Source organism: Psammomys obesus, unplaced genomic scaffold (genome assembly GCF_907164565.1).
Source record: "Psammomys obesus unplaced genomic scaffold, mPsaObe1.curated_primary_1811, whole genome shotgun sequence".
NCBI classification, from domain to species: domain Eukaryota; kingdom Metazoa; phylum Chordata; class Mammalia; order Rodentia; family Muridae; genus Psammomys; species Psammomys obesus.
Window position 1 is genome coordinate 15,090,472 of NW_026585895.1, and position 144,179 is coordinate 15,234,650.

General features: G+C 42.9%; 2 protein-coding genes across 4 annotated transcripts in view; both read right to left on the reverse strand.

Annotated features, from left to right (window-relative positions):
- Nucleotides 1-3,533: 3,533 nt before the first annotated feature.
- Nucleotides 3,534-63,954, reverse strand: Nostrin (nitric oxide synthase trafficking). Of its 2 annotated transcripts, XM_055600741.1 has the most exons (16): nucleotides 63,769-63,953; nucleotides 55,128-55,213; nucleotides 43,279-43,362; nucleotides 40,269-40,331; nucleotides 39,952-40,033; nucleotides 37,425-37,487; nucleotides 35,311-35,409; nucleotides 30,558-30,683; nucleotides 20,724-20,822; nucleotides 20,516-20,641; nucleotides 15,970-16,078; nucleotides 14,617-14,705; nucleotides 9,114-9,239; nucleotides 8,060-8,174; nucleotides 7,079-7,168; nucleotides 3,534-3,742 (listed from the first exon to the last, which is right to left on the reverse strand). In XM_055600741.1, the coding sequence occupies exons 1-16, from the start codon at nucleotides 63,793-63,795 to the stop codon at nucleotides 3,606-3,608; spliced, it is 1,521 nt and encodes a 506-aa protein (XP_055456716.1). In that variant the 5' UTR covers nucleotides 63,796-63,953; the 3' UTR covers nucleotides 3,534-3,605. The 2 variants fall into 2 exon arrangements, with proteins under 2 accessions (XP_055456716.1, XP_055456717.1); XM_055600742.1 differs by lacking the exon at nucleotides 37,425-37,487 and having other exon boundaries at nucleotides 63,769-63,954.
- Nucleotides 63,955-85,457: 21,503 nt separating this feature from the next.
- Cers6 (ceramide synthase 6) overlaps nucleotides 85,458-144,179 on the reverse strand; it is a 240,961-nt gene continuing 182,239 nt past the window's right edge. Inside the window, exons 6-11 of one of the 2 annotated variants that reach the window (XM_055600304.1) lie at nucleotides 143,676-143,768; nucleotides 129,017-129,145; nucleotides 125,641-125,747; nucleotides 93,347-93,503; nucleotides 92,741-92,764; nucleotides 85,458-90,968 (exon numbers count right to left, since the gene is read on the reverse strand). In XM_055600304.1, coding sequence (XP_055456279.1) covers nucleotides 90,816-90,968; nucleotides 92,741-92,764; nucleotides 93,347-93,503; nucleotides 125,641-125,747; nucleotides 129,017-129,145; nucleotides 143,676-143,768 — 663 coding nt within the window. In that variant the 3' untranslated portion in view covers nucleotides 85,458-90,815. The remainder of the gene's footprint in view (nucleotides 90,969-92,740; nucleotides 92,765-93,346; nucleotides 93,504-125,640; nucleotides 125,748-129,016; nucleotides 129,146-143,675; nucleotides 143,769-144,179) is intronic. The other variant, XM_055600305.1, reaches the window with a different exon arrangement.

A 144,179-nucleotide genomic window follows, 5' to 3' on the forward strand; every position in this document is an offset into this window, starting at 1 on the left:
AGACAATAACTAAGCTGCCCTTAAGTTATCAGTTAAAGGCTTATAATCCTGTACAACAAAGGGTACCCCCAAATGAGGATGAGACCAATTCTGATGGATTGCAAAGTACTTTAAGTGATTAAAATTCCTCTTGTCATTATGATTGTGTCATTAATTATGTGCAAGAAAGAAATGCAAGAAAGAAACAAATTAGTATATCTTCGTGTTTGGTGACGTAGACATATCAGCTCCTGCTCTATTAATAATGAGATTACATAGAATAAAATGTATGTGGTCAGTGAATTGCTGGCAAGGTCTCTGTGGCTTATATTTCAAGTTATTAGTGATACTAAAAACTTCTGATGTATGAAATATGTGCATATATTTCACTGCTTAGTGGAATATAATCATTAAAAGCCTGTTCATAGTTTAAGAGCATTAAATACTGTATTTTATGCAAAATGTATTATTAACATTGCATGTATTATTAACTTTCACCTAATGTTCTCTTAATTTCATCCTAAATCTAAGAGGTTCACCCAGTCTGTCTGACTGGAAATTCTTGCCCTGCTAAAAGTATATTGAAACAGGACTAACATAGCAAACTACATTTGTATTTCATTTCGTTTACAGCTACAGTATTTCAAAGGAGCAGGTTGAACCCAGATTCTTGCATATGACTCAGACAGTTTCTTTGAAAGTTACCATGTTTCATCTGACAGATTCCAGAGTCTGTATTCCATGGACTGTGACATGAACTTCAGATATAAACTTAAAATGAGAGTCTGTGACTTAAAAGCTGAGCACTCATTCTTTCTCGCCGTGTGTTGATAAGGAAGCTGAGGCCAGCAAGGTATGGGACCCGACCAGTGAGGAAACATGGAAGAAGGAACTGAACTCGGAACTCGGTCAGGACACTCTGCCCTTTCTCAGGCTATCTGCACAATGCTTTTTGAAAAAGCTAGAAGAAAGGGAGTATACAAAGGTGGGGGAAAAGAAACTTAAAAAACAACATATCCCAGGCACAATAGGGTTTTTCAGCAGCATTACAAAACAAGACCATTTACATTCTCACAAAGCACTACTGATTGACAAAGAAAATTCCAGCCCAAACCACCATCATCATTACTTCCTGTGTACAAAATAGGCTAGTTCACAGTCAATTGCTCCCCATTATTTTTAAATCCAGCAAAGCTCAGTAGAGTGAATAGTATGCAAAAGAAAATAGGAATTCAACCTGCTCATTGTCCAATGGCCTGTTATTCAGCCAACTTCCAATGCCTGAAAGCTGGCACTAATGCACCATTAGGGGTTAAAATTTGGGGCAGCTTCTTCTCTTTTCTTCGTGGTATACTTACTAAAGGAGAACTAAATATAGCCACTTAAGAGGCAGAGGCAGGCACATCTCTGAGTTCCAGGCCAGTCTGACCTACAAAGTGAGTTCCAGGACAGCCAGGCTACACAGAGAAACCCTGTTTTAACAACAACAAAGTGCTAAATTGAGGAAATGGGAAGGACTGAAGCAGGGAATGGACATGAGTTAGAAAACAGGACATAAAGCTAACTGTTTCCTAGTTCTAACTCTGTTGTGGGGTTTTTGTTTTGGGTGGTGGATAAGTGTATAAAACATTTGATGGTGAAAGTGTAAAATTTGAAGCTTCCTTTCTGAAACCTATTGTAACTATTGAGTTGTGATGACTTTAGGTCTGGTTAATTTTTGTTTGTGGTGAATTCATTTACTTGCAAGATTTTTGAATGAGAAAGTGTCTTGGTTTGGGTCTCACTGCTGTGAAGAGACACTATGACCAAGGCATCTCTTATAAAAAGAAAGCATTTAGTTGGAGCTGACTTACAGTTTCCGAGGTTTAGGCCATTATCATCATGGGGGAAGCGTGTAGGCATCCAGGCAGACATGGTGCTGGAGATGGAGCTGAGAGTTCTACATCTTGATCCAAAGGCAGAAAGGAACCGTGTGTGGATGGAGCTTGAGCACAGGAGACCTCAAAGCCTCCCCTCACAGGGGCACACCCCCCTCCAACAAGGCCACACCTACTTCAAGAAGGCCCCACCTCCTAATAGTGCTGCTCCCCATGGGCCAAGCATTCAAGCACATGGGTCATGGGGGACCTACTTATTCAAACTACCACATACAGTTTATTTTTAAAAATCAGCCAACAAATGAACAATTTTGGGCTGCTCTTCTAGGTTTTAAGTTATGTTTCATGTAACAAATCTTACTTGAATTCCTGTATCAAATATTATTGTGTTAATTATGTGCTAGATAAGAGTGTAATAACACATCAGGGAACAACTGATATTCCCTGGCTTGGATTTTTCCATTTATAAAAAAGGTGGATTAAAGAAAAAGGAGGGCCTAGGAAAATAATGAGAGGGGTTCAGCGAATGCAAATATGGAGGTTCTGAAGGACATTCTAATTGGCAGAGGAGTAAAGTGTGAGTATCGCCATCAGCGCCATCTCTTCCATTCACTGGAGTGTATGATCTCCATTTTCTGTGAGCTGGTGCCATGACATCTGTATTCTGCACTCCTGTCCTTAGGGGAGTTTGCTTTCAGTCTCAAGTTTTCTTACTAAAGGGCATTTGAGGAAGCTAGTTGGATGTCCCCTTTTGGCCTCTGATCCCAGAACTTGGGAGGCAGAGTAAGAGGCAGATCTCTGCAAGGTCAAGACCAGACTGGTCTGCATAGTGAGTTCCAGATTAGCCAGGGCTGCATAGTGAGATTCTGTCTACACACACACACACACACACACACAAACACACACACTAGATTCTTGTTACTATTAAAATTCCTTTCAGTAGGAAGCTGCTTAGGATGTTTCTTCCACAATGACGTAATTTCCCAATTGACAAAAGAAGTTTCCATACAGGAAAGGAGGCATGCAACTTCACACACCACCTCCTTTTCCCCTTCTTATTTGTTTTTCATCAGATCCCAAGCCATCTCTGGCTTGCATTTGACCTCGCTCTGAGAGCTGTTGGTAGTGGGCAGGGACCGATGAGAAGTCACTGCCTCAGGAGGTCACGGGCTCTGGTTGAAACTTCCTTTGGCCTGAGATGATCTGCTGAGGGTCTAGACTAGACTTCTTGTATCACACCCCGTCTAGCTCGGTGGATCTTTGGTCCTTTATTCTGCTTCCCAGCCTGTGTCCATCTTGTTTGTCTGTCCGCATTCTGGCTTTGGTCTGTGTCTTTTCTTATTTCCCAGGCTTTGTCGACCCCCTCATAAGGTGCTGCGTGTCTTTTGCTACCCAAAGCTAGAGGAAAAAAAAGCTCCTACGTCTTACTTAATGTACGCTTACAGATGCTGATAATGACTTCGGGCACTCTGGAGAGTGAGTGCGATCTTCATTTTGTCAGGCATAGAGCACCTTTTAGGTTTTAGAAATTCTAGGAACCCATACGCTTCTGTGCCTCCTTCAATCCAGCTGTCTTTTATTTGACTCTGTTTGGAGCTAATAGCCCTGCGTACCAAGCACTGTGAAATGCAGCTAAGTCTCTACCACCCACTGTGTAAGAAAAACTTGCAAAGATGGTTAACTGTGCCTCTTTATTTGCACCACATCATTTACAGGATGTGCGAGAGCACCTGTGGGTCCAGTCTTGTTTCATGCCTGTGTAGCTGTGTGTCCAGCCACTGAAGGCAGCTCCTCCACGTAGGCAGCGGGAAAATGACCTTTCTTCCCATTTAAAGAGCCGAACCACCATCCTTCTTCTTTCTTCTCATGTAGGGTCACAATGTCTCCTGCGAGAATGCACACGGAGTTAGACAGATGGTTCTCTGCGCCTCGAGCACATATGCCAAGTAAGTGCGGGTACGAGTTTTGTAAGAACATTCTGTATCCGAGGAACTACTTGGTAACCGCTTTCTGCTTTTGATTCAGATGAAGCAAAATTTATTGAGCACTTTGCAGGAAATGGCCACAATACAGAGAATGCTAAAATGAGTGAAATAATGAACTACTGAGCCAAGAGTGTGCATAAAAACAGAATCATGAGCAGCACGTAGTGGTGCAGACCAGTGATCCCAACACTCAGGAGGCAGAAGCAGGTGGATCCCTGTGAGTTCGAGGCCAGCCTGGTCTACAAAGTGAGTCCAGGACAGCCAAGGATATGCAGAGAAACCCTGTCTTGAAAACAACAACAAAAACCCAAAACAAAACAAACAAACAAACAAAAAACCCCAAAAACCAGAATCATGGTAGAATTACACAGCTGACTCCATTCTTTGCACAGTGGATGAGTTGTCTGCAAACTCTTTCTTGCTGTCCATACCTTAAAGGTTACACATATTGTCCTTGATACTTCACTAGAAGTGGTCTCTACTAAGACTTTTCTTAAAATTTTGATAACTATCTATGTCACATCTGGTTTCAGTTTGAACTTTTGGCAGTTTCACGTAGAAATCTAGCCTCCATTCATTAATTCAGGTAACTTTAATAAAACACCAATTTGAAGATAATGTTAAGGAAATGATTAAATATATTTATATATTATAATATATTTTATATATTATATTTATATATTTATTTATATATTATATTTATATTTTATAATATATAATATTTATATATTATATTTATATATTATAATATATAATATATATTATAATATATAATATATATATATTATATATATTATATATATAATATATAATATATAATATATAATATATATTATAATATATAAATATAATAGGAATATAAGTATATTCCTAATATACTTCTTATCTAAGTTTCTGTTGCCTTTTAGAAAAGGTCACCATGATCTTAACAATTGTAAGCTTGATGGGAGGGAGGCTCAGCATACTTTGGTTAAGTCTCGGGCTTGAAAGAATTCTTTTTCTCTGGCCATGTTACTGTTTGTATATGAAGCATTTCCCTAAAGTCTTAGTCCCCAGAGGGTGGTGCTGTTGAGAGATGACTGGATAATGAGGGTGCTACTTCATCAATGCATTTATATTGAATGGCCTCTTCAAAGATCTTTTTGCAGGAAGGTCCCTGAAGGGCCTTGCATTTGAAGGGGCTCTCTTGTCCGTGATACTTCCCTCCCACCGCCTGGCCACCAAGGATTGGGCAGCTTTTTTCCATTGTTACAACCTTCAGCTGTAAATTTCTGCCTCCACGGACCTCAAAGATAGCCAAACAAAATGAAATGTTGGAAGCCAAGGACCAAAATAACCATTTCTTTTCATAATCTGTTTTTCTTGGGTGTTTTGTCACAGAACTGAAAAGGTGACTAACAGGCTGCTTTCCAGACATCAAAGTAGAAACACCCATTTCTGGACCCAACATCTCCTTTTCATTAGCACTATTCTCCCATGTCTTTTGTTCACTCTTCTGCTCAGGCTTGTTCTGAAGGTTCAGGTAATAGGCACAGTCTTTCTAGCTTCTCAGTCACGGCATCCTCAATTAAGTAGTTCATTATTTCGCTCTTTTTAGCATTCTCTGTGTTGTGGCTGTTTTATGCAAAGTGCTCAATAAATTTTGCTTCATCTGAATCAAATGCAGAAAGCAACGTTGCCAAGTGGTTCCTCGGATACAGAATGTTCTTAAAAATTCTTACCAACTCTTACTTGGGTCGGTAGGTTGTTTGATAAAATTTAAACAGATTCAGACAAATGACCTGAAATTATACTGTCAGCTCCCCCGAGCCTCTGGTGCTGTGTTTCATCGAAAAGAACTATACAGAATAGAAAGCGTAAGTGGGCTTTATAATCAAGAGACAGCTGATACAAACAAGATGATGGTTTAATGTAAACTTTGAAACCTAAGCTCAGGACCCTTAAGATCATGAGGCTACTCATGAACTCATGTATCTTTCACTCACAGAAAAGGAAAAGTCATTGTGTAGAGTAATCAGACAAGCCTGCAGTAATTAGAAAGTTCCCTCTAATCAAGAGCAAGCACAGAAGATGCTTGGTGCCTCATCCTTCTCAGCTATAAAACAGGAATAAACAGTATCTGTCTCAAAAGGTTCTGCGAGTAATCATTGAATGATATGCTTGCCATGGTGTCCAGCACATAGACACATGGAATGTAGCCAGGCATGGTGGCACATGCCTTTAATCCCAGCACTCGGGAGGCAGAGGCAGATGGATCTGAGTTCAAGCCAGCCTGGTCTACATAGAGAGTTCCAAGACAGCCAGGGCTACACAGAGAAACTCTGTCTTTAAACAAAACACACACAGAAAGAAAGAAAGGAAGGAAAGAAGAATTGAAGGAAGGAAAAAGAGATGAAATAATATTCTTCAAAACCTGTTTTGATTTTCTATTGTTATGGAAGCCATATCCTGGTTATCAATAATAAGCTTTCTCTTATGGCACAATTCTTTTCATGGGCACATTTATCAGTCTGTGCCTTATCTTGGACATCCAACTATAGATAACATGAGGAAAGTGAAGGCCGAACACTTGTACTTCTTTAAAAACATTGGTTTCTATAACCCACCAGGAAACACCTCCCTGAGAAATATTTCTGGCACAAACAGAGGGATCTGGTCATCTAAAGTGGCTCTAAGTTCTTTTCTGAGAAACGGATACAGACATTAATCTGGGCATCAATGGACTCCAATTCTAGAACATTCTATCACACTAAGGAAGACATCACTTTTCTGCAACTCTACCATCTGAAAGAAAAAAAGGTGGAGGTATATCCCTAAAGAACTCCCATTAGTGACATTCTGCCTCATTGGAGCAGTGTGAGGTAAGGGCATGACTGAGTTCTGAGTTCAAATCCTATACTGCCCCTGCTTGTCATTTTAGTCAAAGTACCTACCTTTTCTGTTTGTCGGTCTTCTCAGCTATAAAATGGGAATAAATAATGCCTGTCTCAGAGAGTTCTGTGAATAATAATTGAGCGATATGCTTGCAACAGTGCCTGACACATCAAAACACGAGAAGACCATTAGCTGTCATTATGTGAGCCTCAGTTTCGTGCTTTTTAGCTCTGTATTCTAAGAAGAATGACTGTAAACTGCAGCCAGCCATGACTTAATGCTGTCCCAAGAAGACAGGATTTTTATCCCCAGGAGGAATTTCAACCTGAAAAAGCAACTAAAATATTTGAGAATGAGTCTTACCTTTTTCCAAATTCAGCTCGTCATCTTGCCTGGCTTGAAAAGTATACAAGGCCTTGTAAAGATGGTTGCCGACTCGGGACACACCAGAGCCTAGAGTTTGGGATTAAATTGTAGTTACCATGATTACTTAGCAGGCAAAATTAAAACAGTCAGACTTTTCTTTGTTTAAGAGTATGGTGCATAGTTTAAATTTTCTCAAAAATGTCATAATTTTACCTAACACTCACTCCTTGGTTCGATAGCATCTGTAATACACCCAACATGTATATAAGCTATATGTTATATAACAACCAGATTGTAACAGAGGAACTAATAATTCTGGAGGAAAGTTTATCTTATACTAATCAAATGATGGTAATTTAAAATTATTTGCTTTCCACTTAAACATAGGTAATGTGTGTGGTAGCTGCATTTTTTTTTTTTAAACACACATGATCTGCCATTCAAGTAGAAGATAGGGAATATTTGGAGTTTATATTTGTTGCTTAGAGAACTGTTTCTAAAAGAAAAAAAAATCGCTGGTGACATTTGAATAGATTGATGGTCCTCAATGCCTTTGGTTATATTGAAACTCTTTTTGGTCCAAATCTAATGAAAAAAAAAAAAAAAAGACCCTGGAGATCTGAGATTATGGTATACAGTTGAGGGACGGACAACCACCATGTGGGTATATATGTAGATATATATGTATATGTGTGTATATATGTATATATGTGTGTGCTCATGTGCATTTGTAACCTCTCATGTTATAAAATGATTTTCCCAGCCTGTACTTAGTGATTCCTTCCTACCTTTTTTTTTTTTTTTTTTTTTTACATTTGAACACAAAACTACAGATGCTATCAAATTCATTACTCTCAACCGAGAGGTAAATTTCTTTTTGGTAAATATAGGCGAATATAGCTTAAAACTCATATTCAAGTGTAGCGCTGCGCTTTACCCATAGGACACGAACCATGGCTATTTTGGGCCTTGGGTTACCTGAAGGGGAAGAGCTTGGGTTGTTCTGCCCGCCCGCAGGTGCTCTGCTTGCAGCTTTCTCCAATCTGTTCGTCAAAAGAGGCCGGGATATTTTCACATACGTATGAGAGTGCTCCTGTTCAAATAGGTTTTTATGAAAAGAAAGTAATTTTAAACAACTGCGTTATAAATATTCATAAAACATTGTTCTCTGTATGTCATTTCCTTGGGATTTATGTGTGCATTTTTCTAATGGGGACAATGCATAAATAATCAAAACATTTCTAAGTCCTTCTGTGTTTAAGTTTTCTTGTTCCAAAGGCAAAATATTTTCAGAATGATAGGAGTACTGTATTTCATAGCCCCCATTTCCATTTGGACCTATATGTCTGAGCCTGATAGAAACATTTGTAGCAATACTTCTGGAAGTCCAAGTTGAATGGGCCCCCAGCAAAATGATTGAGGCCATTTTAGAGCTGCTGGCTCTCTTCAGAAAGAGTACTGTCCCTTCAGCACCAACTGTTCGGGTACAGTTCCCCCTTCTAAACACCAATGAAGCTAGCTACAAGCAATAGCTGTCTACATACGATTTCCAAAGAATCCAGCATTACACAGACACCTGTGTGCCACGGGTTTGAAATTGTATTCGCATTCTCCACGTTACGTCGTATTGTGCTAGACTGTACTGTGGAGTACAGTCCCACCGTGCCGGGAGGAACCTGATACCATAAGATCTTATAGTTTAGGTCTGTAGGAATACCCAAATTTCACGTCAGTAGAAATTTTTACAACAACACATTGTAAAGCTAAAGTTAAGGTATGAAGAGAGAGAAAAGAAATCTTAAGTTTTCCCTCACTTGCGTGGTTTGTTCTCATTTCAGAGGATGAGTTCGGTTGTGTTTAGCTTTCGGTGTGCTCAAAAGGAATGAAAGTAAGTTTATCTCAGTCGCTGCAGTAAGAACCTGGGGCATATGGCGCCTAAGTTATGGTGGGCTTTCTGCCTTGACATCCTTCTAAGCCCTCCCACTCTCCCTGGCAAGCCCCGTCAAGACATTCCAACGGATCTCAGCGTTACCTTTTCTTTCCACTTGAAAATGCAGGTACTACAGGGGTGGCAGGGCTTTGGCCTTTGCTCCAGATCTGCTAACACCGACGACAGTTTGTAGGAGTTTGCTTGCAAAAGGTCCAGTTTCAAGCAGTTCTGTGGACACATCATATGGCCGAGTGAGGAGATTTCAAGAGAACGAGGCACAGATGGTGAATAAAGGAATCTCAGGATACTATTCAAAGCGGAAAGAGCTCTAGAAACATACACTCGGCTCACACACAGATACACACGAGATTTCACTGGAAGGATAAGACCCTCAACACAAATGTATAGGGAAAGCCTTGGTTTGTCCACTTGTAATTACAGCAAAGAAAAGCAGTTGGATAAGCTCCTAAGTGGTTTGCGATGATGAACAATCTTTTTTCCTGAGGAATGAGAAAGGAAGTAAGTGTTGGCTGTGGAAGGTACTCTCAGAGCCATGAGACAATGTTTTACAATCAGTGTTTGTACAATGAGCAGTATCCACCAAAATGCATGGGAGATGCTTTTATTTAAAGAGGCACATCTTATCATCCAGAAAAAATTTTTTAGTAACACTGCTCCTCAAAACTGGAAACAATATTCAAGTAGGATTTCAGGGTATTTCAGTATAACAAGGAGTGATGCTAAGCTTCCTCATCTCTTCCTGTCTGGCTTTGACCTTGAACTAAAACTTAATTATTATTTCTTCTTTGGCTGTGTTCAGTTAGGAGCAATCAAATTATAGAATGAACATTAGGAGGATCTTCTGCAGCCCCACCCCTCCTTTTCTATCTCTCTTTTCTGTTTCTCCGGCATAGCACATGTAACCCTCCTGTCTCAACTAGACACTTACATTGCAGCAAGAGCCCCCAGTCCTCAGCACAGCTCACTACACCTGGGAACAGGCTCACCTAAAATGAAAGCCAAATGTCCCATACCTCTGGCGTTAAGCCCCAGCTGCGGTGCATTTAAAAGCATCAGAGAATGTGCTCAGGGAATTTCCTCAGGAGCAGTTCTTCTCAGAATCTGCAGCTATCATCTGCTCTGAATGCCTCTTTGCCAACATTCTTGAGTCAAATGTGGCACATCAGCGTCCAGGAGACAACGCAACCGGAAAGAATTTAAATGATGTCAAGCTTCTCCTCCAATAATTCTTTCCCTGGATACTACGAAATCCATCAGTACCACTGGTGTCCCTCTTCCCAGAGGTGAAGCTTGTCTAAGGGAGTTCTGTGGCATTTGGTATCCACTGAGTGAAAGTGTTGTCCCTGTTCATGGACATCATGAGTTCAGGGACTAACTCTTCCCTTTTCTTCTATGTAAGTCAGCTTAGTTTTTGAGCAAATGATGCTAATACGTGTTTGCTGCTGACAGTGACAACAAAACTCCATGCAAAGAAAACCGAAGAAACTGCTGCCATGCTTTTTATGGCTTTATTTGGGTAAATATCATTCGCATTGAATTAATTCATTGAGCATTTTGTGTCATTACAGAAAATATCTCACAGTGTATTTTATGTTTTCCTATAAATGAAGACATGCCATTGCAGTAGGATTTCAGACATCTGTTCCCAAGTAAACACATTTAGACCTTTCTTTTCAGAGAAAGTATTAGGTTCATTTCTGCAACAACCTTCCCATAAAAGGAAATCTATACTGAAAATATAGAATAAATTATAGCCAGTTGCATTTGCTGGCTTTCACCGAGCCACTATTGAACTCCCAAGTTGGGCTGGATTACGGGATACCTACTTCCTCAGAAGAATTAGGTTTCATAAGGAAAGTTCTTTTGGATTCTTGAATCCTCCAAAATATTACTAAAAATGTCTGCTCTTCCTGGATTCTTCTTGTATTGACTAACATGAACTCATTTCTCACCATTCAAACCACATCAAAATCCCTCTTCCAGCACCTTTCCACTCCCACCTAAATTCCTCCAAAATTTTGCCTCTACGATAGCTCCCTAAATAACCTTCTGAACATCCCCACTTAGCCCGGCAGACCTAAGACATGCATGCTCAGAATCTTACACTAGCTTATACAGGGCAAAATCACTCTGCAAAGAATGTTTCAAAACACAGTGAGGGTGTTCCCTTAAAATTTTTCTGGACATCATACTGAAAATGAAAAACAAAACAGCTTTGTGGGTATACTTTGCCATCATCATTAAAGGCAGATAATCAAGTTGAACAGGATGTCCATCAGTTTTTGACTCCTTCTCTGAGCACTGTGGTGGCATTTTCTGGACAGTGAGGACAGTGATGCATCCTCAGAAAGCTCTATAATTAAGTATCAATAGTCCAGTTTTGCACATGAGAACACTAACATCCCAGGTTTCTGTGACAAGCAAAGCTAAAGCATAAGATCAGCTTCTTTGAATGGCAACCTGGTGATTTTGGTCACTTGGCAGGGTTAAAGTGCCTGTGATTTCACTAAAGAATGCATCTATTCCAAGATATTAACCAACTGAAAAAAACAAAACACATCTCCTTAGATGCTGAAAAAGCGTTTTATAAAATCCAACACCTGTTTATGTTTAAAGTCTTGGAGAAATTAGGAACACAAGGCACATACCTAAATGTAGTAAAGAAAATAAACAGCAAGCCTATAGCCAAAATAAATGGAGAGAAACCTGAATAAATTCCACTGAAATCAGGGACAAGACAAGGCTACTCACTCTCTTCATATCTCTTCAACATAGTACATGAAGTCCTAGCTAGAGCAATAAGACATCTAAAGGAGATCAAAGGCATTCAAATAAGAAAAGAAGTCCAAATATTACTATTTGCAGATGATATGATAGTATACATGAGTGACCTCAAAAATTCTACCAGGGAACTCCTCCAGCTGATAAACACCTTCAACAAAGTGGCTGGATACAAAATTAACTAAAAAAACAACCACTAGTCCTCCTGTATACAAAAAACAAATGGGCTATGAAAGAAAGTAGGGAAACAACACCCTTCACAATGGCAAAAAACAAAAAACAAAACAAAACACCAAAACAAAACCATAAAGTATCTTGGTGTAACTCTAACCAAGCAAGTCAAAGACTTGTATGAAAAAAGCTTAAAGTCTCTGAAGAAAAAAATTGAAGAAGATATCAGAAGATAGAAAACTCTCCCATGCTCATGACTCAGTAGAATTAACATAGTAAAAATGGTCATCTTACCAAAAGCAATCTACAGATTCAATACAATTCCCATCAAACTACCAACACAATTCTTTACAGACCTTGGAAGAAAAATTCTCAATTTCATATGGAAAAATAAAAAACCCAGAATAGCTAAAACAATCCTCTATAATAAAAGAACTTCTGGAGGTATCTGCATCCCTGATCCCAAGCTGTACTATAGAGCAACAGTAGTAAAAACGGCACGATACTAGCATAGAAACAGACTGGGAATTAATGGAATCAAATCAAAGATCCAGAAATAAACCCACACACCTACAGTCACCTGATTTTTGACAAAGATGCCAAAACCATACAATGGAAAAAAAGATAGCATCTTCAACAAATGATGCTGGTCTAACTGGATATCTACATGTAGAAAAATGCAAATAGATCCATTTTTTTTTCACCCTGCACAAAACTAAAGTCCAAGTGGATCAAAGACCTCAACTTAAAACCAGACACACTAAACCTGTTAGAAGAAAAAGTAGGGAAGAGCCTCAAACTCATTGGCACAGGAGATAACTTCCTGAACAGAACACTAACAGCTCAGGCTCTAAGATCAACAATTAATAAATGGGACCTCATGAAACTGAAAAGCTTCTGTAAAGCAAAGGACACTGTCAACAGAACCAAACGATAGCCTATAGACTGGGAAAAGTTATTCACCAACCCTGTATCTGACAGAGGGCTAATATCCAGAATATATAAAGAACTCAAGAAATTAGACACCAACAAACCAAATAATCCAATTTATAAATGGAGTACAGAGCTAACCAGAGAATTCTCAACAGAGGAATATGGAATGGTGGAGAAACACCCAAAGAAATGTTCAACATCCTTAGTCATCAGGGAAATACAAATCAAAACAATTCTGAGATTCCATCTTACATCTATCAGAATAGCTATGATTAAAAACTTAAGTGACAAAACATGCTGGAGAGGATGTGGAGAAAGGGGAACCCTCCTCCATTGCTGGTGGGAGCGCAAACTTGTACAACCACTTTGGAAATCAATCTGCTGCTTTCTCAGAAAATTGGGAATAGCACTACCTCAAGATCCAGCTATACCACTCCTAGGCATACACCCAAAAGATGCTCCACCACTAAATAAAGACATTTGCTCAACTATGTTCATAGCAGCTTTACTTGTATTAGTCAGAACCTGGAAACAACCTACATGTCCCTCAACAGAGGAATAAATACAGAAATTGTGGCACATTTACACAATGGAATACTACTCAGCTATTAAAAACAAGGAAATCATGACATTTGCAAGCAAATGGTGGGATCTAGAAAAGATCATCCTGAGTGAGGTAACCCAGAAACAGAAATACAAGCATGGTATACATTCACTGATAAGCGGATATTAGCCGTAGAATATAAGATAGCCATATTAAAATCTACAGACCTAAAGAAGCTAAACACCAAGGTGGACCCTAGCAAGGATGCTTAAGTCTCATTCAGAACTGCAAACAGGATAGACACCAGAAGAGGTGGAAGAGAGGGAATAGAAAGGGAGCCTACTATAGAGGGTCCTCTGAATGGCTCCACCCAACAGGGGATGGAAGCAGATGCTGAGACTCACAGGCAAACTCTGGCTGGGCAGAGCACAGGGAGTCCAATGGAATAAAGGGAGGAGGGGATAGAAGGACACAGAGGGGACAGGAGCCCTACAAGGATACCAACAAAGCTAAAAAATCTGAGCCCAGGGGGTCCTGCAAAGACTGATGCACCAACCAAGAGCCATGCATGGAGAGGACCTAGACCCCCTGCTCAGATGTAGCTGATTCGCAACTCAGTCTTCATGTGGGTGCCTGAGTAAGGGGAGAAGGGTCTGTCTCTGCCATGAACTTGGTTGCCTGCTCTTTGATCACTTGCCCCTGGCGATGTGGCCTTCCCAGGGCACATAGGAAGAGGATTCAGGCAGTCCTGATGAGACTTGATAAGCTATGGGTAGATGGCAGAGGAGGAGAACTACCCCTTTCAGTGGTCTAGGGGAAGGGGATGGGGGGGAAGAGGGCAGGAGGGTGAGACTGGGAGGAGGCTTCAATCGGAGTATATAATGAATAAATTGTAAAAAAACATGTATCTATTTAGTAGGATTCTATTCAGAACACAATTGTGTCTCTCTTTTCGAGAAAGTAAGCATTTCTAGGTGGCAGGGGTTTTCCACATCCCTCAAACTGCCCGTGCTCATGGAGGAGCTGGCAGTCTCGGCTTGCCCACTCAGTTGTTCTGAATCAGAAGGAAGGAGCAGCAAACAGGGTAAGTGGGCTGAAAAGTAAACATTCTAAAAATAACCATGTCATCATGAAATGCACTCTGCAAATATTTACCTCGTCCATTAAGGCCTCCACATCTTTTTGGCTCTTGGCATCAGAGAAAGAGGAGGTGCTGGAGAGGGTATGAAGCTTTTCTTCCAGGCCTGAAAATAAAAACGCATTCTAGTCACCTTTCACCCACTTCTAAAGGGTCAGAGCAGCGGTCAGTTATCTTCAAAGAGATCCTGAAGGCGAGAAGTGATACCGGATGGACTTCTGAATTGCCAGGGGAGCTTCTCTATGTAGCTCTACCCAGTGGCTATGGTAAGAGAACATAGAGTTCATTTACTGCTACCTTCATCTGAAGAAATTTGAGAAATGCTGGTGTCTAAAGGGTCTGACTGAATTTTTCAAGCTGAGAGTTTGTGTTTCCTTCAGCCCATTCCAATATTCCTCACCTTTACACAGTTGTGCTAGGCTCTTCCTCCTTGTTCTTTCTACCTCTCTAGGGTCCTAGTTCCATCCAAATGAAATCCTGTGGTCCACGCTAAGAGGCTGGGCACTGGCTCACAAATGTGCAGCGTTTTGTTGTCTGTCCTGCTCTGGAATCATTTCACATGCTAACTGATCTCACCCCTCAGTATGGGAGTTAACGTGGGTAAGGGTTGTATGTTTTCAAAAATTAGCAAACAGACAGAAACGAAAGCCCCAAACCACGTGTAAATCACACATTGTCTCATTCCGGCCAAACAATAAAACGGTACGTCTGAAGCCCAGCAGTGAGCTACTTACACAGTTCCCATAAGTGGATGAAAGTGTCTTTTTACAGTTTCCTTTTGTTTATTTATTCATTTTTATTTTTTTTTTTTTTTTGAGATGGGGTCTCACTCTATCCCAGGCCGGCCTCCAAGTCACGATGTAGCCCAGCTTGGATTTCAGCTCACAGCATCCTTCCTGTCTCAGCTTCCTGAGTGCAGGGATTTCGTGTGTGTGTATGCACATGTGTGTAAGACATGTTGATATGGGCCACGGAGCACTCTTGGAGGTCAGAGGACACTTTGGTGGAACTTTCCCATCTCCTTCTACATGGGTTCCAGGGACCCATCTCGCATTATCAGGTTTCCAAGGCAAGCACCCTTACCACTGAGCCAGCCCACCAGCCACACATCCGACTTAATTTCTTTTTCCTTTTATTCAGCACAACTTAGATTTAAGGTGTGGTTCTTCGGAGGATCCCTGCCCTACTCCACAAAGGCAGATGAACCCTCACTCCCAGCAAAGCTTCCAAGTGTGAAGCATCTAAGGACTTTATCGGGAGCAGGCGTGGCTCAAGTGGGACTGGAGAATGGGTACATGCAAAGCCACCTGATCTGCTCTATGTAGCGAGACCCAGGCCAGCCACGCTTCTGTGAAGTGAGAATCACGCACCTTCTTTGTCTTTCGAGGCCTTTTCAATGTCTCTTTGCAGTCTCAACAGTTTGGGTTTTATTAAAGACTTCCGTCTCTCTTTATCCATTGTATTCCTTGGATCTTCTTCCTTTAGAAGGGGGGGGGGGAAGGACATTTAATAACAAGAAAAAAAGGAGAGTTTTTACTCCTAGGTTTTCTAAGACTCTCTCATTATATTTGGCGGTTTTAGTGTTACCAGAGGGGGCGAGACTGAAAGATGAAGATAATCCTTGCTTCACACACATTGTTCCACCTGCATTGAGCCTGATTAATAAGGAGGCATCTCATTCGCAATTCATCAATGCACAGCTGAGCGTTTTATTTCATAAAACAAATTCTTCTTGGAGGAAAAGATTTTCTATAGTGACTTCAGTTTTCTTGATAAATAGAGTATTTATAGGATCCTTCATGTTTCATGACATAATTGATATTGATTCGAGCTCAAGTCTTTTAATCATCCAGTCTAGGACCCTGTGTGCGCCTTGGGTTAAGACTGCGTTGGGAGTGGAAAATGTTTATTGAATGCCACATTGGCCTGGACTACTAGAGCTAGGACGCATGCTCAGCCCCAGAGGGCGCTTCCCTGGTTAGTTCCCGAAGCACAGCATTAAGAGAACCAGCAATTTAAGGCTGCATGTGGGCAGCAAAAGCAAGGCACCAAGGCTGTAGACTGGACCCCGACTTCTCGGTGCTGGTACTGTGGGATGAGCCACAGTACCTGGAGGTATGTGAGTTCTCACATGGATTTCTTCAGGGTGAAAAGAGGGCAAATGGTGCAAAGGAAGACGAGGGGGACACTGTACAGAGTCTACAGGAGCAATAAGTAGACTTTGAACAAAACTGGTAGAAGAAAATGTAGGCCGTGTCGGTTAGGCTAGAGGTTAGGACTAAAGCTGCCACGTTTGCGTGGCTTCGTTTTGCTTGGTTTCATTTTGAGACAGGATATCACTATTTAGCTCAGTCTGCTGGGTTTGAATTTACCCCAGTCCCCTGCCTCAGCTTGTCAAGTGCTGGCATTATACGTCAAGCCACAATACCTGGAAGTATGGGAGTTCTTCAGGGATGGATGAAAAGAAAAAAAAATAACTATGGGTCAGGGGTGGGGTGGGGTGGGGTGGGGTGGCTGAACAGCCCTGCCTTGGGTCTGTTGAGGACATCTAGCATTTAAACATGCATTGCCGGCAGCGCCACCTCCTAACATTTCAACAGAATCCTGGTCGAATGTCTCAGAACAGCCTTATTTTATTGACAAACGTTAGGCGACAATGCTGTTCTAAAACCTCACTGCGTTTATTTGTTTGCATGTGTCTGTGGTGTTCAGAGGATAACTTGTGGGAGTGGGTTCTTTCCTTCCACCGTGTGGCTCTTTGGAGTGAAACTTATGGACCTGGCAGCAAGTGCCGCTGCCCTCTGAGCTGTCCCGCCAGCGCGACAGGAACGTGTTAGTCACGGTTGGTAAGAGAACAGCATGCACATGTCGCTGGTCACCTGCGGGCTTACCCACAGGGTAGGAAGAAGGAAAAGGCATCATTCATTTCCATTCCCATCTTCCCCTTCCTTTTTGCTTAAGGATACGGTGCATTTCTTGTTTCATCCTTTTCCAAAGACTGACTAGGAAACAGCTGGTACAGGGAGAGGCATATAAAACCACAATCCTTTGAATATGGAATTTACAGAGTTTATGAATAGCTCCGCACTGGTGCTCCCAGTGAGGCACTCAGATTACTCTCCTGCCCAAGTAAACATCACAGCGCTGGATAAAAGCCATCCTTACTGTCAATGGCTGTGAAGTGAGACGCGCTGGAATGCTTAGCTTCAAAGCTGTCCCAGGCAAATCCCAGTCAGTTGAATTCTAGTGTACTGAAGTCTCTTCAAAGTCTTAAACCCCATGAGGATGTCAACTGAAGATGAACCATCCTAGCCCCTATATTGGTTAAATTTCCCTAAAAACCCTTATTTTGTTGACCAGTTAGGTGGTGGAGGCATTTTCATTTCTTGAAAGAAAACAGCAGATACCATCCTTATACTCCTGCCCATCCGAGGCTAGAGGCTGAAGAGTGCTCTCCCCTTGCATTCCTGTTACTTCCCTTTCTGCTTTGAGCAGGCATTGTTGCTAGCAGCACCCTTCACCTTTGCCAAGGTAAAAAAAAAAAAAGACTAAAGAAAACAACTGTCTGCTTCTGTGGCTTTTGGAAGCGGGGAAAGGTTAATCCTGTGGGAATTCAGACCTTTTCCCCATCTCTTCCCTTCCCCCCTCCATCCCCTGAACTCTGAGAAGGAGTACTGGTTCTTGGCTCCAGGTCCGTTGTATGTTTAATGCATGAATAGGCTGGCACTGCAGACCAGAGAGGGGCGAGAGCTGGGAGAGAGCTTGGAAGACAGTAAGTTCCAGCAGACTGCACAGGAAAGAGTTTCCGGAAGCCATTTTTACTGGTTATCAATCATCAGCTCCTAGGTACAAGCTGTGTAGCTCAGTGTGCTGTGCCTGATTACTATGTACAGGGCCCTAGGCTCATTCATTCCTTTAACCTCTAAAACAGAAAAGAAAAATCCAAGGCTTCTGAGTGCTGGAGTGCCAAGCCACTTGTGAAGCCGAGACATGAAGGCCACTTGAGTCCAGTACCTTGGAGGGTTAGGGAGGTTTGGTCTGGTTTTTCAGATGTGTGTGTATGTGTGTGTGTGTGTGTGTGTGTGTGTGTGTGTGTGTGTGTGTGTGTTAGAATCAGCTAAAACGGCAAGCTCCTAGAGGACAAAGAATTTACTCTAAGAAGCTGAGTATGTAGCTTACATCTGTAATACAAACACCCAGGAGGTTGAGTACCAGTCACAAGATGACTGGGCTCTCAGAGAAAAACGAACAGTTTTCAGCAATGAAGGTTCCTATAGCAGGTTGCTATAGGTCTCAGGCTGTTTGGTCCTAGTTTTTCAAGGGTAGGACTTTTTTTATTTAAAAAATGCTCATGTTTTTCACATCCGGGACTTAGATCTCTGTTCACCTCGTCCTTTGTGTAAGGGTTGTACTTACTAACACAGAGACAGTGATAAGCAGGCACTTCTGAGACAGAGCACTGTTCTTTCTCACGAGTGCTCTGGCTTTGGGTCTTTTGGGCCACTCATCCAGAGGGAAGCAGGCTGCCATGCGTTGCAAGGCGAGAGACGGAGAAATGCACATTGCAAACATGAGATGTGTGATGCGCTCGTGTGTGCACGCACACACAGGTGGAGGTAGGAAGGGAACCTATGGGCGGGGAGAGAGGGGCGAAGGAATCCGAGAGTAAGGGAGTTCGTGTGACATGAACGCAGAAGGGAATACGATTTTGGAGGAGGTAGAAGCATAGCAAGCAAAGGGAGAGGAAAAATAAGAGTAAAAGATAATGGCGTCTGTGTATGATGAGGCTATAATGAAATCACTTTCTATGAAAAGAAATGACATTTTGAATTTTCGGCCTCTGAGGATTACCAGAGCCCTGCCAAGCCACCCGAGTGAACTTGGAAATTAAGCTTTTCCTCGTAGAGCTTTGAGATATCGGAAGTCCTTCACCCTTGCCGTGTGAGGGATTCAGAGGCCCTGACCCCTGTAAATTGTGTGACATCAAATGTTAAGCCAGTAAATTTGGAGTCAATTTACCATTTGTGTAGAAAACCAATTCAACAGTCTCTGATAGATCACTGACCACGTCTGCCTGGGATCACGCTCAGAAAAGACTGTGGTGATTTAAATGTCCCTCAAAGTTTACGAGGTAGAAATCAGCCCTGCCTTGCCAGGCAGCAGCTCACCCTCTAATCCCAGCACTTCAGAGGCAGGGGCAGGTGGAGCTCTACGTTCAAGGCCAGCTTGGTCTGCAGAGTGAGTTCCAGGACAGCCAGGGCTACACAGGGAAACCTTGTCTCAGAAAAGCACAAGAACTAAGAAGATGGCCTTTTAGAGGAGATTAGACAGCAGTGTTTTCCCTCATGAATGGACTAATATCATTGTCCTGTGGAAGAGTTTGTCATAAAAGCAAGTTCAGCCTTTGCTCTCTAACCTATGTACTGCCATCTTCCTGTCCTGTTATGATGCTTCAAGGAAGACCCTGGATGGACTCACTCATCCAAGATCTCCCAGCCTCCAGAACCGTACTCCAACTAAGTTTGTAATCTGTCAGTTACCAAATCTGCTGTATTCTATCCTGGCAGCACGTGAGACTGACGAAGCCAAAGACCCAGCAAGATTCTAAAACTTGGCTGGCCTTTCTTCACCTCACAGGGAGTATCACTGCAGTGGTAACCCATAGAGTATTTTTTATGACTATTTATGCCACTGCAGACAAAAATAACCTTTTTATTTACAAAGGAAGAGAGTCCCACCCATGCCTGTAATCCCAGCCCTTCGAGAGGTGGAAGCAGGAAGATCAAGAGTTGAAAGGTCAGTTTTGGGCTAAGGGAGACTGGTGGGAGGAGACACTATTTCCTTTAGCATTGTTCTCCGGACTCAGTCAGGGCTAAGCTGCCCTGTTAAGGGCGCTTCCTGCCACTCCACACTTACAAAGTAGTCAGTCAGCAGGAACTTGGATTTGTTTTCTGTAGACAGAATTGCAGCCTCTTCCACTAGGGCCCGGATGTCTTCTTCAATGTCCACCTTGCTGATGGCACAGTGGATCTGTGTGTGACACTGCAACACCGAGAAAAGCAGAGTGGGTTTTCCTGTCAGCCTCACCACGCACACCAGAAATGGAGCACGCTCTGCTACTCACTGTGGTCAGCGTTTGTCCAAAGAGAGAAATATGCTGGTTGTACTGGTTTAAGTTATTGCATAAAAGCTGAATTCTCTCCTTCTCCAGCTCCAGCATGGTCTGAAGAGAATGAGAAAGGAGGGAAGATCTAGCATTGGTTACGAAAAGCTGGTCACCCCTCCCACACAGTCACCCACCGCACCATGAGACAGCCTGAGCAAACTGTCCTGATTCGCCTGCCTTTCGCTATGGTACATCCACACTGCAGTGCAGGGAGATTCCCAGGGTAGGGAATCAATCTGTCCTAACACCCCTATTTAAGACGGATTTAACTCATAAGCTTCCCTGTGATCCTTCGCCCTCACCCAGCATGTCGGCAGATGCTACAAGTTACCTGCTGTTTATAAAAAAGGGGGACAAAGAGAAAAGAAGACAGAAGATGCAGCTTTGATGTTTTAGAGGAGACTAAAGCCCAGGAAAATGAGTCTGCGTGCCTTTGAAATGCCTTTAGATACCGAATACTTCCAAAATTGTTGCCAATACAAGCAAGGCACATCCTCCTGCCTGTCTCTGTAGGAGTGAGGATGACGTGATGGTCCATGGTTTCATCGAAAGAAGAACTGGAGACAAGAGCTGATTAAAAAGAGGGCTGGCGAGATGAACTGACAACCTCTGCTACATTAAGGAAGGAGAAGACCAAGTCCCAGCAATGTCCTGCGGCCTCTACGTGTTCTTGGTGGCACGAAGGCACGGGTGTCCTCTGTGTGTGCGTGTACACACATGTGCACACACACACACCATTTTTAATAATTGGTAATAAGAAACAGACTTATTTATAGTTTTGTCCAGAACTAGGGAAGGAAAAATTCTCAGCTTCTTCTGGGCCTTGTTTTCAGTAGTGTTGCAACTCAGAAGAGCAAAAACAAAAGGGGTTGGGGACAGAGGTCAGCACTTACGAGCGCTTGTACTTCCAAAGGTCCTGAGTTCAGTTCCCAGTACCCATGTCTGGCAGACCAGACATAGACACATAACATAAATAGAAATAAAATAAATCTTTTTTTTTTTCCAAGAAGAAAGAAAAGCTAAAAGCCAGGCAATACACATCTATAAACCAATTGTCAGAGAAGCTACCGGAACAGAGGTAGCAGGTCTTCTTGGGCAGAATTCTTCTACTGGCAAGTTCCCCAGCTAGTGTCAGGGGCTCAACCCGTTTTTGTTCCTAGCATGGAATTTCTTGCAGAAATTTTAATTGTCTGTGACTCCTATTACATGTTAGAATAAGCTATAACAACAATAATTAAAGAAAAAGACGCCATGGATTTGAGGTGAAGTGAGGGAGGAGGAACATAGGAGGGTTGGAGGGAGAAAATCTTATTGTTTTTTACATTTTTTTAATTACAAAATTTTTTGTAATTAGTGTATATAAACAGATGAACAAGCAACAGAAAGGATACCACGTTCTCTTGTCATTTTTCCCCCATTTTTGAGACAAGGCTGGTCTCAAACTTGCTATGGATGACACCTATAGGATGACTATCAACTTCTGATTCTGTTGCCTCTATGCACTGCAGGCAAGAGTCACAGGTGGGATTATATACATGTACCACCACCTCCTGTGTGTGTGTGTGTGTGTGTGTGTGTGTGTGTGTGTGTATGTGAGTGACAGAGTGAGAGAGAGAGAGAGAGAGAGAGAGAGAGAGAGAGAGAGAAAGAGAGAGAGGGATTAAACCTATAGCCTGTGTTTCCTGGGCAAGTCTACTGAGTGAGCCCCAGTATTCTCTACTCTTTTTTAAATTAAAGATTTATTTATTATTTTATTTGTGTATAGATGTGTGTACTTGCATGAGTCTATTGCACCACATATCTGCAGGTGCCCATAGAGACCAGGAGGCAATGGAGCCCCTGGAACTGGAGTTACAGGAGGTTGTAAGCCACCTCTGTGGGTACGGGGAACTGGACTCAGGTCCTCTGTAAGAGCAGCAAGCGCTCTTAACCACTCAGCCATCTCTCCAGCGTCTACAGTCTTTTATTTTATATAAGTTTTTAATACAATGTCTGAAAATTTCATACATTCATGCAATGTGTTTTGATCAAATCCCCCCTTCCCTCTCCTCCAATCCCTTCCCTATTCCCTACACCACTTTCTCCTCCCAACTTCATGTGCTCTGTTTTTAAATTCACTGCATCAGCTCAGTGTTGTCTGGAAGTGTAGGACAATCTACTGGAGCATGAGTAATCTCTCAGGCACTGCATCTCTGCAGAAAACAGACTCTCCCTCAACCAGAAGACATCAGTTGTCAATAGCTCTTTAGCTGGGCTGGGACTTCATGAGCCCCCACCCTATCTGTGCTAGAAGTTTGGCTGGCCTGATCTTGTGTAGGTCTTACATACACAGCCATAGCTGTTGGGAGTTTACGTGTGCAACATTGCAGATAGTGTTTGAATGCACATGCCCGTTCCCTCTGGCACTTGCGGTCATTCTGTTCCCTCTTCCACAATGATCCCTGAGCCTTTGGGGCAAGGAGTGTGCCACAGATGTCCCATTTAGGCCTGAACACTCTGCAGTCTTATTCTCTGCCCTTTGATCAGTTTCGAGTTTCGGTTATAGGCATCTAACTGCAAAAAAAACAGGCTTCTCTGATGAGTGGCGAGAGATGAGCTAATCTACTGGGTATAAAGATAAAAACTTCAGGGTCAGTTTATGGCTATGCTTATTTAACAGAATATTAGGGTTAAATATTAACCCTGAGCCAGCTGTGGAGCTTTGGCCTTATTAACACTACCAGGCTTTAAATTCAATTAGAAAGGAGCATTTGTTTAGTCCTGCAACATTCCTGCCACTACTACGCCAGCGGTCCCATCAATTGCCAGGCTAATCTTTACTGTAACTTGCAGCGCTCCTCGCTGGGTAGGATTATTGACTACTTTCTTCCTTAGTACCTCTATGTAGAACATTACAGCACTATGAAAGATAGCTAGTAGAGGACGTTCCCTGATGTTTTTGAAAAAAAAAAAAAAAAAAAAAAAAGAGATTTTTATCTTATTTTACGTGTTTGAGTGTTTTGCCTGTCCACATTGTGTTTGTGCCACAAGTGTGCCTGGTACGTAAGGAGCTCTTTAACTACCGAGTCATCTCTGCAGCCCCCATTCAAGACACTGTTTGATAAGAGTAAAATCTCTAATTCTAGTGAGTTCTTAATGCTAACCTATATTAGACCTGGGGCATCGGAGTCTATTGCCAAGGGAAGAGCATGGAATCTACTTTTTACGTGGGACAACAAAAATTCTGCATGTGGATGATTGATGACTTTTAGCTAGCAAGAGCGAATGAGGAGGTGACGAGCACACACTTGTTAGCCTTGTTAAGGTTATACTGATAGCTTTGCTGCCTCACTAACATTCCAGAACAGGTAAGTTACTGGACTCTTGCCACTCACTTGCTTTTAGAAGGGGTGGAGAAGTTCAACACCTGAGGCCAGGTGAAGCCTGCAGGGAGATTTCTAGGCCATGCTGGGACAGTGCAGGTGGCAGTACAGATGCCCAAAGGGCTTTGGGCTTTGATAGAGGTGGCATGTGCTTAAGACAACACTCGCCAATGGCTGTAATGTCTGTTTTGGTAAGGTCAAGGTCCTGGGAAACTTGATGGGTACCATTACCACAAGGAAGAAGGATGGCTGCTTTAGGAAAGCAGGTGGGGCAGCAGGAAGTCACAGAATCACTGCTGGCCTGATCCACTATGGTGTCCTCCTACATCCTTGCGCTAGTATTTAATCTGTCCTCCACAGCTATCAGCATTTGCAATCAGAACTTACGTTCTTAAGTATGGTCAGATTTACATAATGTAAACAGTATCATTTTAAGGACACAGTTCACTGGTCTGAAGAACATCCGCATTGCTGTGCAACCCTCACCAGCATAACCTCCACGGCACTTTTCATCTTCTAAAATGGAAACCCTATACCCACCAAGTAATAACTGCCTATACCTCCTCCTCTCCCTCCTAGCCCTAACAGGTACCAGTCTGCTTTCTCACTCTGAACTTGACTAATGTAGGAAGAATCACTATATGTATGTATAAAGCACATCCATGTTGTAGACGTACCTTTAAGGCTGAATGTATCATTTGCTATAATTTGTTTATTGATATAAGATCATTTTAACGTTTCTTGAAATGGAAACAACCGAGGAATCAACAATAGCAACAAACATCTGTTGCCAACACAAAGAAATTTAGACTTTATTTTTTATTTTTTGCCGCATACCCTGACATTTCGATGGGAAGCCCACAGTTACGCTCTCACAGCCCCCCTGATTAGACGGCTACACCATTTTTGTAGGTCAGGGGAACCAAGTGCCTGTGCAACTGCCAGCATCTCCTGAGACTCTCTCCGAAATCACAGGCATCAGCCAACTGAATGGCACCAACTGTCCTTTTCTATTCCAGAGAGAGAACTAGAGAGACAGAAGAATAGCTTATTGAATGCATTGGTCCCTCTAAAGCAGAATTAAAATGTCTCCTAACAAACATATAAAACAAATGCAGGTCACCAGTTTGGATCACCTCAAATAAGAAAGGAGTCCTTACCCTATTTTTAAAACTCTACAAATCAGCTATTCCAGCTCAGCGTTGCAAGCAAAGGATGGGGGTTGGGAGGGACATAAAAGTCAGACTCAGAACCCATTGCGCTCTGGGTAGCAGCTGTTTCTTTAGGCACAGAACCACAAACATCAATCTGAGATTGAAATAACCGGTGTCCTTTCATAGAGATGGGAATGTTTAACAGCTTTAATTACATTTCAGGAAAATCATTAAAATGATTTGTGTTTGCTCATGAAAAGAGGCAGAAATAAATTCCACTGTGCAAAGGGGAAAATCCATATCTCATTTAATGAGTTATTGCTTTCTAGTGTCTCGTTCTTTCTGTATAAAAAGAGTTGATAGAGAAACAAGACATTCTGGAGGGCCTCCAGCTGTTTGACAGCACGGGTGAAAGGAAATGTGGTCTGAGAGTTACCATGGATGGTGGATTTAGAGCCTGTCTGGGCTCAGATAATTCATGTTTTTCATTCATTCTCTTCAGTTTCTGCTCCTCTGGCCTCAGGGTACTAAGTGAGGATCTTGGAGGGATTGCATTTTCATTCGAATTGCTTTCGAACAGAAGATGTATTATACTGTTTTCATAGCAGGGATTTCAAACTGTAGTGTGCCTGGAAGCTATCCAGCTCCTTCCTAAAATCATGCAGGAGTTCTGAGTCACTGTGTCTGGGGTGAATGTTAACAGGCACCCTGGTGCTTCGAGACACTGTCTTAGAGCCACGAAGAAATACATTCCAGAAATCATTCCTAGTTCTTCCCCTTAGAGATAATCAGCCCTGACCTGTACATTTCAGTACAGCATTGCATGTCTTCACGAATTTAACATTTCATGTTTGGATTTATAACTATACAGAAGACATAGAATATACAGAAACATGTGAGTCAGTGACTTGTGTGTATAGACCAAGTACACAGAAGCCAAGTAATTGCAAAGTGAGAACATTATTATTGAGGGCCTGTGTAGAGCAAGGAGGACACTGTGGGTGTTGCCATTCAGGTTCAGTGAGTAGAGGCTGGTGCTCAGGAGATGGAAGACTCCTCAGAGGAAGTTAGGATGACAGACGCTATGACAACTACACACAGGGAGAGCGGACCCCAGCGGTCAACAGCACAGTGGGGGTTGGGACACAGAGGGGGAAAAAGAGAATCCTACCCTTCCAGTTATGCCCTTGAATTGATTCTGCACACTATCTCAATTGTACTAAAACAACAAAAATGCTGGAGTTGAAAGGAACTCTTCTGGAATGTATATGAATGTGTGCCTTGTTACCATAACAACACTTTGCGAGGAAAGAAGATAGCTTCCACAACGTTGCAATTAAAATTCAACAAAGAATTCCTGAAAGGGAGAGTGGAGAGAGAGGGAGAGGGATTCCTTTCTTTTTCTGAGACAGGGTCTTGCCAAGTGAGACCAACTGGCCTGGAACTTGCAGTCTAAAACCAAACTAGCCTCAAATGTGAGGAAATCATCCTGCTTCTGCCTCCCGAGTGCTAGGATTATGGGAATGGGAGAGAGGTAGCCTCTCTGAATGGGAGAAAAGGAAACAGATAAAAGCTAGTAAATTCCTGTGACAGTTAACAGTGTCTGCAATACCTAACCCCAGGGAAGACCAGTCTGATGCCAGCGGTGACAAGTGAGACCAGGAGCTGTCCTCTACTGCTGTGACAAAGGTAGAATATAAGGAATATGGGGATGATAAAGATACACATCTTTTCTTATAGCCCTTGAAGGGTGCCTAGACATCTGTCACCAGAGGCAACTGTGGAAGCTGGCCTCGTGGGAAGCCATAGCTTCACTGGAAATCCCGGGAGCTGGGGAAAGGGCAAAGCCCAGAATTCATCTACATCTGGGATCTACTCGGCATAAGGAAGGGCCATGCCAGCATCCTGTGTTTAGTGATCTATGATCCATGCAGTGGCACACACAATCTCATTACTTGAAAAGCTGATGCAGGAGGATGTCCATGAGTTGAAGGCCATCCTAGGTCACAGACTGAGACCTTGTCTCAAAAACAACAACAAAAGAAAAGTGAAATAAATAAACAAACAAACAAACAAACAAATAAATAAAGGCTTTTTCTTATGTCCTCATTTCTTTTTCTCTTTGATGGAAGTTCCCATCTCTTCTCTAACTCTGCATCTATCCCTCCCTGAAAGTGACTGAACTCAAGAGGTCACACAGCCCTTCAGTCCTGGCTTGCTTGCAAGCCTTCTCTCTTCCACTTCTTATTGGAGTAGGGGCTTGTGAATTTCAAAGCTATGTTGGACAAGTAACTCCACCTTCCTAGACCCAATTTTCTCAGCTATCAACTGGGAATAAAATTGTTATTTTCCTTTTAAGGTTGTGAAATAAAATATAATGAATATGATTATACTTAATTCAGTGCCTGAACACACTGGTCGCCATGCACTTACTTGATACAGGTTTCTCCACAGTTATAAATAAGAACAGCTTTGCTGTGTCTATTTTCAAGTCAACACAAACATGATCATTGTCTTAGTTAAGTTTCTATTGCTATAATAAAACACCGTGACTGTACTGGCTGGTTTTCTGTGTCAACTTGACAAGTACCCTAGGGTGTTTCTCCCTCTCTCTCTCTCTTCCTCCCTTTCCCTCTCTCTCTTCCCCTCAAGATAGGGTTTCCCTGTATAGCTCTGGCTGTCCTGGAACTCAGTCTGTAGGCCAGACTGGCTTCAAAATTGGAGATCCGCCTGCCTCCTGAGTGCTGGGATTAAAGGTGTGCATCATCACAGCCCTACACTTGTTTTGTTTTGTTTTTAACTGTTTTAGTCATTTTTTAAAACCTAGAATATATAGATAAAAATGAAACAAAAATATTCCTGTTCTTACCAACCAGAGTTGCTAAGTGTTTGATATGATTGTGCCAGTTACTTGGTTTTGTCTGCTTGTTTGTTAAGTTGACATAAGCTAGTGTCATCTGGGAAGAAGGAATCTTAATTGAGAAAGCGCTCTTATCAAATTGTCCTAGAGGCAAGCCTGTAGGACACTTTCTTGATTAATGACAAAAGTGGGCCAGCCCTCGGTAGGTGATTTCACCTTTGGGGATATAGTCCTGCCTGAGGTATATAAAAAAGAGCAAGCCATAGGCCATAGAAAGAAAACCAGAAAACAACACTCCTCCATGGTCTCTGCTTGAGTTCCTGCCTCCAGGTTCCAGCCTTGGCTTCCCCCAAAGATGGACTGTAACCTGTAAAGCACACAAACCCTTTCCTCCTCAAGTTGTTTTGGTCATTGTCTTAGTTGGAATTGCCATTGCTGTGATGAAACACCATAGCGAAAGTAACTTGAGGAGGAAAGGGGTTTAGTTGGCTTAAATCCCACATCACAGTTTATCGCCAAAGGAAGACAAGACAAGAACTCAAACAGCGGGAATCTAGAGCCAACAGCTCACACAGAGGCCACAAAGGAGTGCTGTTTACTGGTTTGCTTCCCACAGCTTTACTCAGCTTGTTTTCTTACAGAACTCTGAACCACCAGCTGAAGGTGGTGCCACCCACATGGACTGGGCCCTCCCCCCGTGGGTCACCAGTTGAGAAAATGCCTTACAGCTGCATCTCATGGAGGCATTTTCTCAACTGAGGATCTCTGTAGACTCTGATGACTCTAACTTGTGTCAAGTTGACACAGAAACCAGCCAGTACAGTCATGGTGTTTTATTATAGCAATAGAAACCTAACTAGGACAATGATCATGTTTGCGTTGATTTGAAAATAGACACAGCGAATCTGTTCATATTTATAACTCTGGGAAGAGCTTATATTGCTTTATCAGGAGCTGTTCAGAAGGTGAGTGGCTCCCACCAGGAGTTCCAATTCCCTGGTCCATTACAGGTCTGAACACCAGGTATACGTTTACAAATACCTATCAACCTAATATAAGTTAGGTGTGAATTGAAATTTTTCTGCAGAGATGTATAAATGATGTTTTCTGTAAATCATTGTTTTGAAGTTAATTCATGTTTAAATATAGGTTTTGGTTAATTTAAAGCTGGAAACTGGCCTACTTTATAAATTAGAGCACATTTGAAAAGTGTTATATTGATGAGAATGAAGACTGAGTGCAATGTTTCCTCAGCATCTAATTATAAACTACCCTGTGATAAACATTTCTGTACCTCACTTTTGAAGTACAGGTTAAACCTTTCTTTAGGAGATATGCCTACATTAAGGGCAAAAACACATTTCTGTTTTCTAAGATACTGTTAACTTAATCTCATTGGAAAGGTTCAAGAATTCTTATTTTCTTTTTTTTTTTTTTAAGATTTATTTATTATATATACATTGTTCTGCCTACATGTACACCTTCAAGCCAGAAGAGGGCACCAGGTCTCACTATAGATGGTTGTGAGTCACCATGTGGTTGCTGGGAATTGAACTCAGGACCTTTGGAAGAGCAGTCGGTGCTTTTAACCTCTGAGCTATCTCCAGCCTGAATTCTTATTTTCTAACATCCTTGCTAATACTAGATGTTATCCCTTCCTAATTTTGACACATGATTATCTTTCCATGAGTTTAGTAATGATTTTGATTTTCCCTTTTTAACTTGTGCATTCACACCTTTTGCCTATCTTTTGACTCAATTCATTCTTTTTAAAAACATTTTTTAATTCTATGTGCGTGGGTATTGTGCCTACATATATGTATGTGGGCACACACATGCAGTAATGGTAGCAGCCAGAAGAGGGTGTCAGAGCCATTGCACCTGGAATTACAGATATCTGACAGCTGCCATGTAGGTACTGGAAACTGAACCTCAGACTTCTGGAAGAGCAGCCAATGCTCTTAACCGCAGAGCCATCTTCCCAGCCCGTGAATTCATTCCTTGTGTGTCTGTGTTACTAACAATCCCTTTTAGGGTTTTGAGTTAGTACCTTATTCAGCTTGTCCAAGAAGCTGCCCAATGCAGAAAACTCCATACGCAGTCACTGTACGAGTGTGCTAAAACTTCCTTCTGAATCTCTATTGCCTAAGCCTAAATTTATATCCGACTTGGATAGAACTTTTTTAGCTTAGTCTCCACTGAGAATTAGCAACAGAAACTCTGGCTAACGACATAAGAGCTTTTATTGGTGACTATGCTCATGCAGAAATGCAAACAATGAGAAAGTGGTTTGTCTAATGTCTTGCCACCAGTATCATAGCTATAAAAGAAATCAGGTCTCTTGAGCAGAGATCCAGCCTTCGCTTCCTGGGTCACACGAAGCCTGCTAAAAGAACAGTATGAAGCGCTAACTTACCTTGTAGCAGTTTTCTAGCGTGCTTTCCCACTTCAGTCTAGTCGAATACCCAGCCACGTTTTTTTGGTAGTAACTTTCATCTTCCTTCTCCAATTTTTCAGTTGATTTTTTCAGTTTGTTGAGGAGCTAAAGTAAAACACCAGTATCGCACAGTCATTGACACGTTTGCAAGAGAGCGCTTGTCATCCCATGCATATGTGGCCCAACACCATTTTCACTTCAGCTCTCTGTCAATAAGTTATTATAGAAGACAAAACCTAGGGTTTTTTAAAACTATTAATGGACACTAAGGCCCTCTCACTATAACCTCAGTTTTGTATTTGAAGAAACCAAATAGTCAAACATGAATTGATTTGTTCACTTCCCTCACATCAAGAAGGCCAAATGACTGAATTTGACAGTTTACAATGCAGGTCTGGGATCTCCAACTCAAACTGTAATCCCCCGGCACAGCCTCTAGGCCTATTCAGTAAACTGCAGGTTTCTTCATTCTGTCCCAGGGCAAGTAGAGATTTGTTGACTCACATCATTTTTAAACCTCTGATTTAATAGGCTACCAAACTGTCTGTCATCTCAAAGCTAGAAGTGGGGCTTTGGAATGAGGCATCATGGGTCAGAAGTGTCCTTTCTGCTGCAGGACAAGTTACGTCACCTTCATGAGTTACAGGATTGTTTTACATTTGTGATGGGGATGATGGCTCCCACTTCCACTGAGTTCTTGGGAGGCTTCAATAAGGCGATAAAGGTGGGGTACACACTGTACCATCTACCTGGCACCTAAGATCCATGAGCATGTCAGCTTCAAGTTAAAGACAGCCAGTCACATGGTTTCTGCCACTCTGATTGCTAACTCTCTGGGATCTCAAGGTGATGCAAAACTTCCTGGACCACAGGAGCTGAACCAGCAAATGAAAATGTCCACACAAGCAATTTCATTTCTAAGAAATGAGAATCTGGATTGCATGAATGATTCTCAACTTTAACATTCTTAGGTATCAACTGGAGTTTGCAAAGCAGCAAATTCTGGGGCCCCTGGAGAGATGCTCAACCATTACCTAGCTCTGTAGTGAGTCTGTAGGGAGTCCTCTGATGGCCCTCATGCACATGGTCCTCCAACTACACTTGAAGGACCCTCTTGATGTTAGCCATTTCAAGGACAGAGATAGACGACTTTTTTATTGTTATTTTATGAATGACCCTCTTTATACTTAAGGACATCTTGACTAATGATACGATAATAGAGAACATTCATTCAAGATGCTGAATATTAACACTTATTCACTTTCGTATTCCAGTCAATACGCTGCTGTTCTGTGGTGTATGACCTATACAAGGCACATTCCATTTTGTATTTCAGGTGTAATGAGCCACATCTATCTGTAGGGATGTGAGCTTGTGAATTTTAACCTGATAACGAAATAATGCCCTAATATAGGAAAGAATTGATGAGCTCGGAGGACAGAGAAGGAGAGCCAGAGACAACGGTGGAGCAGGAGGCAAGGTCAAGTCAGGAAAAGGCCTTAACGGGTCACGTAATGGAGTGTAACCCACATTCTGAAGCCACTGGGAAGACTTCAAAGACTTTTCAGGAAAGAATCTGCTGCTGAACTGAGTTTCAGGAAAGTCATCCTGTATGGAATGACATTAAGAGCCAACACCCAAGGCAAAGAAGCCCACTGATTAGTTGCAGTAATCCAAGTGATGACTGTGGTCGGGGTGAATGGAGTCAGTGAGACAGGTATATGTTAATAAGCTTATGAAGCACTTGGTTTAAGGGTTAGAATTGGGAGAGTATGGCAGATAATGATAGCCAGAGACCCAGAAAACACAGAGGAAAAGAGTTATCTTCTGTAGAAAGATATGACTTTCAGAGGTGCCAGGAGGAAGTTTAGGACAGGTATGGCTAGAGATATAAATTTAGCCATTGTCAGTGTAGAAATAGTTGAAGCCTTGGGAGTATATACATTGAGAACCTATTATTTATTGAGTGCCTGATTTTGAGAATCTTTTGTTGGACACTGGAGACACAACAGTGAATTAAACAAGAGGTCCTGGGGAGAAATTCTCAGGTACAGCAATATATAAGGACCAGGAGGGGAAAAAATGACATCCATAAAGGAGCCTAAGATAAAATGTCCAGAGATGCAGGAGGACCAAGAATGGGATGCCGATAATGTTAAAAGAAGAGACTGTCTCCAGAAGGGGAGCTAAATGATGTACAATGCTTCTAAGAAATTTGCAGGGTACCCTGAGGAATAAACAGAGAAGTGGAGGCAGAGCAAGATAAATACATCTTAGTGCCAGGAGACAGGATGATAAAGTTGAATGGATAGGGCAGTGAGAGGTCGCTTTTCACTCTTTCTGCTCTCCCAAGGCAGGAGGTACATTGCATTGAGGGGATGAGTGCCCCCAAATCTGTGTGTTCAATTCTAACTTCTCCACAGCATTAGGAAGTGGGAGTGTTTGGGAAGCAATGAATGAGATTAGTGACCCTAGGAAATGAAGCCCAGGACTCTTGATTTGCCTTATGAGGCTATGACGAGATGTCTGTAGTCTTGGCCCTTACCAGAATCTGACCATGCCTCATGATTGCTAGGATTTTAGAACTATGGTCATTCTGACTGCAGAAAAGTTCAATAAGATATATACACGGAGCAAGTGTTTGGGCAGCTACCTTAAACTAACTGGGTGATATTTTTATTTTTGGGCTAGTTAAAATCATTTTTATTTGGGCTTTTGGTTTGTTTGTTTGTTTGTTTGTTTTGTTTTGGCTAGAAAGAATACACTCTGCTGTTCAAGCTGCCCAGGCTATGGAAACTTCTTAATAGCGGCTCAAACCAACTAAGATGGACCTGGGAATTCAGAAGGCTGATGGGAAGAACTGTAGCGAGCCAGGAGGTGTTGCCCATGTAAGACATGACAAAGGAAGAGAATCTGCGGAAGGCAGAACGAGTAGTGAGGAAAGAAACGTGACAGTCCTCTGGGAGTGGGTGGGAAGGACGGGCACAGGAAGAAGACGGGGCACTAAGGCTAGCTTCTGTTGAGAACGAGGATTGCCGAGCAGGGCCAAGGAGACTCAGGGTGGTGACGGGATACGTCCGTGTGCGTGAGAAATGGAAGCCAGCTCTGGCGCTCAGTTCTGAGACTTAAACAAAAACAAAAACACAGCTGCCAGTTTAAGCAGAGACTATGGGAGGGATCCGTGATGTTACCACAGGCAAACGTCACAGTTACAGGCCCACGGTGGGAAGGTGGGTGGAGGAGGGCACAGCGGAATTTCACCTCCCAGGGAAGCCGCTGATGGAGGAAAAGGAAAGGCGCCCCTCAGCTGCACCGGCTTTTCCGTTGTTGCCTTGGCTTGACAGCTAGGAAGAATAGCGTCTAATGAGGACTGGGAAGGCTTGGGCATGTCCTGGTGCTGAGAGTCTCTACATAGTGTGAATTAGCTTCATCCACGGCTGCTCATTATTGTACACTTGCTCTGATCATTTTGAACTGTGAAGACTGACATGTGAGGAAATAGGAGCCTCCCAAGTCTCGCTAACAATGGATTTAAAGTTATTCAACCAACAATTTCTTCAGATGAAATGATAGAGCCACTTGCAATAATGTTCTTTTCCCTTTTAAGGATTTCTGGGGCTGCAATGGTACTGGCTGCTTTCCTTGGGGGAGACCTAAATTTGGAGAAAGTGTGGAATGTCTTAGTTTCCAATATGGAACACACACTACAAGAGTTGAGCTACACGAGGTATGGCCCAACAATATACTTGTGTTCATTTCTTTGTCTAAGAACACAGTTGTCCAGTTTACTCTTCTTTCACCCACAGATGAGTGCTGTGGCCCACACGTGGACAGTTTTGGAGTCTGAAGTGCTTGGAGGAACCTGGGGTTCCGCAGCAGGAAGCAGCTGCTGTGCAGCCCCAATAAGACCTTCTCTTCCAGCACCATGGACTCTGTGGTCCATCAGCATGTATCTGGGCCATTCGGATTGCTACATGTGCTTTCTGGCTTTATCTAAGTTAACAAGGACAAGTGCTCCGGTGTCTTTAAAAAGATTTCTGTCAGGAATGTTTGGTTGTTTTCCCTAAGAAAGAAAACACAAAAGGAGAAACAAAGCCCATCTGGGTGGATATTCTCTTCTGCTCATGGCTATGAGCACATCACTGCTCAAAGGAAAAAAAAAATCGGTGTGATGTTAGGAAGACTATGACAAGAGCTTGATGTACAATGTAGTTACTTACTATCTTAAAAGTTCAAATTGCCAAGATGAATGGTAGAAATGTAAATTTATATTTACTGTGATACCTTCCCTCAAGGATGTATTTGTTTGCATACTTATTTAAATGATTATTATTTCCTAGTTATATGAACACACCACAGTTAGCTAACCACTTAGAATGCAATTTTATCTTTATATCATCTTGTAAGCATTTCTACTTTTTGTTTTATGTTCACAGCATATATACAGTGCCCCATGACCATAAAGCACATATATTTGCTTATTTGCAGTGGGAGCTGAGGTTTTTAAAAAGTAGGATGCTCTAGTGAAACTGTGGACATAATTCTAATATGTCATGTCAGTGATACATTTCAAAAATTCTATGTGGACCACAGGTGACTTTGAAGTCCTTTTTCATGCTCTGCTAACCTACAGATCCCTACAGAGCGAGGGGCCGGCCAGTTTTCTGTACTCTTGTGGAGGGCAGGAGTCAAATCCCTAAGCAGAGTGTACCCGGCTGCCATAATAGCTCACCTTCTGCTTCTCCTTCTGGGTCACAGAATGCCTGGAGCTTTCTACAAGGTGAAAAAGTGCTTCATGCTTCTTGGTACTCATCATTAACTTTTTCTTAGCCTAGAATTAGAAACACACAAACAGGAGGAGGAGAAGAAAAAAAGAGACAAAGCAGAAACTGATTACTTAGAGAAAAACTCTTATGTTTTGGGATGAGGTGTGTTTGTTCACGATTGCGAGTTTTTACTTCTTTGTTTCCATCCTTCATCTCAAAATATGCCCCAAATATTTTGATAGGGAACCACTGTGTGTTTTGTCATGATATTGGGTATATACGAAAGAGAGTTAGACATTTGCTAACTCACCTTGAACTCACACTCCTCTTTAGCCTTGACCAGAGTCCTGGAACTGAAGGCATACACCTTGCCCAGACTAACAGTTCAAGCTATAAAATGAAACAGTGTTTGGGAAAAGTCCAGCACTCTGTCCTTGGGAATCAGAGGCAAAGCCTACTGCCTTCCTTGAAACGTGTAAAGACGCTACACAAGGGATTCAAGGAAGAAGCCACTCACAGTCCCTCCTCTATCTCTGGCTCATGTCTGCTGACAAATGAGTGTGAGTCAAGTGTACTTGGCCCTTCAGAATTTGCAGCTTTGTCTCCGGAGCAGTTGTAAAGGGGGAAGGAAATGATTACGTACCGAGAAATCTATGTGCTCTAATGAACTTGCCATTCTTCATCAAACAAAAAAATTATTTCATTTAGAAAAACAACTTATCAGAAACTGAAGAATAATAGGAGGTGGGTATTTTTTTGTTTTGTTTTGTTCGTTCTTTGACTCAAACAGCTATAGGACATTGTCTCTAACTTTTGATCCATTGTATTGGCTTTCCTGTGAGAACTGAGTGGTTAGAGATAATTGTGTTTTCTTTTTCAAAACAAACCTCTTTAAAAAGAGATTCAGCGAATCAAGAGAAACATTAAAAACAAGTGAGTGTATGGTCTTTTGCGTGTACTTTGAGTTCTGTTCTCAATGTGACTCTGATGAGCCTCTCTTTAGCAGTATAGCTGCCACAGGTGTAGGAATTTCTTTGTCTTAAATAGTTCTCATCTTGAGCTCTGGCATCTTTGAATTCAGCAGCTGCTCACAATCAAGCCTGAGGCCAGCTGCTCCTGAGGCCATTTCTGGTTATTTGGTGTAGGTAGCTGTTTACTTGCAAAGGTTCTTTGGCCTATTAACATTTGGGAGATGAAAAAGGAAAAGTTCAACTCTTGGAATGCAAATCTTCTTCAAGGACAAGACTGGGTTCTCTTAGCAGATTCCCCAGCCTCCCGTTCTTCCTACGCAGAGCAACTCCTCCTACACAGGATTATTCCAGAGTACTCTTCTATACATATGGAACCTCATCTGCTTTTTATTTATTTTTTATTTTTGTAGCTTAAGAACCAATAAATGAATTCTGTAGCTTATCATATCAAATCAAAATCTCTCTAGAAGGATTCATGTGCTGTTTCCTGCATTTGTTATCTAACTAAATAAGCTTTCAAGCAATTGAAAGCTGGGAGCAGACCCTAGCGTAGCAGATACAGAAGGTAGATCATGTGTACTTGTAGAATCAACACATGCAGCCCCTTTGACGTCAGCACACTCTATGCAACGCCCTCTCGGTTTCAAGGTGGAGATCACTAACAGCCTTACCCAGATGAGAAACCAAAGTGGTGTCTGTTATTTTCCCTCAAAAACATCATAGAAAGACAGCCAATACAGTATGATGGAAAAAAACATGGACTCAGTCCAAGAACCTCTAAGACTTCTTGGTTTAACCATTAACCAGATTCAAAACTTGGAAATAACCTTGACAGTGCAAAGTCACATATCGCCTCACTTAGTATACACAAACGTACAGCTCTTGGCAATAAAATGCCGTGTAAATATTAGCTATAAGCAATGACTATATGTTGAGTCGCCCTCAGCTTTGGCTTAGTAGAATGATGTGTCTATGTAATAACTCGGGTGAGTCATTTTCTCTTCAATTGTTGCATAGAAAAGCATTAGGACACACAAATATGTGTGCATGAAAGCAAAAAGCCCCCTCCTAAAGCTGAGTTTATGTAAACGCTGTTTGTGTACACTTGCCTTGATTTGCTGGTTCCAGTTGTTAACAACAAGATTTGCTGTCTTTTCTACTTCATTATCAAGCTATGGAAGAGAAGAATAGAAAAGAAAAAAAATGTTGCTTTCTTGCTTAGTCACTGCTATTGATTAAATATCTATGAATCCTAAACTCATAGGTTGAAACCTACAGCATCATAGCGTTTAGAGGTGGTACCCTGGGAAGTGAATAAACCCATGTGAGCAGAATCCTCATACATGGAGCAGTGCCTGTGGTTGTTTGAATGAGAATGGTCCCCATAGGTTCATATATTTTAATGGCCAGTCCCTAACTGGTGAAATGCTTAAGTAGGAATAGGTGATGTGGTCTTGTTGGAGGAGTGTCACTGGGAGTAAGCTTTGAGGTTTCAAAAGCCCAGGCTAGGCCCAGTCTCTCTTCTCTCTCTCTCTCTCTGCCTAAGAATTAGGCTATAGCTCTCTGCTACTTCTCCAGCCTCATGCCTGCTCCCATGCCATTATGCTCTCTGCCATGATGATAATGGGCTACTCTCTGAAACTGTAAACAAGCCCCCAATTAAATGCTTCCTTTTACAAGAGTTTCCTTGGACATGGTGTCTCTTCACAGTAATATAACAGTGACTAAGACAGTGTCCTTATAAAAGACCTCTCACGGGCTCCGTCACTCCTCTACCATTTGAATACATAGCATAAAGATGGCCACTATTAAGAAGGACCAATTCTTCACCAGAAACCTAATCTGCTATTGCTTAGATCTGGGGTATTTTTGTAATTAACGATTTTAGATTTGCTGTGAGTTTTTATAAGGTTGCTGGCAAAAGCAGATAATTCTATTGCTTTCAAATACTTTTCATAACTTTCTGTCTATTATCTTAGCTCTAGGTAGGACATCCATTCTGGTGAGACACACGAGTATATTATATATACAAACACCAGTCATATTTCCCAACTCCACTTAATGAGTTTATATTTCATTTATCTCCATTTCTCTTCCATATGAGTTTTCTCAACTCCCTGAGTTCCTTAGATTTCCAACCCCCCTGAAACCCCTTTCTAGTGGCTATCCTTTTCCTTTGCAAGGACCACCTGCTGAGTCAGCCAGTTGGAGCACTGCAGCATTCATTAACAGATATGCATGTTTCCTGGAAGCATTGTCTAAGGTGGCTAACCACTATGGTACACAGAGTGAAAGGCACATGCCCAGAGCAGAAGCCATGATAACAAGGACCAGCTCTTCTGTAGAGGAGTGCCTAATACTTCCCTTTAATCTTAAGGATATTCAAGCGTTGCAACTATGATTACCTTTAAGTGGTTTCACACCGGTAAGTAGAGAAGTATCTTTTGAAACAAATCGTGCTTATGGCACTGGGGTGTAGCTCAGTGATAGAACTAGAGTTGAAAAAATTGAAATGACCATTTAAAAAGTGCTAAAAAAATTGAAAGTAGCCTCTAATTTTATCCTCTCAAAGTAATTCTTATTAATATTTTGGGAAGACTCTTCCAGTTGAGAGTCTATTACTTTTCAGATAACTTTAATCTCACTTTTTCATTTAGTACCATATTGTGAAAGACTTATTTTTAATTATGTATGTGTAGGTGTGTACATGTGAGTGTGAGTGCGCACGGAGGCCTCAAGAGGGCTTTGGATGCCTGGAGTTCCAGATGTTTGTGAGCTACCCAATGTGGGTGCTGGGATTAACTCTCCAGTCTTCTGAAAGAGCAAGACATGTTTGAACCCATTTTTTAAAGAAGTTCTCATGGATTAAACTCTTCCAAAATAAGATGTTTTTGACTTTGCAGTTCTGACTATTGAATCCAAGGCCTGAGCAGGCACGCTGTCCTAAGCCAGGTCACTAGCCCTGCTATACAATGTCTAACAGCTCTATTGTGTTCTATTGTTTGACTTCATCATAATTTATTTTTTAATGATGACGTATTTGCTACCTGCTTTTTTCACTCTATTACAAACACTGTTCTAAAAACATTCTTGTAGTTTTTAAAAATTATTTTCATTATAAATTTCTGAGACCCATTATCACTTTAGGGTAGCTTTTTGTTCTGTGGGCCAGAGACAGAAAGCTTTGTCATCTGTTTTATTTCTTTAGTCTTTCGAGTCACTGTCTCAAGTTGCCCAAGCTGGTCTTGAAAGTGCTTTGTAATCAAGAATGACGGTAGCTCACTATTCTCCTGTCCCCATAAAGCTAAGTGCTGAGATTGCCGGCATGCAACACATCACTCAGCTTTGTTTTTAAAACAGGGTTTCAGTACGTAGTTCTGGCTAGCCTGAAATATGCTAGCGTAGACCAAGGCACAGAACTTCACCTTCCTCTGCCTCATGAATTTGTTTGGTTTGTTTGTTAAGAATGTTTTATTATGCTGGGGTTTGAACCTAGGGCCTTGGGCATGTGAAGTGAGTGTTTTTTGTTTGTTTGTTTGTTTTGTTGGTTTTTGTGGTTTTTTTTTTTTTTTGCCACTGAGTTATACCCAGCTTTAGAAATATTGCTTTTAAGAGAAAAGAGAAGATCCAACTCACTGATTTTCTCTTTTTTTCTTGCACACTCAGGACTTCGTGCGTTGGCTTTATTGCTTCCAACTCAATCGCTTTGCCAAGTTTTCTGGAAATAGAACATAAGAATGTGCGTCATTGTCTTGCATTCACATCTACTGTTGGAATTCATTTCTGGGAGGATCAGTGGCAAGCTACAGTGTATCTATTCAGTGCACTTTCAAGTGGAGGATTGGCACCCACCCACTCTAAAGGTACGACACCTCCCTTTGGAGTAGGGGCAGAGGTGTGGGGGAGGGGAGGCAGGCGGGGGGGGGTGGTTGCGGGGACAGCGCTGCACTCACTGGTGTAGATCCGCCGCAGATTTCATACTCTCTGATGCCCAGGCCCAAGCACTGCTGAGACAGCTACAGATAAAAACAAACGGGCGAGGATGAGGGTGGGGGTGGGGGTCATCTTCTAGTGAGCTCTGGGAAATCAAGCACTACGGCTCACAAGCTGCCTCCGCCCTCATAGTCACTCCCTTGCTGGGGTTTCAATTTCTCCATGAGATTAAATTCAGCCAGTATGTTTATTTGCTCCACAGACATTATACACACTGCTTTTCAAAAATGCCCGATCCTTTTTTTTTTTTTTTTTCCGTTTAGATTTTCATCTTCTATTTTATGTATGCAGAAAACCCAGGGAATAAGGTGGCCAATGAAGAGAGCAGGTGACGGGGAGGAATTCAGAAGATTCTCCCAGAAAATCCTTTCAGGTCTCTTACTTTACAGATGAATAAAGCAAGTCTTTGAGGCTGTACATGGCAAAGGATTAGAGCCCAACTCCCTGGCACATTGTGCTTATTGCTCTTGAGGTTGGAGTCTAAATCCTGCACCATACTGACTTTTAGGATAGTCTGAGATCTTTCCTAGTCTTGTGTCCAGTAAACACAAAGAGGGCCACTGCCTTATTCCCGAAGGAGTGGGGAATAGAGGGAGGACAAGGAAGTCTGATGTTATCTCCTCCCAAAGCAGGAGTCAGCTCTTGGGAGTCCTTAAGGTGTCACCGGAAGTCAGGAGAGATTTCATCAGTTCAGAGCAGGAACAGAGTCCACACCAATTTTGATGGAGAGAAAGGTAGGAAGCTGCATCCCGGCCAGAATCCGAATGGAGCAGGGGTGTGCCTCCAGTGGCCATGGTCTACACCCTTCACTGGGACTATAAGAAAGACCAGACCAAAGGCCAAGGTTTCCACAGTCTAAACCATCAGCAGAGAGTGCCTACTGTGTGTTTCCAGGAGGAGGAAGCCACAGAAAAGTCAAAACTAGTCTACATTCCCATGCCGGGGTCAGTGGTTGGTTGGCGCTGGTGAGGGCAGGGGTGTGAACAGGGAGAAGCAACTTGGAGTGTGTTGAAATGTCTGACTTTGGTGGTAGTCAGTTACATGGCGTGCGCATCTGTTAAGCTGGACCAAACCCCACGCTAGGTGAAGTGACACAGTCCTGTAGTCCCAGTAACTAAGAGGGTCTAGGCAGGAGGACCAGGTCACCTGAGGTTACAGAAGGAATTTGAGATTAGCTTGGACTACTCTAAGACACTGACTCCAGAAAAAAAAAGCGCTTATCAGTTCATGCAAATGAAACCAAATATAAATGTTTTTTTCTTTTTAAATTAAGGATATGAAGAACAGTTTACCAAAGAGGACCCCCCCCCCAGGTGATTTCACAGCTGCTGGACACCTGGCAGCAAACACATCATGCATCATGCATGTGGGTCTCAGAGAGTCCAGAGCCTGGGTCTGAAAGCAGGTAGTTTTCTGTGTAACCCTGTGTGACACTCTCGGCTTCCCGGAGTCTCCTTGAACGGACCTTGTGAAATAAAAACACACTGAGGTAACTGTGTAAGTATCGCACTGAGATTTTGATGTGGAGAAACACTCAGCCAAGTCTTATCACTAAGTACCACGTCAGTGCTGGCCAGCTCTTCTGATGCTAGGGTCGCAAGGGTGGGATTTAGGAGGGAAGAGGGAACTCAGTCATTAGAAGGAAGATCAAAATGGCCAGTCCTGAAGTTTTCCTCCTCATCAGGTGCTCTGCTAAGCACACTTGCACTATTTAATTTAATTCAGTAACTATAGGGAATGGGTTTTTATTTGTTTTATTTGATTGTGTCTATTTTAATTACTTATGTTTCTTTCAGACAGGATCCCACACTATAGCCCAGACTGGCCTGAAATTCCCTGTGTAACCTAAGCTGGCCTCAAACTCACAGCAATCCTCCTGCTTCAGCTGATTTACCTCAGCACCACTGCCGTCAGTTTCATCTCCACCTTAAAAAAGACATTTAGACAGAAAACAAAGTGTCCCAGATCGTTCATCTGGCAAGTAGCAGAACTAGAGTTTAAGCTGATTAGAGTCAGTTTAAAGCTGACGCCTGTGTCTGTCTAAACCCAATCACAGTCCGGTACTGGCTCCTTTTCGTCCATCAAGATAGTGCCCTAAGAAATGGAAATGGAGCGAGAACCAGAGCTGTTTCAAAGCAATTTGCTATCACAGTGGTGCCCAAGCAGGACTGAGAAGTGTGGATATAGAAGCTTCTCTTTTCCTGTCTTTTTCCTATAATCATCATCATCATCATCACCATGAGGAGCCTCAGAAAGAACACTGTCACAGAGGCGTCACAGCGAACTCTCAATAATGGATCATTTTTAATGTTGCGAAATACTGAGGAGAATGTGAACCAACAGCGTTTGTGCCTCACGTGCTAAGCGTTTCACACAGTTTACTCCATTTATCATTCAGGCCGTACTTCACCATACAGCACCCCCCCCCCCCCCACACACACACACACGCACTCAGATACACAGACGAGCAGGTCTGCACCCTGTATAGGAAGACACGGAAGCTCAGGAAAACCGAGACCCTTGTCAAAAGTCACAGAGTAGAGATAATACAGAATTCACACTTCCTGCCTTTAAGACCTTCCGGCTTAACACCACTTACTAGATGAAATAGCATTGCCAACCCAGCTGGGGGCCGAGGAGTCATAAAGCCCCAGGATGGGTCTAGCTGGGCAGCCTATAAATCCTTGGATGGAGAGTTTAATTTCAATTGTTCAGCCTCAAGTCCTCATCTGTAAGGAGGGATAAATATAGGAACTTTCAAGGGCTGTTATGAGGATTAAGTAGGCATATCCACTAAGCATCGGAAGCAGTGCCTGGCCCAGAATAAACCCCCGAGATCCGGAAGCCATGCTTGGTGGGATTGTACCTGCCATGTGTATGAGAAGAAGCGGTGAATGAACATTTTTCACTTTTATTTATTATTATTATTATTTTACAGGATTTTTGCCTTACCTTTGTCATGGTACTTACTTTTTCTTTGTGCTCTGTAGTGCTTTGCTTAGCTTGGCTGCCAGTTTCTGAAGTCCTTTGGCATAGCTGATCTCCAGGTTGGCCCTGTGAGCAAAAAGGCTTGTTGTTGAGTAAGATGTACTGGTCATAATTAGTAAGAACACATATACAGAGACAGACACACAGGTGAGATATATATATAAATATATATTTATACATGTACATATTCTCATACATGTAATACACACACAGGCACACACACACACACACACACACACACTGACATTCACACAAAATGTCAGGCTGAAAACGGAGTGTCTTCTGGAGGAAGAGATGATCTATTTATAGAAAAAGTCTCTTGTCTTTAGGCAAACCCTTAGAGTATCAAAGAGAATCCTTAAGGAAAAAGCATTCGATTTAACTTTGTTTGCTCTAAGGTTATGGGTCGGATGATGCTTCCCTCAAAGAGGTTGTAGTGCTGGACCCAGTGTATTAGCTACTTTTCTCATTGCTATGGCAAGATACCTGACCAATGCAATGCCAGCAGAGAAGGCTTTAATTCAGCTGACGGCTTGAGGGCACAGCCGCTGTGGTAGGGTCAGAACTGCCGGAGACACTGCATCTGCAGATGGAGCTAACGCTGGTGCTCAGCGCATGCTCGTCCTAGCCCGTGATTCTGTGCTTGGTCTTCCCGGTTTAACCCCTGAAAACACCTTTGTGGGCACACCGAGAGGTACGTCTCCTGTGTGATTTTTAGGTCCTGCGGAGTTAGCAATCAATCCCGACCGCCACACACAGGATATGCAAATGTGTCTTCTTTGGAACTGGGGTCTGTGGAGATGATGATCGGGTTCAGATGAGGCCCAAAGTCAACTTGACGTGTCCGTATAAGTGGGGGAACATCGGACACAGAGATAGACGTGTACACAGGAAACGACACTAAGAATGTGAAAGCACGGATCAAAGGAAGGGTTGTAGGCCAAAGCATTGTCAGCAAACCCCGAGAAGCTAGGACGGGACATAAAACAGAAGGAATCAACAGGCTGACCCCTTAATCTCATCAGCCCTCTGGTCTCCTGGACTATTACCCAAGAAGCCTTGTGGCTCAAGCCACCCAGACTGTGGCACTTCGTCAGGATAAGCCTAGAAGACTGACACACGGCTAGTAAATAACACAGTCGTCACTAATCCCATCAGCTCTAAGCCCTAAATAGAAGCTGGGAATAGGAGGATAAGTATGATTGAATTAACCGTGTGGTAGCTTCAGGGAGATCCTGCTGCCTTAATCTCCCAAGCAGCTGACTCCAAGCACAAGCCCGGCTTAAGCAGAACTATAGCAGAAAGCTGCAGCGGTGGCCGTCCCTTGCTTTCTAGGCAGGGACAAGATAGCAGGAAGTCATTCGGTCTTGGAGAGATCAAATTACTCTCTTCTTAAAATTATTTTTACCACGTCCTAGGTTCATCGGTGGCTACAATGAGGTCACGTTCCTACTCACCTCACACACACTCCCTCACTCCCTTCTTCCCCCTCTTTCTGTTCTTTCTTTTTAAAAGGTGACTTTCATCCACCTTAAATTTTAAAAAATAATTTTATTTATTTTTTGCAAATTACTTATTTGTGCTGGGTGTGTACACACCACAGTACACAATCAGAGGTCAGAGGACCACTCAAAGGAGTCAGTTCTCTCCTTCCACTAGGTAGAGCCTGGGAATCAAACTCAGCTCATCAAGCTTGGTGGTGAATGCCTTTACCCACGGAGCCATCTATATAGAACACTAAAGCTTGACTCACAGTGCTGGGCACAGCAGTATTCTTTCTTGATGATGGTGGTGGTGATGGTGGGGGTAAGGGTGGTGGTGGTGGTGGTGGTGGTGGTGGTGGATCTTTAGCTATCCAGGGAAAGATAGGCCAGGGAGAAGAGTAGGCTCAGAGGCTGAGTGAAAGAGAGACAACTACCACAAGGAAATACTGATTTCCTTAACATTGGTAACGTCACTAGATTCACAGGGGAAAGAAGGTGGGGTTTGGTATCAGGAGCAGGCTCTTTGCTTGTTCCCAGATGATTTGGCAGTTTCTGAGTCTGGCAATCTCTGCTCCTGAACACCCACCATATGCATTCTCTCTCTCCTTTCCTCCACCCCCTCTCCAAGATTTCAGGTTGACCTTGAACTTGACACCTGCCTCCACCTGTTGAGTGCTGGGGTTGTAGGCATGTGCCATGTCGTCTAACTTCCACAGGCTCTCTCTCAAGAAGGTAGAGACCCGTCCCAGGAGGTGCACTGGCCAAGCCAGAGTGTCTTGCACTGGTATCAGCGTCAGGGCAGACTTGTGAGTCTCCAGATTGACATTTCCGTCATCTGCACATAAAGAGTAGGCAGCGAAACAACGCCTTTGTGCATTGAAGTTCATCCATTGTGACCGTGCAGCTACTGGACCTGTGCTCTGTCTGCACACAAACCAACGACACCCAGCCCTTATCATGTCCTTATGCCGTGCAAGACACCAGTGTGATTCATTTTAGCTTTTTTTCTTTAAAATTTTTATTACCTTCATCTAGTTGGGGGAGGGGTACACTACAGCACAGGTTTGAAGGTCAGGGGACCACTTGACAGAGTTGGGTCTGTCTTTTCAATATGTGGGTCTGTGAATCAAACTCAGGTTGTCTGACTTGAGAGCAAGCCCTTTCCCTGCTAGGTCATCTCTCCGGCTCGTTTTGATTTGTGTCGAAACTACAGTGACTTGCAGGAGGTGGATATTATTTGTCTTTCCATTTCCAGGAGGGAACACCAGGCCCGCCCAGAGGTTACTTGGTTGCTCTACTGAGGACACACGAGAAGGAGGTAACACAGCCAGTTTCCAAACCTGGGCAGTCTAGCCAGAGTCCCTGCTGCTTAGCCACACTGCTCCCCCTCTCAGGATGCAGAGGACGGCTGTGGATACTGCAGGGGACTCAGACAAAAGTGCATTTAAGAACTTACAGTGCTGCTCACTTCAACATGAATTGTGGTGTTCCGACTCACTGTGTGTGGTGTGTGTGTGTGGTCTGTGTGTGTGTGGTGTGTGTATTGTATGTGTGTATGTGTGGTATATGTATTATATGTGTGTGCTGTGTGTGTGTAGTATGTGAATTGTATGTGGTGTGTGTGTGTGTGTGTGTGTGTGTGTGTGTGTGTGTGCAGGCATCTGAAAGGGTATCTTTGAATCCTTTAAGGCTGCCTGCCGAATAGGCTGGACCTTGGCATTTTCTTGAGGCAGCACAGAGGTGGATTTTGTCCCACTTTCTTAAAAGGAACTGCTTTATCATGTTCCCCACATGTGCCAAAGGAATCCAGAGGGGCAGAGCTAGCTAATATCAATTTAAGTCATGAATTCTTTTCATTGTTAAAACAATCAGGAAGAAGACAAGAAGCGCACTGTGCTTCATAGTCTCACACCCTCTCATTGTTCCCTTGCACTCTGCAGACTCTATGTGAAGATGTCTTGCCCAAGCAATGGTCTTCTCACGTGTGAAATTGATGAGGTGGCATATATATACCTTCTGGTGGGTAACTTAAGCCCAGAATATTCCAGCTAGTGTTAAAAGACTCTGAGCCAGGGGACAGGGGAAACAGGGAGAAAGGGTGGGGCTGGGAGGAGGGAGGGGTCTCCGACCGGGATGCAAAATGAATTAAAAAGAAAAATATTCTGAGCCAGGGAAACAACACAATGACTTTCAACACATTTACACTTTAGTTTCCTCTCAGCATGCAAGGTGGGTCAATATCTTTTATAAGTAATAATGAAAACCAACCAATAAGTCAAAAACCAGTGTTTAACCTAGATCTTAAAATAAATCATGCCTTTGAAATAGAGAAGGCATATAAAATGTGTGGTTTCTGACTTAGTATTTTCAATGTAGCACAGTGAAGCTGTAAGAGTAAGTGGCTCTATTCATTTCAGAGGATTCTGATCTAATAAATTTATACCAAATAATTGTTTAAAGACCTCTAGTTTCCTCTGTGTCTATGAAAAATTGGTTACAAGTGATGGAAGGTCTTCTTGAAGGAAGCAGGTGACGGCGCCCTCCATGAATTAAGGATTTTAGTAATCTCATAGACTGTGCATTCTCTCTGTTTTCCACCTCTCAGTTTGTACCAGAACCAGCTTCCAGCTGGGCCTGGGTACATTGGCAGTTTCCATTCAAGCCTTATCACGCTTTAGAAAGGCAGCCACAGCTAATCTTACAAATAAACTTTACATAAAAATTGCCAAAGGCTGGGTGTCATGTCCACACCCGCAATCCTGGCACTGTAGAGGCAGAGACAGGAGAATCAAGAGTTCCAGGCCAGTCTGATCTACGTAGTGAGTTATGGTCCAGCCTGGATTATGTAGAGAGCAAATAAACACTACCCACTTCCCAAGAGTTACCAAAGATGGTTATGCAGGCAAAGTGGGAGAATGGAGAGAGTGGTTAGTGAAGACAGTTGTGAGAGGCAGGAAGAAGAGCTGCTGATGCTTGCTTGCATGTGAGAGCGACAACAGGAGACAGTGTGAACTCTAAAATAGCTAGAACGGAGGATTTCAAAAGCTTCCCCCACAAGGAAATGGGAAGCATATGATGTCATGCATATGTTAATTACCCTTGTTCATTTATCGCATACCATATACGTAAAGGCGAATTGTCACATTGTACAGATAAGTGTGTGCGATTATCATGCTCCACCCTAAAAGTCAACGGGTAGGGCTGGGTGGAACACCTGCCACCATGCAAATGTCTCTGGGTTCAATCCCTCAGTACTGCCAAAAAGTGAAAATGTACAACCAGCAAGGTAGTTATTGGGAGTTAGAATCAAGTCAAAGCTCTGTCATTCCAGTGCCTCCACTCTGTGACTAGCCCTTTGATCACTAGCCGCTGTTATAATTCCACTTGCTGAGGACAGCTTGTGAGATGGCAAATGCGCAGATGGGAGGGCTTCTTGGACACCCAGCCCGAGAGGCTCCTGGACTCACTGCTCATGCTGTTGCAGGAGACGTTCAAGCTAAGCAGCCGCAAGTCTCAGACCCCAAGTCTGCTCTTCGCCAAGCTCAGTGTGTTCACTGTGCACAGGAATGTGAAGAAGTATTGTGGTGGAGGAAGCCAGGCCAAGCAGACAAGGCAGGAAATCTTCAGAGGGTTTTAGATAAAAACCAACATTTTATTCCAAGTGCAATGAGATCATACCTACAGCACAACTGTTCTGAGTAACTGGGAGAAAAAGTGAGGGAGCGGCAGAGCCTGTAAACTTTTGTTCTTCCTTCTTAACCCCAGAGTAGCTGCTGAGGGTGTCTCACAAATCCGGTGAGCCAGAGTTTAAAAGCTACTGGGCTTCATGACACAGATGTCCCTTCTTCTCAAAGTGGCTCTGCACCACCTGAGTATGTTGGCCCTTGCCCTGCAGAGCACCAAATTTGTCTGCCTATTTGGGGGATGCCTTTGCACTGGGTAAAAACAAATAACCACCTTTTGCATGTTGTATACACCAATCACCTAAGGGTCGACGAAGATATGGCATGCACTTCAGAGACCAAGATTAGACACATCTAACCCAGTGGCTGATAGAGCTTATACTAGATAAATGGTCTCTTCTGTGATTTTATTTTTCTAGCTTTTGTTCAAAAGTAACATAAACAGTACCATGTTAGCAGATGTAAAAAAAAAATACATCCATCTGTTGATCCTCAGAATTTGTCCAATATGACCTTCTTAATTATAACTGCCTAAAGGTACAAACCAACTCACACACCGCTACAACCATTCACTCCATGAGCCTCCACTGAACGCCTCTGTTCGGTGCCAGGCCCTAGCCACATTGGATACAAAGACTCCCAAGTTGTTTGAGCTCTGATTGAGGGGAACGGCAAGAGAGGAAAGAAAAGGACAGCAAGTCAGTAAGAACGACAGCAGAGATGCGTGCTAACACCACACACAGACTGGAAGGTTGCTTGAGGCTATGAACCCGAGTTATGGCAGCCCCTCCAGAACGAGACACTGAACAGTGAGAAATGTATTTTCCAGAACCAGCCAAGGAAGGTGAGGATGGACCACCAGGTGATAGCCTGTGATAACATGATGGCCCTTTGGGAGGTGGGGATAACGTGGGAAGGTGGAAGTGATTCAGGAAGGATGAGAGGGTCAGGATCATAGGAATGGGGAGAGAGAACATAGGAGGCAAAGTCCAAATCTCAAATTCTTTGTAAAATACCATGAGTTCTGAATTTCATCCTAAGGGGGGGATGTGTGTGTGTGTGTGTGTGTGTGTGTGTGTGTGTGTGTGTGTCTCAGAAAGGCCTTAAACAGGATCAAGGTCACAACAGAAAAATACTGTGGGGACAAAACAGCCACAAATACAAAAGCAGTTCCTCCTTTCCTAACACTCTAACACCCTGCTCAGCTAGCTGTCCTCGCACACAGTACAAACTACAGCGTTTCAGGACAGCAGCCCAAGACTAGGTCAATCAGACCCCTAGAGCATGGAGCCTGACCCAGGAGCTTGTGATGTCGTGTTTAATTAAAGCCTAACTCCTAGCCTTTGGTGCTTCACTCTAAACGGTCAGTCCCGGGTAGAACAAATGAGGGCATAAAATATCCTTCCTAACAAAATAGTGGGCTGCCCATTTCCTACCTAATCAAAAACAATTCCACACCTATGGTCCGGTAAACAAGGCCAGGTAATTTTGCTCTCAAGTGTTATTAAAGGTCACCATTCTCCTGCAGTCCTCACCCAGAACATGTCTGATTTGTTTCTGTCCGATGTCCTCTCAGTTACGGCCCAGGAAATATTTCAGCCCACCTCACCCCTTGGGCTCCTTGTTCTAAGTTCCCAGTATAATAGACACATTAGAGATCAGGCTTCAGCCTACCAGCAAGTTGAGAGAAGAGTGCTTGGATTAGAGACAGGAGTTCCTCTGAAAAGAAGCGGCTCTGAGCATCTTAATAGAGAAGAGGAGAGTAGATTTCATTTCTCTCTCCATCCATGCTACTCAGTCAGGTGCTGTTGTGAGTTGCAGGACAGTCAACCAAGATGGAAGACAGATCAAGAGACTTTTCCCAGAACAATAAAGGAGACTGTAGAAGGAAAAACAAAAACAAACAAACAGACAAACAAACAAAACCCCTCTGGCTAGAAAGGGAGTTCAGAGGAGAGTTAGGAAATCTTGGCCATGGGTGAGGGTAGAAGAACTCACGGGCACGGGAGATTTCTGGCTACAGGGCTTGGTTGGGTATGGGTCTCGGACATCATGGTGAAATCCAAGCACACCTGAGGTACCTTGGTGCTATATATATCTAACAAAGCCGTTCTCAACCCATGGGTCAAAACCGCTTTTGGGTTTGACTGACCCTTTCACAGGGGTGGCCGAGAGACCGTCAGAAAACACAGATGCTCCCTACAATTTGTAACAGTAGCAAAATTATGGTTATAGGTAGCAACAAAAATAACTTCACAGTTGGGGTCAGTCCAGCATGAGGAAGCCGGAGAACCATTGGTCTAATGGAAGTATCTGCTTTGGAGAGAAGCTGATGAACTGGCTTTGGACATTTGAACTTCGTGGTTCTGAGGGATATGTGGGAAGAAGGATCTGCCCAACAGTCTGTCACATAGACGTTGAAAGCTCAGTCGTGACTTGTATGGTAGTATCTGATAGGTAAGGGAGCGGAGGTTGGATGATTATTCAGAAAATGAGTAGAGGCAAAGATTTGATTTCTTTTCTATTCTTTTTTTTTAACCGCTTTTGTTGATAACATCTGCAATGAGTCATGCATAGTCTGCCCCCGCCCCCGAGCCCCTTCTTCTATTTTTAATGTCCACACTGGTGACTCTTCCATCTGAAAAAGCTGTTCCCAAGCTTCTTTGCAACGGAACAATTGATTTCCCATCACAGCTGGTTTAAACATTAGCTAGGGTGACACAGGGAGCCAAGCTCTCACACAGAGTATCTGGAAACATGCCTCTGTCGTTTTAAATACCGCTTGCAGTTGTGCTAAAGTGAACCCGAGTACTTTCACTTCACATGTAGTAGGAACTGCTGTGAGTCTTTGCCTGAACTGGAGTTGAGACTGAAAAAAAAGGGGGGGGAACTCTTTCGACAGAAGAAGCTGAGCATGTCCATGAATTGCAGTATGTTCAGGTAAAACATCTTCTCAACGACCTATGCAGTTCTCTAGCACCTCTGCTTAGAAGAAAATGAGAGTGAACTACGTGAAGGTGACAGTATCTTTGGCTGCAGCTCTACTGGGAGTCCACTCCAGAGCGTGTGTGGATGCAAAACTCTCCTCGGCAGAGCCGCATCCAAGCAGACTCCCAGGCAAGGTGTCTGGGAATGTAAACCCGCAGGGACACTAAAAACCTTTATTCTGGTAATGTGCCTTTGTCAATTTGAAAAAAAATCTTGAATGGTCTTTTATGTATTTATTCATCCAATCTGCCAATATTTACCAAGTGCAATGATTTCTGCCATTATGCTGGCCGCTGGATTTGCCTTCATGATTTGCTGTGCCCTCACTCTCATCTTCTGAGGCTTTCCTACCTATATCTAATGCAAACAGAATGCCTCGTTGATTTGTATACAATAAGTCTACCCGCTGAAGAGGAGAGCAGCCCTGGGCTTGTAGCTGAGGGGAGACATTTAAGGAGAGAGACCTGTACCTCTCTCTTTGGCTATCAGTCGATTGAAAGAATGGACCTCAAGAAACTAGAATTTCCTCAAAAGCCTTAGGCTGGGAAGGAGGAAGAAAGGCTGTGAGCCAGGTACCAACCAGAAAGGATGGTTGGCCCGTTGAAGCAGATTTTTAGTTCAGACAATCCAGTCTGTAAGACCACCTTGCAGAAGTGCCTAGAGCTGAGGTCAGTGGTGGGCACAACCGCACTTTGACCAGCACTGCTCAGTTATGCATTCCTCTTACGCACACCCTCTCCCTCACGACAGTCATCCTGGAGGTGGTCTTGTGGCTCACTGGACCTCCTTATTTGTATATGCTCTTCCTAATCTGGCCACATTGAACAAATATCCTGCCTTTGCTTTTCACAGTTGCTTCCTTTACCACCCAATGCCCCGTGTGTGTGTGTGTGTGTGTGTGTGTGTGTGTGTGTGTGTGTGTTTGTGTGTGTGTACAAGTGTGCCACAGTGTATGTGCAGGGCAGAGGACAATTTTCCGAAATCAATTCTCTCCTTCTGTTGCCTGGATTCTGGGCCTGAAGCTGCAGTTGTCAGGCTTGAGAGCAAGTGTCTTTACCTGCTGAGCCACTGGACCAGTTTTAGATTTTTGGGTTTTTGTTTGTTTGTTTGTGTTTTGTTTTGTTTTTGCTTGAGCCACAACTTCACTCTATATCCCAGGCTGGACTTGAACCTGCAATCCTCCTGCCCCGCTCTCTAAAGTGCTAGGACTGTAGGTAAGCACCATTGCATTAAACAAGAACCAACCTGTTGTGTGGTGTGTGACTAGGGAAGTAATTTCTGGAGTTAGAGAATGAGGCCAGGAAGAGTGAATGCGTGCCAGGCATGCTGCCATCACTGGTCCTTGTGGACTAGTTTTGTGGACTCAATTCAAGCACAGCAGGAAGGGGCAGTAACCTCCGAATCACATCACTCTTGGGGAGGGGGCTGGAGACTTGGCCCAATCTGGGCGAATGAAACAGCATCTACCTTTGCTAACTGACTCATAAGAATGTAGACTAAAAATACAGCATGAGGAAAATATTTATAGATTAATATAGTGCATCTGTCCAACCAGAAAACAGTTCCCTGGATATACATCCCTCAGGTTAACTGCATAATCAAACAGTTGAGCAAGCCCAGGAATCTGGGCATCTTAACTAGGAGGGTCATTTCAAATGGGCATTTATCAGGAGCCAGTGTAAAGTACCTCAGCAGTGGCATCCTGGTTGAAGGAAAATGACTTGGCTCTTTAACATTAGCTTTACAAAAATGTCTGTCGCACGAATGACTGGCTGTTCAGCATTATTCAAGGTCAGCATCTCATTAAAGCATTATATCCATTCTTTGCATTTACGCTTCGCAGTTTTTAACTCAGAAACGTGCTTGCAATTTTACTGACCTCCAGCATCTAGATTCTCAGATTCTAAATCTGGTTCATAAGGAAGTAAAACCATGAAGGGAGATCTCAAGGGTTCCTTTATCCTGGGCATTTGCCTCTTGAGGATGTGGAGATGGAAGCTTTCACACATTGAGAGGGAGGAGGCTGGCATCAGGAAGGGACTTCAAGAGAAGCCCAGGTAAGAAACCAAGGCTCTGGCTGTAGAAGAAAGTGAAGCCACAGATGAACATCTTGATAAGGGAAAACAAAAACAGTGGTGTAGCTGTGCATGCTCCAATCTGGCCAGTTCAGCGTGGAGCCTGCTTTAGTTCCTCTGTCTCCTGTCTTCGTAACTGTCTACCTGGCACTAATTTTGAACTCTTGACAACAAATACTCAAGACCAGGTTGTTTGCGCGGTTTACCAGTATATAGATTCTTCCTGCTTTTCGGGCAGAAGAGACTTAAAAAAAAAAAAGATTTATTTATTTATTATTTATACAGCATTCTGCCTGCACACCAGAAGAAGTCACTAGATCTCAGTATAGATGGTTATATGAGCCACTATGTGGTTGCTGGGAATTGAACTCAGGACCTTTGGAAGAGCAGCCAATGTTCTTAACCTCTGAGCCATTTTTTCCAAAAAGAGAGAGACTTTTTTTTATCTAAGCAAAGAATTGGATTTATAGAAGAGCTAACTGGGATCACTTAAAATAATATCCTTTGAGAGGTAGTAAAATATTTCCTTACCGAAGAACCACTGTCCCACATGGCCCTGCCCTTTCATTTTTCAATCAAGACAGTATGACTATAAGAATGGAAGCATCTTTCACTTAAACTTTTCTTTTTCATTCCATTTGACAAATTTTCACTTTTCTTTGTAAAAAGCCTATTTGAGCTCTCCCAGTCATTCATTGTCCTGATAAGGCTAATGCTCTTCTTTGGCCTGGGCTTTCTAATAAAGAATGCCCTTCACTCATGTTATCTTTTTTGTACAGCACATATGTAAGGTGTGTGTTTGTGTGTGTGTTACTTCGGATTGAATCATGGCCTCACCCATGATAACAAAGCATTCCATCACAGAGCTCCGTTACAAGCCTTACCATATTTTAAAGTTGAAACCGTTTCCTTTCACAACTCAGATATCTCTCTTTAAAAAGTGGTTTTAGAGTATTTATCATAGAGATGTCTGCAGTAGAGCAAAGGCCTACATGCCCCTTTATAAGCCAACTCCTTTCTCATTCTTTAATTTTAAGCAGCTTTTCCCCTTCCTTTACGGCCTGAGTTAAATGTGCTCACTTTAACAGAGTGAACAGTTTTACCCAGGACAACACTTAGTATTATGAGGAGATACTGGAAACGGCAGCTTCCCATCCACTCACCCATCCATTCACTCATCAGAAATTGATCAAAAAGATGGAAGACCAGCCTCTAAGAAGCTCTCGTCATACAGTGGGTAAGACATAGCTCCCGTCCTTGCAGCGGAGGGGAAAACCGTAACTAATCATTGAGGTCAGTGTGAAAAGCACAATAACGGGTCTACATATCAGATGTATGAGTGGGTGCATGGGAGCGTGATAAACTCAGGTCGAGAAAGAGAGGCTTGATGAGCCTTCCTAACCAGAGGTCCCTTGTGTGGCTTCTTGATTTTTATGGCACCGGTTGACAAATGTGCCATACAGGAGGCACATCATCCTAAAACCCAATTTCTCAAGCAGCAAAATATAACATTGTGTTCTGGAATGCGGCCCAGCTTTGGGTCGTGTTGCTTTTTGCCACTGTGGAGGAAGAATTACTTGCTGCGAATGTGCATTTTGTACCTTTGCTGAAGAACGGATGTGATCTGCTTGCAGAAATTCTCTCCATTTTGAGCAATCTCCTTCAGGCTCTTGTATACTTTATTGTACTGGAAAAAAAATAACAGTAAAATTATGAGCACCTCCACAGGTAGAGCGCCCATAATCCAGCATGCTGCTGTAATCATGACTGCCACCATAAAGACTACACAACTAAGGGATGCACACATTTTTGAGTGACATCTTAGCTAAATATTAGGTCTCCTCTAGCTGAATATGAAAGAAAAAAAATCCAGGGAAATTTTTCAAAAATGAAGCGGGCCTGTCTGCTTCTGTCTTAGTTACTGTTCTATTGCTATGAAGAAAGACCGTGGCCAAGGCAACTAATGGGAGAATCATTTAGTTGGGAGCCTGCTTATGGTTCTAGAGGGTGATTCATGGTGGGCAGCAGGGCAGGAGGCAGGCAGGCATGATACCAGAGCAATAGCTGAGAGCTTAGATCTGATTCATAAGCCGGGAGGGCCAGAGGAAGGGAGGGAGGCAGAGAGAGACAGAGAGAGAGAGAGAGGGAGAGAGACTGGCCTGGGCCTGATGTGGGATTTTGAAACCTCAAAGCCCATCCTCAGTGACACACCTTCTCCAAAAGGCCCACACCTCCTAATCTTTCTTAAATACTAAATACTCCACCAACTGGAAATCAGATATCAGATACATGAGCCTATGGGGCTATGATGCTATTCTCATTCAAACCACCACACTGTCCTAAATACAAATAATCCAACAGCAGGGGGACTTGGAATTTGGTTTTCTGGCCCAGGAAGGTCAAAAGCATACTTTACAGGATACCACATTACCACTGTTTTTTTTTTTTTTTAATTCTACCATCCTGCATACGTGACAGACACACAGTACAGATTGTCAGAAAAAAAAATTCTGAACTAGAAGACACTTAAAAATCTAAAACTTTTAAAGTTCCGATTTAATACCATAAACAGAAATTTTCGCACTTTATTTTAAATGACAAGTCTCAGTCAAAGCACAGACAAGATAAAAATACTGTATGAGATCATCCTAAAACTTTGTGTGTAGGGCTGTAGGGATTATAAATGAATTTCATGCTTAAACTTGGGTTCCATTCCCAAGATGTCTTATTATTCATTTACAAAACTCCAAAGTCTGAAGAAGAGAAGAAGGAGGAGGAGGAGGAGGAGGAGGAGGAAGAGGAGGAGGAGATGATGTTGACTTATCCTGTAGTATCAAGCATCAAGTATTGAAATTTCTGGAACACACAAAGGGTGGTGACTGCGCGTTCCTGTGCCTGCAGGTATTAACCAGGCATCTGCGTGTTTATGGGTGGGGGTGGGGAGCGAGGGCAAGGGGAAGACAGCCTAGAGAAACTGCTGTTGCCAGCACTGCCCTGGCTCATAGGTGCTCCTGCTAATGTGAGCCACTGTAGTCACATTCTCCAATTTGTCAAAAAAAAAAAAAAAAAAGTATCTGAAATATGGGTTGAAAAAAAAAAGTAGCCACCGGGTGGTAGTGGCACACACCTGTAGTCCCAGCACTGGGGAGGCAGAGGCAGGAGGATCTCTGTTAGTTTGATGCTGCCATGGGCTACAAAGGGAGTCCAGGACAGCCAGGGCTACACAGAGAAACACTGTCTCAAACAACAACAAAGTAGCCAACAACTCACAAATCAACAACTCCCACAGTGTAAGCAAAACCAGTGGTGGGGTTTCAGTTTGTAGCCTTTGTCATGTCTCAGCTAAGAGTTATAAGAATCTCCTTTTCTGGGTTTTATTTTCGGAAAAACTAACTCTCATTCTCTGGACATGAGAGCATGGAAGTTTCCATCCTAACCTGACATGCCCTCTGGGAAAGTTTCTGTGCATGGAGCATTATGAGAGGCCCCAGAGAAAAGAACCCTGCCAGAATCCTTGTATTCCTGGGACCAAACTTCACTAATTCATTAGGTGCTTCCATGAGCCTTTGATTTTTTTTTTCCTGTAGTACTAGAGCGTCCCACAAAGATGCTCAGTGTAGGATACAAAACATAGTTTTCAGCAGTATATATATTTGGAAGGAAGGAAGCTAGTCTCATCTTTCTTCACTTGTAAGTATATAGTTGTGACTCAGTACTATCACAGGTGTGTCAGATAGATAATAATGAACCATTTCAGTGAAGCCTCCCCTCTTCCCCTACCCCCTGCCTCCCGGACTTAGGAACCATAGGCATTGCTATGACAGTCTTCACACTGGACACTACTCACTGAAATCACAGATCCAAAAGAGATGATGAGCCAGGGGCCTTAGTAGTATAAAGGCCAACATACAATTTCAACTCTCTACTTTCAGACTTACTGTATACATCCAAGAAACACAGAAGTATTTAAAATTTGCTATTTTATTATTATAATTATTAATAGTGTGTGTGTATGTGTGGTATGTTTGTGAGTTTCAGACATGCATGTGGTGTACCGATGACAACATTTGGGAACTCAGGCTATAAGGTTTGCATTAAGTGTGGCAAACACTTTTGCCTTCTGAAACATCTGGCTGGTCCTACCTACTATGGTTTTTATTTCAAGACAATTTTATTTAGGGTTTCTAATTTGTAGCTTTTACATGTTTCTAACTCAGAAGCAATCTTAACTTTTTGTAAATTATGGAACATTGTGTGTTTCACACACACACACACACACACACACACACACACACACACACACACCCCACAGTCATAGCGTTTTGCCTGCAAGTATATGCATGCATGGCGTGCAAGCCTGGTAACTGTGCAGGTAGAGAAGGGTGTTGGATCCTCTGGAACTGGAGATACAGACAGTTGTGAGTCACCGTGAAGATTTAATCCAGGTTGCCTGGAAGAGCAGCTAGCGCTCGCTCTTTATCTCTGAGGCATGACTCCAGCCCCCAACTCACCTATTAAGAAAAGGAGCTTCTCAAGAAAAGCACTTTTTGTGGCTTCTTTGACCTTTGAGCTGTGAGCTGTAGGGTTTGGAACATGAATCTCTGTCATTTAATAGATAAACACACCCTGCTTTTCATAGAAAGTGTTCATAGTGGAACAAAGTATTAAATGGACACAGATGTTCCACACAGAGAAACGGCCAATGGTTGTGCCTGCTCAGCCACTCTGGTCAGGTCATAGGTTGGAGGTATCCGTGACTCAAGTAAACCATTTCCTGAGTTCCATTGTGTCCAGGCAACATATTATATTGTTCTTAATTTAATAATCAAATAAAGAAGGATATTCTGTTTATAACAACATGGGATAGAATCTTTACCTTTGACCTTATGTCCAATGTGCTGGAAACTCCCCAACATCCCTGACCCAGACTGAGATAAAGGTGACATCAATAAATAAAAGATATACTAAGACTATTTTTATTTACTCATCTCAATCCCTTATTTAGAATCAAAGGTCCTGGACCTTTTAACATCTACCATTTACTCAAACATGAACTAAAAAAAAAAAAAAAAAAGCAAATTCTGTTGCTTAAATATTTTTTAAAGTAGACTTCCCTAAATGTTAAAGCAGATTCTGTGGCTATCTCTGTGTGTGTGAGAGATCAGAAAACCTCACACTGTATCTGCTCGGAGGCAGTGAAATCTCTTCATCTTGGTTTTGGCACCTCTGCTCCCATGCCACTTCCCCTTCCCACCCACTCCCACTCAGCAGAGGGGACTTTGAAGTGTCTTTATGGGACACAGTATAGAAAGCAGTGAAGCCCAAAGAGCTGAACATGACCTCATTAGATTACGGACAGACTTGTGATTAGAACTGTAAATAATTAAATCAACTTGACAATCTATTAGAACCAAATGTCTTATATATATAGTCAATACAATCAAACTAAACTTACTCAGAGAGCTCATAGCCTGTTTCAGGTGGGATGGATAGATGCCTAACATCATCAAGAAGCAAAAAAGGATTCATTCTGCTAAGAATCACGTGGGAAGTAAATTTAGGGTGCCTTTTCCTACGCATTGAGTTTTCAAATAGCCCAGCCCTACAGCACACACATCCCAGGACAGAGCTTAGTGTTGCTTTTCTATCTCCACATGGATTTATCTGAACATGCTCTTTCTCCCCGGGGCCATTAACTACTAAGATAACGTATCATGGTTTGTTTTTTTTATTCCCATTACAAATAATTAGTCTGTTGATAGCCAAGATATTTAGGGCATTTCTGACACCTAAAATATTTCTTCACATTTGCAACTGTTCTACACAGGTCTGTCCTATTTGGCACTAGAAAAAGGCTTCTGATGTACACTTGTAGGCAAATTCTGTTGCTTAAATATTGCTATTACGGAGCAAGCAAGTCAACAATGCACTAACCAGTAAGGCAGAGCTTAGTGATGGAGGCAAACAGCAGGTGGCATGGCTAGACAGATGAGCTGTCACGTTATGAAACGCTGCTGCTGAACGTGGCCCAGTCGCCCTTTCTGACTCTACACAGTTTGAATGCTTAAAAAAAAAAGACTGAACCTAATTGTTCTAGAAAAGAATGTTATTACACTGGATGCTCACACAGACTTTTCAAAAAGCACATAATAGGGACCATCACAGAGTTAAAGTAGCTATGATACCTGACTTGAATTTAGTTGAATAAGCCTCTTCTTGGCGCTCTTTCCACACCAGACCTGTCCTACTGATTTCATGTGAATTCTAATTCAGTGGGGGTGATATCTCTAAAGCACTACCCTGCGAATTAAGGGGGTGCCTATATTTATTAGAGATCTGTTTGGGCCGGGTGCAGCGGCACATGCCTGTAATCCCAGCACTTGGGGAGGCAGAAGCACAGATGAGTTCAAGGCCAGCCTGGTCTACAAAGCAAGTCCAGGACAGCCAAGGCTACACAGAGAAACCCTGTCTTGAAAAAACAAACAGAAAAAGAGAGATGTGTTTAGTATTTGAAGCTTTGTGGTAGGAGTGCTTAAACTATAAGAAACAGACTACTCATCTCCTCATCTTATTTTACGGTGGATAAAACAGAAGCCTAAGAAATGCAGGGTGCACCTTACACATCTCACTGACACACTGAAGACGCTTTTGCACTACACAGTATCCACACCAGATTCTGTCTGCCCTTTCCCATCTCTCAGTGCAGCAAAGGCCTTCAGGAGCCTTGGACCACAGCAGCAACGGTGCCTTTGGCATCAGTGCCAGCCCAGCTGGTGACCCAGGCTGAATCAGCAAGCTTAGAAGCTTAGGCTGGCTTCTGAACCAAGTTACCAGCCAGAGGAGCAGCCTGGTGTTATTTTGGCAGCTGATTCCACAAGCAACAGGGCTGATGGCGTGGGAACCAGAGGCGTGCTCCATCAAGCCACTACCTGACTTCTTTATGAATACCTAAAATGCAAACGTTTGCTGATAGCTCATAATTGTCTCTCAATTTGGCTCTTATGATCTTCTTTCATAGGAGAATAGAAAGTAGTACTTTTTTTTTTTTTAAAAAAAAAAAAACATGTTTGAGTCATTCCCTCTGGGAAGAATTTGATGCAATCCACTTTCTTGCACATGGAGTTGAGGGATATTTCTTGTGCCATATTTTTAGGTGTCAATGATAAGCTCACAGGCATCAAGGCTTGGGGCCAATTCCTTTTCTTTCCAGAAAGTTCTTTCCAGAACTTGAAAAAAAAAAGCTCCTTTTTAAAATTGTTTTTTTTTTTAATGATTATTTAAAAGCCCTCACCATGGTTAGCACTCTTTAGCTTTGGGTAGTGACAATCTATTGAAAGTAGGCGTTGACCTGACTCCTGGAGGTTAACAGGTAGACAGACAAAGTCTCTTTTCCTCATAGCAGTTTGTAAGTTTCTTATACCGACCTGCTTTCATAGTTTGGTAAAACACACTTCACTCTTTTTAAATGTATAAAACAAAATAGCACAGGATTATCGAGGAAATGAACTACATCAGTCTGTACATATATTTATAAAAATACACTGCAACCTTTTGATTTTAAGCTGTTTATGTTAATATGTTCAATAACAAGTCTTAAGAATTACCAAAATGTCTAAATAAGGCCGAGAATAAACAATGACCTATGACATCTAAAGTAACACTGTTACATAAAAATATCAGTGTTTTTTTCTTTTTTTATTTATTTTTTATTGTTTACATGGTCCTAGACACTGTTAGTGGTATTGAGTACTCCTAGTTGAAGAAAACTCTACATTTTGATTAGAAACAGGTACAAATATATAGAGATCCCTGGTCCATTTATTTATTGGAGTTTGCTCCTGACCCACGGAGACTGATACACAAATCCACTGGTGAGGATTGGGTTAAGAATTACAGCTTAATGAAGATGCTTAATCCTGCTCCATGCCAAGCTAGGGCCTTATGGGTCAGGACATTTGGCAGGTAGTGTAAGATTTGGATTCTCTTTAAAAAGTGTTGAGTGTTTTCTGAGGCATTCAGCTGAAATCCACACCCCCCGCTCCCCCCCCCCCCAAACTTTTAGCATGTTCCCAAAATGTACAGCATTGTTGCCAAGTACAAGCTTGGATTGTACCAGGAAGTCAACTTGATAAAGATGAAACAATTGCAGATAAATAAATACTCTGTGGCTTTAGAGAGTTTATAAGTTCAGGCTGAAGGGATATCCGCCTCCTTCTGATTCCCGGATACCTTTGGTGGCTGGAGATGGGCCCATAGTCCATGGTTCCAGCCATGGACAAGGACAAACATCCTTGGGGTAGTACCCAGAGTAAGATAAGGTATCATATAGCACCCGAGGAAGTGGAGTGCCATGGAGGTGATGGGTAGGCTGTCTTGGGAGCTGCCTGAAAGAACATATTTGTCCCTGGTCCTGACAGTAAGCTTTGCCCCACAGCTGAAGATGTGCTGTATTCACACGTACATCTGATATGCCTGAAATGACGTAAGTATTTACTAAATGGTCACCTGCCAAAACTAGACTGAATACAAGCAGACAACAATGGCAATAAAGAGGGGAAGGAGAGGCTGCTGGGTAGCAGAATGAAAATGTGTAACATTCATTATAGAAACACAGGAGAAAATGAGCAAGAAGCAGAGGAAGGTGAAGGCACCAGGTAATGGGTACTTCTGGCCTTAAAATTAAGAACAAAGGCCCTTTAGGAAATTACTCTATTAGCTTCTTATCTGTAATTCTATTTTTGTCGTTTATACCAGACAGATCGTAATGATGATTAGATTAGGGAATTAGTGTTAAATAATCAAATCATCCTATGTTAGCCATTCATGTTCGAATATGGCCGTTAATTAATATGAAAAAGTGATTTCATCATGAAAAAAAAAGATGGTAGACTTTCAACTTTTTTCTTTCTTTTCCCTTTTAAAAACTTAGTTGGACCTGTCTCCTATCTCTCTCTCTCTCTTTCGTTTATTATACTATCTTGGCGCTGACTTTCTCATTTAATAATTGGCAGTGCCAAGTTTTCGCCTCAGCTTATCTCATCCCTGTGTCACATTGCCAGATATCCACATCGAGACAGGGGAGGATTTAAATATGCAATAGGGAGCAAACACAAGGAAAGAAAAACAAATTTCTCCAAAACGTTACCCATAACCACCCAAAGCCGAGGAGACTGAGGCTGAGGTGGTGGGTTGGGGGTTCACTCAGTCACGCAAGTCTCGTCAAACAGCGTTGGAATCTATGTTTTCATCAAGCACACCTTTTTATGCTTCCTGGGGCTGGGGCCACACTGTCTTTACTAATCTACTAGGCAAATAGCAGTTGGCCTCACTCCAGTCACATGATTCTTGAACTGATTTCGCACAACAGCAGTCACAGCCCATGGTGTCCTCACCCCTTGAATAAACAAGAAAGGAAAGCAGCCATCCTCTGCTGATTACGGCTTCTTTACAGATCTCTTTTCTGCCTTTCCACAGTTTTTGTTTTTGTTTTTGTTTTTTTTAAATAAAATATAAAAACAACGGTTACAATTCCTGGCTTCTGAGCTCACTTTACAGCGCTGAAAATCCTTAATTACTTTGGTTTTGAAACAAATCTACCTTCCCTTTCTTCCCATTACATCTGTCTCCCCGGTCAAATCTCTGCCAAGAATGCTGATGACTGCTGTGTCTTTGGACTTTTGATCAATTTTATATTTGGAGGAAAGATCTCAGGACTGCGGCAAGCTCACTGATGAACTATCCACCAGGCAGACAGAGTGGGGGTCTGTTCTGTGTGCTGTAGGGCTCTGCATCCCAACTCTCAAAGCATCTGATTGAAAAGCAGGGGTTGGGTGAGCGGCAGGGAGGCATGAGCTTCTTCTCCAACTTTATCACTGAGCCAGAACACTCTGCAGACAGTCTGTGTGCTTTCAAACCTACTCCACACACGGATGTTGGCACCGCGGGTGTGTGCTTTAAGATTGCTTCTCAATTAGCCCCGTCTGGATCCAAGTAGGATGCTATATACTCACCCAGATCTTTCCCGTCGTTTTGAGAATGAAGGACAGCTATGACTGTCACATTTTCGAGACGGCTCTATTTTAAACTTAACCAAAGAAAACCCACGGACTTTTGTTCCACAGCCAGCATCTAAACATGCCTGGTTTCTCATTGCCTCAAAGGTCTGCAGTTAAAAATCTACTTATCTGCAAATTTCCCCCAGCCACGCACACACAGACATACGAACTAAACTGGTCTACTCACCGAACAATCTGCCAGTGGGTCCCTCATGTTGAAATGCTGTTTGCTTTTTCTTTTACCAACGATCCAGAATTCTGGACGCTGCAATCAATCAGGTTGGGTGTGTTCTGGACTTCCGGGATTCAAAGGGCATAGGGGATGTTAGTCCTTGTGGAACACACCAAGGAGGAAGTCCCAGCCCTGGACTTTCATCCAGTTTGTTTCCTGAAAAAGCAAAGAACAGCTCTGGGTCAAAAGAGCCAGTGGGAGATGATGAGAACCAGTTCCACGAATGCTGAGGCCTTGAGGTGTAGCCTGAGAGAAGGTCGAGAAGCTATGTAGAGTTTCCCAGCATCTGGATGTCCAGATTGCTGGTGGGAACTCACTTTTTTTTTTTTTCCAGCTCGCTGGTCCAGTTATGGCTTGTATTTTCTGTGTTTTATACTTCTCTGACCTTTGGCATCTGTGCAAGCTGATGAAACGTGACAGTTAAGGCTGTCTTTCACTCTCAAGTTGATGGGAAAAGGGTTGAGTGAGTTATACAGCATCCTACTTGGATCCAGTTTACACTGATTGTCATTGGGCAGCTCTCACGAGGTTGGAGTTGGACAGGGCATCTCAGCCACGTTCCCACTAAAGTCTTCTTTAGTTTCAGAGTTTTACATAAACTAGACTGGACCCAGAGTTTCAGGTTCTGGGGCAGCTTAATGTCACCTCTGTGTTCCTGCCTCATGGGTTTTTTTTTTTTTTTCACTTGAAAATAGATTTTTTTTTCATTCAATATATTCTGATTACAGTCTCACCTCCCACAACTCTCTGATCCTCACCGCCCACCTCTTCACTCAAATGCACACCTTTTCTTTCTATCCCTCCTCGTAAAACAAACAGGTGTCTAAAAGATTAATCACAAAGAAAAATAAGATAAAATAAAAACAAACAAACTGAAATAGGATAAAACAAACTTAAGAAAAAGAACCGAAGAGAAGCGGTTCCTGAGACAGTTAAGACTTTGTTTCATTTATGCACTTTTTTCTTTCTCCATACCTTGCAGGTCCTTTCGGTATCTATTATGACCTCCAGTTTAGTGTCTTCATGGAATTCCTGGGTGTGTGAACTAGCGGGTCTGTGTTTCTTGTGCCTTTCCTTGGGCTCTTTTCTTTCTGTCCATTTGCTTTGTTCTCTTCCAGTGTGTTAGTTTTTGTGTTATCCTACTATATTTTATTATTATATCTTAGAAGCCCGTTTGTTTTCTAATAGAGAGAAAGGGAGTGGATCTGGATGGGAGGGGAGACAGGGAGGAACTGGGAGAAGAGGGAGGGGAACCATAATCAGGACATTATGTGAGAAAACAATATATTTTCAACAAAAGGGAAAAATGACTCTCAGTGAGCGTGGGGGAGGTTGGCTTGCCCTTGAATTACTGTGACAGGTGTGGTATAATGGCAGGTCTACCTGTGTTCCATCTGAGCCTTTCCCAGAGACCGGCTAGACTTCCCTTACGCCTCCGGACATTTGCTAAAGAGTAACATCTCTACCACGCCCCAGCGTCCTCCTCACAGACTGGAGTAAGCTCAGCAGGGGGTCGTGGCTGGATCCAGACTGACAATTTTAGGGTTTGGCTATTTGTTGAGCTTCTCACAGGGGTGTTTGAATTTGTAAAGAGGTGAGAGAGAGAGAGAGAGAGAGAGAGAACTGTGCCATTTATTTCTTGTCACAGAAACGCTGAGCAACAACCGAAAAGCCAGTAGTTCCAAATGACACAGATTTATTTATTGACAAATTGTCATGTTAGTTCCAGGTTCTCGGGCTCTCCCTGGGCTCTCTCATGAGGGAGCCGGGTCTTGTTGCATCTGGCAGTGCCTGACACAACAGCTTTTGTGAGGGCTGCATGTTTGACTGGTGGACTGGCTGTTGGCTGAGGGTGTTTCTTGTTAAACAGTAGGCCAAGCTTGCAGTTCTAGGGTACTTCAGAGGAGTTAGTGGGAGCTCAAGGGCTTCTCAAGAACAGACTCAAAACTGATAGGCCAGTCACATTAGCCAGGCCCACCAGAACAAAAGCAACAAGGGGATCACCCAGATTGAAGGGCGGTGTCTCTTTGCAAAAGGACATAGACAGAGAAGGGTCTAGGACTTAGAATTGGCTCATCACTCAGTCTGTTAGAGCGCCTGGTCAGTATTTGTTCCTAAGTGACTCGAGAGACAGAGCAGAAAAACACAGGAGAGGGAATGGCTTTTCTCCATCTTCCCGTCCCTTCTGGCATTCAGTGGATAGGCTCGTACAGCCAGCAAAGGCTGTAAGTAGGTAGACAAATAAGAGGAACACATTCATGGGAGGGGATGCTAGTGGCTTTTGGAGAGGACATCCCTCTCTGTCCTCACATGCTGCACTACATACAACCTGCCACACAGGCTACTGTAGAGTCCTCTGAGTTGAGGCAAGGGGGTGGGGGGTGGGGAATGGGGCGGTAGTGGCATAGCAGGGATCTTTCCTGTCAGCTGAGCTGAGACTGGCTGGTCACCGTGAGTGGGAGGCCAGGGCAGCTCAGCCTGAGTAAGTGTGTTCTGGGCCCTTTTAGGAATGACTCAGGGAGACATTGGGAGCTGGTAGGCTGTGGGGGTTATAGCTTTGGAATAAAGGTTAGCAGAGACTCATTTGTAGCCACAGGTGATGAGAGCTATGCAGACAGCCAAGCACCTCCTCGGAGAAGGCTAACACAATCTTTTCTGAAGAATTTCACGCCTTGGTATCTTTTGACCTCTGCTCACGTTTATCTCTGGCTAGGCTTTTGACCTGCATACACTTCCTGGCTTCTTCCCAGTCCAGGCCTTCAGTCTGACTTAAGCTCAACTTTCCTTCCTCCTGCCCCAGGCTATGCTCTTGTCTGCAGACAGAAAAACCAAACAACAACAACAACAACAATAAACTCTCAAAAAATAAAAAAATAAAAAATGTCGGCTACTGGTGAGTTAGGAAAAAACAGGAGTCCTAATATAATGGAGGGTAAAAGCAAGTCAAAATGGCGCTGAAGTTTCCTTCACAGCCAAAGCATGTAATAGATCGTGAGCGATGCAAACATTATCAATAAAGACCTGACCAGACACCTATAGTAAAGAGGAATGTGTGTTTAGAGGGCTCTGCACGTGTCTGTGGGTGCACCTATCACCCAGTGCAGCGAGGTCAGAGGGAGGAGAATTCCTGGGGCTTGTTGATAGCACAGTGCCAGCTTCAGTGAGAGACCATCTCGAGAGAGAAGGGTGGAAAAAGATAGAACAGGATGCCCTGACGTTTTCCTCAGGCTTCCTCACAGGCACGTGCCTTGAAACCCATGTAGACCCCACCCTTGCGTGAGCCACACGTGTGCACACACATTTATACACAGACACATACACAGAAAAGGATGCTAACCTTTAAGTAACTATAGCAATTCTTTGAGGTAAACGTTTATTATTTAATTCTCACAGTACACACAGTGGGTCTGAGGCCTGCGATAGCTAAGGGACTTACTCAAGGTCACACAGGAAGCCAGACTTAGATTTTCCTTACTCTGATGTCTCCATGTTTCAATCTCCATGTTTCACCACCGCTTGCTCTTAGAACAAACACTAAAAGGTGAGGATGTTGTGCAATGCACTTATGTGCTGATTTGAACACAAAAATAAATGGTGTGATTCTGTGATTTCCAGTTTGATCTTTATATGTGCAAAAACAACGATCTAGGTAGGTTTCCATAGAAATATGTCTCAGAAGGTTCTAGAGTATAAGACTCTTAACCTGCTAGATCATGCATTTCTGCATAATCTAAATATTTACAATAACTATGTGCTGCTTTAGAAACAAAAAGGAACGAGTGAAATATTTTTTCAAAAGAATGACAGTTATGATAACTCTTTTAAAGATTTACTAATTTTTATGTGTCTTTGAATATGCCTGTGTGTGTGTGTGTGTGTGTGTGTGTGAATGGAGGCAAGAAGAGGACCAGCTGATCCACTGTAAGTACGGTAACAGGTAGTTGTAGGCTGCCTGATGGGGGCTCTGGGAACTGAACCTGGGTCTTCTGCAGGAGCGGCAGAGCTCTAAGCCTCGGAACCACCTCTCCAGCCCCTCATTTCAGCTTTTAACAAGGGGAAGTTGGTAGGCAGAAATTATGATGCAAGGGTCATCACCTCATACTTGTAGGATTTTGCAGCTGCTGTTCCTTCTGCCTGGCTGTCCCCTTTCATTTCCGTTGGCCGGGTCGACTTTTTACTTATCTCCATAGAATTCGGTGTGTGTGACTTTCCCAGATGGCACTCTGTAGTTCTGGCACCCAATGCATGTGCCTCTTTCCATTTATTTATACCAATGCATTGGATTATTGGTTTAACAGTCTCCCTGACACGCCGCAAATGAAATCTTTAGGTCCAAGTATCTGGAGCAAAGTAAATTCCTAAAAATAATGGCTCATATTTGACTGTATTAAGTGCTGAGAAAGTGGTCCCATAGCCGCTTCCTCTTCGCTGACAGGGCCGGCTGTGCTGCTTGTGGGGAGGGCTGTATCCTTAGCTATCCGGAAGCCGAGTTTAAAACCCTGAAAGATAAGCAAGACCTTAGAGGCAGGAACTCTAAAATGAGAAATGGCTAAATGCACGTGGGAGGTTCTGACATAGACTAAAAATGGCCTTGTCAAGCAGGAAGCTGAGAAGGACTCCACTGGAGTCCCCAGGGGCCACTTAGAGAACTTTCTTAGAGGTGTTTTTTTTTGTTGTTGTTTGTTTGTTAAAAAGCTATAAACAGGGGAGGGAAAGAGTCTCTGGACCAAGCATAAAATCAAAGAATGGCCTTAATGTTGATAATAAGTTTGGGAAGGCTGGGGTCTAAGATGAGCTGCATCCTGGAAACCTTGCCAAGAATAGTTAGACTGCTTACTGCATTCATAGCAGGACAAATGCACAGGGGCAACAGTGAGCCCTCACCCAGGCTGACATCTAGCCAGGCTGCCTGGGCTCAGCGGCTGGGCTGGGCAGAGCAGCTGGCTTAGAGTGGACCATATCCCCCAAAGCGCTTTCCAGGAGGCCTTGAGGAAACAGGGACACATGTCTTGACAATCTTCCCGGGACCACACAGCCCTTTTAAATTCTGGACAATACCAGTCCTTGGCCTGTTTGAGCTGCCACAGAGGCAGGACCTTCTTTGCAGCCATTAGAAACATGTGTGAGTCGTGAACAGCGAGTGCCGAACATGCTCCAGTCACCCTGACGGAGCCGTGTAAAAAATCTTCTTTTGATTACATTTTATTTTTAGCCTGCATGAGGAAATGATTCATTTACTTAGTGTCCACATCTCTCCAAAATGGAGAGAAACATTTCCAAAGCCCTGCCTGAATGCACACATTATAAAACAAATAAATAAAAATCTAAAACAAAAACCAACATTCGCACAACACTTACAAGCTTGTAGAAGAAAACAATGATGGTTACAACAACAACAAAAACCCAAAACCTGAAAATCCTGTGCAATGAAGAAGCACAAACGAAGGCTTTCCATGGTAGGAGGCATTGGGGTCGCGCCGTATGGTAACCGTAAAGCCAGCCTCATTTGTAGAAAGACGGCCATTGAGTCCTCACTTGCTCTTTTCCCATCGTGTTGTCGATTGAAGAATTGACTCCATCAGACTGGCCTCTGGGTATGTCTAAGACATTGCTTTGACTGATGATGTATGGCAGAGGGCTCAGCCCACTCTGGGCGCAGCCACTCCTGGCTGGGCAGGTTGTATTGTATTGTATACAGGAGAGCCATACTAAAATCTACAGACCTAAAGAAGCTAAACGCTAAGGAGGCCTCTAGGGAGGATGCTTAAATCTCATTCAGAATAGCAAACAGGATAGACACCAGAAGAGGTGGAAGAGAGGAAACAGGATGGGAGCCTACTATAGAGGGTTCTCTAAAAGGCTCCATACAATAGGGGTTCAAAGCAGATGCTGAGACTCACAGCCACACTTTGGGCAGAGTGCAGAGAGTCTTATGGAAAAAGAGGGGGTGGGGATAGAAGGACATGGAGGGGATAGGAGCCCCAAAAAGAGACCAACCAATCTAAAAAATCTGAGCCCAGGGGTTCCTGCAGAGAGTGATGTACCGACCAAGGATCATGCAAGGAGAGGACCTAGACCTCCTGCTCAGATGTAGCCTATTGGCAGCTCAGTCTCCATGTGGTTCTCTGAGTGAGGGGAGCAGGGGCTGCCTCTGTCATGAACCCTGGTTGCCTGCTCTTTGATCACTTGCCCCTGATGAGGCAGCCTTGCCAGGCCACAGAGGAAGAGGATCCAGGCAGTCCTGATGATACATGACAAGATACGGGCAGATGGCAAAGGAGGAGAACTCCCCCTTCCGGTGGACTAGGAGAAGGGGATATGGGGGAAGAGGGAGGGAGGGTGGGACCTGGAGGAGTTGAGGGAGGAGGCAACGGCCGAGATACGAAGTGATAAATTGTGAAAAAAAATAAAAATAAAAATAAAAAAGAAAGATGGCTGAGCACAAGTAGGGGAAATAAACTAGGAAGCAGCGGCGTTCCTCCATGGTTACTGCTTCAAGCTCCTGCCCTGAGTTCCGGCTGTGGCTTCCCTTACAGTGAAGTGTACGATGAAGCAACCTCTTCCATTCCCAAACTGCTCTTCGTTGATGTTTTAATCACAGCAACAGAAGGAAAACCAGAACACACCGTGATTTTAAAAGCTGTACAAACCAAGCTTTCCTTATCACTTCATTAAAAAAAAAAAAAACTGGATTTTAAGTCTGAGCCCGGATGATCACTCCATCGAGACCATCCAGCCTTGTGCTAATGTTCAATATCCATTATGCACGCTCAACTTCTGTATTAATTTCAAAGGCTCAAGTGTTGAGGGGGGGAACGTGTGAAATTAAATAAATTAATTTGTGGGAAACACAAAGAGAGTGAGCTCACTCTTCTCGTGCAAGCCCTAGGAAATGAAGACCACTGAGCAGCTAATTGACAGTCTAGCCAGGCCACAGTGATGAGCTGCAAACCTGAGTTCCAGGAGATGAGCACAAGCCAAAGGACACGGTGCAGCGTTGCCCGTCCGACGCTGTGTCTCCGTCTGATCACCTTTGTTAATGTTCAGGCCATTGTTTCCATTTTTCCAAGCTTCCGTCTTACACGTTTCAAATAAGATGTGTGATAGAGCTAGGCACTGGAGACCATGATGGAATTGAAGTACAAGAGAAACTAAGGCTAGGAGGATTGCCTAGAGTCCCAAGCCAGCCTGGTCTACACTATTAGAGCTCCATTAAACACACACACACACACCCACACACACACACACACACACACACACACACACACACACGAATGAAAATACGAAAGTTCACTGCACTGGTATGGGGAGGCTAGTCTGCAAAGAAAAATGTAAAAGTTTGAGTTTTTGCATATGTGCTGGAAGTGCCCCACACAGGATTTATCTGCTTTTCTGCCTGGGGTCTCTCTGTACTTTATAAAGTGTCAATTTATTTTTATTTTTGGATTCTTGAGAGAAAAGCTTAAAAAAAAAAAAGACAACGCAGAAGCAATCAGAACTCAAAAGGGGTATTTCTTGCGGTTCTCTTTGCAGCAAGAACTGAGGAGCTGGGGAAGGATGGGGGGGGTTGGTTAATTCTACCCTGTTTTCATTTGGACATTTGGTTTTTTATGTGTTGTATTCTTGTTACCTGTTCAGAAACATATGTTGATTCTTTCTCAGACCATTGTGCACCCTGGAGTCTAAATATACAAAGTCTGTTTATTCAGAACTTAGGTTCAAACAGTGCTCTGAGTACTTGTGAAAAATATTCCCACTGTCTCTTTCTTCAAGCTATTTAACCCCATTCTCTCACAACCCTTCTGAGTCCATCCTGCTGAAAACCACTGTCTTGATTTTGCCTCTCAGTAGCATTCTAAAGGACCGATGATGACTCATTGGTTTGGATTTGTTCATTCATCCATTCTGTGACCTCCAAGCACTATTTTTGTTGTTGTTTTTGTCCCAGGCCTGATGAAAGAGACGAAGATGATGACACTCCAATCCTTATTTCACAAAGCACAGTCTAAAGGAGGAGGGTTCTCTTAATTCAGGGTAGATTAGAGAAGAGATCTTCTCAGGAATATGATGGGAGTTCTAGAGAAGTGCCCTGTACAGGGTGCCTGGGAGAGGGAAGAGGAGAAAGATAGAAAGCTGGTAATAGGTGCTGGGGCTTGCCCAGAGTAGGGAGCACAGATTAATAGTGTTTGCACAGCAGAACATGTTTTGTTATCTCTAGAAAATTACAACTCTGTCAAGAATGCCTTGGGTACAGTTTTCATGGGACCTTAGAAATGTAGGTTGCTGGGTGCGGCTATTTGAAGGCTATAACTGGTCCTAACCCCCTTAGTCTTGGTCCTGCTTCTTGGCTGCTTTGAAGTGAACTGCTCAGTTCCACCATGCCCTTCCGTCATGCTGCAGTGCCCCTCCACAGGACCAGAAGCATGTAACCAGCTCATGACACCTTAAAAACAGCAGCAGCAGCAAACAAAATCCCAACGAAGTGAAACAAAAGCCCACAAACCAAAAAAGATGGCATTCTCATTTTTGCAATATAGAAATTGCTGCCTTCAAATATCAATCGCTTGAAACATTAAAAGATTTTTTTTAAACCTATTAATATATTGGTTAAAATAACTATAACGTGACAGGCCAATTGCAAGTTCAGTACAAATTCATGGTTTTTTTTTTTAATTGCTAATCAAATGTCTGTAATGCTCTATCACTTTAGTATGCTATTTCTTATGAGTGAGGGTGTTCCCGGATGCAACCACAAACAGCCATCTAAAGTGGGAAATTAAAACTGCTGCATTACCATTATCAGTTTCTCCACTAATGCTCTCCATAGCAACACAGGCCCGTTCTGCACGAAGCCTCGTATTCAGCTGTCCCGTTTCTTTCATCTCTTTTACTCTGCTATATTCCTCCAGTTTCTGTGGCTTTTGTGCCTTTGATTGATTTGAAGATTACCAGCTGAGGTTCGGATTGTAGCTCAGTGGTAGCATGCTCGCCTCGCATGTGTGAGGCCTGCATTTGATACTCAGTACACACATTCTCTCTCTCTCTCTCTCTCTCTCTCGGTGTAGAGAGGATGGGAAGATTACCAGTTAGTTATTTTATAAACTCTCTTTCAAATTGGGTGTATCTATTACCCAGGGTTAGGAGATGGCTGTCCATGCTTGTCAGGAAGAAGTTTTATGTTGATATTGCAGCCATCCAAATGACTCAGTGCCACTCCGACGCCATTTACTAGATGAGAATGGTGCCCTTCACTATTAAGATGCCCTTCACTGGCATCTCCACTATTAAGTCACTACTTTAACCTTTGCAGTTAATAAATATTTTGGTAAGATGCACCTTGAAATTGGGCAAATACCTTGCCTTTTACCAAATTTTCAATTAACTTACTAATTTTTTTTAATTAAATTTTTATTTTTTATATTAGTTACAGTTTATTTACTTTGTATCTCAGCTGTATCCCCCTCCCTCATTCCCTCCCAATCCCACCCTCCCTCATCTCCTCCCTGCCCCTTTCTAAGTCCACTGATAGGGGAGGTCCTCCTCCCCTTCCATCTGACCCTAGCTTATCAGGTCTCTTCAGGACTGGCTACAATGTCCTCCTCTGTGGCCTAGCAAGGCTGCTTTTTCTCTGGGGGGGGTGGCGGTGAGGAGAGGAGAGGTCAAAGAGCCTGCCATTGAGTTCATGTCAGAAACAGTCCCTGTTCCTCTTACTAGGGAACCCACTTGGATACTGAGCTGCCATGGGCTACATCTGAGCAGGGGTTCTAGGTTATATCCATGCATGGTCCTTGGTTGGAGAAACAGTCTCAGAAAAGACCCCTGTGCTCAGATATATTTGGTCCTTGTAGAGCTCCTGTCCTCTCCAGGTCATACTAACTCCCCCTTCTTTCATATGATTCCCTGAACTCCGCCCCAGGTTTGGTTATGAGTCTCAGCATTTGCTTTGATACACAGCTAGGTAGAGTCTTTCAGAGGCCCTCTGTGGTAGGCTCCTGTCCTGTTACAACACTTGCTGGAGAGGTTGTGGAGAAAGAGGAACCCTTCTCCACTGCTGGTGGGAATATAAACTTGTACAACCACTTTGGAAATCAATCTGGTGCTTTCTCAGACAATTAGGAATAGTGCTTCCTCAAGATCCAGCTATACCACTCCTAGGCATATATCCAAAAGAGGTTCAAGTACACAACAAGGACATTTGCTCAACCATGTTCATAGCAGCTTTATTCGTAATAGCCAGAACCTGAAAACAACCCAGATGTCCATCAACGGAGGAATGGATACAGAAATTATGGTACTTTTACACAATGGAATATTACTCAGCAATTAAAAACAAGAAAATCATGAAATTTGCAGGCAAAGGATGGGATCTAGAAAAGATCATCCTGAGTGAGGTAACCCAGAAGCAGAAAGATACACATGGTATATATACTCATTTATAAGTGGATACTAGACCTATAAGATAGGATAAACATACTAAAATCTGTACACCCAAAGAAGATAAACAAGAAAGAAGACCCTGGGTAAGATGATCAATCTTCACTTAGAAAGACAAATGGGATGGACATTGGAAGTAGGAGAAAACTTACTAATTTCTAGTATGTAAACTAATACTTTCCTATTTTAGTCAATGCATCACTATTCTATTAATTTTATTTCACAAAACATTCTAGGTTTGGCTGGGGAGAGCCTTTTTCAAGTTGGTTTCGTGTCCTAATAACATTTTCCTATCTCATTTTCTGGCTCACAGGCTGTGACAAACCCAGTGAGTACTCTCACAGCCCCACTTGGCTGAGTTCCTTCTTCCAGGCTAAGTGTTAGGGCCCAGGGAAGGGCACGGGTTAGGAAATAAATGAAAGGAATAGAAGCAAATTATGTTTCTAGTTCTAATTCTGTCATGGATCTTCCATTTTGGGAGTGTGGATAAGTAATAAAAACATATTCGAGAGCTGGGTGTGATGGCGCACACCTGTAATCAGGGAGGCAGAGGCAGGCAGATCATTGAGAGTTCAAGGCCATTCTGGTCTATAAACACACACACACACACACACACACACACACACACAAATACGTATTTGATAGTGAAAGTATAAAATCCAAGGAGAAGTACCACATCTGCCGAATGGCTGGCTATTCTTTAGAAGAAATTGTTCTGGATTATTCATTTTATTTCATGCGTGAATGTTTTACCTGCACATGTGTGCATCAAGAGCTCGGTGCCTGGAGAGGTCAGAAGAGGGCGTCAGAGGCTCTGGTATTGGAGTGATGGATGTTGTGAACCATCATGTGGGTGCTGGGTATTGAACCTGGGTCCTCCACGGGAACAATGAGTGTTCTCAACGGCGGAGCCATCTCTCCAGTCCTGCAGAACAGCTGTCCTAACCACAGAAGTTCATGAAGATGTAGAGACTACAGGCCTGGTTAATTTTGGTGTGCAAGGTTTATTTTATATGCAAGGTTTTTAAATACTCAAGTTTAGAGTAATAGCTAATATTGACGGAATGCTGGTTTCTTTTAGTGGAGAATAGGTTGATGAGATGTTTAGTAAGTATGTTGCTGGGTGCTGGGTTTGTTCAGGAGGAGCTACTGAAGACTCCAGTGCCCTAAGTGATTCCAGTGATTCCAGGCCGTAAGGTGGACACACACACACACACACACACACACACACACACACGTACATATAAGTTTATTTTGACATCTACCTATTAAAAGCCATAGGCAGATATCTATAATTTTAATTCAGCATTGCTAAGTTCATTTATGTTCCCCCTCCCCTATATGTGTAACTTCATTTCTAGCAGAAGCTCATTTCCATTAGCTTTAATACCTGTATGTATTTGATCAGTTCTACATGTAAACAGTCTTCCCTTGCCCCCCTACTGATGCCCAGGCTCTGACATCTGGTTCTAGGCTACCTGTCTGTGTAGATAGCTTCACTGTCTGGCTTAGACTCTGAAACCCTGTGAATACCCCACACCCTGTGTGGACAACCCCTTCACTCATCTTGAATCCTGACTCTCCATGCTGTCCTGTCTTACTTAATTGGCCTCCAATACTACTCCTTGGGTCTCCATGACTCCCTGACTTGGCACAGATACAAACAGTGCTCTGTGCTCAGAGGTTTTCAGGTTGAACAATTCAGGAAGAAGTAGAACTGGGTAGAGGAGTGGAAGAGGAAAGGGGAAGGCAATAAACTATTGTTAGCATCCTTTAAAGGCCTTTCTTTGTGGTGCTAGAGATTGAACACGGCAGGCAAAGTTTCTTCCCCTGGTTCCTCTATCTCTCTAATCAAGTTTTCATGGCTTCATAGTATAGCCTCCTGTGTCCTCTTATCAGGGAGTTTCTGCTTCAGCAGGCAGTGCAGAAGTGATTCAGAGTTTGGACTGGGTTATAAACAATCACCATTTGTTACACCCACGCCAGTGTCGCCATAGTAGCATAAGCTACAGGGCGGGTATGATTTCTCCGGAAATAAGCCCCCTGGAAGGTGCCTGGCAATCTCATCCCACTTGGAAAAGAGACATGTTCTGAGATTTCTACGCTTCTTCAGTTGTGGCTCTGGGGCTGGAATAATGAATTCTTTCATCTTTCTCTGTGACTCCTGAAACAGCACAACTAATTTTATAAAGAAATTTATTATTAGTAGATTGTTAAAGGCTTTAATAAAAATAATATGTAAAAGGAATAAGTTTAAGAAAAGTAATGAATTAGATTTAGTATCAGAAGACATTATAAGAATAGAAAAAGAAATAATGGGCTCCTTCTTAAGAAAAAATAACAGGAGAAGTACAGCTGGCACGAGTTTACCCCTCCCTTCAGCGTCTTGTTCCTAGGGAAGATCATAAATCTTTAGCAGGACATAAGGGAGGATGGTTGACAAAGGTGTGTTTAGACTTTGGCAGGTATTCGACTTGGCTCGGAGGACTATTACAGCTCCTGACTTTCCTCTTCACTAGTCAGTGATAATGAAACCATAGTTTGAGGTTTTTGTTTCTTGTTTGCGTTGATCAGAAAGTTTCTAGGCAAAGATTTCTTGTGGGCACTGTCCTATGTTAAAACATAAACTTTGTATCCTTGGTAAAAGTCTGAATGTTCTGGAAAGCATGCCAATTTTAAGGTGCTTCCTTGTGAGATCACTATAAAAATACTAGCTTGACTCAGTAAAGTTGCAGCAGAGTCAAAACCATCAAGGTGTCTCTGTCTGTCAATTCTTCGCCGAAACCGTGTCTGCCTGTCCAAAGCCTTGTTCTCCCGAGGACGACGGGAGCCCGACTGGGCCGGTCCATGGCAACCACTCTTCAGCTAGAGCATAACACATCTCTGATCTTCCTATGCTTCTCCTTTTCCGAAAAAAAGGTAGAAATAATAACAGCACCTAGTTTCACATCCATATTTCCAACATTTCATGGATATTTGCACATGAAAAGATTATCATTACCTTTAATTAAATCTATAAAATCACCTCATCTCTTCCCTTCCCTAAGTCACCTTTTCAAAGCTCCCATGTTTGGAAATACATCTGTCTTAAAGAACTCATTGATTACCCATGGTCTAGTGGGCACTGTGGCTGATGATGAGGATCCAGGGTATAAGGTGAAGCCTTTGGCTTCAAGGGGCTTACAGTCAAGAGGGGAAGTAGCAGACAAGCCAATCACATTGATCTTTCCATCTTTGTGAATTGCTCCAAATTCCAAGAGTTTGGAGTCTCTGAGCCATGAGAAGGAGCAGTCAGGAAGGGCCTTCCGGGCAGATCAAGGGGCTTGAGGTGTGATTTGTGGCTCATTCTGAGACAGCAGGCTTGACCACATTGCAGGAGGAGCCCATGGGCAGGGTTAAGAACTGAGGTCCAGGGAAGATCAGGTGACTGCCACTTGAGGAACCAGGAGGATGCTGAGGAATGAATTACTCTCTGCATCGCACATTCCCTTTGTGTTAAAGCAGTGGTTCTCACCTTCCTAATGCCGTGGCCCTTTAATGCAGTCCCTCATGTTGTGATGACCCCAACCATAAAACGATTTTTGTTGCTACTTCATAACTGTAATTTTGCTGTTATTAATTATAGTGTAAATATCTGCTTTTCAATGGTCTTAGGTGACCCCGTAAAAGGGTCATTCAACTCCCCAAGGGTTGAAACCCATCAGGTGGAGAAGCACTGTGTTAAACCCTTCTCAGTTCACTAGACTCATGTGAACCCTATCCATTCCTCCTGGCTTTCCAGTTAAAGCCTTTCCCTACCTTATCTCAAAGCATCTCTTCCCTGAACTTCTACGTCAATTTCCATCTTACAGTATTTGTGATATAAGAATCACAGCACATATCATATCCATGGAATGATTGCTATTTAAAAAAGCTATTTACTTTTATCATTTTGTTTGATACAAAAAGCAGAATAAGCAGTATTTCTCTTCATGTTGTCTTGAGCCGCTGAATTAACTGCTGATTGTACCTCTGTCCCCAGTTAGACTGAGAACCTCTTCAAGGCAGCAGCTTTGCCTTGGGATGCACGAAGCCTACCGCATCTCACACAAAACTGGTAATCAATGCATGTAGCAACTGATTTTTCTAGACATTCATTTCATTTCATTTTGTGTATATCCACAGTGCATGCATTTTTAGTGCCCATGGAGGTCAGAAGGTGGCGCTGGATCCCCTGCTTGTGAGGCCCCATGCTGGGGATCCAACCTGGACCTTCTTCAAGAGCAGCAAGTGCTGGAAACCACGGCGTTTCCACCCATGCCCCCAAATGTGGTTTCTCTCTTCCTGAAATCACATGACCCTTCTCAGTACTGCACTGGTTTCTTTCAGATGTGTGGGCTTGCGTACGCATTGGAGGTTTCCAGGGATGTGTGCTGGCATGCTTAGTTGTTGTAGGCTTCCAGGGTTAAGCCGGGGAAGGAGATGCGTGTTTTGTGGATTACGTGATGCCCTAAGTTGAGGGAATTGTGTTTAGTACTCTGTATATGGGATTTTATCTGCATGTGAAGAATTCTTTACAGTTCAAGCCATTTTAAGTAACTATCTTATTGACATGTCAATGAAAGTCAGCTACCATGAAGACAAGACAACTGGTTTTACAGAAGAACCAACAAACAGGGAAACAGTTCACAGAAATGCATCCAGCGGTGAATAGTTTCTTCGTGTCTTCTCATTTTCACATCTGTGCATGGACTGCAGTACCACGCTTCCTCTATTTGATGTGTCCCTGCACTCATTCTTCAGTTGACTTCCTACACATTTCCTTTTTTTATCTGTTTCATGCCCTGTTCACATTGCTATCCAGGCAGGCCAAGGACCCTCTACAATCCACACTAGACTTTAATTTACCACAGCAGGCCGTCAGGTGATCTGCTATTGACAGTCACTGGTAGTTCTGTGGATTCTTTTAAACACATCCTGGAAGCAGGAGACCGGAGCTGCAGTTGTAATCCCAGCTCTGCTAGCGGATTAGTTGTGTGGCTTGGATAACTCCTCATTTCACCCCTCACGGCTCCAGACTCTCCTCCTTCCAACTCCAGGTGCCCCACAAGCCTGGCCTCTTTGGATAATTACAGTAAAAACTGACATCCTGATATACTGGATTTCCTCAGGGTTCTCTCCAAGAAGGGCTTCTGATACAGTTGAGTGCTACACTAAAGAATGTGGAATAAAAGAATTAGACATGAAAAGTACAGGAGGAAAAACAATCAAAGATCTGTAAGGAAAATTGTGGAGGTGGATATGAGAAAATACCAGTGGCAAATTCAAATGCCCTCCAAGCCTTGGCTTCAGAAGACTCAGATGCAGCCATTAAACGCAGTGTAATGAGCCTGGATGAATGTGCCCAAGCTCTGAAACCACTCATCTCTGGGATCAAATCTCAACTCTCACTATGGGAATGCTATTTGACTGCAAGGCATAGTTTCTTGCTGTGTCGGTATTGTTGTCTGTGAGTTTGATGCGAATAAACCACAGATATTTTAATATTCACTAATCTTCTAGGTTTTAATACTGCATTTGTTTATCTGGTTGATAAGGACTGGTACTCGGTCTCACAGAAACCTACCTAAGCGTGTGTGTGTTCCTGAGGAACAATGGCTCAGTTTCTATCAGCCGGTGCTGGTGATAACTTTATGGAAACTAGCTAGCATCAATAAGTAGACACAATCTTCTAGGATGGTTTAGTCGAGATAGCAGTGCTTGACACATAGAAAACAAAACAAAAACAAAAACAAACAAACAAAAAAACCAAACCAAAATGGCCTGAGTGATTTATTGCCCCTTCATCCTACCCCCTGCCTGTGCAATGTTTGATGCAGACTAAAGCAGGCTCATTTGCATGCAGCCAGCTGTTAGGGAACCCACAAACAGCAAGAATTGTCCTCTTCAGCTGCTTGACTTCTCCAGAGAGGCTCTTTGGAAATTGCTCTCATCCATCAATTCACAGTCCACTAGATGCCTTTGAACTGCACGGAGAAAGGTGCTGAGAACAATAATGAAAAAGAACTACCTGCATTCCACGGAGAAGCCTGCTCGCCGATCTCGTATTTTCCAAACTGCTTTTCTTAAAGGGATCCGTGGTTTTTCCTGCCCCAGATCTCAGGATCACGAAAGCCAGATCTTCCACCTATCATGCTCCACCAAGACTTGCTTTTCTTTGGATCTTCAGGAACCCTGTTCTTTATTTCCGCCAGGGGCTACATGCCAGTGGATACCCTGGGTTATCACTGATGCCCACCACACATTTGCAAAGCCACTGCGACATGGGATTTTGAGCGCTTTTCTGATCATGGATGTGATGGTTATTGTTTAGTCCATGTTTTATTATTAAAGATGACAACCAACCAGCCTATGGTATCCCTCAAATCCCTTAAAGTTTTTTTTTTATTATTCGTACCCCAATCCACCCTTCTTATGGGACCTGGGTCCTATGTGATCTCTTCCCCCTACATTTCCCATCTCTGTGTTATCATCCATCCATGCTGACCTTCCTGCCATCCAATGAGCACACAAGCATATCCCTATCTTGGAAGTATTGTGGCTCAGGTGTATACTGTCTGAACATCTCCTGTCTAAGGGTCAATTCCAGCTGTCGCTGTTAGGAGGATCTTAGCTCAAATCTTTTGCCCATGAGATGTCTGTGGCTATTTAGTCTGAAATTCCCCAGTAGTCACCATGAACTCACCTGGCTTCTTTTCATTTTTTTCTTTTTTTCCCTCTGAATTGTGAGAAAAGGTCTTGCATTAAGGGCTAAATTGTATCACCCCCAGTTTATATTGTGGCCCTCAGAATAAGACACTATTGGGACATATAGCTTTTAAAAAGGTGATTAAGATAAATAAGGTTGAATACCAGTCAAGTATCAATAGTGATCTTGGAAGAAGAGACGAAGGGTTAAGAGAGAGGGCTCACTCAGTAAGAGCATTTGTGGAGCAAGAATGAGGACCAGACCTGTGTCCAGCACTCATATGACAAGCTGGATGTGATGGCGTGCATACCTGTAATCCCATCACTGTGTGGGCCAGAGTCAGCAGGACCACTGGGATTTGCTGGCCACACCAGCTTGGCTCTGGGTTCAGTGAGAGACTGATAGAACAGGAGACCAGACATGCTGAAGTTCCCAAACAAAAGAGCCAGGTGTGGCACACGCCTGTAATCCCAGAACTGGCAGGAGGATCTCTGTGAGTTCGAGAACAGCCTGGTCTACAAAGCGAGTCCAGGAAAGCCAAGGCTACACAGATAAATCCTGTCTCAAAAAAAAAAAAAAAAAAAAAAAAAAAAGTCAAGGGGTACTGAAGAGGAAGGAGCACCGAAGGTGTTTTTGGACAGCTAAATACTCTGTGTGTTTCCATATTTGTCACGATGCATTTCTCTAAATCCACAGAATGCCCAGCACTAAGAAGAAGAAACCCTAAACTAATGATGGACCTGAGGTGTGAGGGCTAGTAATTGTACTACATGAAGACTTGATGTGTGGCCTGTCCACACGGGGGGGGGGGGGGGCAATGAATGAGTAGGCCAAGGAGTATGTAAGGATATTTCTGTACTTCCACCCCATTTCTCTGTGAGCTAAAACCAGTTTTTATAAAATAGCCCATTGACTGAAAGAAAAAGTCCGTTAAATAAAAACCAAGGGCTTCTGTCTACCTGCAGAGGCCTGGCAGGTAGAACTGAGCAACGGACACTATTTTGCCATCACGCCTGACTTTTGGTTAAGATCAAGTGGAGAGACTTAACGTGTCTGTGTCCTGATTTCTTCTAAACTGTGTGTGTGTTTATGTGTATGTGAGTGAGAAAGAGAAAGAGGAGAGAATTTCATATATATTTTAATCAAATTCATTTTTTATTTTCTTCCTTCCAACTCCTCCCATATCTTCTCCTATATCACCTTTTCCTCTGAATTTTGTGTGCTTTTTTTTTTTTTTAACTACTAAGTCCACTTAGAGCATGGGTGTAGGGTCATTTACTGGAGCGCAGCTAGCCAATTATGAGCCGCGTCTGAAGAAAACTTGACTCTCTCTACCCCATAGCCATCAATTGCCAATAGCAATTTCCTTCTCTCCAGTTTTGCCCTTTCCCCTCCAGAATGTCAGCTACAGTGCAGGGTCTAACCTCTTCAGATTGGCTGTGTCCATCTAGTAATATGTAGCTAAGTTACTCCCATAGTCTTTCCTGGGTGGGCAAAGAACTCATTTCTTTTTAGCACTGAAAACTTTTTCAATAACCCTCTGGATGTAGCAGAATTTATCATCCATTCATCTGCTAAAGGAAACCTTCGTTGTTTCTAAGACTCAGAAGTTGTGAATAAAGCTGCTATGAGCATCTGTGTGCAAGAGTTTATATGTCCACGTTTCCACCCTTTGGAGTTAATATCAAGGAGAATGACCGCCGGATTGCTCTGGAGAACATGTTATATTATCACTACCATCATCATCATCATGATTTTTTTTTTCAAGACAGAGTTTCTTTGTGTAACCCTGGCTGTCCTGGAACTCAAACTGTAGACCAGGCTGGCCTTGAACTCAGAGATTCGCCTTGCTCAGCCTCCTGAGTGCAGGGATTAAAGGTGTGCACCACTATTGCCCAGCCAGAACATGTTAAATTTTATGACAAATTATCCAGTGTCTTCCAAAGCGTCCGCACCATTTTGCACCCCACCATTTGTGAAGGTGAGCGCTGTCGTCATCACTGTTAATGCTTAGCACTGTCAATATTCTGGGAAACCTTCCATACATGCAGCAGTGATCCTGCTGTTTTAATTCCTATTTTCCTGCTGACATTTTATGTGTAGCTTCTTGTTACATTATCTGCTTGTTTTTCTTTCCTAGATTGTATGTTCCCTGAAAGGAGACCATATCTATCCTAGTCACAGTTCTACCTTCAGTCTCTGTAACAATCCGAGGCATCCTGTACTTTTGAATGATACAGCCAGGAACCTGCGCACTGGCCCATCAAGTCATTAATGGCTCTTTCCCGTTATTCATTAGGAAAACCTGGGCTGTGGGTGTTGAGGCTTAGAATTTCTAGATGCACTTTCATGCCACTGTTCTAGCTCAGACCCTTTAGTTTTCTGTGTTCTCTTTCTGTAGTTCCTCTTAGCTTGATTCTAGGCACTCCTTTAGTTCCCATCTAAAATCACCTCGAAGCCTTTTAGCTTCTCATGAGTGAGCAGAGTTGGAGCCCATAATCAAAACCCTGAGTCTAGATGTAGTGGGAGTCAACACGCTTTCACCTTTATCTTTTTGTTCCTGTTCCCGAACAGATGGAGTTTTCATTGCCGGGAGCTTATGGTGACTTGCCAGCTCTCTCCTAACTGGGGACATGTTCTTTTGGTACTGAATGGTGTTTCTGCATCATTTACTGTGCTCTGTGATGCACCAAGTCCTCACCGAAGCTCCAGGATTCCTGGCGTGTTGCTGCCTCAGAGCTTAGCTTTCCTGGGTGCAGAGAGGTTCTCAGACCTGCAGGATGCATCCGCTGAGTTCTGCACGGCAGCTTTCTGGTGGAGTTCAGCCAATGCATGGCAGAAACACAAGGACACCTGCTCCCCAAACAGGTTTACGGCTCACAGCACGGCCTTCCCTCTACACATTTCCCTCTCACTGGCACCTGCTAGCAGCACAAGAAAGAAAACGTCTTTTCATACTTGCTGCATAAGGTCCCTTATCTACCTTGATCTGGTGATCCAGTCCTTTCCTTGGTTCTTCAACTTAACTGCTTGACAGTGATTTCTGGCTCTCACATAAGCTTTAAGAAATTATAAAGTATCAATGCTGGGGAACGATATAACTTTATTAATTACTCTGGTATCACTGTGAAAAAAAAATACTGCACATAAGCACTTAAAGGAAAGAAGAACTTATTTTGGCTCACGGTCTTACAGGATTCAGTCTGTGCTTTTTGGCTCCATGAATCTGAGCAGAACATCATGGCAGCAGGAGCATCTGAGAGGTGATTACTTCATGGCAAAAAGGGAGCAAAGAGGGAGGGAACTGGGGGCTAGGTAACCCTGCAAAGCTGCTCTTGGAGAGCTGCTGCCTGTATCTATGTCCCATCCACCAAAATGGCACCACCATATAGGAACCAAGCTCCTAACACATGAGCCTGGGAATGGCACTTCATACCCAAACTGTAACTCTTGCTTTTTCATGTTTTAGTCTCTGGGGATAATAAAAATGCAGATGCCAAGACTCTAAGCAGCACAATGACTGGTTCTGAGGGGCCACCAGTATTCCAGTAGCTCCCACCACCCTGGTCCCTCTGCTTTTGTTCCTGCCCTCTTTGATTGTCGCTGACATTGCTGCTGCTCTTCTTGTTGGAGCAAAGGCAAGGTTGGTAGGAAGAGAATCAAGGGTCAGGAATAACATGCCCAGGTGGATGTCGTCTGAGCAAGAAGGAGTCTGGGGAAAACAAAGCTGCATTTGGCCACTGGGGGGGGGGGGCATGTGCCTAGCATTGGATTTGCCTCTTTAGAAGTGGAAGCTTCATAGCTTTTCAGTGGATGTGTTTTCTTAGTTTGTGGTTTTGTGTTTCAGAGACATTTCAGTGACTTCACTGGAGTAACTTAATGGATCAGATTACTGGTCAAAATGACCTCACCATATATTTTTTTTAAGTGGGGTTATTATTATTTTTCTTTTAATTCTGGTGGTGTCCAGATGTACTTTGGTGCTATTTAATGCCTTCTGAGATACTATGTCACAAGCACAGACAGGAAGAAAAGTGTGGGTACAGCTGAGTCTCTTAGTAAAGGCAAAGGAGGGGGAAAGGTCTAGATAAGGAGCCCAGAGCCCAGGAAGACGCTACCGGCCATGCTTTTCTGCTGCGCACGTGCAGAGATGGGCAGTTTTCCACTGTGCTGCAACAGCTCCTTCATGATCTGGGGAAAAATCAGCATCATCTGATCTCTTTAGATTGCTTCCTCCATAAATTGTTTCCAGAGCAGAGTGTTATGTAAGACTTAACACTGAAGATTCTGCACCCTAAATTTCAAGGCAATAACAGTTTAGCGTATCACAAGACAGTAGAACATTAGTTCTCAGCGATCACAACTTGGAGAATTGGAAGAATTGACTGGATATCTGAGCTCTGCTATAACCCCTTCAAGAAATGTTTGCTGTATTCCCAATTCAGGTGGTCGGTGCTTACAGTAAAAGACACTTACTCTGTACTCTTAATGCTTATCTTTATTATGAAAGTGTTTCCAAAGTAAAATGATCCTCATAATAACAATTACTTCCAAAGATCAAGAACGAATAATTATATGTTCATATAAAAATCAGCAAAACACAGTAACAGTACATGGAGTAATTCTAATTGGCTAATGGTACACCATTTCACTTCTGACAGATGCTCAATCACTGAACTGTCATTAGAAAAAAAAATAATGAGGTTCTGTCACCTATCCTATTCCCCACTGAAAGCCTGAAAACAGAAACAAATCCCCAGATTAACCAACATCCTTTTCTATGATAGCAAAAGGCCACGAGGGTAAATGACTAAAACTTGGGCAAAGGAGTAATGAAAACTGTGAGCATAGGGGAAATCAAACTGGACTGTTTTCCACATTTATGTTAGTTAGGCTTGAGTGAAACTTCCAGAATCATAATACAACCATTCTAGAGCTTTGTAGCTAACATTAAAAAAAAAAAAATCTTCACATTAAGGACAGTTTTTACAGATGGTTTATAACATTTACTAAAGGTAAAAGGGAGAAAAATATAAATGAAATCTTTTTATTTTTTTCACTGAACACACAAACTCTGATGAGTGCTGCTGTACCTTGGTTCCCAGACGACACACAATACAGGAAGCCAATCATTCAAGGGCCTGTGGTAAAGAGGCAGATGTACATGAGCCTGGCCTCCTCCCACCTCAGGAAAGTGGGATCAGGCAGAGGAGAAGGCGTGGGACAGAGCTGATCTCAAAGTCATTAATAAACGAAAAGCAGAAATGGCAGCATTTGGCCTTCTTTTACCAGAGGTCCAGAAGCCTCAAACGACTGTGAGTGAATGAGATGAAAAGACTGACTCCAGGCAAGCAGAGCCCTCTCATTACTTCCTGGAAATGCTGAGAATACCCAAGTTCATGCAGATCTCCTAATTCCCCCGGCAGCAGAAGTGTTTTCAATTTCTTAGAGTGGGTGGCCTCCAACGCACCCATCTACCAATGCATTCCTCTCAAGTGCTTTGGGCTTAATTAAGTCACAGAAGCCTGCAAGAGGTGAAGGTTTTCATTGGGGCATCTACAGATTTCATTATTCACGATGACTTTTGTTCGTCAATATGATCTTCTTGAAAAGTGGCCGCCTTTGAGTATTGGTTACAGGAGTTTCAAAAGCTTTGGCCAGGGCTCCCTCACATCTGCTTGGTGCCCCCTAGGGCGAGTGAGTGCTGGTACACAAAGGCAAAGAGGGGCCCTTCAGTTTGTAGAACTAAAACATGATTGGCGGGATAATGCTAATTGGTCTATAGCACTTGGAGAATGGCACAATTTCAGCTCACCAAGAAAAGATGATCCTGGGAAGAATACATTTAAGAAAAGAAGTCTTATTTCACTGCCTTTAAGGACTTTTACAGTTGCTTCTGCCAGGGACCGTGTACTTGAAGCCAGGTGCAGTAATAATTAGAGCCCTCATTTCTTTCCTGCTACATAAGAACCGAGTGATCACTTCCCTGTCAGGCTGACTTTGATCTTGTTTGACATTTTTCTCATTGGGATGTCAGACACATTTCAGGGCTATAATGACCTGTTTGCCAAGCAGAAGTAAGTCAAAGACAAGAAAAGTGACCAAGTAGAGGCCTTAATACTGCCGATACCACATACATGCGAACACTTCACTGTTCATTTCCAAAAGTGTTGAGGCTTCTCTGGAGATAATAACATCACCTCCCATACTGATAAATGGACCTGACAAACTGATCCACACCTTTGGAGTAGTTTTGTATACTACTTTTATATTTCAAATTAAGAAAAAAAAAATACTCATATCCAGGCAACTTTGGCATTAATTCTCACCCCCTCCCCAAATGATTACTAAGACAAACTGATGAATGGGCTGGAGACAATCAAGGGTGCCCATACATTCAGAAGAGCTTGCCAGCAAAGACTCTGGTGAACTACAATCAAGTCTCATTTTTCACTTAGCCCAAATAACAATAATAACAATGAGATTTGTTTTAAACGCAAGGTGGAAGAGTCAGACCTACTAAGATGAAGGGAAGGCATTCGGTTTGCTCAAACTCAAACTCTTCCCAAGAACAGTCCTGTCACATGACAACGGACGCATTCTGAGAACGGTGCCCCTAGCTGATTTTGTCATCCTGTGAGCATCACTGAGTGACTGACACACGGGCGTGGCTTCTCTGTGCCTGGGCTGCGTCATCATCTTTTGGGACCACACTAGCACGCCCGTGCAGCCCGCGCTCGGCTGCAGCGCTGTTGCTGACTGTATGACTGCTCAGGTGAGAATTTAACATTTGGAGACTCACCTGTCACATGGGCTCTAGCTCTGACCTGACGGTGCTTGGTCCCTGCCTCTGCTGCCCTGTTCATCTCCATTAGATGCCAGTGGCACGATCTGATGGGAATTTGGGATATCTCTCCATCTGGTAGTTGAGCAGGCATTGGGAACTTGGGGTTAAATGGCATCTGTAAATGGGGTGAATTTGCATCTGTACAACAAACTCCTGAATGACCCACAATACTGATCCCTACAGTTACTCTCTACTCTCAACGTCCATGAGACTGGATTTGAACTGGGTCTGGCTTATGGGCGATGGCAACAGGTGCTCTAGGACTTGGGTTCTGTCTCAGGGACCTCTGTGGATAAAAGGCTGAAAGGGTTTTGCTATTCTCAGCTGGTACAAAGCAAAACAAAAGAGAAGGGACATTTCTATATTACATGGTCAATGTATTTTTTTATATAAACAGAATATGATAATGATCAGTGATAATTTGGTTTTACCAGTTTTTGGAGAAACATACGTATACACACATAAATCACACATGGCTATATCATTTATTGACTCAAGGCCAAGTTCTATTGGTTTCCTACTTTACCCCTCCCACCCCCACTAAATCTAGGTAAGCTATAAAATTTACTTTTTCTAGAGTCCTTTCTACACACACCTTAGTACTCTGGGAAATCTTAATGCAACCAGGAGGAAGGAGACATCACCACAGGCTAAGCTAATTAACGAGAACACCACTCAGAACTATCCTAAAGCTGGATTTACAAATCAGACTTGTGAGAGCTATGGCCTGGCCTGGTGGGGAGGGCGGAGTAAGAGTTCTCACACAGTGACCGTTCTCAGTCCTATCCGGTCACTACGGGAGAACAGCAGAGAAAGATATTAATATTCTACCCCAGAAAAAGCCTACACACCTCATTTCAATTAGCCAAACGGAATTATTTTCTCTAGACTATAAAATGAAAAACAAAAACCTATAGGTGTGTAGAAGACCGAGTCAAGCTAATGGCATCAGTCAGAAAGCATGACTTGGGCCTTCTTCCACAGTAACTTCTGTGGAAAACAAGGTTTAGGACAGAGTCAATTTTCTTCATTCTATATACTTCTTCTGAATTTACAAATTGATCTTAAAATTCTTCTGTGCTAAAGAGTATCACAAGGTTCAAATTCAGATACATGATGCTTCTCAGATTTGTCTCCCCTCTGGGAGGATGTGCCCAGACACTAGCGTGAGATGGGTATGCTCCTTAGCTTAGCTGAAGAGAAAGCTTCACCTTCTCAACATTGCTATTGTTTTTCATCCGTTTGCATCTGAGCAAACGTCCTGGCTATACTAACAATACCTCTGGTGTCTTATCACTGCTCTCTCAAACTCAAACACTTCCAAGTTCCACTCCTAGACACATCATGTTCTGGTTAATAAATCAGCAAGGCTCAGAACACACAGTCAGATGCACTGTCTTCCACAGTAACAAGTAAGACATGTTTCCAAGCTTTTAAAATTATTATGTGGACCATACCAGAAAATACTGTTTTATAACTGGATAGAGAAAGATCTGATATTGCAGTGGGGGTTGTTTCTTTGAGAGTCTTCTCTTAACTATTCATTTATAGGCTTCCAAGTATGGGCTTGAAGATTTAATTAAAAAAAAAATCAAATGGAGTGTGGATGATTCTGAGCAGGACAGTCGTGCATGGTAGCATTTTACTGTTGGGTACTCTGTGCCCTGATTGTTTTGCATTCTTGTTGTAGGTGATGTTTGGCTTATGAGTGTTTGCAATCCCATTTTATTCCCTTTTTACTAGAGAAGAGATGAGATAAAAATCCTTGGCTCAGCTGTGTGGTTTCCATAGCCACTCACCGGGGACGATGCCCCAGGGGAGGAGGGCTCACACACTTCTCTTTGGTAATTTTTCTCATGGTTGTCACTGCCATTGTCCCGGTAGATTTTTTGCTGCTTTTCTGGGAAGAGCTTAAATAAAAATTTTCAGGAGCCCACACGAGCCTTCAGAGCAGTAAATAAAATGGACTCATAGCGTGGGGCTGATGCTTCTAGCAACAGGACAGCCACTGTGGGATGTATTGAAGGAGAAAGGCAACGGGTAAACAGTCTTTCTCCCACTGGATTTATTTTGCTCAGCAAAATAAAAACAAGTCTAATACTACGTAGGGCTTTCTCTTGAAAGCTGGTTGCAATAAAGTGCTTTGCATGGAAGGGAATCTTTGCTACCTCCTACAGAACTTTTTTTTTCCCCCTGACCCAGGACATTCTTGGCTCCCTCTTTTTTACACGACAGGACAGTAGAGTGGGCTAGTACAGCAGGAGCCATGGCAAGATCTGGTTGAAGTCAAGTGGCTGTCCTTATGCGATTCCCAGAACACAGAGCAAGTCCCCAGTAGGTGGGCCCTTTCATCTCTCTGAGCTTAAGCAAGTGATACTGTTTCAGAATCAGAACGCTGGCCTCACCATAGGGCAAGCAACTTAGTTATCAACAAGGTCAACTCCCAACCATCTACAACAGCAAAGAAATCCCACATTTGTGCGTAAGAGACAAACTCAATTCCTTATAAAATGGGCGCCAACAGAACAGAAAGGGAGCCAACCTACTGGGTGCTATGCAAAGGTCTTGCATGGGTTTCTACTTGCTCTGAGTGATGAGCTAACTTGATGCTCACAGCATACTGGACAACAGCACAAGAAATGGTAGACACAGATGGGGCCATCTTCATCACTGTCAGGCATGAGCCCAGAGAGTAAAAGGAGTGAAGGATCCTCATTTGTCCACAGACTTACAGACAAATAAAAAATAATAATAAATAATATCCTAAGACAAATGCAAATACCGTTCCCTTATGTCAGTTACATACAGCCTACACAGAGAGGATGGGATTTCTTCTTCATTCACAGACGGGACACATGGCAGTACACTATTCAAAATGCTTTGAGAATCCTAATTTTTGTCTCTGGTGATGAGATATCATGAGACGAACTGCATTTGCAACTTATTAAATACTTCCAGGAACAAACAGTTCACTTTGTTCAGAGTTCTGGGTGATTAATCATCCACGGAACAGGGGCCAGTTAGGAGGTACCCGTTGGTACCGCTGGTTCCGTTGGTCGCTGTCGAAGTGTGCGGTTTCTTCCCTGGAGGCTCCGGGTCTTCATCATCTGAGCTAGATTCAATGTCGCTGCGGTCATCCTTGGACACCTGCAGGATACAAGAACGGGACGCTGAGCGACACACTCAACGGCACCAGAAGGCATTTCAGTGACCCTCTAGATGACAGGGGCTTCACTAGGAAGATGACACAACATTCACCAGGAAGAAGTCTATTGGTTGGATCCCCAAAAAGTTCTGTATTATGAGCCAATTTCCTCAGTCTTCCATTCAGTTTCATTAAGCAATGAAAACAGCAAAATAAGAGACTGAGACATAAATGTCTATATGCTAACACAAAATATGAAAAATCCTACCGTGTAGTAAGGAAATACTTTATTGGTTTTAAAACTGAAATAATTTGAACCCCTTCTCGAGCCAGCATTTTAACCTGGAGGGTCTTTTAAGATCTTCAAGTAAGCGCACTGTTTACATAATCAGTCCATTTTCATTTTGATACCAGGTCTCGCTGTGCAGCCCAGACTTGCAGAAATCCTGCCTTAGTGTCCCGTGTGCTGTAGGTATACATTACAGCCTCAGCCTCGCACACCTAAGTATTAAGCTGGGTGGCCAGAGGCTCTTGTTGACCTGGCTTTATGGTTATCTTCCAAGTCTGATCTTTCGTGGTTCTCTAGGGGTTGGGCTGAGAGGCTTCTAAATCAGATGTCTCTGTGCCACTATTGCATCTACTCGAGAGCTGTGGAATCTACCACCATGACACCAGGAGGAGGTAAGACATCATCATTTGCAGGTGGGTAGCCATGGGAGACAGTAAAAGCTGAAAAACTATTGTTCCAGTCTAACCAGGGATGGGTTAGTTATCACACACAGACAAGCCTCACTTCAAAGCCCTCTGAGGTGAGACTGAAATCACATTGCCCATCTCACTCAGAAACAAAACAGAACAACAACAACTTAGACACTGTGGTAACAAATGACTGGGGGATAAGAGTATTTCAAGTTAAAAGGCACGGATCCTAAAGGCAGCGTTACTGTTAAATTCCACTACGTTTGTAAGTCTGTTAGTCCCAAACTAAGGTGTGAATGTAGGACTCCAGGTGCTGAGAGTATTACTTTGCATGCCTAATAAGGTTATTTTATGATACTGTCAAAGAAAATGGGCAATTTAGAATGTCTCAAAATAACCCACAGGAAGACCCACAGACAAGAGTGAGCTTGTGTTAGGTGAGAGCAACAAGGGCAGAGAAGAAATCCTGATGCCAAAGCTATGGAATGAAATTAGTGACCATTTCTTCATAAAGAAGAAGGAATAACAGTTAGAGATAAGATGACAGCTCTGGTGGAAATAGCAATGCTATAAGGACAAAAGTAATCTAATCTACCACACCCTTCATCTTCAGTTATTACCATACTCCCAGGACTATGCACACTGATTTAATTTGTGTCCACAAGGAGACAAGAAAAATTAGGAAAGAAACATGAGTTCAGGCTGAGCATGGTGGCACATGCCTTTGAGCCAGCATGCAAAAGGCAGAGGCAGAGGCAGGTGGATCTCTGTGAATTTGAGTTCAGCCTGGTCTACAGAGTAAGTTCCAGGACATCCGGGGCTACACAGAGAGACGTTGTTAAGTACCAATAAAAAAAAAAAAAATCCTTTCTGTTGGATCAACAAGATTTACATGCTCACACAAAAGGGCAAGGATGCCCACCCCCATATCTTCTGCATTCATGGAAACTACAAAGCCCCCAGTAATGCCAACAGTTTAGACAGAAAAAAAAAAAACACATGGAAGAAAGCACCTGAGCCAACCCCCCCCCCCCAGGCAGGGGTCACCCAAGAAGAGAGAGGAGAAGAAACTTACATGTAAAGGGTCCCACTTCCCAGCCTTCCAGGATGGCAAGAGGAAGAGAACAAACAAAGAAGTAAGAAAACATCACAGAGAATGATGCAGAAAGGTCACTGCTCCAGGCAAAGGGGCTGAGGCTCAGGACGATTTATTTAAGTTAGCCCCACAGTTCCATTTTAAAACAGAGACTCAAGTCAACTTTGTTGGAAAAAATCATGAACGTATTTATTCTTCCCCTTGAAAGGCCTGCTTAAACATGCACATTACACCAAGCAATCCTTTTCACGAAAGGAAGTAAGTTATCAAATTAAGTTTCTGCTCAATATAAATAATCAGAGAAGGTTAAAGGGAGAGAAAGGGGGAAAACGCCCACAGCAAATAGTATGTCATCTTTAAATCGAAAGTTGTAAATACAGGTCATTGGGCATTGTTATCAACAAAGCCAACAGAGAAACTTTAAAAAACTGAGCCAGTGGGAAGAAAATAATTCAGTTTGTGTCTCAAGGTGGTTTTGGAAGAAATGGCACTGATTTGGATGAAATCAGAAATAAGTGATTTCAGAGGAGCCAAAAATACCTTGACATTTCTGGGACGTATGGGAGAGGGTGAATTTCGACTTACCTTGCCTTTTGAAACGGTTTTGCAAGCTATTTTTACAATCAAGTAGGACCAGAAGCAGTTCAAGCCTTGTAGTAGCAACAGCAGCAGGTTAAAAACCCACCAGGAAGGGTATGGGCCGACGATCTCCCAGCTCTCAAATAACGTGGTATTTAATATCCTGAGGAGGAGGAGGGAGTCGTTACTGAACACAGCATTCATTTTGTTCTCCAATGAGTCCCGCTGACTTCAAGGGAGCACAAAGGCAACAGTCTCTGTCAGCTGCCTCCTCCCTTCTTGCGAGAGAGCCCGAGGGTTCGACAAGTACTGAGGAGTCATCCCTTGCTGCAGTACCCTGATGGCGCGACCTGCAGTGGTCTTCCCAGAGCTAATGAACGGTCACTGTTGTAAGTGTGCACCTCATTGGCATTGTGTAAATCCACACTGTTGTGTAACAGTCACCACATCCACCTTCAGACGGCTTGCGAAACTCAGACTCTGGGCCCATTTAACAGTAACTCCCTACTCTCTCCAGCCCAAGCAACTTCTGTTTAAGTTTTCTGCATCTGTGAAGTGAGCTTATCAAGTCTTGTTTGCAGAATTATAAGATAGCAGATATTGACTCCTCCAAAGGACAGTATTCTTAAGGCTTATCCATTTTGCATCAAATATCAGGATTTATTTTCTAAAGTATTTGTACATACCACACTTTGTTTACAGATTTGTCTACCAGCAGACATCTGGCTTGCTTTTATCCTTTGGCTATGGTAAGTATTGCTTCTAAGACTTTGGGCCTACAATTACCTGTTCTAGCATACACCTTTTGGCTCTACACCTAAAAGTGAAATTCCCAAATCTGTTGGTTTTCTCCTTCGCTTTCATCATTCATAGCTTCCTCTATGAATTTCAGTCATCTTTTGGATTTGATTCTCTATCTTAGCAACTCATTAAGAAGGCCTGCTTTGTCTTTGAAGTTAATTTTGGCTTTCTGAGGTGTGAAGACTACCACCCAATATTATACTGCAAGAAAAAAAAAGGTGAATCATTAAAAACATTAGTTCAGTGTAGACCACGTGCCTTGCACAGCAGGGATTAGAATATGCATGAGAGTCAGGCTTTTATCTACTTGGGGTCCCATTAAAGGGCTCTTAATTTTCTAATTCTCCCCCTGGGAAAGAACTGACAATTGAAAGACATCATTTGGAAATGAGGCCTTGACGTGAGTGTTTCAGAGATTTGTTTTTAACAAAAATTATTAGGGCGCAATGAATGTATTTAGTTTTAAAAATGTGTTGGAGTATGCACTTGAGGTAGGAAAACAAAGTAATTGGCTCTGTAACCTGCCATCAGAAGCAGCAGGCAGCCATGAGAAAAGAGATGTCGTGAAGTCTGGTTCTAGGACTCCGCTCTGGTCCATCTGTGCTGCTCGTAAGTCCTTGGATGCTGACTTGTCATCTGGACTTTTCCACTGTCACCTCCCATGCCCACATGATTTTGGAATCACTCTTACTTCCCTTCTCTCAGTTGTCACTGGGCTGCATTTCTGTCACCCATGACCACACCATTTTACTTGGGACCAATCAGACTGTCCAGGTGGGGCTCCATGAACAGATACCAAATGGCTAAGGGGGTGGACTGGGCTTGAATTTAAGGCAGGAGCCACTCACACAAGGCCAGAAAGAAAATATAGGGAGAATGTAAACAGTACGATGAGTGCTTTCAGAGAGGATTAAAAACAAAAAGTGCCTGGTGAATTCACAAGGGGAAATTTACTATCGTAAGTGACCTAAGAGGTCAAGGGGGGAAAATGAAAAGTCCGCCTGTGTGTTCCCCACTCCTAGTTTCAACAACCCATCTTGTCACACTAATTATCCCCACAGGACAATTCAGAAAAAACATATATGCAGAAATCCCCAGAGCAGTAGCATGCGATTGAATTAAATAACTCACTCACAGTAGTATTGTACTTTCTATATACTGACATATTAATACTGAGATGAATATAAGGAAATCTATTAATATAGCACATCAATAGACCAAATTGGCACAAGTCTAATTATTTCGATGGCACTCAGGACATTTGATAATGTCCGGTTCTCCACTGCTGAGTTTTAAAAATGGCCTTATTATAATTTTAATAAACATTTGAGCATTTTAATAAACAACAGCTACTTCCTTTAAAAACGAAAGCATGCTGTGGAAGTCAGCTATGGCATTGTTGTTAGAGGTTCCAGATATTCAATATGGCAAGAAATGAAACACTTTTATTTCAAACATTTTATGTACCAATCTGCAAATATTTTAAAAGTAGCAAACAATAAAATTAGCCTCTGATACAAAAAAGCTAACAAATTAGGTTCCATCTTTATTCCAGAAGTTATGAAGTAAATAAAAGTATGAAATCTGTTTTTAATTCTATTCTTCTTTTTGTATTTAGGCTCCTCTTGCACACTATGACTAAGTAATGATGGAGGGAAGAGCCAGTCATGGGGGAGAAAGGGAAGGGGAAGAGGGAAAGGCAGAGAAAGCTTTCTTAAAGCTGTTAAAAATCAATGTGGAATTTCCTTTGGTAGACAGGGTAATTTAATGTTTTGTTCTTTACATTCTTCTATTTTCCAAACTCAAGACAAATAATTGTTAAAAGCACTAGTTATTGTTAAGAAAGAGTAGACTCTGAGATATTGTCCATATTGCTGCCTCATTTGTGCTAAGTGGCTTTCTCTCTTGAAATACCGCTTTGCAGACCAGGAACCATCAGGTCTAAAGAAGGCTCAGCACCTTGGCCATTGGGGAGGGATCTACACACCTTACATTTCCTACCTTCAGCTGTGTTCAGAACTCTTGGCAGTAACGTGTTCTCCAGAGGTTTGCTGAATGACTCGAGTTTGTTTATCTAGCAAATAAGCAAGCGTGAGCAATGTCTGGGAGAATAAGAGTGCTGGCTATAGCTCTGCTTCTTGACACACACATGCTTTACAGACACATCAACTGCCTTTTTCTGTGTAGCATGAAGTAGCATTCAATCGGCTGGGAGAGCATGTCTCACCATCAGGATTTCAGAACCAATGCTGTACATGGCTTAACTTGAGCAGGGAGTCGGGAGCAGCGAGCGGCTGGTGACACGGCACCCACATTAATTTCAGAAACGCTACATTACAATGCTGTGACGGCCATCGATGTGTCCGCGATGCCGCTCACAAGTAACGCAATTTCTTTGAAAATTGACTCGGACATTCGCAGAGACACTCGGGGAAAATACAATCTGTATAAAGGTTCCACAGGAGCTAGGTAAGGAGAGCAGCCAGGAGCAGCTGACGACTGACACCCGGACTCTGAAATCCAGCAAACCTCCACTGTTCTGAGCAGACTACCCCCTATTTTTGGACAAGCTATTAAAATGTGATGTCAGGGTTTTACTCTTTCGGAAAAGTTAGGCCTAGGGATATGTACCGTGGTGATGCCACTAAAGACGCATTGTGACAAACTCCAGAAGAGCAGCTGCTTCTCTGCAATAGTGGCCAGGGCTGGGGAAGAGGGAGGCTGGTGGGACACTAGAAACAGTCATGTCCTTGCCTGCGTAGTGATTGCATGGGTTCTAAATATGTAAAACTTTAGAAATGTTCACGTGGGGGCGAGCTATAGTCTGAAGGTCTGTGTGCTGTGCTATAGGTATGAATCCTACGTCTATAAAATGAAATGGGAGAAAGGTCTTTGTTTAACAAAACGAACATAGGAACACTGTCAACTGGCAATTTCTGGTTTGTGTAATCACGGTGGTGGTACTGCGGGTGTCTCCCCCAAACCCTATCCGGTCTCTGTTCAATGCATCGAGTCTGGGAAAATAATATTTTTCTTTCTCAAATAAGAGCTCTTTCCCAAATGGCAGCAAACCTCTCTTGTTGTTTAACAAGTGCTGAGCCTATGGGGAACCAAGCAAAGACAAAGGTCTTTTTTTTTTTTTCCATTAAGGTTAGCCACTAGGGGGCACAGCAGGAGCACACAGAGCATGCTCACACGGAATTATTCTGCCAACCCCCCCTCCCCCGCACAGACAACACTTGATCCCTAGGTGACACCCGTCCTTCTGAAAGCCCCACCAATTGCTGGGGGATGAAGGAGTTCTAGGATGAGCCTCTTTCTTACTGCACGGGTCTGCGTGGACACAGATGCTGTGACAATTCTCTACACAATTCTCTAGAGATGAGCAGACACACAGTTGTCTCTGCTTGGCTGGGGTGCGTTACTTTTAACAGATTTTAATGAATCATGCGAATATAAAATCCTCTTTGCCCTATAGTGATGACTGCCCAATCTTACCTCTGATGGACACTTTATCTTAAATTTGATTTTGATAGAAACATATAGAATGTGGTGGCTGAATGCAAATATTCCTGATTAAAAGTTCGTAACATTTTGGTTGTTGAGCAAAGAATCCATAGAGCAGTCTTATTTCAGTAAAACAAGGCTGTTTTCATTTGCATCTAGAATACCAATTCAACTTAAGGCACTCTGCTTTCTCCCTTTACTTCAGGATTCTGGGGGGGGGGGCTCAGAGAAACTGCTGCTGACATTTCATCTAGAAGATTCACCTCCAACATCTGATTAAAAAAAAATATATATATAAGAATGCTATATGTATATATGACATATACATACATATTTCATTCATACTGGGACTTCAAAGTACTATTTTAAGTTTTCCATCTTTATTACATGTAGTTAGATTCATGGTCACATGTTCAGTGCCATAAGTATGCCAGTGATATGAGGGAAGAGGAGAGGCCAGGAGGTCTTACCGTACAAATGAGTTACACATAGATTTGCTTTTTGGTGTTAGGATTGAACCAGGACATCCTATAAGCCAGGCAGGTCCTCTATTCCTGAGTTATGTCCCCAGTGCTGAGTGGATGTTTGGGGTGAAACTATGGTCCCTAGCTATGGACAGCAACCTCTGCTCTATCTCTTCTCTATCCCACCAAAGAGTTCTGTGAGCTTTGTGTTTCTGGAATGATCTCCACTGAGAAATGTAATAATAATTAGGCCCACAGTGAACATACAGAGAGTGCCATATGCCAGAGAAGACACCTTGAAAGGTCAAATGTCCCCGCAGTCAACATGAGGCTTCTCTCCTTCAGCATGTTTGCTGTGGTCTTGATATAAGGTTCCTAGACAGAATTCAATGTACATTATGCTGTTACTCCCTGACATAAATATTCATTTCTAAATGAAAAGTGGATTCAACCAAAAATATACCAGTCACCTAACTGGCATGTTATACTGTGTAAAGTGGATGCCAGCAAGCTTGCATTTAAAATTATATTGAACAAAACCTGTGGCTGCTTAAAATTTGAAGATCAGACTCTTAACTCACTATTTCACAACTGTGTCTCTGTCTCTCTGTCTCCTGCTCCCCTCTCCCACCCATGATAACCCAAGACTTCAAAAGGGCTGAAAGGCATGTGTGTGATTTCTCCCTTGTGACAGGGCCCTCCGCTCACACTTGGACTTCTCCACATTGCTAGTGTGTTCAAAAATGCCATCTTGGGAGGGCAGCTTGTGGGGGCAATGCCTACTTACGTTGTAAAACCATCCCCCTTGCCTATCAGCCCGTGACAATCATGGCTGTGGTTTCTGGCAGTCATCTGAACTCGAGCCCCACACAACTTCTTCTGTTTCCTTTAGAAACTGATGTATTGACTCTATCCCTCCATGCTTACAAATGAGACAGTCAGCGAGGCTGGAACTGGTGACCTCCTGGCCAGGGCAGAGGTTTTTCTCACCTTACTCTGCTTCCAATGTTCCTCATCTCCCAGCCTGAGTGCTCTTAGCCATGCTCGGTCTTTCAGTATGATTGCAGTGGGTCTGTTTTCACCCCTGTGTGGTCTGTTGTTGTTCCCCGTCAGTAAAGGCGACTTTTGCCCTGTCCCTTATTAACAGTTCTTCATTGAGTAGTTTCTATTGCTAAGTAGTGTCAAATAGGTTCCATATGTTATTGGATTTTGCCCTTTAAGTTTCCCCATGGGAATCCTGTATAGTTTTAATCCTCATAGGTACGAGAGTCAATAATTATTGAAAATTGTATGTCTGAACCAGGCTCAGGCATTGCACATTAACTCATTTGATTCTCACAAAAGGTTGTGGGTTGTAGGCTAAATTCTCATTTTCTTCCCACAGTAGGCCCTCTTATCTCTATTTTCAGACAGGACAGTGAGGCACTGAGAAGGCAAATAACATGCCCAAGGTCAGGTAATGGAGGCAGAGAGCACTGAGATCTGAGCAGCCTCATGCACTGAGCCAGGCCCCCAGGTCACTTCTGCTCAGCTCATGCTCCCCAGTTCTCCTAGCCACCTCTTAGACCCTTGCCATTGCTAATGCTCAGAGCCAAGCCATCACCATCCTAGAGCGGAGGGGGCACACACAAATCTGTCACTTGGCATGTGGGCAGAACATCTCCTTTGCCTGTCATCACTTGCTCTGGCTTCCAGAGACAGCCCTTGCTCTCATATTCTGGTTACTATTAGCCATATTCTAGTTTTTTTCCTGCCTAAATGACCAAAGTGGATTTAACTTAATTGATTCTCTCACCTTGGCCCATTCCTTTAACCTTCAAATCCCAAAATAATTATCTCTACTACTGAAAATCAAGTAATGCTTTCCACTACCACCTTGACATAGATAGGAAATATTAAGGATGTAAAAATCAAAGACTGTTAAAATTCAACTCAGAAATCAGGCATGCCAGCCCTCTGCTGCCTACTTTGATTTTCTCTTTGGAAGGGTCAAGGCCTACGGAAGTCTCCACTATCCTTAACTTCAAGGAAAAAAAAGCATCTGCAGACACGTGGAAAGCTAAGAGAGAAGAGACTTTAGGGACTCATTCTTTCATCTTTCTTTGTGAGACATGGTTTTGCAATGCAGTTCTAGCAGCTCTTGAATTCATGGTGTATTGCAGGTATCATGTTGTCCCTGGCATGGGGCCTCACAGCGTTGCATGTGAGATGTCCTGGCCCTTTCAAGGAGGGGAGTATTCTCCTAAAGCAGTGGGTTAACTGCTTTAGGAGTTGGGCATCCCTGTTTGGAATTTCTGGAATCCAAATTTCAGAAATCAATTTTTTTTTTTGAACACCAACATTATTATATACAGAAAGTCTCAGTTTTTGGAGGATTCTGGAGTTTGAGATTAGTTCAGCCATAAAGTTTATGCAAGTGTAGAAATCTAAAGCATCTAGTCACTAATACTTTGGATAAGGGTCACTCAACCATTAGTAGAATGATGTGAAATCAATAAAATTTCCAAAAGCTGGACACATGTCATTCACACGTTATACAATAGATGTAGTCTGTCTGTCTGTCTGTCTGTCTGTCTGTCTGTCTGTCTATCTATCTATCTATCTATCTATCTATCTATCTATCTATCTATCTATCTATCTATCTATCTATCTTTTAGTGCCAACATCACATCAGACCCTGCAAGAAATCTAAGCTGATTCAACTAGCATATGGACAGGTAAAATCAGGTGGTGATTCTAGCTCCTTCTTGCCTCATATCACCTGACCCTTGGTACTTCTGGTTTTGTGACTCTATATTTCACATGGTCTTTCCAGTGTTTCACCTGGCAGTAGCCATACAAACAACTCTGACCTGTCTTATGACCCCATGCTCTACTGTGTCCATCGTGACATTGCCTGACCTTCCAGAACCCCATCCAAGCCAGGGTGCCCCTTCACATCTGCAAGTAGTGAAAGGAACAGGCTAGCTTTACACGTTTCTTTATGAATTTTATACCCTATGTTACACTAAGTTCTCTCAGTACTTTTGTAGAAAGCAGAAGGACTCGGACAAAAGGGAGAGGCGGGCAAATTGAGACAAGATCAACGGGCCCACCCTGTAGTAAAAGAGTGACCAGGCCTGCAGTTGCAAGATGACATTGCCTATAACCAACCCAGATGGCCTCAATTCTCCTCTCGAATAGCCCCTGACCTTTGACCAAAGGCCCGCAGCCCACTCCTCATGTCTAGGGCGGGAACGACCGTACCGGAACACTTAAAACCAACCAATTATTTTAGAAGGCAACCACCCTATAGCGCTTTTACCCAATACTGCAACCCCTGAGCCTCCCGGCGCTTTCCCTTTAAACCCCAGGCTTTTCTCTCAGGGCTGTTCCTCGCTGGTTTGGAGGGCAGCCACATCCGCCATGGCTTGAATAAACCTCTTGCGTTTGCATCGATGAGGTCTCTCAGAGTTTCCTTCAGTTGCCTCTCTGATGATTAGGCTTCTGCTGGACCTAACAGCAGTGCTGCCAAAGACAAAGCTGACTTTAACTTGGGCTATATACACTCGTGTAGGCAGTGCTCTCTCTCTCTCTCTCTGACATTTCCTGTCTCTAATTAAGATTTCTAGGATACAAGTTTATAGTTTATCTTAGAGAAATGTCTCTGAACATCTTGGAAGTGCTGTTACAGAGGTCAACTGTACCACAGGCCTGCCCTCTTGAGAGGTACTCTGTACCTTATTGTCTTTACTGCTTTTTCCTTGGCAAGAGAAATACAGTAAACATTTTTTAAAAAGACTTAACCCTTTAGAGCAAGTCAGAGTTGATTAAACTGAATTGTGCGATGCTCAAAAACCAAGAGAAAAACATAAAACAAACCCCAAACTCTAGACTACAGAGATTTCAATAAGAAAAATTGCACTTATAAAGTTTATAACTTTGAAAGAAAAAAAAAAAGACATTGAATAAACAAGGCAACTGACAAGCAAAGATGGTATTCTGAAAAAAAAATAACTGAAATAGTGTTAACTATCAAATTAATTGCTGTAGAATTTAACAGATGTGTTTGGGAGTGTGGGAGGATGTGGGCTTACTCAGAAAAGAGCTGACAGTTTGCACATTACTTTTCAACTAGAAGTCAAAACACTGTGTTCTAGGCTCAGCTCTTGCATTTGCCAGTTGGGTGCCTTACTATTCTTTTACAACACTTGAGTTCCTGCATCTGCAAAGCAAAGGCCCAAGACAATGGGGTTACTAAAGACTTCTTAAGCAATGACATAAAGAGCTTCTAGGCATCTGGTTTCAGGTTTACCTAAAATTTCCCGTAGTCTGATTTGTTTTCTCCATGCAAAGATTGCCCAAATGGACAGAGAATATTCTTAGGTGACTCATATAGAACTTAGAATTCAGCCTGAGGAAAAAAAGAATAGCAAAAGCTTTGTTCTGTATGAGTAAAAGTAAGTTGGGAAGCCAAGAGGCAAAGTATAAAGTCCCATTTTTAGGAGAAACTCATGAAGTATTCAAGGTCCTGACCTAATGTTCTATTGACAATAGCAAAGTTTTTCCTACCTGTTACTCCATCGCACTCCTGACACAGGATGGCTTTGTGCTGCAGGATGCTGCAGAAGACCATAACAGCTACAGGAATTCCTAGCAAGCACCCAGCTTTAACCGTGGGGCAGTTGCTAGTCCCACCAAGCTCCTTGTCAGGGCATCTGCAGCTCCCACATTAAGGAGGCAGCAAGGAATGCAGAAGGCTGGCCAGGGCATGACTAGATCCAGAGCTCAGTGAGAATCCACAGTCCTTACCTCATATTGCTGTTCAATCTAACAACGGACATGGACTCACTTGCCAGCTTTTTGATCACTTCCCCCTGGCAGAACTTGCCAGGCTTCAGGGGAAAAGGACATGCTCAGTCCAGATGCAACTTGATGAGCTGGGGTGGATAGGAAAGGGAGCTCCTGCTTTTCTGAGGAAAAGGGGAGTGGAGTGGGAGAGGGAGGGTGGAATTGGGAGGGAAGAAGGGATGAGGCTATAACAAGGATGCAAAGTGAATAAAAACAAAACCCCAAACAGCATGGGCAACCCTAACAAAGTTTCTGCTTTTGTTTTGCACATAACTAAATCAATTTCCACTCAGATATAAGGCATTGTAAAGGTATCTCTGATGCACTTTGGTATTTTGCCTATGCTAAATACCTGATGACTGGGTGTTTATGGTTCAAAACCCTACTGTAAAGACTTGAGGTATTTACTATTCATGTTGCTAAATAGAGATCAACATTATGTACTTTCCTGTGCCTGAAGGCAAACACCCTATAGCAAGCACATTCTACCCACATCTTCAAGCCCTTTTCTCTTTAAGGAAGGTGACCAACTTAACTCCATAAGCCAGCTGTTGGCATTGTAACAAATAATCCATAAAAAAAAAAAGATTTTCCACTTATACAGATTCCCCATTTAGGTTTGGTCGATACTGTCAAGTTTTCTAAGGGCTCATTTCTGGGGCTCATTATTTTCTAAATTCCAGAGAAAGTTATATAAGAATAGACTGTAATGTTTTTTTCCCCTTTCTTTTTTCTTTTATTAATTTTTTTATTACTTAGTTTATTCACTTTGTGTCCCACCTGTAGCTCACTCCCTCTTCCCCTCCCAATTCTACCCTTCCCTCCTCTTCTCAACCCATGCCACTCCTCCAATCCACTGATAGGGGAGGTCTTCCTCTTCTTCCTTCTGATCCTAGTCTATCAGGTCTTATCAGGACTGTCTTCGTTGTCTTCCTCTGTGGCCTGGTAAGGCTGTTCCCCCCTCAGCGGGAGGTGATAAAAGAACAGGCCAATCAGTTCATGTTAGAGACAGTCCCAGTTCCCATTACTACAGAATCCACTTGGACACTGAACTGCCATGGGCTACATCTGTGCAGAGGTTCTAGGTTATCTCCATGTATGGTCCTTGTTTGGAGTATCAGTCTCAGAAAAGACCCCTATGCTCAGATTTTTTGTTCTGTTGCTCTGCTTGAGGAGCTCCTGTCCTCTCCTGTCTTACTACCTCCCCCTTCTTTCATAAGATTTCCTGCACTCTGCCCAAAGTTTGGCTATAAGTCTCAGCATCTGCTCTGATACCCTGCAGAGTAGAACCTTTCAGAGACCCTCTGTGGCAGGCTCCTGTCCTGTTTCCTGTTTTCTCCCTCTTCTGATGTCTATCCTCTTTGCCTTTCTGAATGAGGATTGAGCATCTTAGCCAGAGTCCTCCTTCTTGATTAGTTTCTTTAGGTGTACAGACTTTAGTATGTTTATCCTATCTTATATGTTTATTATCCACTTATGAGTGAGTATATACCCTGTGTGTCTTTCTGCTTCTGAGATACCTCACTCAGGATGATCTTTTCCAGTTCCTACCATTTGCCTGCAAATTTCATGATTTCCTTGTTTTTAATTGCTGAGTAATATTCCATTGTATAGATGTACCACAATTTCTATATCCATTCCTCAACTGAGGAGCATCTGGGTTGTTTCCAGCTTCTGACTATTACAAATAAAGCTGCTACAAACATGGTTGAGCAAATGTCCTTGTTGTGTACTTGAGCCTCTTTTGGATATATGCCTAGGAGTGGTATAGCTGGATCTTGAGGAAGCACTATTCCTAATTGTCTGAGAAAGTGCCAGATTGCTTTCCAGAGTGGTTGTACAAGTTTACATTCCCACCAGCAGTGGAGGAGGGTTCCCCTTTCTCCACATCCTCTCCAGCATGTGTTGTCACTTGAGTTTTTGATCTTAGCCATTCTCATGGGTGTAAGGTGAAATCTCAGGGTTGTTTTGATTTGCATTTCCCTGATGACTAAGGACGTTTGGTATTTCTTTAAGTGTTTCTCTGCCATTCTATATTCCTCTATTGAGAATTCTCTGTTTAGCTCTATACCCCATTTTTTTAATTGGATTACTTGATTTGTTGTTGTTTAACTTCTTGAGTTCTTTATATATTCTGGATATTAGCCCTCTGTCAGATATCGGGTTGGTGAAGATCCTTTCCCAGTCTGTAGGCTGTCATTTTGTTCTGACAACAGTGTCCTTTGCTTTACAGAAGCTTTTCAGTTTCATGAGATCCCATTTATTGATTGTTGATCTTAGAGCCTGTGCTGTTGGTGTTCTGTTCAGGAAGTTGTCTCCTGTGCCAATGAATTCAAGGCTTTTCCCCACTTTTTCTTGTAACAGGTTTAGTGTGTCTGGTTTTATGTTGAGGTCTTTGATCCACTTGGACTTCAGTTTTGTGCAGGGTGATAAGTATGGATCTATTTGCATTTTTCTACATGTAGATATCCAGTTAGACCAGCACCATTTGTTGAAGATGCTATCTTTTTTCCATTGTATGGTTTTGGCATCTTTGTCAAAGATCAGGTGTCCATAAATGTGTGGATTTATGTCAGGGTCTTCTATCCGATTCCATTCATCCACCAGTCGGTTTCTATGCTAGGACCATGCAGTTTTTACTATTGTTGTTCTATAGTACAGCTTGAGATCATTCCCCTTTCTTTTTAAGATAAGGTTTCCAATGTAGACCAGGCTGTCCTTGACCTAGGGATCCTCTGGCCTCAGTATCTCAATGGCTGAGAATGGCTGAGAATGTTTTTTTCCACTATTCCCATTCATGCTGATTTTTTATACACAGGATTCTCGGAAGGTTCCACGTCCTAAGTCACTGTTTATTTTTGTTTCTTACATACAGACAGAATATAAATTAAGGATCCTGATGTTCCTTATAAATTATTCTCCTTCCCTACCCAGGAAAAGTCAGAACAGGTCCTACATAGTATAAGGCTCTTTGCCAAACCATAACTTCATTATCTAAAATATTATCATTCAAGGCAATGTCAACTAAAGTGTCATGGATAATCATGCCGGCTAGGATTAAATGTGCTAATGACTGATAACTGCAATTAAAATAGATCTCAAACCCTTTATACAAAGGTCGGAGGAAGCTCCCAGCCTGCTGCCGTTCTACATCTCCACCTCGGCACGTCTTCGTCCCGGGTATCCCTCTTCTTTCTATGGCAGGAATAGGTGAGGCGGTCCCCACTTGAGGGGGCAGGCACAGTTTCCCAATCCTGGGTACGGTCTGGGCATCAGAGCTCCAAGAGTTCCCAGACATGTTCAATACCCTTCTTCCTGACATCTTTACATGGCCGGACTGTTAACGTGTGTCTATTTCATCTTAGGTCTTGGTCCAGGATCTCACCGTCACCCCTATGAAGCATAAACTTGGAAAGGTAAATGACCGAGTGCCCTGGGGAATCTGCCAAGCCCTTTTACATACCAGGGGCTAATGCTGGGGAGGGTGGTGGTTGTTTAGTTTTAATTTTAAGAAAGTGGGCAGTGGCTGAGAGACCCTCACAGTGGCCCACTGAATGTCCTTGCTGGACACTCAAATGGTCATATCCAGAACTAATCAGGGTTACTCCTCACACTTCCATGCAGTGTTTCTACCACAGGCATAATTTTCCAGTACACTGTGCCATGGTAACTGTCTTAGCGCCTGTTTACCACTAAGACTAGTTTTAGGGAAAGCGTTAGACATGCGACACAAAAAAGAAATGAGAAAATTAGGGCCCTGAAAATAGTTAATAGAAAGGTAGGCAATAACAGAGATGAAATTTCACATTGAGGCTAACAGGAGGTGACTCTGGAAGCTGCTTAGAGCGAACAGTGTAACAGGCAGAAGCAAAGTAAATTGCAACACCAACAAAGTGCTAATGCTGTGCGTTTTTATCATTACCCGCTGTGGCTGCTCTTCCTCTGCAGATTGAGACAAATGACAGTCAAATCCAAGCTCACTCTTTCCTTTTCTCACTGAGGCTGGGCCCTCGAGAACCACAGAGCAGCAGGTATGTGCTCACCCTTGAGAAGGGAACCTGTGTTGAAGCTTTCAGAGGCCAAATCTCACACCTTGGACGGGGGCTTGCAGCAAGGACCTGTGCTTAGAATGCTATTGCTGTTTGCCAAGCGATGCACTTAAAGATCTGTGAGTGACATAACCTGGAAGCATGCTTGCCTGTGGTCCAGAAAAATATTCCCCTTATTTATAGATAGTCTGCTGCCTTGTTAGCTCCACCCTGAGTCCCACAGTCATTGTTTGATGACTCTCCACACTGGTTTTCCATTTTCTTAAAGCTGTAAATCCACATATCAACTGCCAACTCTGTATTCTTTCTGGGCATTTCTGAGGTACTACCACAGTCAAATCTGTATTTATCGCTCATCCCGTTATATCCCTAACACCACCAGCACTGCTCTTCCGGCTGTATCATTAGCCACTGTAACTTCAGGGATGCACTGCTTTCTCCCCCACACTCTGCAGATAAATAAGGAGCGGCTAGAGTGAGTAGGTGATTCCAGTGCTGAGTGGGGTGACAGAGCCAGGCCTCAAACACACACAGGGCTCACAAGGCCTACTCTGCTAACCACCATCTTCTGTACCCTCACTAATGGCTTCAGTCCTCACAAAGCCATTTAAATCATTACCCTTCACGTATCAGTCTCTTTCTCACAGCCCCCTCCATTACTGGCTACATGCACTACCGACCTTCTAAACACCTCTGGTCCATGTACTGTGTGGTAGCACTCTGCCCTAATCCATCAGTCCTCCCAAGGCACTGTTCCCATTGTCTTCCATGTCTCCTATGAGATGCTGTTCCCGTTGACCAGAAACAGGAAGACAGTGGGAACAGTGAAATCATGTGGCTGTTAGGACGAGGCTGGTCAGATAATCTACGATGTGTTTAAAGTTAGACTATGGCCATAGGAAATCTCAGAGTTACTTAAGTCCACTGAGTACCCAGGAGGTGAACAGGCCCAGCCTTAAGATGGAGGCTTCAAAGGCAGTCCTCAGGGAAGCAGCACCTGGAGCTCAGCACAAGCTGCGTGTGGACCCGGGGATCCAGGGTGTCTCAGGGGATGGATCTTTACAGCACTCACCACACTGCAGCAAAATGACTCAGACCCACCTTCCAAGATACTCAACTTAAAAGTGTTTTTAGGATAAAGAGATTTTTTTCCATAATTAGAATAGTGGTAATGTTCTCTAATTCTGCAGATAATGCATTATTTCAAGGTATATAGACAATACTAAGGCACAAAGTCTTCTTTCTGGTTTTTCTTCAACCTGTGCTTGCTTAAGGCTTCCTTTCGTCTGCTGAGATCCAACGCTGAGTGAACAACATGCACATCAGAAGAAGCCTGTGGACTTTTCTCTCATCGTGTACCCAGCATACCTAACTTCTGGAAAAGGACAGAACTCATTTTCCCCTTGTTCTTCTTGTGACATATCAAACTTTTCAAAATCAGGACCTGGAGCTTAAGTCACAGCGCTCTAAAGTTTGGTTCTGCCATCTCTCTCATCTTCAACATCCTTTCCATACCATGCTGGGCAGGGGAATCATTTGCACCACGTAACATTTAACTGAGCATTTAATTATTTATGCTTAGCAGGAGTGAAATTTAACAGCAGCATAAAATGACAGCGAGTGAAAACTAAGGTGGGTGAATCCGTTGGTCCGTTTTGCTAACGCCTTTGAGCCGGGGAATAGGAATCTTTTGTTCTCTTGTCCTGTCCTAGTGCTCACCTCACTCACCTTTCAAAACGACAGCATCTTGTCACATAGAAAGTGATATAGTCCCTGGCACTGTAGTGTTTAACCTGTAAATACTTCACACTCCCCTGGCCTGCCGATCTTCAATGATGTTCACACCTAAAGACACTAACAGAGGTTCACACTTACCCAGTTGCCCCATTTGGATCTTGCTGTCAAGATGGTACTCAATGAATGTCTCTTTATAAACAGCTCAGAGGCTACTGTGTGCTGGGCTTGCTGGCCTGCTACCACAGTACCGCTTTAAGGACAAAGAAAAATAGCCTGTTCCTTAAATGCTGCTTAACACCGAATTCAGTTGGTGTGTGGGGGCTGAATGTCACATTCCTTCATTTTCTAGATCGAAGGTAAAGGACAAAGTCATTTGTACTAGCACACTGCGCTTATTTGCCAGTCATTTATTTAGCCCTGTCAATGGTCACGAATGCAGATACATTCATGCAGAATTCTGACTCCATCTGAACAATTCATTGGTTTTATATACCTCAAAAACTTACTTATAATCTCCCATTTCTTTTTACAAATTCTTGTGATGGCTGACATTAATGAATTTGAGAGAGGTGTACATTTTTATTGAAAAAAAAAAGGACATTTTTTTTTTTCCAAATGTTGCTGCAGAATATTTTCTTTCAGACATGAAAGAGAAAAGAGGGACCAGGTACTTGGGGGAGATGAAGAGTCTTTCAGTAAGCCAACACTGAATCTTCCAGTCTTGGCATGCAGCCTGTCTCTTGGGAGGCTTCTAATTGAATCAGTCTTGAAAGGCTTCCATTGTTTTTTTCCTCAGACCCTCTTATGGATTGCAGACACATTCACAGTGCGCGTGGGCTAGTGGAAGATGCTGGCATCCTATTCCTCAGTCTGGTCTCTGTCACAGTTGCTCACGCCTCTGAAGAGGCTGGCATGCTCTAGGGTCAAGAGGAGGTTAAGGCAAACAGGCGCGTGAAGCAATCGCTCTTCACAAGGAACAGAACAAAAGCGATGCCATCAGGTCTTTAAACAGCAGCGAAACTGTGGGCAAATTTCTGAACACACGAAAGACAGAGCTGCATGTCTCCCTGAGGAGGACCAGAGGCCAGGCGGTACAACAGACTCCTCTGGTTTCTGAGGGCCAGGAAAACTAGAGTAATGGGGACTGATGGGAAAGGGCAGGCACCAGGGGCATGTCACCAGCATGTCTCACACCTTCCTGCTGGCTCTCAAGGGGCTTTTACATATATTCTTACTTAAGACACACCAGATCCTTTTGTGAGAAAGCCTTTTACTTGCTTATAGTGGAGATAACAGAAGTAGGAAGAAAGAGTTATGAGCTAAGTGTACTGAACAAATCAGCATCAGGACTAAAGCTTAGACAGGACTTTTAATTCCTAGTCTAACACTATTTCTTCATTAGCTCAGCTAAGGTACTTAAAAAAAAAATCCATCACACCTAAGCTATGGGGAAAGAGCTTTCAAAAACCCATGGCCAGGGTATAGTCAATGCTTCAACCTAGCAATGCACAGCAAAGACACTCATGCACTATGTATACATACGTGTGTGTGTAATATATATACACATATGTACATATATGTGTGCATGTACATAGATACACACTCATCACTTCATCACTATTTGATTCAGATGACAGTGATAGTTTTAATAACTGGACAATAATTAAGATAAATGTAGATACGTATTGTCTTTCATTTTTATCCTTTTGGAAATTAGTGTATACCCTATTCAGATTCACCGTAGCCCTTCCGAGCACAGCTTGGTTTTGCTGATACCGTCTGCATCCTCTTTCCCTCTCTGGCCTCTTTCCTTTCAGCAGTTTCCTGTCGCCCCCTAAGCCACTTGTGGTTATTTATGATTTATTAGCTATTTGCTTATGGGGCCAAGGTATTATTCCCTCTCGTCAGCCTTTCTTGCAAGTTCTTCAAATTTTTTTCAAACTGCAACTTCTACAAATTTGACTGGTTTTTTTTTTTTTGTTTTTGTTTTTTGTTTTTGTTTTGCAAAACACCGAACTCAGTGTTTGATTTACTTTGCTCATTTTTTTCTTTCCTTCTGAGCTGTCGGCCTAGAAAAGCATTTCTCAGGTGGTGTGGTGACAAAAACCTCACCAGCAGTTGATGTGCTGCGTCCAGAAATGGCTTTCCTTGGAGGCTCACGCTCTTGAAGCCCTCAAGTTGTTTGATTATAAATAATTTTGCAAATTAACTGGAAGAAACAGAATTGGGGTGTCAGCTACTTCCTCCCAGAGAGTTTATACAGAGTTTCAGGAGGCAGAAATGATATCTAAGTCTACCAAGGCCACAGCTGAATATATATATTTGTTAAAATCATTAGCTGATACTGGGCTGCAGCAGCGGTGACTGCTTTGAAAAGGCCTACCAGAGCTACAAAGTCCAGTGCTGCCTCAAGAATCAACACGCCACACTGTGGAGGAAGACATATTGGTCTTGGCAGGCAGCAGCGCACACACACACAGTGAGGAGCTGGTTTAAATGAGGAAGCATGTGCACAGGCACTTTGGTCTGGGGGCAAATGATTTTCAGGTTTTCTTGCACCGGGCCCAAGTTTTGTTTTAAAGTACTGCTCTACCTTATACTTAAGAAGCTGAAATTCCAGCGCCGTTTGCTAGGATAGTAATTACATGCAAGCGGGAGAGGTTTTTAAAGTCAACAATAAATGCCTTGTGCTGTGAAAATCGCAGCTTGACTCCCACATTCATTTTGTAGCAGGAGGCATGAAATGAATCGGCCCTTTTGAATTCTTCCCCAAATGCAATCCAGATGCGTACAGACATATCACTAAATATAAACTTAATTGCTTTTTAAAAATTTCTGGCCCACTGCTAAGCAACTTTTATACCAAAGTGCTTGATGTAGGATGAGTTCTTTATTGTTGCTGACTTTCAGAATAAGATTAAGTGGGTTTTGAAGTGGAAATTTCTGGTTTTTTGAAGACTCAGTTTTGTCATGTGATGTTTTGCTGGAGGCTGGCTTATGCGAGAGCACGTGATGTTTTGCTGTGAGCTCTCTCGTTCAAGGGGCATGACTTTGGCCAGCTGAGAACATCTGTGGGTAGACTTTGAGGAGAAGAGATATAGAGAGGCCCACAGCACAGTGAGACATGGCTTTTTGGATTGACATCACAGCACTGATCTTTGTGCTTTCACACTTGACTCAGTAGAGAGAAATGTTCCAGAGAGCCTCTTGGGGCAATCCAACTGAGTTTAGTGGCTTTCGCTGACTTCGTGTAGCTGCCTGGTGTTGGCCTTTGGACTGTGTGGCTGGTATCCTGACGACTGAGTTTAGTAATCCCCTAAAGACCCATCGACCCTAATTAGGAAGAAGTAGATAAAAGAGATCTACAGCCCTTTTCAGGGGGTTGGAAGGGAGGTAAAGGTGTTTAAGAACCTTAACTAAAGTAGGTTTGGGGAAAAATCTCAGCCTGCAGGGTTTCTCTGAGTGAAAACTTAAGGGTATGTAGAAGAGACCTGAGCAAATGTCCTCCCAAATACAATCTGATCAACCCTGATGCTGAAAGATGGGCTCTCACTGATATGCTTGTATCTTTCATAAGTTCTTTCACTTTTAAAGTGACACAGGGCATGCCAAGCACACAAGCCCCCCAGATCTCCCGTCATAACACAGCTTTCCATTTGGCAGCAAGGAACACGGGTAACTGGCAGGCTCCAGCCGCAGTACCTAGGACATGCCCCATGTTTGAGCTGACGCATGGCCTTCCTGGCTGCTGGTCACCATCTTTCTTTGCCTCCACAGGTTGCCAACTTTTAAAACAAGTAGGCCATGTTTACTAACCCTCCTTAACTACCAAGTGCCCCCTAGCCTCCAAGTCCCCTGCAGTCATGGCTTTCCTACTAGTATTTCCTACTAGAAGTTCATGATCTCTTCTAATTGCCAAACTGTAGGATCCAGACACTTCAGAACCAGAACCTATCTAACACCTCTTCCAATCCTTCCGTTGACATGTGAAGAAAAAGATCCAGTTTCAAAATCAGCAGTGACTACACTGATTAGTCTTGCTTTCCTCTCAAGTGTTCAAGCTTTCAGTTTGGATGTCTGGCTGATATGTATTTGATATATCGCTACATGTATCAAGTACACATGTATTACACGAACCTACCTGTCTGTAGCAAGTACAAACAAAGCAAACAACAGATCACTTTATAAATTCATTGTGTGGGAAAAGTAGGCCAGAGACAGAATAAACAACACTATGAGGGGAGTTATTTTTAGGATACGGCAAACTTTCAATACCTCCCCCAAGCCTTTGAAATATGGATAGGAAAGAAAGGACACAAGTTGTCTGATACAGGCAACCCCAACTCCAGGCCCCTAGACATTGCACCTGATATGGAATTCAGCACAACTCTTCGTGGACACAGCCTTTGGGGAGAACCAATGGTTACAGGGGGATTAGGGAGAAGGCACAGCCTCAGAAGAGAGGGAGAGTGACTGCTGCTTTCGGAATGCTTCTACCTCGCACACTGAAATGTGGAGGCCACCTTTATCACAACAACTCCCAAATCAAGATACAGAATGGATGACAGAACTCTCTGGCAAGAGGCACCAGCACCAGGCACAGCATATGGTCCTGGGCACACAGAGAGGAGACATGGTTCCTGCCTTGCTGGAATTTATTTCTAAGTGTCAAAGGGTGAACAAAGAGCTAATGATTATTAAATACCACTAGGGCTGTGCTTCAGACAGATGTCATGTGGCTGCCGTAGAGAGTACACAGGACCTCTCTAAGTTTAAATTAGACAAAAAATGCAATCATTCGTTCAGGAGGAGAGGAGAGAGTGAGGCTCCACCAATATCTCACTACTTAGCCATCTGTTTTCTCTGCTCCTTTTCCCAGTAGCTTTAACCTATTTCTGGGAACTACTGTAAGCTTAATGCAAAGCGAAGGGTGCTGACCCTTTTCCACAAAGTGCTGACTTTGCAAATCATGCTCATAATGTAATGTAGTTTTCCTGGAACAGTGGTAATTTCAAGACCTTTTCCACAGAGCCATTTCCAGAGCTTCACCCCCGCACCCTGAGTTGATGGAGGAGGACAAGCTCAAATGCTGCCTTCATGGCAACTTAAAACGTCCTTTGCTTTATCACAGGGCTTGAGTATAGTAGCAGACACGAGAAACAACACCCTTCTGTTCCTACCAAAGATGAGGAAACCTGGTGAGCTAAAATCTCAACGAATGGAAGTGCATTAATTAACGTAGCGAGTAACCATGTTCTTGTTTTGTTTACTTGTTATTGGTTAAAATGCTTAATAATAAAACCATTTAAAACACTTTACTATTTGATGGTTGACATTCTTAAGGCTAGTTAAAAATATCATCATCCTCATTATTATTAGTGTGTGTGCGTGTGTGTGATGTTCGTGTGTGTCATGCTAATGTGTAGTAACATGTTCCATGGCATGTGTGTGAAGGCCAGAAAACAACCCTATGGCATCTGTTCTATTCTTAAGCCAGCTCTTCTAAATGCTGTGACCCTTTAATACAGTTCCTTATGTTATGGTGACCTCCAATCATAAAATTGTTTTTTGTTGCTACTTCACAACTGTAATTTGCTAGTGTCATGAATCATACTGCAAATTTCTGTGTTTTCTGATGGTCTTAGGCGACCCCTGTGAAAGGGTCATTTGGTTTCTGGGAGGGGCCCTGACCCATAGAACTGCTGCCTCAAACATTTCTGTGGGTTCTAGGGGTCAAACTCAGGCCACTAGGCTTGCGTACTGTGCACCTTGGCCTTGCTGAGCCACCTCTGACAGCAGTTCTGACTGCCGACGTCAACAGGTGTGGTCGGTAGCATGAAACAGAAGTGACCCAGCGCTTCCTAGATGTACTGGAAAGCGTTCCTATGTATGTTATTATTTGATTAATACCCAATGCTGGGCAGTAAAATCACAGTTAATAGAAATTCCATTTCATTAGCTATCTTTCACTGAATTTATATTTCAATTATAAAGATAATCAAAAACTCTTAATTAAGACAGTACCTCTTAGCTGCTCAGAATCTTAAAAGACTTGGGACTAACACTGGCCACTAGCAATGGAATATGGTTAATACTATTTCTCTGGACTTGCTCCTTACTCCTTTTGGACAAGTTTTAATAAATATTTCAATGACTTCTACCAAAAACATTTCCTCATAACTATCAAATACATAACTCAAATAATGCGTTGGCCACCAACATATCATATTAAATATCCATCTATTTAATGAAAACGCATTTTAAGGCATCAGTTAGAACTATATGGGACACAAAGACAAGGAAGACAAAAGGAGTGCATGAGAATTCAGTGTGAGCTTCTAGCCTGTTCATTCAAAAGAAGAGTGAAGACAAGTTGGGTGGGGAATGGTAACCACCAATTTGAGGTTGGCCTGGGAAGGATGGAGGAGCGGAACACTTACATCATTAATTCTGTGTTGGGAGTGTTGCCAAATACTCTGCATTGTCTTGTTGATGAAAGTTACCACAGGCCTGGGAGTATACCTCCCCTCCACGCCGCCACTATATGAAGAGTTAGCAGCCACATGTGTTTTGGTAAAGGCAGATAAAGCTTGCTGAGGAACACCTTGAGGCTAAATGCAGTTAGCACATCACTTCCTGCCCCCAACTGTCTTATCTTACTTAAATTGTGAACTCTTAATTCTGAGTCAAAAATCTTAATGGCCAAGTCAAAGAGCTGGTAACATCCTTCCTTAAAGGACCAGATAGTATGTATATGGTGCTGTGTGGGTGACCACTGCTGTAGCTTCTCAATAGTGACGCTGCCGTAGAGAGAAGCCACAGATAGCGTGTGACAGATGGGCAAGGCTGTGTGCTGACAAAATGTTATAGAAATGGGCTATCTGCTGACTTGTCCTACAGGCTGGGGTTTAGCCTGTCAGTGTGGGATTTAATTAAAGTTGCAATGAGACAAAGTCTCTCACAGCATTTGCACGCAACTGGCTCACCTCAAGAAGGCACTATCAGACATGAATGTTATTAAAAACGTGCCAAGTTACCAATCTACCAAAGTATTTCTAGGTTTCATCCTTATCTTTCTGATCCATTGAACGCAGAACAACACCACTACAAATTTGCGAGCACAGTTATCAAGGGTTTTCAGGAGGGAGAGGAGAAGCTGTTCCAAGTTTATAAACTGAGACTAATCTGCTTCTTATCAGCTGTTCAGAGAAGCATGTAAGCCATGCTCCTTAGAAAGCTGCATTTTCAGAAATGAATCAAAGAAAAGGCTGACATGCCACTCTGCTCTGCATTTAGATGGGTTTTAAGTCTTATAAAAGAAAATGGTGAGACCCCAGCAGGAAGTAGCTGTTTGTGAAGGCCAATGTTTCTGCTATGCTGATACTGAGGGTGAAGGATGGTGGGAATTTTCCTAGAACGAAGGCTTTGCTCTTTGGGATGTACACGGAGCTATAAAACTTACCCAGGCCATGCAGAGGTCCTGGCAACAATGCATGACCATCCTTGGCTGACTAATGAACATGAATCTGAGACTTAACGAGGCGAGAAGTAGCCTAACACATAACCCGCTGACCGTGTGAGAATCTGTGAACAGCAACAGTGATCTCTGATGTCTTGACTTAGGTCATTTGGACTCTGGGAGAGTAATGTGAAGCAGTGCACGGTCAATACCGCATGCTCCCTGAGTTCTCAGAGAAGACATGACTGAAGTAGGACAGAGTGGGTATCAGGACTGGAGAAAGTGTTTCAGAAGTTTATTTCAGAGGCACTTATGGCTCAGTAGATAACATAAAATCAAGTTGGCAATGATGGGACTTTCATTTTAACAGTAATGACATTTGAAAAAAATGCTACTCAGATGGTACCTTTACTAAATTACTACCTAAAACAATAGCTTACTCACTCCTTAGTCATTCTAATAAGATAGACACTTACTATTTAACTGCTGAAGCGATAGGTATGTAGAAACTGTATGCCTGGTCTGCAGACCCATAAAGGGGAGGAATACAATTCAAGGCCAATATTTTCTTAGCTGCATCACATTACTTCTCCTTCAGAGTCCTTCGGGATTTCCCATTTTCATCACTAGATTCTAAGTCGTGGGTAGATGGTGATAATGTTTATAATATGATTTGAAGGCTAAAGCAGAGTGACAAGAAACCACTTTTAAATGACATTTTATTTGACAAATAGTCAAAAGGTCTGTCTTTCTTGGTGGCCTTAAAAATATGGTATTCTGTTGCAGGAAGAAAAAATGAAGAACAGTAAGGGTTGGTTGAACTGATATTAGGAGATCAGAGCCAGACAGCTTAGGTGAATCACTGATGAAATAATTCAAGTTCTTCTGTATCCGGTGAATACCACAAAGATTAGGGAGATCAAGTAAGCAAATAGATGTGAAGTCATTTAAAATTAAAGTGTAGTTTTGAGCAAAGTATCGTGATAGGTGCTGTCATGAGACTGCGCACAGCCCACTTCAAGCCAAACTGAGATCACAGCTTCATAAAATGTGGGAAGTAGTAGGAACTTGATGGGTTACACACCAATGGAGTACAGGGAAAAAAGGGGAATCAATGAAAAGGGTCATGGCTTCCAATGATGGGAGGGCTTAGTCTCAAAAAGGATCAGTGAGTGCCCAAAGGCTGGCATTCTCACATTTTTGACTCAGGGGAAACCAAGTAGACATAATTTACTAGACTTTATGAAAGAGGAGCCATTAAGCTAATACCTGTTCTTGAACGATGGTCCTATAAGAATGAACCTCATCTGGGTCCCCAGTGGTTACCAGTTTGATGGTAGAAGTGCAACAAGTATTGGATATGTATTCCTGGGCTGTTGGAACATAGATTGCAATGTGAAATCTTTCAAAGCATGTCATTATTAGACCTTGTTTGAATTTTATCCTGATTATATACAAAGTCATAAGCATGTATTCGGAAGAGGTACAAATATGGATGTCTTTCTAACTGTAACACTCTTGGAGTTTCCTAAATTTGTAGATGCCATTTGATAAAGGAGGAATCAAACTATACACAAATGTATTAGAAAGTAAAACCTACATGATAAGTCCTGAACTATTCCATTAATGGTTTGATAAAAGCAGTGAAGTAATAAAACACTTGCTATGGCTCTCCTACCCTTATGCTTAGTCACAAGCATGAAAGCATTACCGAGCAAAGTTATTACTGAGAATGGAAAATGAAGGCCAATTACTCTGGCCTGCAGGATGCTCTTATTACGAACTTACAATTCCAGGGTTTTAGGTTCATAAAATTGTGAGATGGTACATTAGCAGAGTACATGATCTGTATAATTGAAGAAATCCAGGATACTGTTAACAAGATCATTTCAGTGTCTTCCTATACTATCACCCCAAGACCATTACTTTGGAATAACAATGTATTACTAATTTAGATAGTATGAGAACTTACATTTTGAAAAGCTGATATAACTCCCAGATAGCTGACAGAATAAAATTCAGAATTAGAGAAGAAAAGGCTGAAAGCTGTGAAAGAGGGGACTGAAAGAATTTATAATATTCATCGTGATAACCCTAGGAAGGAGGGCTGTCAGGGTTTTCTTTCTTTGGTCCCTGTGAGGTGTGCATGATCTGTGGTGTGGAACAGGAGTCAGGGTTAGAACAAGCACTGAAGCACAGGACGCTCACGTGGCAACCACTGCTCTGTAGACATGGAGGATGTTGCCTTTGGAGGATCTCCTTTTGTTGAAATTATGCATGCAGTGGCTAAATTAAGTAAGATTTTTCTCATCTCCCCATCCTACAGACCAGTAAAAATAAAAGTCCCACTACGGGCTGCTGGAATAGGATTGTGCATTCTGCAGGGCCAACAGTTGCACACAGTGGATATAAATTTTGGGAGTGAGTCATGTCCTGGGAACAGCAAGACAAGGGGCTGTCTAGAGTGAAACAACATGAGACAATGATGTCATTACAAAAGTACCAGATGTCCAGATCTCTTCTCCTGACCAATGTGGGGTGGGGCTGGAAAGGGGCCCAGATATCCCCTGAATAGACATTATTAGCACTTTCTGGGGCAATATCTCAGCTTTGAGAGAGGAGGATAGGGCAGATAAATGCATCACCGTTCTTGGCTCATTAGGCTAGAGAGTTCTCCAATGGGACGGATGAGTCAGTTTGGACAAAAGAGAATAGATTCCAAGAGGAGAAATGAAGTCAAGCCAGTTAAGAGTAAGGGCAGAAAATGAGGACAATGACAAAAAGTATCACATGATGGAGACAATCACAGTAAAAGCAACAACCCATTAAGAAATGGGCTAGTCACACTGTAACACACATAACCCACAAGATAGAAAGACAATCCAATCAAAAGTGAATAAGAGATTTGAATAAAGTCAAAGCCATAATAGGATGACACTTCCTTTCCTTCAGAATTCAGTAATAACTCTAAATGTTAATGGCCTCAACCCTCCAATCAAAAATCGGCACTACATGGATTAAGAAAATCTTAATCTGTTTGTCTACAAAAAGGTCATTTTACCTGGCACAATAGTGGTACAAACGCTACAGGAGTCACCAGTAACTGATCACATTTCTAAAGACTGGATTTAAGGTCCACACTCCATGAGAGGAAATCCAGACCTGCTGCTGCTAAAGTAGCCAAGAACCAAGATTAAGCTGTGTGCCCTAGGGAAAGCCACTACTATTATTCTGTTAAAGAAACATAGCAAGAACGTGACTCTCAATGACATATTGCAATACCCAAAGGTCAGCACATTGATTCACCCTTATCAGAGAAGCTTCTTCTTGAAACACAGAGACCCACAACTGGACGATGGACATGACTTTGCAAGGGACTCTGGAGCACTCAACCTAAGTGGGATGTCTTTATTAAACTCCTTCCCCCTTCAGGGCTTAGAAATCTATGTGAAAGAAAGGGTTGGACTATTCTAAGAGCCAGAGGTAGTGGATAACTCCAATGCAATATCATTATCCAGGCTCAACAGGATGGATACACATATGAACTCACAAAGACTGTCATAGCATGCATAGAACTTGCACATGCTCACATCAGACAAAATACCAACACTGAGAAAGGGAGATGGACAGAAAGTCCCATCCTTAACCAAGACACTATTTGCAACTAATACATGCTGGAAAAGGAAAAAAAAAATCAGTTTTTTTTTCCAATGGAGTGTCACTAGATACATCAAACATGTACCAGGGCAGGCCAATACAAAAAGACCCAATGGGTAGTTTTGTACACATTTTGTGTTGTTTTGGTATTTTTTGGTCTTACTTTCTTGTGTGTTTTGATTTTCATTTTCCAGAGAGAAAGAGAGAGAGAACACATCAAGATTGGTGGAGAGGAGGATTTGGGATTTGGGGAAGGGGAAGAATATGATCAAAATATATTGTATGAATTTTTAAAAAAAATAAAATTAAATAAAAACAGAAACTCAGCTTTAAAGATAGGTACCTTAAAGAGAAATGATAAAAAAAAAGTTATCCCAAATGGGCTCAAGAAACAAGCATGCATCCTAATATTTGACATAATAGAATCAGAAGAGACAAAGAAGAGTACTTCATTCTAACCAAGGGATTAGTTAGCGATCTGTTAATTGGGAATCACAATACTAAACGTATATGCACCAAACTGTGCTGAAATAGCATAATAAAGGAATTAAAGATAGATATTAACACAATCCCAGTAAGAGTAAGTGATATCAGGACCCCACTTTCTCCAATACATAGGCCATCTATACAAAACAAATACTCAGAGTAACCTCAGAATTAAATGACTTTTTACATCAAACAGATCTAACAGGTATCTACAGAACATTCGACCCAAGCACCAGAGATTATACATTCTACTCAGCAGCACATGGAAGACTCTCTAAGACTACACGCAGGGACACAAAACTCATGGCAAGAACTCATTATTGAATGATGACTGGGTCAAAGAAGAGATCAAAATATTCCTGGAACAAAATGTAAAATGAAAACACAACAGAGTGAAACCTCTGAGTCACACTGAAGGCAGTACTAAGCCCAGAGGGACAGCAAAACCTACCTCTGGCCTACGGGCAAAATGCTGACAGTGTATAACAGAAAATGCCCACCACAGCTTTCTTCCCCCAGAAATTTATGACCTGAAGACTGTTCCCCTACAGAGACTGCTCTTATGCAATTAGCTAAACCTGCCTCCTTGTTCCATTGTATAGAATAACTCTTACTCATCTGTATATAATAATCACTCCCCCTTGTTCAGCATTGTGCAATAACCACAACCATTCAACTGTATACAAGAAACACCAAAACTTGTAAAAAAATGAAAAGCAGTAGTAAAAGGGAAATGTATCTAAGTGACTACAATAAAGCCACAAAGAGACTAGATAAATTAATCAGTGATGCAACATGATGACAGGGATCTTCACTTATCTTTTTTAAGACATGAACACTCAACACGATGATATAAATTAAGCAGTGGAATAAAAACCTGGGGCCTACACCCTCGTTTAAATTTCCCTAATAACTACTCCATTATGTGGCTCATAATAGACGGGAGTTGTTGCAGCCAGTGGACTTAACATCAGTGAAGATGCCAGACATCAGGAAACATGCAGAATGCAGTCGCCACCATTGGCTGTGGTAGAAGTCTTTTCTAGAACTGTCCCATCTAGTGTGCTAGCTGCACCCTGGCAATGAGCACTCTGCACGTAGCTAAACTTTCAACGAACGGCAACGTGAACTATTAGCTCTAAAGATGCACTGTAAAAGAACGCAAGTATCTCAATACTCTTAATGTGGACTAACTTAACATATTGATGCATGAAATGGCATTATTTTGAATATGCCAAGTCAAATAAGTAAGCTCTTTTAGTGGATACCACTCTTGAGCATGGCTCCTAGAAAATATAAGATTCCCATGAAGACCACATGTGGTTCTCTGGAAGGATGTGTAACAGACAAGTGAAGAGCAGAGAGGTTCTCACAGTGTGGCATACCCCAGCTGACCATATTATTTGGACAGCAGAGTCCTTCAGCACAGGGAACTCTTTAAATACTGCGTGGCAATCCAAAAGCCATGGATGTCACCAGCTAGCTATCTGATGACATGCTTGCTGCAACCTGCCTGCCAGGTATGTCTCCTATTATATTTTCAAAGTGTCTCCATTTATAATTTTCTTTGTTCTGTTAAGGTAAAAATTTCATGAAAAGATTACCATGTTAGAACATAGTTCAGGGATAACCGAGTCTGGTCCTGGGCCACAGCAACTCATATTTGGCTTCAGAATAAACTGTCTCTTTCTCTTTAAAAAGAAAATCAAGTAGCTATTTTTCAGATACACCCCATCTGATATAATATATTATTTAGCCAACAGAGCCCTTCAGTATATGCAGTAAGATGATTTAAATATGAAATATTTCTATTACTGATATTCCCCAAGTGCTTAGAAAAATAATGCACAACTTGTAGCTTCCTCTTTCAAGCTATCAACCAGAATACTTACAGGACCTGTAGGAATTTACGCTGTGAGTCTCCCCCGAGGAAAACTTCCTATCTAACTGAACATTCAGTAGGTAGGTCATTCTAATTGCCTAATATATGCATTATAAGTCCTCACCAAATACATAAAAATGGCAGGACTTCTGAGTTATAATTTATACCTTTATATATAAAAAAAGTAAATTGCAGACATATGAGATTGGCAATATCTCCCCAAATCTAGCTTTGGAGTTTCATTTTATCCCTCTCTGTCTTTTTTTTAAGTAGTCTACATTGAACTTTGGTCCTCGCAGATGTCCTGCAAGTGCTCTACCACTAAGCTATATCCCCAGCTTCCTCCTCTTCCTCCTTCATTTCTCCTCTCTTTCCTTCTGAGAACAAGTCACGGTTACTCTGAACCAAGCAGGTTGGCTCTGAACTTGGGTCCTCCTGTCTCGGTCTCTCCAGTGATTAGGATTATAGGAGTGCATCAACCATTCCTGCCTGCCTGTCTTCTTAGTCTTGCTTCTATATGTACAGAAGGTGCCTAAGACAACAGGGTCATCCTGCTTTACACAGGACTTTGAGCAGGGTTCACTCTGAGAGGCTACATAATTGAGTATCAAGCACGCTGTACTGGAAAGCGACATGTACCAAGTAGCTTGACCTTAGGGAAAGGGAGTGTCCAGATAGACAGCAGCCCCCATGCGTACTGGATCACTACCGGGCAAGGTGGAAGACAGGCTTAAAGTTCATGCCAGGGCATGAGGTGGGTGTACCAAATAGTATACGCTGTTACTTCTCATGATGAGCTTAGACGTTCATGTCAGGAGGAGTCCATGGGAAACAAACGAAGGAAAACAACACATAGGAAGAGCTGAAGGAGTTACAGACACCTTCTGCACACCCTGGAGAGCTGTCTACTCAAGGTGGCACATGCATGTATCCTGTTCCCCACAGGGCACTTCTCTGAGCAAAGGAAGAAGTCACATATACCACAGACTGACGGAGCCATTCATCCTCCCCTTAGAAAGCATGTGCATGCAAGGCTCACACACAAGAGTTTAGGAATCCTTGGCTTATAGAAGTTAAAAAGACCCAAACGGCATTTTATAAAAGAAAGCAGCTTTTCCCCCTGGATGTCAAAAAGCAATACTTGACCTGGAAAGCTGACTGAACTTATGAACAGAGGCAGGCAGGAGGAGCTGGCAGTTGATAGCTAAAAGGTCTTTCCCCAGACTGTGCTTTCCTAATTCCAATGGAGCTTTAAAATAATTTTATGATGTCAAATATTTAAAATACTCTGTTATTGCTCTTTTAGTGAAAGGGTTAAATAACAACGATGTCCATTACGTTGTGGCAATGGATGCAGGATCAAGACACATCATCAAGGCACCGACCTGACTTCCTGGGTGCATCTGAAAAGATTTCTCTTCGCTCGCTGCACGACTGTCATGGCAGTGAGCGCGACTATTTCTTATATTACATGAAGTAGAAAGTTGTTTTCCATAAGTTGCTTTTCAAAAACTCTGCTACTGCATGGGACACGGTACAGGAGCCCCAGTATTTGCAAGGGGTTTATGCTTGGTTATAGAGACTTTCTAAGCAGCTAACAGGGAGTCCCAGCAGGCACCCCTCTGAGTGTTCTCACTGACAGTGGGATAGGATAGGTCCTGTGGACCTATGGTCTCAGTGATTCAGCAATGCTTCAACTTCAAGAGGGTTTACGTGTTGACTGGAGGGAAGAGAGGCAGGTGTGTCTCTATCTTATCTCGCTCTCTGAAAGGAAAGCAGCAAATCAAATTATGTAGGTGATGCCTGTTTCTTTAAGAGTCAGATTCTTAGTCATCTGAAAATGCTTCCAGTTGTTCCAAGAACCTGCCCTTACATTTTGTTTGAATTTCTTCTTTAAATTTTTATGACTAGTCACGGTAATAATTTTGAAAGACACCCCCGACTCTGAAATAATTATAGACACATCATACTTAAAATTACCCCAGTGTTCACTATCTACATTCATGTTCAACTGTAAGGCTTTAATAAATGTCTGTTGCCAACATAAGATATTGCTGCTTGAAGATTATTAACCCAAGTGTCCAAAGGGCTGTGCGCCTCAAGGAGAAGCATGTGTGTCTGCCCTGTGGCTTAAAAAGGTTTGGTGTGTCAATAATTCGTCAATGCAATCCTATGGATACAGCTACTCACTAAAAGCCCTGACTTAATGGCTGTTTACTTTTTTGCAGGGCACCGTTGGGTCTTCAAGTATCATTACATCTTCCTGTTCCTACTTTATGCACTTCCTACGGCTCAAATTTCCCATTCAAATTGATCTTTCACAATGAGAGGGAGGGAAGGGAAAAGCTACCATCAATGGTAGAGGGTTCCTTCTCCCCACCCCCAGATTAAGTATGAGGAGGCTGACAACAGACCTACAGAAGTTTGTCAAACGTCAACATTCCGCTATGCCTTTTTCTTAGCTCTTTAATAAGGCAAGAGCCACCTAGCCGTTAAGGAGACACAGAGAATTTCAGGGTTAAAGTTCTGCTTTCCATTCCTCTTCTGCTGTAAACACAGCTGATGAAGAGATTTTTTTTAGCACAGTGTTTTCAAACTTCAGTGTGCAGTACAATCACCATCAAGATTTAGGAGGACACAACTCATTGGGCCTTATCTGTCGACTTTCTGACTTACTGGGCTGAAGCAGGGCCCAGGAACCTGTGTTATCTCTTGAGTTCCCAGGCAATGCTACTTCTGGCCTACTCCTGCAGAACTGTGCTTCCTTTCTCAGCTCAGACCTCCAGGGCAAAGGTTCTTAAGTCATAGTCTAGACTAGTGTCTAAGAGAGAAGTGAGCTTCTGTGGCTTCATTAGCCACGTCCTGCTCTAACAGATGCAGTACAAAGTATTAGTAAAGTTGGCCATGGCCACACCAGCCCAAATGCACCTGATCTCCTCAAAATATTACAAGAGTAGAAAACTCTCTTGAAAGAAGAGATGAAGTGCTGTGTGTGCAGTGTGTTCGTATGTGTGGTGGTACACATTTGTATGTGTGTGTGTGTGTGTGTACACGCATGAACCATCTGACAACCGTGTCATTTTTAAAAAGATCTTTCAAGGTAGGGTCTCTGACTGGTCTAAAATTCATCAATTAGCTAGGCTGGCTGGCTAGGGAGCCCCAGGGACCCTTCTGTTTCCACTTCCCCAGGGCTAGAATTACAACCATGTGCTGCCATGGGTGCAAGGCCCTCATGATTGCAAGACAAACACTGTCCCAACAGAAGCATCACCCCCACCCCCCCGTCCCATTGAGCTGTTTCTTCAGTTGCTCCTCTATGGACATCAGCAAACTCACAAAGGAATTTAGAATATAATCCAGGAGGAGAGTGTCTGCGAAGCTTCCTTGGAGGGGTTGCCTTTAATCAAAAAGAAGACTGTCACACTCACCAGAGAGGAAACAGGCCCATCCGTGTGATGATAAAAACCATGGCAAACATGACAAACAGGAGATCACACATTTTCTGAAATTTGGCATAGTTTGCCATTTTGGCAGCCTAAAAGAGGAAGGAACACAAACTCACTTAGTTAAAAACTGATAAGGAAAGTTTCCTTCAGTATGCATGAGCCCCCAATGATGTATAGCTTGCCACACGCACAAGAGTACCTGCTACCTAAAAACAGCACATACCACACGGCAGCATCATAAATTCCCCAAAAGTTGAGTGAAATGCAGCAATAACCACCGCCACAGAATTGATAGAGTATTTACCAGCTGGAAAAAAATTCAACTATGTGGCTGCTTTTAGGAAAAGAGAGGGCAAATAAGAAACCTCTGTATTGTATTTTGATATTAGCAGGCCAGAGAAATAAAGACGGAGATCACATAACAGATCCTCACTGCGCCCTGAGTGTGTGACCCCGGAGTCTTCTCACACGTGTCTTCCCTTCTACTCTGAGGCTTGCACTCTCTCTGACAATCACGGAGGAGGTGCTTTGGGAAGACGACGGGTTCCCAGCTTATTCTTACAAACTTAGAGATGAGGACAGTGTCATGACTCCGCCCTGTGAGTGAATCGATCTCAGTAGGATTTCTATTCATATTTCAGGCTCATTTTCTAGATAAAATTTATTAATGCTCCAATGTCTGCAGGAAATACTTCCACAGTTGATGACAGCAGTTTCCATGACTTTTTCTTTTCTTTTTTTAATGCTATAAATTAGTCTAGGGAGTCAGCCACACTGCTTTCTCTATCATCACTTTTTAAGATGACTCTAAGTAAGAGCCGGTGGGCCAGGATGTCGAATCCTTCTTTCTCACTTCTTGCCATTTTGCGGCGTGCACAGCACCCACACACTGTTAGAAACCGCACATCTCTTCTGCAACACAACATTGCTTTCTATGTGGTGGAAAATTAATTACTGGAAAAGACTGTTGATAGCATCCTTGGAGATATTCGTTTAACAGTGCCAAGCAGTGCACAAAGCTATGAGCGAAATGTGTCTTAAGAGGAAATATCCATCACCCGAGTGGAAGTCAGGATTACGAGCTTTTAATTTTGTGAATGCCTGAAGTGTAACATCATGAGTTACATTAAAAGAAATGTACTTCCAGCCTTCTTCTGGTTAGGTAGGACCAGCAAGCCCCTTTTCTTTTACATTCATCCATCCGGCAACCAATCTCTGGCAGCAACTTGCGAGAGATGTGTATGCTAGGAACACTATTTTGTAATTTCATTAACTGGACATTTCCAAACATTATCTATGATGTCAAAAAAGAATCCTGGTTATGAAAACCTTTTGCTTTTAAGACACATTCTTGAATTCTTGGATTAGCTATCTCTTCTGGATGAAAGTAGCGGATGGTAATTCAACCAGTATCTCCTCTATCACAGCTCTAGCCAAACTGCATGCCAGGGACTTCCACAGGAATTAACATTGGCTGAAGGTTCAGAATTAATTTCCACACATAGGCTGCTGCACAAATGTCCACTTCTAAGCACACACAGGATATAATCAAGTTATAATAGAATTTCAGAAGACTTGTGTAGTAAAAAGTCCATTAACATTTACTATTAATACATATAATTATTACAGGAGTAATTATTTAACCCGCTATTATAGAAGTAAAAGTACACAGATACCTGTTATATTTTTAATATACCTATACACTGAAACTGGGCAGAAACTAACCTCCAAAGCTATCTTGATATCTCCCAGTTCCATGTCCCATGCCATTTGCTCTAATCATGCCTATCTGGGCTACTTCCCATCCTTAATTCCCATAAGTACTTGCACGTGTTTCCGTCTGCGTTGCTTCTCTCCACCTGCCAATCCTCACAGCGGGCCCCCCCCCCCCCCCCCGGCCACGTGCTTCTTGTTCATGCTAACTCACAGCAATCGCTTTCTTCCTGACTCCTCTCCTGTCTCTCCTCCCCTCTCCCGAGATCCTCCTGTCCTCCAAGCCACAAACCTTAGCTCTGCCTGCCTCTCTTCTGCTCAACTCAGGTGTAGGCACTTCTCTCTAGCCAGTCAGGGATAATCTGGAGCAAGGTCACACAGCATTGCTTGGTTTACGTGGGTTTGTAGAATAGTAAGAATCTCGGGGCACAAGCAATTAACATCTGAATACATGGTGGAGCCAGATCAACCACCACAGTTCCCCCTTTCTGTCTAATTAAAAAGGCATTTTTTTTATAATAAACAATATACAGTAAGAACAATTATGAAACAATCAGGAAAACCATATGTAAAAGTTACATTAACCATGGTTAGCTTATTTGTATTCGGCAGCCTTGAAGAAAATATTATCTGTCCTATCTTGGTGAGTCAAAAGTTTTGCAGTTTTGTAACCTAAAGGCGCCTTTCTAGACCTTAGAACATCTTCTTAACTCCTAACCAACTCCTATTACATAGATTTATCCTTTTAAAGACATCCTGAATGAAGTTTAGCTTGAATAATCATGGTCACAAACTATCTTCTGACTTATGTAACCCAGAAGGACTACTGTGGTTTCATAACCTTCAGGGGACCAGAACTTTTGGTGAGGTTTTGCACTCAGTTCAAACTTAACTTACTATCTCTCTGAAAGATTAAATGTCTACATTTGTAGCTCTGATTGCAAGAACAGATTATCACCAAGGATTCATCTGTCTTCGTAGCAAATGAACTATGACCCAGCAGGGAAAAGAAAAGAATGACTCCCAGAGTCACTTCTATGCAAACTCTGTACTTTTCTTTTTACATTAATTTTGACCAGTTATAAAATTTCTTAGCATGAAGTGAAAAGACTTACTTATGCACATAACATTACTGAGATTAACTCTGAAAGCAGTAAATTCTTTTTTCATATTATTTTATTATTGTTGAATATATTAAAGCAGCAAATTGTTTATATACCTTTGGTATAAAATTTACAGCTCATATACCCCTTTCACTCTTAAAGGCCACTAGGATAATATTTATCAAAAATTAAACTGCTTACTTGTATTATGACTGCTAAACTGGGTTATACACAGTTTTCAGGTAAATCAGTGTGACTCTTAGAACAGAAAATCTATTAAAAGAATGATTTTTCTGTTATAAAATCAACTATTCAAATGTGGACTGGTCAAGGCTTCCGGCTCCCTCTGAGTCAATGAAGCTAACACAGCTCACCCTATACACACATTTTCACACCATTCTGAAGTCTCGGGTTTGCCCGTTTCACACACTAAGTAACACCTGGTGGTTTGAAAGCACCACCCAATATACTCCAGCCCTGCTGGCCGGGGACCCTGTGAGTTCTGGATTTCGTCCTCCTCAAGATGAAAGGAAAAGTTTTACCTCGAGCAGAATATCGGCTGAGTCGTGGAGACAGAGGACCAGGGTTCCTACTCGGGCCATGTTGTTGACATAGGAAAAGGTAATTAAGGAGACTGTTGTGAGGTGGTGCAGGAACATAATGCCGAAGTCCTCGAGGAAGGAAGAACAAAACACAGTCAGTGCTGAGCAGCACTGCGGTCTCTCCACCCAACCACACGCTCTCCAAGCCAACCCACGGGGAGACCCTCCACAGCGACAGCACTGTGGTACGTAAGTGCTTAAGGTGCTCCTGCCCTTCTGGGATTGCCCATATGTCCATGGAGGACGGGATTCAACACTGTAAAGGGAGGCAGGTCACAAGGGGAGGAACCGCCGCAGGATTTCAGCCCAAGAAAGGCACTTAGGCTTCATTTTTGCTTTGTCGTGTTTCAAGTGTCCCACAAAGGCCCATGCGTAAAGGCTTAGACCCAGGCCATGGTGTTATCAGATGAGCCTAGTGGGATGAAGTTGAGAGAATGCTCTGGAAGATGCTGGAAACCGGGCCCTTTCCTGTCTTTCTTGTTTTTTTGCCTGCCACTGGGTAAGTAGCTTATACTACTGCACATTCCTTCCTCAATATACATCATTGCCACAGACCCCACAACAACATGCTAATCGCCCATTGACCAGGGCCTCTGAAAACATGAGCCTAAGCCAACCCTTTTTCCTTATAAAAGTTATTTGTCTCAGGCAGTTTGTTATATAAGAACAATAACAACAAAACCTAACACTCTTTAAGATCTTTGGGACAATAGTACATATATATTTCTCTGATACTTAGTGGTTGAAGTTTCTGAAGACACACACACACACACACACACACACACAATATTGAAAAATGAACCTAGACAATTTTATGTACTAGCAAAACACTCTAACATTTTATATTCCTGTGTCATCTTCTTATTTTAAGATAGTTCTTAACTAAGTTGCCCAGGCTGGCTTTGAACTTGCAATCTTCCTGCCTTAACTATTTGAGTACTGGTGATTACATACCTGCGCCACAAGGCTCAGATATCCGCATTATTATTATTATTATTATTATTATTATTAATTTAAGCATGTGCTATATTTGAAGAGGTATCCACTTAAAATAAGGAGAAAAGGAGCCCCGACTCATAGGATGAATAGTCTCTGTTGTTTACATAAAGCCCAATAAACAAGTTCAGTTTTACCATAGGGTAATGGTCCGATTTTACTTATGATATTAGAGCAACTACAGAGTACTTGCAGGTACTTTTCTCTGGTACCTCAAATTCTTTGTCCTCAAATTCATGTTAAAATCCTAATGACCAAGATGAAGGTGTGTGTATGGGGGAGTGGCTGGGAACTGATTAGGTCATGACAAGGATTGGTGTCTCTATAGGAGAGGCCGTCGAGAGCAGCACTGTCCCCTCTGTCACATGAGGACACAGCTGGAGGGTGTCATCTCTGAAGCAGGAAATGAGCCCCTCCACAGAATGCCAAGCCCGTCACTGCTTTGAGCTAAGACGTACATGCCTCCAGAACTGGCAGGAAGAGACCGGCCCTGCTTTACAGGCTTCCAATATGGCAATCTGTTCTAGAAGCCTAGGCAGAGTAAGAGGTAGACTGGTTTCGGTTATTTCTTGGAATGTGTATCTCATTGTTGGTTGTTTCTTGGAATGTGTATCTCATTGTTGGTGCTCTTCCCCTACAGTGTCCTCGCTGGTAACAAAGGCAAGAACCCTATGTGCTGGGTTCCCTGGTAGGAAGAGAAAGAACAGAGGTTACAGTGGAAACTGTATATATTATTTTCCCTGGGTTCTTTTGGCTACTTCCATTTATTTTTTAGTTATTTTATTTTTATTTATGAATGTGTGTTACGTGAATATTTGTCTCATGTATGCAGTGCCCAAAGAAGCCAGAGGAGGGCACCAGATCCACTTGGAGGTGGTGCTAGCAGCAGCTGTGAGCCACCTGGTATGGGTGCTGGGACCCAAACTCAGGTCCCCTGGAAGAACAAGCAGCAAGCTAGTTTTCTTAACTACTGAGCCAGCTATTTAGTTCCAACTACCATTACTTAACAACAACAACAACAACAACAACAACAACAACAACCAAACCAAACCAAACCAAACCAAACAAAACCAAACCAAACCAAACCAAACTATTTGGATGACTAGAAAGTAACGATTCTATTGTTTAATCGCTGGTATATCGATCCTAGGTAACCGACATCTGTGTTGACAGAATGATGGCAGATTACAAAATCTATGATAAAATGCTTTCTAGGACTTCAAAGGTGATTTTACTTATGGCATTAGAGCAACTACAGAGTACTTGCAGGTACTTTTCTCTGGTTCCCCAGTCCTCACTGTCAGGTAACAAGGCTGTCTATATTCTACCTCCTCCTAGCTTCTGAGGATGAATATGGGCTGCAGTCCTTAGGTTGTCTTTCAGTCAAGCTATGCTGACTTTTTCTGACGTAGAGGTCTGAACAACTAGCCTAGACACAGCTCTCGGTTCTCTGTAGATTTAACTCATATTTTGTTCCCACAGAACACAGCAGCCTTGGGTCTCTCTGAGCCACCTTGCAATCTTTTTCCTCTATAACCACTTTGCATCAGGAGCCCATTGTCATTTGCTCTCCTACTTACTTATCTGTCCTGGCCCCACACTCAACCTTTCTTCAACTCCAATTCCTAAATTCCAGTCTCTAGTTTAACTCAATTAAACAAATGCTTTTTAGACACATCCTCTGCTATAGTTAAATCAATTTCTATCTTAACAAGAAGGTTATGGCCAGGGACTTACAACATGATGACTCCTAAAGACCTTATGACTCTTACTTAGTTTGGTTATGAAGCACGCACTGCACGAGAGGCAGCTTGCGATGCAGGTTCCAACTCACGAGCTTTGCAATTTCTGGTAAAGGCATCAACTTCCTCACTTGGCAACTAAGATGCTAGACTAGATCTATTTTTTTTTTTGTTTTGGCTATCAGTTCTCTACCTCTCGACTTAGTGGTTCCAATGGTTGACCCTGGAGTCTTTAAATCAACTAGTTTCAGGCCCATCTAACATATAAAGAGCCTGAAGTGTACACAATCAGGCACGCGCAAGAAAGAGCCCGCATAAACCCATCAAACGGTCCCGCCTCGGGTTTACAGTTCAGGAGCGGTTGGTGTCAGTACACTTTGCATTTTGAAAAGTCACCGCCTACACCTTTAATAGTTTTACAAGTTTTGTGTTCACTCTGGTGAAGATGCTCACGGGTGAATCTGGTTTCCAGGAGCAGCGCCTTGTGTAGACCCTCCCCTCCCCCCCGCCCCAACACACAGGAATTTATCACTGAGCGCCAAACTATATGCCAGTTCCCTCAGCGAGGTCAGATAACTAATAACTAAGACACAACGATTTATTTTCAATTAACTCAGCCTCCACACAAGTGGGATGGCACGGATGGGGGCCACCAGTGGCAAGAGAATAGTCTGTCCTGCCTCGGTTAATGCTTTCGCCCACAACAGAACAAATTCATGCCATCTGCTAAGCTATGGCCACTCTCTTTCCTGGGACACAGCGAGGCTTTACATTATTTCTTAGCTCACGGACAAACGAGAAATGATGCGGACACCGAGTTGGATGAGTGATTGCACACAGGCACAGCACAGCTGTTTCCAAAGCTACTGAAATCCTGACAGTTCTTTACAGCGTTCGGGCTTTCTTAGGTTATTAAAGGCAGATGATGCCAAAAGGCCTCAGGCAGATAATAATACAAACTGCTCCGGTGCTGTTTTGCAATGGAAGATGAATTGTTCCCCTCCACCTGGAGAATGGTGTGTTACCAGACACAGCACTTCAAAACAACGGCTCAACTAAAGGAGACCTAACCCATCAACTGACATGTTAAACCGATTCTTGCACGGGACTAAATTTAAACACACAGAGTGCTCAGGAGCTCAGTGAGTTTGTATTCGCCTATGCCCAACAGACAGCTTTTGACACCTGAGTAGCCGAGCACCAAACAAGTTAGGAACTCCCACCTTCCCTACTCTTCAGCCCCGAATGGCTGCTCCCAGCTTACTAAAGGAGGAAAAAAAATATTTTTTCCAGTTAATTTTTAAAATGAATAAATGTAAATTGATTAAAGGACTTATGGAAGATTAGGGCCACTTACTAATTAAATTCCCTAATTTGTATCTGATATAAATGTCAATATGCTTGTCAGGCACCTTTAAAAAATAAAAGCCTTGTTTTTCAGATAAAATTTGTTTTGTGAAGATGAGTTTTGAAGATGAATCACTTGTTCTAAAAAAAAAAAAAAAGCTTGTTTTATTACTGCTGGTGCTCACAGTTGTAGCCATATAGCTGAGAAGCAATTTCCATTATATTCATATCTACAGACACACACATACACACACAGGAATAATGGTCTTGTCTTACATTTATGCTTCAGAAAGTCTCAGACACAACCAAATCCCTCTAATAAGAGCCACGCAGCACTGATGCTGTGTTATTCACATCCTGGCATCCCAGCACATTTCTTTATTGAATCTGATCTAAATAAACTGTTTTTTTTTTAATTGCCAAATTGGGATTTTATCAGTACGAGGAGGAACTTTTGCATTCTCCCACTTGTTATTGCTAGAAAAGACAGTGTATGTAGACACAATTGTGGCTCAAAAAATACTAGGCTTTAGGCTGACAAGATTTTCCAAAGCATCTGATGCAGGAGGAAATAAGCGGCCTTCAGGTCTGTGGTTGATTCCAGAGAGAACAGAACTGCCCTTTGTCTCGACCATGAACCAAACCACCTGTTTTGTGGTTTTGTTACTTGACAGGATCGGTCAGGCTTCGTCTCCAGCTGTTAAAAAATGGGCCAGCACCTCTACCTCTCTAGAAAAATTCATACACAACAAAGCATCAGCACAATAAAGCCAAAGATAACCACTCATCGAGACTTATGTGCCAGGGTCCAGATAATACAGTTCCCTACAGGTTTGCTATGCTGGAGTGTCTTTGAAATAATATTCTGCCTTGTAAAGGGACCACAAAACTCATCTGAATGTGCCTGCCTTTATTAAGACAAAATTACATCATAAAAACTACATCATTCTCTCTCTCTGTCTTTGTCTCTGTGTGTGTGTATCAGAAATTTTTCCTGAAATTTTCATTTGGGACTAACTGAATGAAAAAAATCATTATTGAGCTACCTCATAAAGGGAGTAAGGACTCCACAATTTTAATTGAGGGCAGACGTTCTCAGACAGTGAAGACTGAATACTCCTAAAAGGCAAGACAATGGAAAAGCACTTTGCTCAGATGAAGAGAAAATGTGTTAGTTTTCTTGAATTTAATAAAGTTAATACATGAAATTAATAATGATGCCAAGGGCTCCAGGAATAGGACAATAGACAGTTTGCAACTGATTATCCTTTTATGATTTCTCTCCTATCTCTGTTTTTCTCTTCATCCTTCACATGCTCCCTCCTCTTCTTCTTGTTTTTGCCTTAAGGCTAACAAGTTCGTTGACTTCAAAGCAGAGATAGAGAAACTGCCCGAATTGTGCAGTTTTACTGGAACACTCCTATACCCGCTTGTTCCTGTTTTGTTTTAGGTAGCTTTCTTGCTCCAGTAGCATAGTGGAGCAACTGCAATGGAGACCACCCACAACTTTACAGTACTGCCTGGTCCCTACAAAAGAGTTTGATGACCCCTCTTTTAGAGTCATAGTAAAGGACATCATAACGAGAAACTCTCAGTTATGTTATTCAATGTAGCAGTTGCATAGGCCCTCCTGTCCTTTCTTCTGGCAAAGAATGCGTAAGAGATTAATTTTCATAGCTATTCTGCTACAACCCAAACCCATCCAAAATTACTCCTGAAATTCACATAAACTATAAGGAGCTCCAAAAGGTCACCCTCATCACATATCTCCTGATCAATTATAATTACAATGCCAAGACAACGTGAAAGGCCAGCAATGGCTTCTCCGGCTTCTAAAAGCAGGAGCTCCGTCGAGATTCGGCGGCATGTTCTCTGTTGCTTAGAGGCACTGTTGTTTTACGGCTTCTGGAAACAGGGCTAAACGAAACAGGGAACTGCTGGGTAAGCACTGTTCACCCGCTCTTTCTCCCGTACAACATTCATGGTGCCCTTCAAGACTGAGAACTCGTAATCGTGTCCACTGCGAATTAGTTGATATTTAATCTTTAATTGCTTTTTACTACAATAGAAAGGAGCACAGTAAAATGTTATGTGTGCAACAGAACAGCGTGGTTGTGCTACCAATCACTTCTGGTGGAGCCAGCCAGAGAACGGTCCTAGATTTTCGGTGCCCTGAGAAAGCCCTCCACCTCTCTCCATCCAAGCAATCAAGCTCCCAAGCCGACTCTGATTGCAAATGATGTCAGTGCGCTTAATCAAACACACATGCTAATTTCCTCACAGCTTGTCAACATCCAAGTACCTGGAATCAAAGGTCTTTATGATGGACCCTCTGGGTTCTGTTTAAATTACCCTTGACCTAGCCGTATTGGTTGGCATGAATTTTAGTGAGGAAAAGGTCGCTTTTGGGGTATTAAAAATATGGTTTATGTAAGCCTGAAAGACTCCATTAGTTCTCGGCTAAATCTCTCCTTTTTCTGCAGAGATCCCTAGGGACAAAGAAACCCCACCACAGGAGCTCAGTCACTAGAGGCCACTTAAGTTGAAAGAATCCAGCACCATCAGTAGGGGGCAGCCTGTGCTCAACTAAAATCAGGGCTACTGGGTGGGAAGCCAGCCAGCATCTTCACACATACTACCAAGGTCTGGAGGCTCAGATGACAATGAGCAATCAGGGACTCAATTTTGTGCTTAATGTGGCGGGTGAAAAACATCTCCTCTAGCCTGGCCAGTTGGGGAAGGCAGAGTTTAGGGGAGCTCTTCCTGTCAGCAATCGTATCTTCTTCTAACTCCTCTTCCTTCACCTGGCCCAGGGCTTGCCACCACACCCTGAATCCTAGCTGAGGAGTTTTCTCAAAGCTTCTTTTTCCTCCACATAGATCTCTGGCCGCAGAGTACCTTCTGGGGTATAATGCGTGTGTTTCTTCTCTTTCCAAACCCCACGTTCCCACCGACTAAAATACCTAACTACCTTCTAATTTGCTCTGATGCTGCGGTTTCTCCCCGATGGCAGCCCCACAGGGCAAGCGCTACTCTAAGCTCTGTTCGTGGGAACTGAGGCACTGGGGTACCAATCTCTCCAAAGCCATACTGTGACAACTGGCTTTAGCCGGATCTAAAGCCAGTTTCCATTTGTTTACTCCAGAGCTCGGGAGTGTAACAGCCCCACAGCTTCTGAGGAACAAATGTAAGTGGACAGACAACTGTGACGGGCAGGCAGAGAGGATGCTTAGGAGAACCCATCAAGGGAGGGACAAGCAAACAGAACAAGGCTGCTCCTGGGAGGTGAGAAGGGCATCACAAGAGAGCCAGGCTGCAAGGAGAGGCCTTGGGTGTGAGGTACAGTGCTTCTAGGGAAGTCAGAGCCTCACAAAAGAGCTTGTTGGTGTTGGGATGGGGGAACGAAGCAGGTCCTGACACCAGGCGGACAGCTAGAGCGACAGTGAGCCAAAGTCAAAGTTTTTTTTAGATGCTCTAGAATGACAGGATAGGAGCTTCCCCAGAGGAGGCTGAATCACAGCTTCCCAGCTGAAGGGAGGAACAGAGGAATCCCACTGAGAGAGGCAGAACTCTTGATTGAGGCCTTAGACAGGGAGACACAGTCCTAGATCAGCAGCACTGTCTGGGTCCCGAGGTGTGGGTCCTTGTGTAATACATCAACACTGAGCTCCTCTGTAGCTCAGGGGCTCCTGTCACCCTCCCGTACCATAAGCAGATGGATCTGTGACTACCCCAAGTCTGTCCAGTGGCCAGTCATCTGACTCAAAGACCTAAAGAGAAGCTTCATCTTTAAAAAGGGCATGCGGATGCTGAGTTGGCAGAAAAAGCCCAAATCCCATGGATGTACCCCATAAAACAATTCTTTTGCCGATTACAGAACTGTATTGTTTTCCCATTCCCTTGGATGCAGCTATGGGTTCAGATACTCCATTTTGATGGCAAATAGTAGCTTATTTAAACGAGCCACCTTTTCTTCTTTATATTATAAAGTTAAGAGAAAGAGTGAGCAAGAGAGAGACAGAGACAGAAACAGACAGACAGATAGGTGGGGTGGAGACTTGACTCAGGACTACATTCCTAAGGGGAAACCTCAGACTGTGACAAGCCTGTGGAAGAGAGCCACAGTGCCAGGGAACAGCAGCACTGAGTTTAGTAAGAGAGTCCATATCATTTTCCACCTATCTGTGCACGAATGGTTGTCACTCAGTGCCACCTCCAGTCACTCTTACAAAAGACAGGAATCTAGAGCAGCAATGCTCACTCATCAGGGTCTTTATTTTCCTAAAAAGCATGGACGATGTCTGGCAGAAATGATGATGTGAGGAAAAGAGACAAGTTCCTTCCTTCGGCTACTAAGACTAACTATTGAAACAATGGTCCCTAGAAAATCTCATGATGGGAGAAGGGGAAGGCTGAAGCCGGAAAGAGATTTCACACAGTTGGAGGAGACAATGGAGCGAAGACAATGGTGGGTCAATGATGTGTGGGCCACACCTTGACCAGAATTGCTTAGCTATGCATATTTCTGGCACTTTGTTTAAACCAAAAAACTTGTGCCAGGACCCTGAAGATAGACGTGTATGTGTGTGTGTGTGTGTGTGTGTGTGTGTGTGTGTGTGTGTGTGTGTATGTATGTGTGTCACACCTAGCTTTCATGTGGATGCTGAAGATCCGAACTCAGGTCCTCATATTTTACGGCAAACACTTTACCAACTGAGCCATCTCCCTGGCACCCTACTACTGCCATGGTACAGGCTCTGATCCAAACAACTCTGGCAACAAGGGATTCAAGGAGGACTTTTTTTATGTGAGTTATCGGCATTCATCCCACTGGAGGCTAAAAAGTACAACACACTGATTAATTTGAAATAGATTTCACTATCCACCAAGAAACGCTTTTATGAATGGTAACTACAGTTTCTAAAATAAAAGTGGAAACAACTGAAGAGACACGTGGCAGCTGCTTCACATTACGACAGACCTCTTTGGTGTCTGGCTTAGTTCAGGAGAGTTGGAGGCCCACAAACCATGTGCTTTCAATCTGCTGTGAGATACTTTGGTTGAAGCAACTGACAAAGATTTAATATCAGGCAACTATACAGCCAAAAGAGGAGAGGCTCTTAATAGCCCTTTTGGATAGCTACAGATACTCTTTGCTACAATGCCGACATTTGACAAGTCAGATATTCTAGAAAGTGTCTGTGTGAACCATGCCAATCCATTTGGTAGTCACCTAAACTAACTGGTTTGTCTTTCGCTTTAAATGCTTGTTTCTTCCATACGTGATTTTAAGACACCGCACATTAGATGTTTGGTAAACACTCGTTCCCCTTGTTAAATGTGTATATATTTGCTACAAAACATTTTAAAGCCACATTTGCCTATTTAATATTTCTAATAGTTTTAAGTTAGGACACAGAGGAACAGGCTTCGTGCTGGAATTACCGCACACAGATTTTCTAGATTTTCTAGACAGCTAAGTTTGGTTTGAAACCTTAAGTTTTACCATTGAGGAATGATGTCAGTGGCCCTCCTTTAACCAACTGGGCTAGCTCACTCTGTGTCCTTTTATAAAAATGCCTGCTGACCATACAAAGGTCAGCAATTTTGTTTGTTAATTAAAAATGGTGGGAGCTAGTTTACTTTACACTGCGAAGAACTAACTGCAGGTGATTTTTCTTGCGATGCCATTGTGTTCTGCAATGCAGACACTTTCCACGTCTACTTCCTATTTCATCACACCCACAAAATTTGAGCGTATATTTTGAGAACTGAGATTTAATAATATGAATACTGTTATTGCCCTTGTCCATGGTGTTTTCAAGTAAAACTGGCATTTTCCCCCTCTCGCAGGTGTACGGCGCTGGAGAACACGGTGACCACAGAGCATGCTGGGGCTGCAGCCAGCAGCTTTGCCCTCTGCTACCTTTGTAAGTTCCAGGGCACAGAGGAAGACAAATGAGACTTCAGTGCTCCTGGGGAGACAGTTTTGCCTTTGTGGACCCCCTGAAAAGATCTTAGTAACTGCCCAGGATTGGAAGACCTCACCCTGAGAGCTGCTGATTTTGATAAATCATTTTCAAACATGGTTCTTGGAAATTACAACAGCTGCTCCCATCAGGATAAGCTAGGTTAGAGGGTTAAAGAAAAAAAAAAGACCCCACAAATCTCAGTGGTTTAGACAATAGGTTTGTTTCTTTAACTAGTGACGCGCTTCTGTTGGTAGGGGAGTAAAGAAAGGAGTGTGCTTGCCAGTCGTTCAGGGGAGTTAGGCTGAAGGAGCAGACCCATCTCAAATTGCACCAATCACCATACAAGAAAAAAATGTGAACTCTCTCGAGGGCCTCACTGCAGCAAGTAAACAGCGACAGAAATCAATTATGCTCATGGTCCACTGGTCTCAGCTGAGTGTGGGTGATGGGGATAGATGAGCAGTACAGTTCCAGACATGCCTGATGGGATGCGACTGGCCTTACGGTGGCTGCAGGAAAGCGGATGTGAACTGAGCATTTCTGGTGTGCCAGGAACCAGTCCAGGTCTGTGTGCTGCCTATTTATGCTGCGGCATTCCCACAGGGCAGGAATGCCCTTCTTTATGATTACTGTGTTAATTTTGATTGATTAAGAACATTTAAATCTGTGAACATTAGTTTGGCTTGTTTAAATTCTCGGTTTAGATTCGGCTAAATTTTGGCTATTATGTACCAGATACAGTTTTAACTTTTAACTGCTAAACATGGTGTTAATTTAGTGCACATGACATCGGGTCCTTTCAGGAAGACTAAAGACTGCATTTCCTTTTACCCTAAAGGGAAGGTCTGGAACATAGGTAGACTCTAGAAGACAGCTAAAGACCCACAGTAATGGACGCCAGTTAATTTCTGCAAAAAGCAACAAGGGCACCAAGCATGGCAGCCACGAAGTTTTTCTTTTGCCGTCTTTCCTCACCAAATCTCTCTCTGTGGAGACTGGCAGGATGTAGCGCTCCTTCTGGAACAAGAGAAAGCGGCAGGCAGACGTTATCAGCCAGGGTCTGGCGCTGTGCCAAGGATGCGTGCCTGAACACAAGCAGGGCCCACTGGCCGAAGGCCCAGGCCTTTGAGCCAAACAGCAGCTTCATTAAAAGGGACACGCGGTTTAGACATAAGCAAGCTGTCCTGAACTGAACAGAGCAGCTATTAGCTTGTCTTGGCGAATGCAGCTGCGCAGGGAAAACACCCACGGTGACTGGGTATCAGAGCTCAGAACTGGAGCAGACAGCACCCCCCCTCCAGAAAAGTCAGGTCTTTTAGTGTTGGGCACTAAGAAAATGCTTGATATTTTTAATGGTGTCCTAACTGTTTTCTAACCAAATAAAAAAAGTCACAAAAAACCTTCAAGAAGGTTTATGCTGTTTTGGTATCATATATTTAAATCCTAAGCTCATTATATCTTTCCCAGACCCAGCCTTTAAGAGCTGCTTTCCTCACTGACCAAAAAAAAGTGGCAACTTTGGAAATGATCAAGGGTTCACATTCTTTCTCAACACACAGAAGGGATGAAAGGCTCTCCCCTCAGTTTTAATCTCTAGATCTTGGTGGAAAAGAAAAAAAAACAATGGTGAATATCAAGATCATTTTAGAAAGGCTATAAAACAGAAGGAAGAAGAAGGAGGAGGAGGAGGAGGAGGAGGAGGAGGAGGAGGAGGAGGAGGAGAAGAAGAAGAAGAAGAAGAAGAAGAAGAAGAAGAAGAAGAAGAAGAAGAAGAAGAAGAAGAAGAAGAAGAAGAAGAAGAATTGATTTCTAAATCTGAGCACCATGGCTCTAGCCTGTAGTCTCAGCACCAGGAGGCAGCCTAGGCAGGAAATCTGAGCCCAGTGTGGGTCACATAACAAAGCTTTCCTTGTCTCAAGATAAACAACAATAACAACAACAGAAGGCATGTATGTAAGGGAGAGAAATGCTTTATAAGCTGCTGAGGCACAAACTCTTATAGGTCCCCGTCTTATGTTTGAAATGACCAGGGGGGCCAGAGTCTTGCTAATCACAGCCAGTTTCCTAAAGCTGCTTTCACCCTCCACTGCCCACAGGGCTTCAACAGGTCCATCTCAGGATGAGGAAAGCAGGATAATTTCAGACGGCTGGGTTAAAACCTCCACAGGGAAGGTGGGCAGTGCGTCTGGCAGCCAGTCCACACCATGAATCACCAATGGCTGGAAGAGCAGGTCTTCCTGGGGGAGTGCAATGAATGATGTCAGAGCTGCTGAAGACCTACGCAAGAGGGGAGAGAGGTGAAGGGGGCAGACTGGAGCTACAGTGTCTACAGCAGCAAAGGGAAACGGTTTCTGTATTAATACCGGTGCCAGCTAATAAACAGGTCTGGAGGTGGCCAAATGCCCATTTTGTGTGGAAACCAGAATAAACCAGCTGTGCCAGGAAAACTACTCTGACCAAATAAAGAGAGAGGTGCCAAAGCATTTTAATAGCTTTGAAAAAAAAAGCCCATAAAATCAAGTTCTAAACACTGACAATACACAGGCCTAGGCTCAATTCCACAGAGCTCATGGCCAAAGCATAATTTTTGCATTTATCACCTGATGTTTTAAATACACTAATATATATATATATATATAAGTGTATATATATGTGTATATATATGTATATATGTATATATATATACATATATACATATACATATATAGCTATCTACTTCAATGTTTTAAAGAAATCTGCCTACCAAAATGGTTGAGACAATGCCTATTTGGCTGTACAGCAATAGAGATTGCCTGAATACACTTGCTCACTGAAAAGACAAGTTATATGCACCGTAAGAAAGCTTAAGCAAGCGGGCTCAGGGACCTTTTGGAATAGGATTGTCTTCTAGGACTAGGCTCTTGGAAGCAAAAGACAGCTACCCCCTCTCCATCTAACTGTAGGTGGCACTCCTAGGTTTCAGTAGGCAAGGGAAGACCGAATGAAACAAGGAACTCTACAAGAGGCTGTAAGAAGCTCACATCATGACATGGCTCGGCAAGGCAGGCGCTGTGGATGTGCTACCCTCAGAGTGAATCTGAAGACCTTACTTGGCAACCCCAGGCTCTAATTCATTCCCACATTGCACGACCTTGAGAGATTTATGCCGATTCCCCCGGCATTAATTTTCTCAAGCAGAAAAAGAAAGAAGGAATGTTCTGCATCTCTGTGCTGTGTAAGTGTGACTTCTGTGACGACTAGGACAAATGAGCTACTGGAAAAGCAAATACAAAGTGAGCTTAATATGGAACCTGGCTCGGAGAAGATGACCAGTCTACACGGGCCGACTACCAGGGCAAGGAAGTCTTCAAAGGACAGAGGAGATCCAGTTGGCGTACCGTCACTGGAGATTCTTTAAATGTTTCCAGAGGGCTTGGTAAATCGAGCGAGGGAGCCACGGGTGTGGGTGACCCACTCTGCCTAAGCTGGTCTTGATGGGACCACACCTTGATGCTTAGAGGATACGTGTGGATAAAAGTTAGGAAAGACAGGGTTTTGCTGTTGTTGTTGTTTTAGTTTTGTTATCCAGGCACATGACTGACGCTGGAAGTGGAAAGAGAGAGTCCCACTCTTGAGGGAACCTGGACCTGGACCCATGTACACACACACACACACACACACACACACACACACACACACACACGCACGCACAAAGTAATTAAATATAGAAGTTAGTTGTTTAAATTGTAGTAAGTGGCAAGACCACTTCGAGGGGCTGATGAAGTATAGTGAGAAGATGGCATCATAGCGAAAGCAAGCAGTGAGCAGCATAGAATCGTGCCCAGCACGGGCGCAATTCATTTAGGAAAGCAGTTTCCTAAATGTGTTACAGTTTGAAACTGGATAAGTGGTTCTCAGCCTGTGGGTCACGATCCCTTTGGCAACCCCCTCTCTCCAAAAATATTTACATTATGATTCATAACAAGGACAAAATTACAGTCATGAAGTTGCAACAACAATGATTTTACGGTCAGGGGTCACCACAACATGAGGCACTGTACTGAAGGCTCACAGCACCAGGATGGTTGAGAACCACTACACAGATATGCCTTTAGTTGGAGAACTCATTCTGCATATGGAAATACTGAGACATCATTCTCTCTTCGAAGCTATACACAAAATTTTTCTTCTTATTTAATTTGGAGGAATAAGGACTTCGTGATATTTCTATACACACGTATGACACGGGACATGGACAGGAGCATGTACACATATTCATGCCGGCCTCAAGTCTCACCCTCACCTTAAACTTGTGATTTTTTTCCCATTCCCCACCTTACAGAAGTGCCTGGCTCTCTCCTGCTGTATTTTTGCATGGTTGATAAAAGGACATTGGGTTTGGGGGCAACACCGCAGAGGTGACGGGGAGAGAATAAAAGACAGCACGGACAGACAGAATGCCTGAGGAGTGCAGTAGCCGGTGCTGCTCAGGGGTGCCCCCAGGACTCTTCACCCACATGGTAGGCACCTTAAATGCCGCCCATCTGACATCACAGCTCTTACCTTCCTCTTGATATCTGTGAACTGGGAAACCATTAAAGACCAGTAAAACGACAGCTCCAGGAGGTAATAGTAGTGAAGGTCAGCAGAAAGTGGCTGAGGGTGAAAGAGAGAAGGGAAGATTAACAGTTGCCAGGAAGCCCAGTCTCATGCTGAACATACGCAGTCCCATTGCTTTCGTAGTAGACTATGACACTCTTGAGTCCGCCAATAGACCACAGCTTGCTAACATTAATTTCCTATCACCTCAGACCCGGGAAGCATTAACCAGTGGGGCAGTTTGGGATCCAATTCATCACTGCGTGTAACAAGAGCATGTGTGGTTCTCCCACACACAGCAGCTCGGCACATGTCCCAGTACACACACAGGACAGCTGCTGCGAGAGTCCAAAGCAGAGAGCAAGGTGTGTGTGTGTGTGGGGGGGGGGCAGGAACGCATTCTGTAACAGTCACCGAATCATTGGTCTCGTTTCTACATTAATCAGGAAGCCATGTTTTTAGGAAATG

Excerpts from the sequence above, each read along its gene's own strand:
- Nostrin (XM_055600741.1), bottom strand. The coding sequence starts at position 63,795 with ATGAGGGACCCACTGGCAGATTGTTCG. Across the intron at positions 16,079-20,515 it reads TCCTGCTGACTGACTACTTT|GAAGAAGATCCAAGGAATAC; the intron begins GTAAGTGTGGAG and ends CCCCTTCTAAAG. Across the intron at positions 8,175-9,113 it reads TTTTCAAGTGGAAAGAAAAG|GAGCACTCTCATACGTATGT; the intron begins GTAACGCTGAGA and ends CTATTTGAACAG.